This window comes from Malus sylvestris, chromosome 3, assembly GCF_916048215.2.
Source record: "Malus sylvestris chromosome 3, drMalSylv7.2, whole genome shotgun sequence".
Classification (NCBI taxonomy): domain Eukaryota; kingdom Viridiplantae; phylum Streptophyta; class Magnoliopsida; order Rosales; family Rosaceae; genus Malus; species Malus sylvestris.
The window spans coordinates 5,572,049-5,715,191 of record NC_062262.1 but is presented as its reverse complement, the minus strand read 5'-3'; the positions used below and the strand labels follow the sequence as shown (position 1 = coordinate 5,715,191).

The following is a 143,143-nucleotide window of genomic DNA, read 5'->3' as shown; positions in this document are numbered from 1 at the left end:
TAAAACTAAAAGGGCTGGGGTTTTGGGCTAAGACAACAGGGGCCTAAGGCCCGAGGGGGTTCTAATGGCCTGAAAGGCCTGGTTTTGCCGAAGAAGAAAGCCGGAAACTCGGCTGGAAAACCACCCAACTTTAAACAGCCATAACTTTATCACTACTGAACGAAATCAAGCGAGACAAAAACAAAAGTTGTAGCCCTCGAAGAGACGAAGAGAATGGTACCTGCACGATGTCTAACTCGTCGTGGTTTGGCCGGAAAATGCCTTGAAAGCTGTTGGACTCGCTGGAAACTGGGTAAGATTCAAATGAGTATAACTTCTTCAATACTCAACGAAATTGGATGAAACAAAAAGGAGAGTTGTAGTTCTCAGGGAGACGAAGAGAATAATACCTTATGTCGGCTAACTAGCCGTGGTTTGGCCGAAAATGGCCTCGAAAGGGGCGGTGCTCGCCAGAGGCTCCTGGGATTTCGTCGTCCTTTCTACACGGGAGAGAGAAAACTGCAGAGGTTGTGATAGTGATGTCCTCAGCAGACGGAGTGGCTGAGTGTTGCTCAGGGAAAAGGGAGTTGTAGCGAGGGAGAGAGATGAGGTCCGAGAGAGAGACACGGGAGAGAGAGTTGCGGAAGAGGTGAGGGAGAAGAGATAACTGAGAGAGGAGAGACCGGAAAAACATAAAATAAAACAAAATGGGCCCCACGGGCTCACCAATTAAGGCTTTTAAAACAATTTTTAAATAAAAATGGGGTTGGGGTGTTTCAATCTACCACCCTTAAAAAAAATTTCGTCCTCGAAATTTAAAATAACATACTACACTGAAAACTCGAAAATAGGAAGAAGAATAATATACATATATGCAACGAAGATATTAGGTAAGAGCGGTTACAAAAAAGAGAAAATGTCACGCCGTCGCGATCGGCTGCAATTATTCCATCTTTCATGTCCCCAGGCTCATACTTTATTTCCCCCATCTGTGTAATAGTAGAAATCATACTTTATAAAGATATAAAGTCGAAAACATACATTGACGTAAGGTCAAAAATGAGTACGCAAAATACTATAGCATCAAAATAGATATGTACTACTAACATATAGTTCAAAAACTAGAATCAACTTAAAAATAAAAATAGAAATATTTTTCCAAAAACATTTGTAACTTCGAAAATACAAATAACTAAAGTAAAGGAAGTTAAAATACTTATACTGAAAATCCAAAACCAAAAAATAAGAGTGGTTCTTGTCCAAGAATTTGAAACGTCAAGTACTCCGAGAATAGATGTGTCTTTGGATTAAGTCCCAAGAATAACAATTCTGAATCTGCATCAGCTGCTGGAGACGAATCTTCTTGTCCACTTGCTTAACGAACCCAACAAATAAGCTATCGATATCGCAATTTGCAGCCCGCAATATCGACCTCACATTTGTTGTCTCGATAAGCAAGCAGTAATTTCCTGAGGATGAATAATTTCACACGTCGTAAATTCGATCCTCCGAATATAAGCTCGCACAACTCCTCTATCAACCAATGTTGCAAATAGCAACTTTCATACCATGTCGCAAAAGTGTCATATCCCTTACTGAACAAAACAGAGACTATCGTCGTAGAACTCTATCCAGCACTAAGCATTCTATCCTCCTCAGTTCTTCCAAATGTGACCAACTACTCCAGAATTTTATCAATAAATAACCCTTTTGAAAACTGTACCTTGGGATTCAAGAGAAGTGGCTACCATGTTAGTAGTAGACCCAAAAGCTCGAACCAAGCAAGCAGAAAACGAGAAGTCATCTTCCTCAACAAGCAATATCTCTTGGGAACTGTTGTAGTGCTCAATCCACCTCTCCATTTTTTTCTTAGTTGCATATTTCTAGTCAACCAAGGTCAAAGTTGGTGGAAAGAAGAACGACTCGCAAATGGTCAACCTAAAAACAAAAGAGAGTACACACCTTTCGAGAGAAGTGTAAAGATTATCCAATTCTCGCTTCGACAGTCCCGTAGTGCCATTCCAGAATGCACCAAACAGATCTGCTAGAAATGTTTTAACAACCATGTACTCACAATCATGGTCCGAAATGCCGATAATATCGGCGATATATCGCCGATATTATCGGTTTTTAAGGGAAACGATTTTTTTTTCAATATCCAAATGGTTTTCGGGATAATATCGCGATATTATCGATAATATCAGAACTGGCCTGCTCGGAGAAGAACGCCGGAGCTGTAGAAGCTCCGGTCGACTGTAAAACATGACCCTAGACTCCGATCTAGGTATGAAAATGAAATAGAAGATAAGATGAACGTTTTTATATATGAAGTTTGCCGTGAAACCATCGGAGGTGTTCGGAAAGTGAGTCGACACCCACCGCCTCGCTGGAGTTCGCCGAGTTGCAGAGACGAGAAGGAGAGGGAGAAAGACGAGGTTGCTGATGATGATGGGTGTGCGTGTGTGTATGCGGGTCTCGGACCCTCGGTGCAGAGAGAAAAGAGAGAGACGGCGGCGACGAGGGAGAAGCAGAAGCCCACAGCCTCGCCGGAGTTCGCCGAGTTGCAGAGACGAGAAAGAGAGGGAGAAAGATGAGGTTGCTGATGATGATGGGTGTGCGTGTGTGTATGTGGGTCTCGGACCCTGATAGGAGCATATTTATGCGACTTAGTTAGCTTGTTCTTGTGCATTTGTGTTGTTATTTCTTAGTTAATTATGTATTTTAAGCTATTTTCGTGTGTTTGTAGGTCCAAATGGTTAATGTAGCAAAGAAGTGCATTTTGGAGCATTTTGGAGCATTTTTGGGCATGGAATGGATAGCTTATGCTTGGAGCAAATGGAATGGACGAAATTTGAAGTTTGTGCATCATCCTCTCCCTATAAATAACCATTTTAGCACATTCATTTCACCCAACACATTCACCTACCACCACCCAACACATTCACCTACCACTACATCCACTCATTTCACCCAACACATCCACACATTACAACCACCAAACACATTCACCTACCACTACATCCATTCATTTCAACCACCCAACACATTCACCTACCACTACATCCACTCATTACCACCACCCACTACATCTTCTTCCTAGCCTATAAATACATTCATCCACCCTTCATCAAAGGAGAGAGATAGGCTATCATCCAAAGACACCACATCATCTACACAACTCTCCACCCTTCACCATAACTCACCTATATCCATCCACCACCACAAGAGACCATCCATTCACCACTCACACCTTGGTGCCACATATTTGCAAGGAAGGAGGATTGCTTGGAGTTGTGCTAGTCATTCAATTTGGATTGTTGAAGCATTCTAGGTGTATTCTACTTTGGTTTTCAATGTTTAATTTCAATTGTTTCTGTTTAATTGCAAGTATGAGGAACTAAACCACTTTTGGCTAGAGGAGAATTCGAAACCATGAATATATTTGCAATATGAATTGATTTCTTCTAATTGTGATTTGATAAGTTGTGATTGCAATTCAATTATCTATTTTATTCATAACGGATTTGTGTATGTTTATTAAGGATGCATACTTAGTTTTCATGCATGAATTTGATGCTAGGATATAAATCAATTTCACCTAATCGTTACAAGTTTATATTCATGAGTAGTGAAGGTTGCTTGTCACAATCGCGTTAATTGAATTATTGGCAAACGTATCATGCATTCATAGTTACAATTGTCTCGTCAACGGTTATGATTTTCATGGAACGTAATGATCTTTAATTGTATCTCTATTATACATTCATATAGGGGACTTTTAGAGGATGATTTGGGTTGTCGCATGCATTCATCTAATTCAATGAGTAAAGGAAAATCTGAGGGTTAATTTGTGCATCACGGTTAATCTGGGGTGTTGAGCATCATAGTTTATTGAAAAGCAATTGGAGATTGATTTGTATGCAAGTGTGTCATGTGTGGAGAAAGACTTTCTAGCCAGCCCATCATCCATCCAAAACAAACAATTTCGTGTAAATCTGTTTAGTTCTAGTTTCTGTTTTGTTTTACTGTATTTTCGTCCAAAACCAAATCCCCCTTTACTTTAGTGTGTCTAATTAGTTAGAATATGTTTTAGTTTGTGTTTTTAAGTGTTTTGAGTATATAGAATCTAGTTAAGTGTTTTTAAGTTTCTTTTTGTAAGTCAGTTTAGTTTAGATTAGCAATCTCTCCTAATCCCCGGTCCAAAACGATCCCTACTTATACATATACTACAATTGTCAAAAGATGGTTTAATTTGAGTGCTTAACTTTCATCGCATCAAATTTTGGCGCCGTTGCCGGGGATTAGCAACTTTGCTAATCCCTTGTTATTTCTTTTTGTTTATTTTCGTGTCTTTTGTTTTTAGTTACTGACTTTGTTTCTGTTTGTGTTTTTTTTTATTTATTTATTTTTTTGTTGTTTTGTTTTACTTTTGATATTTGATTTAGTTTTGTTTCCTTGATTTCAGATACTAGAGAAGTAAGACATGAATTTTGCTACCATTCAAGCTCAAGTGGTGGAACTTACTTCTCAATTGTCACAATATGCCGAAAGGACCACAATGCAAAGTGTCCCTACATGTGGTGTGTCCTATGGGCAAGGATATCCAATTCAGCAATATTCTCAATTCGCTGCGAATGAAGATGCTTGGGGTTATCAAGGCCATAGCCAATCATGGGACAACATGTTTCCCAACGCTTACAATTCGGATTGGAGAGATTATTCAGATTACATAGAACCTCAACAATTCCAACAAGATGGATATTGGCAACAAGAAAAAGAGTTTCATTCAAGACCTATGCAGCCATCACAACCTCATATACAATATGCTCAATCAAACTCAGGTTCGTCAATAGATTATGATCGAATTTTTGATGAAATAAATTCTTTGGTGCAGGGCTCACAAAATCAAACCAAGAAGGCTCAACAAGATGGATATTGGCAGTAATCTGATGAGTTTTATTTAACACCTATGCAGCCACCACAGCTTCCCCTACAACAATTCCAATCACATTCAAGTATGTTCACGGATAGTGATCAAAATTTTCAATTACTAACCTCTTTGGTGCAGGGGCAGCAAAATCAAAATGAAACTATGCTCAATCAAGCTAAGGAGATGAACGAATTGAAAAATCAACTTGGAGAGATTATGGAGTTCACGGCACAAATTCAAGAGCAAAGTGAACTCTCCAACTCAACTATTGAAAATTTGAAGGAAGATTTTGAAATCCATAATGCTATCACTTTGGGAAGTGCTATGGAGGTTGGAGGTGAACCCAAGACATCCAAACCAAGCCAAAACATGGATGAACAGCTGATGCTCAAAGAAGAGGAGAATAACAAGGCCACGGTTTTTAATTCCCAAGAAAGATGAGAGTGAAAAAGACATTTTGAAAGCCATTCCAAAGAAGGATTCAAGAAAAAGAAGCGCTAGAGAATGTCAAGAATTCATCAAGAATTCAACAAAGCCCAAAAAAGTTGAGTTTGATGACACGGGACAACTCACAACCATCGTAGTAAATCTGGCCAAATTCAAAGTCCCTAAAACTTTCAAGGAAGCGGTGTTTGTCATTGAGTTCTTGTCGGACAAAGCAAGTAAGTCATATTCTCCAATTTCCATTACGTTTTCTACTAACTTGCTGATTTTGATGATTCAGGCACCCACACTAGAATTTACACCATTGCCGGATCACTTCAAGTATCACCTTCCATTCAAAGATCACTTCCATGCCATGGAACCTAGGGGGTGTGACTAGAGGTATCGTCCGGCTGCAAGACGTTAAAGAAAGCGCTTCTTGGGAAGCAACCCATGTATTCAAATAAGGAAGATCTATGAATCGCTCTACAATCAGTTTTGTGTTTCTAAAAACCTTCCCTTTACTGCATTTATTTTGCCTTAATTGTCATTTTTATCTGTTACTTGTTTAATTGTTTTTTGTGTGGGTTTATTTTTGAAACACTGACAGTTATGCAAGGTATTTTTACATTCATAAAAAAGGAAAGGAACATTAAGCAGATAAATACAAGAGGGAGCCTTCACAAAGGCTGCTTAGGAGAAGTCTCAGTAGTCGGCGGAGCCCCAGAAGGAGGAGGCATCGGAGGTTGATCATTTGGAGTTTCATTACACGGTGCAGCCCCAGAAGACGAAGGCAAATGCTGTTGGAACAAACCCACAAACTGCTGATGATCAAGTAAAATCTGACCATCAGATTCCTGCATCTGGTCAATCTTCCTCTTCATGTTTGTAGCATAATTATGTGCGAGCCTGTGCAACTGTTTATTCTCATGCTTAAGCCCTCTAATCTTCTGCTTGAGACTCATCACTTCAACCGTCAATAATTCAACTTGACAGGTTCGGGCAAATAGGCGTTGGGCCATATTAGACACGAAACCTGCGCACTGCACACTGAGAGCCAGAGAATCCTTTACAGCCAACTCATCAGACCGTTTGGTGAGTAGTCTGTTATCTTTGGGAGTGACAAGGTTCCTGGCCACCACCGCAGCTGTCATATCATTCTTCATCACCGAATCCCCAACGGTAAGATGACTAGTAGGGGATATGAAGGATGGGCACCATATGTTATCTGGAGAAGGCGGGACTACCTCTTCACCAAGGTTCAAGTCAAAACAACGGTCGGAAAGGCCAGACATTTTTCAGAGGTGTTAAAGAAAGAAGAGGTCGGACAAGTCAAGATCGTAGAAGTGCAAAGAGGGAGTTTTTACAGGCAGAAATTCAAGTGTGCTTTGAACGTCCTGCATACCTCTATAAAAATCAGCACACGATGGGATTTCAGAGATCGAAGAGGCGAGCTCAGAAATCGAAGAGGCCAACTAAAAAAATCAAAGAGGCGCTAGCTTTCTCAAAAGCTGAGCTTGCTCAGAAACCACGGCCAATCTTCTTTTCTAGATTTGTCTACACTTGTCACATGCAACCTCTGCACTCGACGGGATTTCAAAGATCGAAGAGGTAATTCCAGATATCGGAGAGGCATCTGCTTTTCCAGACGTGTCAACATCTGTCACATGCAGAGTAAGCTTTGCGGAAATCACGGGCAGTTTGTCGAAGCGCTGATTCCAACCATCTGTTTTTCCAGACATGTCAACCATTGTCACATGCAGAGTAAGCTTTGCGAAAATCACGGGCAGTTTGTCGAAGCGCCGATTCCAACCATCTGCTTTTCCAGACGTGTCAACATCTGTCACATGCAGAGTCAGCTTTGCGAAAATCACGGCCAGTTTGTCGAAGTGCCGATTCCAGATATCGGAGAAGCATCTATTTTTCCAAACGTGTCAGCATCTGTCATATGAAGAGTCAACTTTGCGTAAATCATGGGCAATCTGTCGAAGATCTCTTGTGAAGTAGAAAACACGTGAAGTTTACTATTAAATCATCCAACGGTTGCTGACAAGAGTGAAAGAATAGTACCAGTTATTAATTCCTATAAATGTCACCCTTCACCCTCCATTGCAAAGCAGACATACATAACCCTTCTTCTCTGAGAATGCCTTTCCAACAAACCCTCTCGAGTCACTCAATGTTCCTTATTCCCTGGGATACCTCTGCAAACAACTCATCCAAAGCAAAAGTATTTCACATCATGAAGGTTGAAAGCAAGAGTATCTCATATCATGCTTTCTCCCTGTCCTTCTCATTGTCGTTGTTTTGGGACAAGGAGAAAGAGAGCAATGAGCCAGCACTTGGTATCAATCTTCCGATCTGGAACCGACTGCCTAGAACCCCTTCCTGATTGCTTACCTAGCCTTGCTCTCGAGTACTCATCTTCATCATTTTATGCTTCCTCTTCGTCTACCACATCTGCCTGGGGAACAGATAAGGGAAGTGAAAATGATACCTCGAAGCATGTGGAGACAATTTGCCAATTCATCCTCAATTAGGGACAAGGAGAAAGAAAGCAAGAGGTGGGCACTTGGAAAGATTGAACAAAGAAACAGACCATCACCTCTACCTCGTGCCTGCCTATCGTGCAGAATAAACAAGCAGAGAAGAATGCAGACTGCACAACCAAGGAACTCTGATATTCCTCGCTCAGAATTCCAAACCAGTTCGAGATCAAAGCTGTGGAAAGTCAACAAGATCATCTATCTCCAAAACCAGATTTGCGTTCTTAAACTCTACTCTGTCTGTTTTTTTTTTTTTTTACTTTGCTATAATTGTCATGTTTATTTGTTGTTTGTTTATTTACTTGTTTTTGTGTGAGTTTATGCTTGAAACATTGAGGACAATGTTTGATTTAAGTGTGGGAGAGTAACCATTATTTTACATGAAATTCGTAGAAGTTTATCACCCATTACTTCTAGTGTTGTTCCTTGCTGTTTTAAGTGTTTTTAAGCTGTTTTGGAGTGTTTCAGTGTGTTTGACATAAAAATCCGAAAATCTCATAAAAATTTGAAAAATTGTTTTGAAAAACCCAAAAAGAGTTGTTTTTGTATGTTTATTTGTGTCTTAGGGTACCTTCCAACACAATGATGAGGATTTGGTTTTTAATTACATGACTGTTAAAGAGAGTTATAAACATGGATGAAAATTTGATTTACTCTTGGGTGTATGCTTGGTTGTGGTTATAATTTATGAATTCACATGCAATCATAAAGGAAAAATCAGTTTTGTAACATGCTTGAAAGAAGGAACTCAAATGTAAGCTATAACCTTGTGAGACTTGAGCCTAAACGTTTATTTGGAGAACTGATAATCTGTGCATCATTGTTTTCTAAAGTCGTTGCATGATCTCATTATTCTTTGCTTGGTTGCTACTTAGAAGGCGTTTCATCATTTAGTTCCAAATGCTAGAACTCATGCCTATTTCATTCAAAGCATGCTATTGATTTGCATAACACATATTCAAGATGAAGTTGTGTAGTGACCACCAAGAGCCAAAAAGCCTATACCATTCATTATGTATTTAAGTTTAATCCCGTTGAGCCTTGTGTAGCCTATGTTCTTTGTTACCCACACTATCCTTACCTAGCCTAGATTAGGATCATCCATACCCTTGTTCTTGAAGCATAGTAAAGCATAATTTAGAAGGAATTCCTTTTGTTGAACTCTTGTAGAAAAACAAGTGTGGGGGAAGTGATTCTTGTGTGTGTGTATGCCAAAGTCCTTCATAAGGCACGGGTAGAAAAGAAAAAGAAAAAGAAACATTCGTGGACAATAGAATGAAAAGAAGAAAAGTTGTGAAAAAGAGCTCTAAAATGTTGTTTGTTGAAGAAAGGGTCCAAAACATGGAATTTGGCCCTAAGTGTTGCTTGAATCTTCCCGTTGTGTTTAAAAGTTAATTTATGCATTATTAAGTGAATTCCAAGCGTCTATTTCATTACTTTGCTTGCTATTACTTTCAGAACGTTTGTTATCCCTATCCTTTCTTTGTTAGCCATTACCCTTAAACCCTGTTACAACCCTTAACTTCATCTTGAGTATCATGCGTTTCAATATGTGGAGTTTGGAATTGGTATGAGCATATGGTGTCACTGGTTCTTGCATCTAAGTAGTAGCATTCCATTCATGAGATCATATCTAAACATGCTTAATAACTCCAGAAAATCGCTTTCTTTGTTATACATATATGTGAGTGTTCGTTTTCATGTTTACATCAATCTTCTCACATATAACTAGTGTAGGGTGTGTAGTCAGAAAATGTGTGAAAATAGAGGGTATCTTGTAAGGAATTGAGCAAATTCTCTAAGGCATGTTACTACATTCAAAACATCGTTTTAACCGATTAAATGTGAACTAGTAAATGGTGACTGTGATTAAGTATGTGCTCAAGTGTGAAGATAACTAAAATCTGTGGGAATAATGATCTTTGGCATGTCATGTTTCATTGAAAATCCCTGAGGCAAATGTTGGAAGGTTAGGTTGTGTTTTGTTTGTTTTGTTTCGTTTTGTTTCTTTTGTTTTGCTCGAGGACTAGCAAAAGCTAAGTATGGGGGAATTTGATAGGAGCATATTTATGCGACTTAGTTAGCTTGTTCTTGTGCATTTATGTTGTTATTTCTTAGTTAATTATGTATTTTAAGCTATTTTCGTGTGTTTGTAGGTCCAAAGGGTTAATGTGGCAAAGAAGTGCATTTTGGAGCATTTTGGAGCATTTTTTGGCATGGAATGGATAGTTTATGCTTGGAGCAAAAGGAATGGACAAAATTTGAAGTTTGTGCATCATCCTCTCCCTATAAATAACTATTTTAGCACACTCATTTCACCCAACACATTCACCTACCACCACCCAACACATTCACCTACCACTACATTCACTCATTTCACCCAACACATCCGCTCATTACAACCACCCAACACATTCACCTACCACTACATCCACTCATTTCAACCACCCAACACATTCACCTACCACTACATCCACTCATTACCACCACCCACTACATCCTCTTCCTAGCCTATAAATACATTCATCCACCCTTCATCAAAGGAGAGAGATAGGCTATCCTCCAAAGACACCACATCATCTACACAACTCTCCACCCTTCACCATAACTCACCTATATCCATCCACCACCACAAGAGACTATCCATTCACCACTCACACCTTGGTGCCACATATTTGCAAAGAAGGAGGATTGCTTGGAGTTGTGCTAGTCATTCAATTTGGATTGCTGAAGCATTCTAGGTGTATTCTACTTTGGTTTTCAATGTTTAATTTCAATTGTTTCTGTTTAATTGCAAGTATGAGGAACTAAACCACTTTTGGCTAGAGGAGAATTCGAAACCATGAATATATTTGCAATATGAATTGATTTCTTCCAATTGTGATTTGATAAGTTGTGATTGCAATTCAATTATCTATTTTATTCATAACGGATTTGTGTATGTTTATTAAGGATGCATACTTAGTTTTCATGCATGAATTTGATGCTAGGATATAAATAAGTTTCACCTAATCGTTACAAGTTTATATTCATGAGTAGTGAAGGTTGCTTGTCACAATCGCGTTAATTGAATTATTGGCAAACGTATCATGCATTCATAGTTACAATTGCCTCGTCAACGGTTATGATTTTCATGGAACGTAATGATCTTTAATTGTATCTCTATTATGCATTTATATAGGGGACTTTTAGAGAATGATTTGGGTTGTCGCATGCATTCATCCAATTCAATGAGTAAAGGAAAATCTGAGGGTTAATTTGTGCATCACGGTTAATCTGGGGTGTTGAGCATCATAGTTTATTGAAAAGCAATTGGAGATTGATTTGTATGCAAGTGTGTCATGTGTGGAGAAAGACCTTCTAGCCAGCCCATCATCCATCCAAAACAAACAATTTCGTGTAAATCTGTTTAGTTCTAGTTTCTGTTTTGTTTTACTTTATTTTCGTCCAAAACCAAATCCCCCTTTACTTTAGTGTGTCTAATTAGTTAGAATCTGTTTTAGTTTGTGTTTTTAAGTGTTTTGAGTATATAGAATCTAGTTAAGTGTTTTTAAGTTTCTTTTTGTAAGTCAGTTTAGTTTAGATTAGCAATCCCTCCTAATCCCCGGTCCAGAACGATCCCTACTTATACATATACTACAATTGTCAAAAGATGGTTTAATTTGAGTGCTTAACTTTCATCGCATCAGACCCTCGGTGCAGAGAGAAAGGAGAGAGACGACGGCGGCGACGAGGGAGAAGCAGAAGCCGATCTGCCGATGTGGGTCTCTGTGCGTCTGTGTGGGAGTGGGAGAATGATCGTGAGACCTTGGGTCTCTGTGCGTGTGTGTGTGTGTGTGGGAGAAGGATCGAGAGACGTGGGAGATCTGTGTTTGTTGTGGCCCGTGGGAGAATGGAGAAGGGGGAAAAGGGAGCTCAGAGTTAGAGAATAAAAGAGTTAAGGTTCGAGAGTCTGAGAGATAGACTATATGCGTGTGAGGTGAGTGTGCGTATGTTGTGTGCGTGTGTGGTGTCATGTGTGTGTGTGTGTGTGGTTGGGTCATCTCATCTGAGATGCCTGACTGATTTCACAATATGTCAATAACTTTTTGCAATTTCAGACCATGGACATCAAATAATACTGCTTTTATAATGAAACCATGTGCCACTATGAGTCCGTGATATTCTTTCACATGCAGAACAGTGTGTCATTGTCTATTATATTCTTTCACCTTATCAGAGGTGGAGTATCACTATCAAAGGCATTCAGAGCATTTTCGTTTCTTCTTCTTCCCTTACTATTTTCAAAGCCATTCCAGATCCATTCCAAAGCTTGAACACAAAGGGTTCCATATTTAAGGTAAGTTTACAAACTTATATTTATATTATTGTAATTTATACAACAACAAATAAATTTGTGTGGACTCGTATGTTAATTTTTTTTAAGTAATTAATACTTGCATGTTACTTTTTGTAAGTAATTAAGTAATGTTAACAATTACATGTTAATTTTTTTAAGTAATTAAGTAATGTTGTATAATTATTCCCTAGGATAATTTTAATATGTTTAATGTTATTTATTATTTTATTAATATTAGGTTTTATTATCAAATTGGATTATTATTCATTGATATTAGGTTTTTTTTTATTATCAAATTGGATTATTATTCATTAATATTAGGTTTTATTATCAAATTGGATTATTATTCATTAATATTAGGTTTTTTTTTTATCAAATTGGATTATTATTCATTAATATTAGGTTTTATTATTCCAAATTATTTGTATAATTACTTAAATTTTTACAATCATTTTCTTTACTTCGTATTTAATTCTTCTGTAGAATAACTTTATTATTTAGGTTCTCTTATTTTATCAAAAAATAATTGTCTAATTTTCATGAAAAATAAATATAGGTACGTTTAACATGTCCAGTGGAGTTACTAAATGTGATCCAGCTTGGGAACATGGAGACCCAATAGACGGAAACAAACATGGCACAATTTGTAAATATTGTGGTCGGGTAATGAAGAGTGGCGGAGTGACACGACTTAAGTACCATCTTAGTGGATTAGATCCAGCAAAAAATGTCCAACGATGCGATAATGTCCTCCCAGAAGTGAAGGCATTCATCAGCACATTATTAAAAAATAAAAAATAGCAGAAGAAAAAGATAACACATGGAATGGAAAATATTCGAGCTGGGCTACGGGGAGAAGTCTATGGCCAAGCGGTTGACAGTGATGATGATGACGATGAGGACGAATGTGATGATGACATGGGACCTGAAGAACGACGCAGTTTGAAACAAGCATTACGTGCCTCCAAACAGTCAGCATGGGAAAGAGAACACCTTCATAAAATTCCTAATAGAGCACAAGGTTCCGGGACAAGTGGTGGTGCACAAATGAGACGGGGAGGCAGTCTTAGAGAATCACAATCAACACCACCAATAGCCCCAAGTTTATATAAGTCATCCAAAGCACGTCAAAAGAGTGTTTGGAGTTATTTCACTGAAGGTAATGTGAAGGAGGGAATGGGGAGTCTAATTAGCAAGTTCTTTATCTATGAAAATGTCCCTGTTGAGAAAGCATCATCACATCACATCATTTCAAAAATATGGTAGTGGGATGTCAATAGGCCGGTGTTGGAGTACAACCTCCCACTCCCTATGAGATAAGAAACAAATATTTGGATATGGAGTATAAAGACATTGGCGAGTATGTTAACAAGTTAAGGTCAAAGTGGGAAACTAATGGTTGCACAATCATGTGTGACGGATGGACCGGCCCGACCAGATTGTCTATCATAAACTTCATGGTATACTCCAAGGGAAAGACAATTTTTTTTAAGTCTGTTGATGCTTCAGACCATATAAAGAACTACAAGTATATTTACAAATTATTGAGGGATGTAATCATGGAGGTGGGAGAGCATAATGTTGTCCAAGTCATGACCGACAACGGTTCTGCATTTGTCAAAGCTGGAAAAAAATTAATGAAGCATCATAATGTGTTTTGGACATCATGTGCAGCACATTGTATTGATCTCATGTTTGAGGCAATGGGGAAGAGAGAGAATGTTGCTACTATGGTCAAAAGAGCTAGAACGATCACAAATTATATTTACAATCACGGTTGGTTGTTGGCAAAGATGCGTGAATTTTGCAAAGGAGAAATTATTCGTCCAGCTACCACTCGATTCGCCACCAACTATATTGCATTAGACAGCCTACTTAAGAAGAAAGCAGGGTTGAAGCAACTATTCACTAGTGACGATTGGGCCAACCACAATTTCAGCTGCTCAAATGCAGGTCGTATGGTGGAAAGTATAGTGCTTGATCATGCTTTTTGGACTCAATCAGAACACGTGTGCCAAGTGTTTGAACCTCTTTACAAGGTTTTACGGATTGTTGACACAGAAGTGTATCCTACTATGGGGGCAGTATATGAGTTGATGCGTGTAGTGAAGGATGAATTGGAAAGAAAACATGGTGCAAGGTGGGTCATAAAGATAATTGAAGACCGGTGGTATAAAACATTATACCACGATTTGCATGCAGCAGGTATAAATTATGTCATAATTTGCAATTCATTTCTTTAGTTGCATAAGTATTATTTCTCTTATTAGAGTATGTGTTTCTTTGAACAGCATATTATTTGAATCCTCGATACCAATACAGACCTGGTGTTAGAGATGATAGTACCCTTATACGTGCTGTACATAATGTATACTCTAAATTAGACCCTGCATCACCAGCAGTTGGCTAATTTGGAAATGAGGTACACAATTACTTAAATTATAATAATTACTTTGTTGGATTAAACTAACACGATTTATTGAATTCAGCTAACATGGTTTAAAGATGCAAGAAGAACTTTTGGAGAACCAACATCAATTGCTGCTCGAACAACAATGTCTCCTAGTGAGTGTAAACATATTTCACTATAAGTTTATAATAGAATTTGTTGGAGTTATTAGGCTTATCAACATTGTTTTTCATTGTAGCTGAATGGTGGATCATGTATGAGACCGATGCACCAACTGTGAGAAAGTTAACAATCAAAGTATTATCACAAACAGCTTCCTCATCTGCTTGTGAAAGAAATTGGAGCACATTTGCACTCATACACACAAAGCAAAAAAATAGGTTGGCTCATAGTAGGTTGAAAAAATTAGTGTATTGCTACTACAACATGAAGCTTCAAATTCGAGATAAGGAAGTAGAAATAGATCATGTCGACCGTGGTGACCCACTAGATGTGTTTGATATTGTTGGTGAAGATGATGATACAGACGGTAACCAACTTTATCAATGGATTAGACCTCTTCATTTAGATGATGATGAAGGCAACCCAGCTCCCAGAGTTGCTGAAGAAGCACGTAATTAAGGGATAAATGTAGAAATAGTATTAGAGGAGGAGGTGGGATCTAGCAACGCTGACTCTTTGGAAGAACTTTTACGCCCAAGACCAAGAAACACTGGAATTCCACCTTTTTCCAATCCTACACAACCACAACATCGTGCTGATACTAATGATAGCTCTAGTACAAGATCAAGAGACTCACCTACCACCGGAGGTGGGAATGATGAAGGATACAGTGGAGCTGGAGGTAGTGGAGCTGGAGGTAGTGATGGTGGATATGAAAACTATTATGGACCACCTTCCGGATTTATGAGCCCCTTCACTGGTGAGGCAAACTTCACGCATGCAACACAGGATGATGACCATGGCAGTAGGCGGGCAGGACCAGGAATTGGTGCCATAGGGAAGGACTATACTCGTAGAGAAAGAGGCAAGGGGATTTTGTCAAGTCAAGAAGATGACTCGTTATCTAGAACTTCGGACTCTGTTAGATTGGGAAGTAGTAACTATGGTTATACTCATAACCAACCATTTCCCTACCCTTCATATCCCATTCCTGTTGGGATGGAATCGAGCGACTCATGGAAACAATCCCAGACTCAATCTTCAAATGATTTTTCTTATGGACAACCTCAACCAATCTCGGATCCATATGGGTGGCATGTTAACAATTACATGCAAAACTATTTTGGGGATTTATCATTTGATAACTACTCTTCACAATACACTCACTCTACACATAGAGATGATGAAGATAGTGAAAAATTTAAACCTCATAGGAACTCTATGTGGTACTAAAGTGTAAAATATTGTACTAATTCATTATATATAAATGATTATGGTGTGTTTAGACTTCTTTCATTAATTACTACATATTTTCTACACTCACAATGTTTGTTAGCTCGCTATATAATCAACTTAATAATGTTAAATCCATCATGCAATGCATTTCCTTCCAATTTTTTGTGATAAACTAATAGATAATTGACTAAATAAACATTCTGCAAAGTTTCAATAAAAATTTCCAAGTTTTTCTTACATTTTCCGTGGTTTCCATGTAATTTTTATCGATATCGATATTATCCTGATATTTCCGTGTTTTCGGACTACCGATATTTCCGATATTACCGATATTTAATACCTTGCTCACAATAATAAGGTTCAGAAGTGAAGCAGTGGAAATATGCGTTGAGACAAACACATATCGTTGGAAAATAACCGATGTGATGCCTATGAATTCTAGTAAGATGGTGATACACTATGTTGACCTTCTGTACTAAAACTTTCAACCAACTCTTACTAAAAGATCACTCAAACTTCACACCCACGATGAACTCTTTATGGTAAGTCTGGTAAGCTTGTGAAAAGGTTATGCTCCAATCGTTCCTGTCCAAATCGACACGAACTGGATGCACACTTTCACCGAAACAATCGATCGTGAATTTCTCACTGATTAGGCGAGAAACCATATCGAGAAGGCTAAAAGAACACTTAAGAATTTGAGGGTCAAAATAAGTCCATTACAATCCAGAGTACAAGATATCAGGATTTGAACTAGAAACCATACCGAGAACAAACGTTTATATGTGTGTATATATATATATATATATATATATATATATATATATATATATATATATATATATATATATATATATATACACCCTCATGTAATGTTCCGGCATGATCTAGTTTCACATTAGGAGATGGATAAGCGAAGGAAAGTGAAGATGCAGAAATAGAAGTCACTGTTTATAATTATTTTGCAAATTATCACAATATGGTCAACTGGTTTCTTAGCCAAAAAGGAATTAGGTCTAAGCTCAAGAATAGTTAAAAACTATTGATAATTTGACAAGGCCAAAGACATTTCGTAATTCACAATACTTTGTGAGAGCTGCTTCAAAGTTCAGAAATTAAACATAGAACCTCTGAATCAGCAGAATGATGAAGAAGAAAGATACGAAGCAGCCTGCGTATGAATGCAGTGACACGATTAGCTATCTTAAAGTGATGCTCTTGAGCAAACCAAGGCTCAATGAGTCTAAAGAAGTTTAGAGCAAAGCTCGATCTTCATACAATAATGAATATGGTTGAGCCTCAAGTCGTTACACTGAAAATTACAAGGCTGAACAGGTAGGCTGCAAGCAAAAGACTAAGTTCACCTTCGCCGAAAAGTACGTGGACGAGGAACTAGGATTTACCACCAAGTACCAAACCCAGGTGAAGTTCAAGGAATTTGTTTATCCAAACAAGACTGGATATTCATCATCCAAATCCAACTACAACAACAATAAGAATTGCAACTCATTCGGAAAATTGGATGAGAATAGCGTCTGCTACCCAGGAGTTTCCCAAAATTTCGATGTAGAGCCGACTCCGCCCGCAATTCCTAAGGAACGCATGTTGCGGAGTGGCATCACCATTTCGAATCTACAGCTGGTCTTTACCAGAATTTCTCAAATTGAGATTTCTAAAACACGTCGCTGAATATCGATCTGATGTTGAAAGTCGTCCAACAATCCACTTCATCACTGTTGAGGCACAATCCCGACACGAATTCTTATATTTCAACCAGAAAGTGACAATTCAAACAGAGAGAGGTTTGCACAACTGTGCTGAATGGCACCAAACCTAGAAGTCCAGACATACAAATGATGTCAAAACCGACACTTTAAGAGAATAGAAGAGAATCCTAAGTATGCTTTGAACAAACCATGCTCTGATACCAATCTGACAAGCCCCGACCCTGATATTCCCTGAATACCAGGATAGACATGTGCTGGCCGACACCCGAAGGTGACGAAAGCCATTAATTGATAAAAAGCTAAGAATAAGAAATAAATAAGGGTTATGAATTTAAAATACCATGAACTAACAATTTAGGAACATGTTCAGAGCATACAACTAAACCTAATCACTAAAAAGAATTACGATAAAATTAAATGAATAAAGGAGTGAGTCCTACATTAAGAGAATCCGAAGATGCTATTGCAGAAGTGTCTTGATGCCGGGATTACGTGCCTTGATTCTAAGTCCTGAATGGGAGCGCAAAACAAAGGTGAGTGGACCAAGTTTACATATATATAATAATAATAAAACAGTTATCAAGATACTAACCCCCACAATTTATATATAATAAAAACTATTAGCATAATAAATGAAGGATTTAATAAAAATCCTAGCATGCCAAAATATCTCAAAGCCATATCGCGGAATATCATCGCAGAAATCAAAACAGTAAACGTCTCATAAATCGTCTCGTAAGCATGATGTGCTACTAGAAAGATTACTGAATAAATATAACTTCCGGCCCAATGCCTGCTCCGTGGTCTCTGTGCCCCGTAGCCAGAGATTACCAACTCTTGGCCCAATACCTGCTCCATGTCCCTCAACCCATAGCTATGGATTATTTCTCCTGGCCTAAATGCCAACACCAGTTCATCGCCCCATGCGGCATAGTGTCTACTAGGTACGCACAAATATTTACGCCTCTCATAAATAATCACTTCATAGTATAAAGTCATTCATCGTCTATACTATAAAGAGGGGTTTCTAAAACATGTTCTCGCATCCTATCTCGCATCCTATCTCGCATCCTATCATCATCTATCGGATAGTCTACCAATTCATGGTTTTTATAGAAAATACGATATATTAAAATATAGCTCAAACTAGGCTAACAATTTATTTCCTCATCAAAACACGAGACGAAAAACAATAAATTCAGTAAACAGGATTGATATAAATCAATTCACAAAATTCGTAGGCATGCTAATCATTTATGAAATTGCTAAAAAATCATGTAATTTTAGAAAAGGTCCACTCACAGTACTTAGCCGCCAAAAGCTGCGCCACTAGCGAAGACGGAAACGTCACAATAATTGCCCCTAAGCACATTAAATGGTACAATTAATAAAACTATATAATAGCAATTGAATTTGGGAAAACAGACATTGGAAACAGATTCAGAACGTCGAATTACCTTAAGAAGGGTCCTGGACGAAAACCCAAAATGTCAACCCTAAAGTCAACGTTGACCGGGGGTCAACGGTCAAATTAGGTCTAACGGGTTTTAGGCGCGAAATCCGGATTAGGGTTTAGGTTAAATAGGATTATGATCTATTGGGTTTGAACTAAATAAGGGAATTGAGTTGGATGGGTGAGGCCCTAATAGATTTTAGAACCCTAGGGTTTTAGGGTTAAAAGGGTATTAGGGTGGAAAATTGGTGGTTTGGGCTTAAGCCCATACACACACACACATGCACGGCATGCATATACACATACACGTACACATGCACTTAAACACACACACACACACACACACACACCCCACAAAGGCCTTAAGGCCTCATTAAAGAACAGGGCTTTAAGCACTTTAAAATGAACCGGCCCAAGGCCAATATATATAAGGCCCGAGGCCTTATGGGGTTTTAAAAACGATAAATAACTAAAATTAAAACTAAAAGGGCTGGGGTTTTGGGCTAAGACAACACGGGCCTAAGGCCCGAGGTGGTTCTAATGGCCTGAAAGGCCTGGTTTTGCCGAAGAAGAAAGCCGGAAACTCGACCGGAAAACCACCCAACTTTAAACGGCCATAACTTTGTCACTACTCAACAAAATCAAGCGAGAAAAAAATGAAAGTTGTAGCCCTTAAAGAGACGAATAGAATAGTACCTTGCACGACATCTAACTCGCCGTGGTTTGGCCGGAAAATGCCTCAAAGGATGTCAGACTTGCCGGAAACTGGGTAAGATTCAAATGAGTATAACTTCTTCAATACTCAACAAAATTGGATGAAACAAAAAGGAGAGTTGTATTTATCAGGGAGACGAAGAGATTGATACCTTACATGCCGGCCAACACGCCGTGGTTTGGCCGAAAATGGCCTCAAAAGGGGCAGTGCTCGCCGAAGGCTCCTGGGATTTTGTCGTCCTTTCTACACGGGAGAGAGAAAACTGCAGAGGTTGTGATGGTGATGTCCTCAGCAGATGGAGTGGCTGAGTGTTGCTCGGGGAAAAGGGAGTTGCAGCGAGGGAGAGAGATGAGGTCTGAGAGAGAGACACAGGAGAGAGAGTTGCGGAATAGGTGAGGAGAAGAGAGAACTGAGAGAGGAGAGACCGGAAAAACATAAAATAAAACAAGGTGGGCCCCACGGGCTCATCAATTAAGGCTTTTAAAACAATTTTTAAATAAAAATAAGGTTGGGGTGTTTCATATACTTTCTTGGGGCAAAGGTTTTATATACACGAATTCACACATCCATTTTGAATAAAACTATATATTTTTTTTTTTAAGAAACGTTGGCGATATAAGAGAATTTTATTGGTAATGAAGGAAAGTTACATCTAGTTAAAAGGGACATAAACTTTATGTCATGCTCCAATCCCGACATACTTCCAGGATCAACACGTGACATAACCAAATTCCCGTTTCTCTAACATACCTCGCTTCCGGGATATGTACAAGCCTAATTCAATACTCGAATTGCGTTGTAATTTTTGTATATTTTATAGCTGCATCTAATCTCCTTGTTAAACTGGCTACGTACCCTCAATAGGAATCAAGCTATTCGTAGTTCACCATTCACAAAATCAGACATTTATCTCACTGAGTTCAAGCATAAAAACATAACATTCCTCAATCATTTAATATAACCTAATAGCATGAAAATCTTGGGCCCAGGCTACATAACAAACCCTCATGAATTGATTTCTCTTCCATCCTACATATAAATCATTATGTCTCATCATGATATCACAATTCACAACATACATCATATTTAAGAACCGACGAAACACAAAACCATTCTCTAGCCACATTAATTAATTAATTTGATCAAAGTAATAACAATCATTCCCATATCTTCTAAATTCATATCTTATAAAATCATAATCGAATCGTAGAAAATCCCGAAGGAGTCACCCCCTTATGAAATCATAATCGAATCCTAGAAAATCCTGATGGAGTCACCCAGACGTCCAACATCTTTTCTAACTCAATTCACAAGATTCTCAAAACCATTGACACAAATATATATATAAAACTAAGGCTAGAGTGACACAATTAGGCCAAGCCTACTTCTCCAAATAATGGGATTTCAGACCACTCTATGAAATCCAACAACCTCGGGTTTCGGACCACTTAACGGAACCAAACTAAATATGATCGCCAATCAAATGTACCAAGTACAACTAATCATTTATACAATTAGAAAACAATTATGTTGCTTCTTCTCTCTTCTTCCACCGCCATTTCTAATCTTGCAAGCAGGTCAAGGTTTGAGCCTCGAAGGATTCTGGTGCTATCACAAGGTATATAAAAGGTATAAAACCTCATTGTACCTTATCTTATCTTCAGTCGATAGGAATTTTGTTGGTTTTTCAATTTTATCAGGGTCCCTTTTTTTACCTCCAACGTCTGGCGTTTGTTGATGAGTTTTTTTTTTTACTTTCTTAGTATGGCTTTTAAAATTTTTTGGTAGTTTTTGTAGATATAGCCTACAAATGTTGATCCGAAGGTTGGGCATAATCATTACTTCCTATTACAATTTATTAACGTTAATTCAATTAACTAAAGTTGATTGGAATCTGACGATGATCGAGATATTTGCATAGGTGAGAGAATCTCGCTGACAATTTTCGATATTCAGATGGGATTTGTGTATGAATTTTGTTTTTGTAATTTTGGGTTTTGTTTATATCGTTAGACTCGTCGTCTAGGCGTATCGTTTCAGGAGACATTACTCTTCGTTTCTTGGGGCTTTTGTGTGGAGCTTTCGAAGCCTTTTGTGCTCAAGGTAAATAATTTTGGTTTTTTCCCTTGAGGCTCTTGTGGAACAATTTTTTTTTTTTTTTGTAATATATTTCTTGTCGTACCCAGTGCACAAGGCTCCCGCTTTACGCAGGGTCTGGAAGAGGTGAATGTCGGCTAGCCTTACCCCCATTTATGGAGAGGCTGCTCCCAAGTCTCGAACCCGAGACCTACCGCTCATGGGCGAAGGCACTTGCCCCCATTTTTTTTTTGTAATATATTGTGATAGTTTTATATTGATCGTGAAAAACTATTAACAAACTACATTGAAACATTCATTCATTTATGTTATATGTGGTGGTTCCAAGCTTGAGTTCTTTTTCCATGCAGCCTTCTGTTAACCAATACAGGTCTATTCATTCTGGTAATGCTGCAAATGGACAAATCACATCAGAGCGCTCTGCTACCCCTCTGTTACCTGATTTCATGGATTCATCTAAGTGTTATCTCCATAACTATTATCTGTCTGCTGCCTATTACTATGGAGGTAAAACTTATGGGTGAACTCTTTGCTTTCATTATATGTTTATATAATGTTCTGTTAAATTAGAGTCGATTATTGGATTCATGTATTTTTAATTCGAATTTTAACATTGTGTGTTCAAAAGGATCCCCTCTAATTTTCAGAGATTAATATTATTCAGTATGCTCATTCAATCACTACTCCATTTGACAATAAGCAAAACAAATTATGAAAAGAAAACTAACCAAACAGGCAAAAAATAAAAATCAAATTCTAAAATTTTCTCAAAATTGATTTTAAAGCCAGCATCTCCCCCATATTCAGCTAACCCATTTAGAAAAAACGATAAAGAAGGCCATTGGGACTCAAAAGTTGTTTTCAGTTTAGCATGATTATCACTTAAAATAAACATACAAGGAAAGCAAATCTCAAAGAGGTGTTTGCTCCAATGTTAACAATATTTGCTTCATTTGTATTTTTTGTAGTCTTTATAAGCATTTTTTTGTTTTGATGTAAAACAAAAGAAGGAGAGTTGGATATCTATAAACTAGCTAGAGCAAGGGAAAAGAAGACAAGGGACCTAAACCAAGTGAGATGCATCAAGGATGAGGATGGAAAGGTTCTTGCTACAGAGAATGCGGTTAAAGACAGATGGATAGGTTATTTTCATAATCTTTTCAATGAAGGACATGAAAGGAGTGCTTCTTTAGGGGAGTTGAGTAACTCAGAAGAGTGTAGAAACTACTCTTTTTATCGTCGAATCCGGAAGGAAGAAGTGGTTGTAGCTTTGAAGAAGATGAAGCATAGAAAAGCAATAGGCCCAGACGAGATACCAATCGAAGTGTGGAAAGTTTTGGGAGAGACAGGTATAACATGGCTCACTGACCTTTTCAATAGGATTTTGAAAACGAAGAAGATGCCAAATGAGTGGCGAACGAGCACTTTGGTGCCTATCTACAAGAATAAGGGCGACATACAAAATTGCATGAACTATAGGGGTATTAAGCTAATGAGTCATACAATGAAGCTCTGGGAGAGAGTCATTGAGCATAGATTGAGGCAAGAGACACGGGTTTCGGACAACCAATTCGGGTTCATGCCAGGGCGCTCAACCATGGAGGCAATGTATCTCTTACGAAGATTGATGGAAAGATATAGAGATGGGAAAAAGGATTTACACATGGTCTTTATAGATTTGGAGAAAGCGTACGATAGGGTCCCAAGAGACATTCTTTGGAGGATTTTAGAGAAGAAAGGAGTACGAGTAGCATATATCCAAGCTATAAAAGATATGTATGAAGGAGCAAAAACTGCCGTAAGAACTCATGAAGGACAAACTGAAAGCTTTCCCATAACTGTAGGATTACATCAAGGCTCATCCTTAAGTCCTTACCTTTTTGCGTTGGTAATGGATGAGTTAACAGGACATATTCAAGATGATATTCCTTGGTGTATGCTTTTCGCAGACGATATAGTGTTGATAGATGAAACTCAGGAAGGGGTAAATGCAAAGCTTAACCTTTGGAAAGAAGTGTTGGAATCTAAAGGTCTTCGCCTAAGCCGATCAAAGACAGAATATATGGAGTGTAAGTTCAGTGCAAATGGAGGCCAAAACGAGTTAGGGGTGAGGATCGGTGATCAAGAAATACCAAAGAGCGATCGTTTTCGTTACCTAGGATCTATCTTGCAAAAGAACGGAGAATTAGATGGAGATCTCAACCATAGAATACAAGCTGGATGGATGAAGTGGAAGAGTGCATCCGGCGTGTTGTGTGACCGCCGTATGCCACTGAAGCTCAAGGGAAAATTTTATAGGACGGCAATAAGGCCGGCGATGCTGTATGGCACAGAATGTTGGGCGGTGAAGCATCAACACGTACACAAAATGGGTGTCGCGGAGATGAGGATGCTTCGTTGGATGTGTGGGCACACGAGAAAGGATAAGATTAGGAATGAGGAGATCCGGGGTAAAGTAGGAGTAGCCGAAATTGAAGGAAAGATGAGAGAAAATCGGTTACGGTGGTTTGGACATGTGCAAAGAAGGCCTACTGACGCTCCGATTAGAAGATGCGACTATGGGACAGAGGTTCAGGGCCGAAGGGGTAGAGGAAGACCTAGGAAAACTTTGGAAAAGACTCTAAGAAAAGACTTAGAGTACTTGGATCTAACGAAGGACATGACACAGGATCGAGCACAATGGCGTTCTAAGATTCATGTAGCCGATCCCAAGCCCAAATAAAGGAGGAGGGGGAGGGCGTCAGAGCACAATGGCGTTCTAAGATTCATGTAGCCGATCCCACTCAGTGACTTGGATTTTCCAAGTCTCCAACCGATAAGTTTTCCTCACTCAGGAAATTAAGGGAACACTACCTCAACCTACATGCTCCACTCACAAAGCTCCAACAAAAGAAAATTCAAAGAACTTAGCGAAGAAGGCTTTGGTGTATTTAACACAATACGTTGAAATGAAGGAAAGCTTATTTATTGATATCCCCGATAAGCTACAAATATGTACATATACATGAGTCAAAATAAACAAACAAGAGGGAGCCTTCACAAAGGTTGCTTAGGAGAAGTCGCAGCAGTCGGTAGAGCCCCAGAAAGAGGAGGCACCGGAGGGGGATCATTCGGAGCCTCAGTACTGGACAGAACCCTAGAAGGAGGAGGCATCAGAGGTTGATCATTTGGAGCTTCATTACGCGGTACAGCCCCAGAAGACGAAGGCAATAAATGCCTTTGGAACAAACCCACAAATCTCTGATGATCAAGTAAAACCTGACCATCAGATTCCTTCATCTGGTCCAGCTTCCTCTTCATGTTTGTAGCATAGTCATGTGCGAGACGGTGCAACTGTTTATTCTCATGCTTGAGCCCTCTAATCTCCTGTTTGAGACTCATCACTTCAGCCGCCAATGATTCAACTTGGCGGGTTCGAGCAAATAGGCGTTGGGCCATATTAGACACAGAACCTGCACACTGAACACTGAGAGCCAGAGAATCCTTAACAGCTAACTCATCAGATCGTTTGGAAAGTAGTCTGTTATCTTTGGGAGTGAGAAGGTTCCTGGCCACCACCGCAGCGGTCATATCATTCTTCATAACGGAATCCCCAACGGTAAGAGGACCAGTAGGGGAGATGAAGGATGGGCGCCATATGTTGTCTGGAGAAGGCGGGGCTGCCTCTACAACAAGGTTCAAGTCAAAACGACGGTCGGAGGGGCCAGACATTTTCAAAGGTGTTAAAGAGAGAAGAGGTCGAACAAATCAAGATCTTAGAAGTGTAAGAATGGAGCTTCTACTGGTGGAGATTCAAGTGTGCTTTGGAACTTAATGCCAGCCTCTATAAAAATCTGCACTCGACGGAGCTTCAGAAATCGAAGAGGCGCCTGCTCAGAAATCGAAGAGGCGTTTGCCTTCTCAAAAGCTGGGCTGCTCAGAGACCACGTGGGTCGATCTCAGAAATCGAAGAGGCGTCTGCTTTCTCAAAAGCTGGGCTGCTCAAAGACCACGATTGCCGATCTCAGAAATCGAAGAGGCGCTTGCTTTCTCAAAAGTTGGGCTGCTCAGAGATCACGAGGGCCGATCTCAGAAATCGAAGAGGCACCTACTTTTCCAGCCTTGTCAGCACCTGTCACACGCACACTCAGCTTTGCGGAAATTATGGGCATTATGTCGAAGACTTCTGGTGAAGTAGAAAGCACATGAGTCTTACTGTTCAATCACCTATCACAGATAACTTTGCCAAAGTTCTCTGCCAAAGTTGAGCACATGAAGCTTGCAGCTCCCACTACATCGCTCTGACCAAGACGGGTAAAAGAATAGCAAAGAAACAGCACTAACAAAGTTTAGACACATAAATTTTGAAGGTCTAGCTACCATATTATTACCCACAAGGGTAAAGGAACAGTATCACTGCTGGATAATTGGAAAGTCCTTGTGTGTCAACCTCTGTGCTTCGTGGCAAGGTAGACTAGCAAACATGCCCAACCTTTACTCACATTCGAGAAAACACTCCCAACAAGATTGCTTGCTCCAAAATCGAAGAGGCACCGTCCTCCGAATCTCGAGAGCCAGACTCCCAACATGACTACTTTCTCAAAAATCGAAGAGAGGGTAAAGGAACAGTACCATTGCTGGATAATTGGAAAGTCCCTGTGTGTCAACCTCTGTGCTTCGTGGCAAGGTAGACTAGCAAACATGCCCAACCTTTACTCACATTCAAGAAAACACTCCTAACAAGATTGCTTGCTCCAAAATCGAAGAGGCACCGCCCTCCGAATCTCGAGAGCCAGACTCCCAACATGATTACTTTCTCAAAATCGAAGAGACACCGCTCTCCGAATCTCGAGAGCCAGACCTCCAGCATGATTGCTTTCTCAAAAATCGAAGAGGCATCGTTCTCCGAATCTCGAGAGCCAGATCCCCGATAGGATTGCTTGTTCGAAAACCGAAGAGGCAACACTTTCCCAACTGCAAGAGCCGGATCTCCTTGGATAAAGTTGTCTGTAATCTTCACACGCAACATCAGCTTTCCACATACCACATACCACTTTTTCAAAGTGCTCTGACAGGGTAAAGGAATAGCTTTACTACTTGTTGTTAAGGAGACTCCTATATATGTCAACCTTCATCCCCAACGGACAGACAGACCTGCAAAAATGCTCAACCCTTCCTCATATATGAGAGGGCACTCTCAACGAAGCCTTTCGAAATATTCAGCTTTCTTTCCCCCCGATAATACCTCTGCAAACAAGCTATACTAGAGCAAGAATATCTCATATCATCAGGGTTAAATGCAAGAGTATCCCATATCATGCTTTTTCCCTGTCTTTTCCTTTGGCCTTGTTCTTACCTGCAAGACAAGGAGAAAGAGAGCAATTAGTCAGCACTTGGAATCAAGCTTCCAGCCAGGAACTGACTGCCTGGAACTTACTTACCTGGCATTGCTCTCGAGTACTCATCTTCAACATCTTATGCTTCCAGGGAAGATACCGCATCTGCCTGAGGAACAGATAGGGCAAGTGAGAAGGATACAAGGAAGCATGTGGAGACAAGCGTAACAGCACACGTGCCGATACATCCATTACTCTGTCAAAGCAAAAGTATCCTATATCAGTAGGGTCGAACGTACTCTAGATTTGATGGACTTGTTTTGACCCTCAAATTCTTCAGCCGGCCTTATACTCTGGAGGAAACCAGAAAACCCTCCAGCTCAGTTCAAGAATAAGCCTGTGGAAAGTTACTTCTTCAAAAGCAAAAGTATCCCATATCATCTCTTCTCATTTTTCTTCTCTTTATCCTTCATGCTGCCTGCAAGATAGGGAGAATGTGAACAATCAGCCGGAGCTTTGATTGCTTACCTTGTCTGTCACCTCTTTCAGCAAATCCCCTAGCTCGGCAACTTGAGGGACTCCTACTACATGGTATGTATCGCGCTTGACCAAGCCTGAAACTACAAGTAATCTTCAAGTGAAATTGATACATTACCTTGTGCATCTCCACCAGTTAAAGATACCACCCCTGGATGGAGGAAGAGTACTTCCAGAGAAGATGCCACATCTACCTATGAGACAGATAAGGCAAGTCAAGACGATACCACACTCCGATACTTAGAAGTTTCGTTATTACGAGATCATTCTCCCACAATATTTCCTAATGTCATTTGTACTAAATCATTCACCTGTACTCACTAAAGGAAAGCTTGAACCTATGTACTTGTGTAAACCCTTCACAATTAATGAGAACTCCTCTATTCCGTGGACGTAGCCAATCTGGGTGAACCACGTACATCTTGTGTTTGCTTTCCTGTCTATATCCATTTATATACTTATCCACACTAATGATCGGAGCAATCTAGCGAAGATCACAAAAAGCGACCGTTTTCGCTACCTAGGATATATCGTGTAAGAGAACGGAGAATTAGAGAGAGATCTCAACCATAGAATAGAAGTTGGATGGATGAAGTGTAAGAGTGCATCCGGCGGGTTGTGTGACCGTCGTAGGCCACTGAAGCTCAAGGGAAAATTTTATAGGACGGCAATAAGGCCAGCGATGTTGTATGGCACAGAATGTTGGGCGGTGAAGCATCAACACGTACACAAAATGGGTGTGGCGGAGACGAGGATGCTTCGTGGGATGTGTGGGCACACAAGAAATGATAAGATTGGAAATGAGGATATTCGAGGTAAAGTAGGAGTAGCCGAAATTGAAGGAAAGATGAGAGAAAATCGGTTCCGGTGATTTGGACATGTGCAAAGAAGGCCTACTGACGCTCCGGTTCGAAGATGTGACTACGGGACAGAGGTTCAGGGCCAAAGGGGTAGAGGAAGACCTAGGAAAACTTTGGAAGAGACTCTAAGAAAAGACTTAGAGTACTTGGATCTAACGGAGGACATGACACAAAACCGAGCGCAATGGCGTTCTAGGATTCATATAGCCGACCCCACTTAGTGGGAAAAGGCTTTGTTGTTGTTGTTGTTGTTGATGTAAAAAATAATAATAATATTTTTCACTCTCTGCTCTCTCTCTCTCTCTCTCTCTCTCTCTCTCTCTCTCTCTCTCTCTCTCTCTCTCTCTCTCTCTCTCTCTCTCTCTCTCTCTCTCTCTCTCTCTCTCTCTCTCTCTCTCTCTCTCTCTCTCTCTCTCTCTCTCTCTCTCTCTCTCTCTCTCTCTCTCTCGTGTTTTTGTGGACTTTGGGTTTTATTTCTTTTTTGGGTTTTGAGTGTTTTGAATTTTGCTTCTGACAAAGTATTGGTTTTGCAGTAAAGCGGCAATCCTCTGCTCCCAGCTTCACTTCCACGTTCTCACTATTCATACCCAACCTGGCCATTTCTTTCTAAATTTCTCTTTGCACCCACTGGAAAAAACAGAGTTTTGTTTTTGTTTCCTCAAACTATAGATTAGACAGCAACATTCTGAATGCTTAGCTTGTCTATGTTCTTTGCAGGAAGCTCAAAGGATGATAAACAAGAAAAGGAAATCACAGATTGCAAATTAGATGGACAAAAAAAGGCAATAGAAATTCAATGGGTCCCAAATCCGTGACTTCTCCTGGTATGAAATTGTTAATTGTTAATTGAACATAAATGTAGAACTGATTACTAGAAATAAGTATGGTTACTTATGTATCACATTCTTAATTAAGATAGTTATGCAGTCCTATAATTTTGTGTATCTATTAGCTCTGTACTGACTTACAAGTTACACACACCTCAAAATTTTCATTTTCTTTCAAACAATCTTGATCCGCAATATCTGCAGGATTGCAATGAAATAACTGTGAGCAGCATGTATAATGGGAAGGATTTACAAAGGTTTCAACTATTGAACTTGCTTACGCTCTTATTTGAACGACTGTAAAAAAGATTTAGTAGGACAAACTGGTATTGGCTCAAATCAATTTATCATTGATAATTTGATTCTGTTATGCGTAGACCATTCTTCCGAGTCTCTGAGTTGGAAGCAGATCAATTTTTACATTTTTATGTTTAATTTTAGGAAGAAATGAATATGAGTTTTGCCTTTTTCGAGTGTTTCGTTAGTACTAGCTTGCTGCATATGCTATTCTCTGGGTGTAAATATAATTCTCTAAGCAAGCTCACTTATTTTTTAACTCTTTAACTGATTTGTGGCTGCAACAAGATTTTTTTTGGGATTTTTCCCAGTCTTTTTAACAGTATCAGGTTTCTGTCCTGCATGTCACCAGGCTTATTCTTTTTTCAATTCACATTGGTCACCGATTTATAGTTGATTGGATTTCATTTTGACTGCTGTAAATGGGTTTTCATCAGCATGTCTGACATGATAAAGTCATGTCTTTTGGATTAATTCAAACAATGTAAACATTTCATTTGTATTCTTGATCTTTGTTAATATTATAGTTACACGTCTAACGAAAAAGGATTTCATTAAATGAATAATATGTGTCATTACCCAAAATGAGTTACCTTTGCTTAGAGTTTGCTGTTTAGCATGTTATGTTCCTAGGTAACATGCATCTGAAACACTTTGTGCGGAAGAAGATATCTCATTACAACCACCTCAATCCAACAAAACTTTTTATCACTCTTAAAGCATTATCTCAACTTTCAGCTCAAGCAAGTCCTCAGTTTCCATATACTTTTTATTTCTTAATATCTACGTGGTTTTCATAGTTTTTAACCATTAAATCACGTAACTTTATATTTACAATTATATTCTTTCTAATTGTTTGTATAGATTTCTTTTTTGCTCCCTGCAAGATGATGTCATGGCGTGATTTAGTGGTGTTGAATATAATTGGAGAAACTGATTCTTTAATTACTCATGCTGTAGGATTTCAAAGTTGAAACCCATTTACTTTTCAATCTTTTGGAACAAATTCATTTTGTAAAGTAACAAAACAATGATATTCCTAAAGGAAATAGAATTGTTTGCTTTGCTGAGGTACTTCTGTTTAGATAAATCAATGCTATAGTGCATTTTGAAACCTAAGTTATGGATTTATTAGTTTCAATTTAAACACATCTAGAAACTTAGAGATACATTTATTAGCTCACATTTATATACTGTTGGAAAGTTAGAGATCTGTTGATGATACTAGATTTAACTTTGGTAGTTTTTCAAACATAATTACCCATATAATTTCTAATCCCGCAGCAACGCACGGGCATCACTTTCTAGTAAGAAGTATTTTCCAACAATTGAATGGTTGATGATTATAAATTCCGAGAGCTGATGGGACAATTTTTTCGGTTAAGTGGTACAAGAAAGAAATGTAGGATGTCATGCAATGGACTTTATGGATCTCATGAGCCCCAAATCTATGAATTGAACAAGAAGCCATTCACGATGAGACAAGATGGCATGTCGGTCTGCATTTATCTCTCCTCCTCCTCTATGGCCTGAGTGGCTATCCAGATTGGCGGAACCACTCAAAATTTCTAACTCTGAGACTGCTCTATGATTATTTAAACTATTACTCAATTAATGCTTCCATTCCTCGAGGTGGAATTCAAACTCTTTAACCAAAGGCTTATAGATCAGCAAATGGTAAAAACGTTAATATATTTTAGATGACTAATATGCAGTGAATCAATTAAAAAACACTAATAAAACTTGTATAAAAAGTTGGAGGGGGGGGAATATATATATATATATATATATATATATATATATATATATATATTAAAGGGAGACAACTGGTAGCAAGTCAAAGTTATCCACCTTTTATGGGGGCCGGGAAAACTCACAGAGGCATTTCAGCCTCCCTCTGGCCGCAAGTCTACCTTCCACACCAGTAGCGGGTTTCAAACCCGAGATCTCCAATTTTTAGTTTTAAAGAATTCTCGTAGTCTGCTCTTTACCACTAGACCACAAGCTCATGTTTAGAAGAAAAAAAAATATTGACATGGCATACATAATATATATTGTAATAATCTAGACAAAGATTTATGCATTATGATGCCATCTAAATCTTTAGAGATTGGGTGATTACCACATAGACAGCTGGCTTTTGCAATTAGCAAATCCTAATTAATAATTGATGATACGTGAAATGTAGCAGGTAGCATCAATCTCGTTGTCAATTTATTTATGTACTAGGGTTTTGTTGCAGTCTAATTTATTACATATGTTAGGTTAAAAATATGTTTGATTAATTTCTATGTGGGTTGGGTGCTTTGGTTGGCACTGGGGCTGCGTAAGCATATATTGAATGCATGCATGACTATGGATTGTGATGTTTCAGACAGTGAATTTTCTGTTCCACAAACTGTCAGTTTGGTGGGTTAGATGCAAAAACGAGCACTTGTTCACACTCACTCGACGCAGTTGTTCAAATTCTCACAATATAATTTGTCGCCAAACTCAATGCCTATGTTTTTTACACAAGCCAAATGATATATGACATTTCGATTCGAAAAAAACTTTGGTTTCCTTCTTCGAACATTTTTTATGAAATGAACTATTTGACATCTGCTTTGGGAGAACATTTACATAACATGAGTATTACCGCTGCAATGGCGTCGTGTGCCAATATAACATAAAACACATGTATAAATCTTTTTGTCCATATATTATTTGTTATTGGCACAGAACAACATGTGGCAGTGTAGCTATATTATATAAGGAGTTTTAACGAAATACTCCCGATACTATTCATTTTTAACGAAAAACCACATTTTTACCTTTCCTTAAAACTATTCACTACACCTTTATTTATTATTTTTCATTAAAACTAAAATTTTTTTAAACTTTTCGATGGTTTTCCTTACTATAAATTATTATGCTCTTCGTACAATAAGAGTTTGTAATTTTACGCATCTCAGATTATTTTACTTTATTTTTCTGTTCACACATAATGGACCCTATTCCCCAAGCTAGCCATTAGATTTATCTATTTGTCTTGGTATTATTTGATTTTTACCCTGTATCTCACCTCAATTTTAATTAAGATACTGTTATTCTAGAGAAGGATTTTACATTCACGTAAAGCTTCGTATCAATAATATAGTATCTATAAATTTCTCTTTATATAACGTTATATTATTGACACAATAATACACTGATGGTGTATTGGTGTGCATCGGTAAGATATAAATTGTTCTCATTAATTCACACCAACGTAACCTCATGAAACTGCTCAGATGTGGTTTGGTCTTTTGAGCTGATTTCTTTATTGCATGGCTCAGTAAAACAAAACCCACGTGCATTTTGCTCGTTCTAAGTATATTTTAAATAAAACTGTAGGAGCTCGCCCGTCTCTAGATCATCAAATCTCTACCTTTCATTGCTTTAAATTTTAGGGATGCATTGACTTCTTTCTTGACTTCTAATTGCGTTTACATTCAGCCGTGTTCTACGTGTGCCAATTTTTTAGCATAAGATGACCGTCAACAATTGATACAATGATACAAGAAATTATTACACGTACTCAAATATGTAAAAAATATTATTATATATACATTATATGATTGAATAACTATGAACCGTTGATACAATAACCTTAAAAACTAAACAAAAGTATAAAAAAAAATGCCTACGCATTATGCATGAGTGATGTGATCAGAGAGAATAAACAACCATATCAACCTTGAGGGGATGCATCAGCACTACAATCATGCATCATAATTCACACGTAATACGTTTTGAAAAAGGGGAAAGGAGAACACAAAAGGTGCCAAACAAACCGGTGAAAACGAGAATATTAAAAGACTGTCTGTCTAACTTCATCTCGACAATTAATCCACTAATCAAAATATCAAATATATAATTAAACCCCCAAAGCTTACACCCTTTACATTCCTACAAGGCCACAAGTTTACAAACCCTCTCTCTCTCTCTCTCTCTCTCTGCCATATTCTAAAAGCTCTGGTTTTTGTTCTGGAAATTAATCGATTAAGAGATGGGGAGTTATAGGATGTGCGTGTGCTTCACTAGGAAGTTCAGGGTGAAGGAGGAAGAGCCACCGCGGGACGTGAAGGAAGCATTCGAAAAGTACGCTGAGGGTGGGACCCAAATGACAGCGGAGCAGCTGCGCCGTTTCTTGGCCGAGCTCCAGGTGGAGAAAGATGGCGGCGGCGCGTCGGTATCAGACGACGCGGAGCGGATCGTGGAGCAGGTGCTGCAGAAGAGGCACCACATTACCAAGTTGATCACAAGGTGCACTCTTTCCCTCGAAGACTTCCACCATTACTTGTTCTCTCCCGATCTCAACCCCCCTATTCGAGATCAGGTATTCTTTTTTGATTTTCTCTTTACTTGGTTTTCTGGGTTTTGTTTGTTTCCCGAGAAAGTGTAGGAAAGTACAAGATTCCTCATGTTTAGTTGAAACTCTGTTAGCTTGTTTAATGAGTTTTTTTAACAGTTTTTCTTTTTGACTTTTGTGTGAAAGAATATTTGTCCCCAGTCTTTCAAATCACAGTTTGATCTGCGCAGAAAACTACAAGATATTGTTCACTTTTAGTAAAAACTATGTTAGCTAGCTTGATATTAAAATTTAACATTTTATGAGTTTTGAGTGAAAAATTAATGACTAATAATGAACCATTCAAATCACAGTTGGACACATGATGAATACTTTTATTTCCTCTTTTTAACAAATTATTTCCTCATATGATTTGCAAATAAGAAAAAGCGCTACTTGTAACGAGTCGAAGAATATTGTTTTGAATGCTACATTGTTAGTCTAACATGCTTCAAAAACAGACATAGATAGAATCTACCAATCTTAGTCATCATATCTAGTATCTTGCTTTACTTAAATTGATTTGAGACTTTGATGTTCTATCTTCTTGACGAAGTCTGCATCCTTTTTTTTTTCTTTCTTTTCTATCAGAATGATGTCTGCATCTTTGGAATTTAAAGAATTTTTCCTTTACTGAATATGGCACTTCGCAAATGATGGTCAATATATTTTATGATTAAGACAGTTCCTAATAATTTTATTGTTTGGGTATTTTGTTTCAGGTTCACCAGGACATGACAGCTCCGTTGTCCCATTACTACATATATACTGGCCATAATTCGTACCTGACTGGAAATCAGCTAAGTAGTGACTGCAGTGACGTTCCGATCATAAAGGCACTCAAGAGAGGTGTGAGAGTGGTGGAGCTTGATATTTGGCCAAATTCCACAAAGGACAATGTGCATGTTCTCCATGGAAGGTAATTAATCTCCAATTATGTCCAACCTAGCTCCAATTTTTTCAAATTTAGGCATGTAATTATCCTACGAATTTCTACAATCATCACGAGCGAGCATCACATGATTAGAGATGAAAACACAAGGTTATATATCCTAGACTTTACCTAAAGATTTCTCATAATTTAGGTCGGTTTTTTTCAGTTGAGTTGTTATTGGCACTCCAAACATGTCACTATGTGTACAAAAAAAGTGGTCTGTTTTTCTAAATTTGAAGTGCATGAAGACTTTTTTAGAGTTCCAATAACAATTCCGCCATAAGTTCCAAGTCATGAGAGAGATATTCAAAGTGTGTATTTGTGAATGTAGGACCTTGACAACCCCTGTTGAACTTATAAAATGCTTGAAATCAATTAAAGAGCATGCCTTTTCTGAATCTCCATACCCTGTCATCATAACTCTTGAAGACCACCTTACGGCTGATCTCCAAGCTAAAGTAGCACAGGTGAACTTCTTAATCTTCTAATAGTTTTAATCAAGTTCTTCACACAACTACTACTGAAAATTTTCAATTTGTTTTGTATTTTCCAGATGCTCATTCAAACATTTGGGGAAATGTTGTTTTACCCTGAAACCTGTTGTTTGAAAGAGTTACCTTCGCCCGAAGAACTTAAATATCGAATTATTATATCTACAAAACCTCCTGAGGAGTACCTTAAGGATAAAACTTCCAATGAAAATGGACTGGATTCACATAAAAGTGAGGAAGATTTATGGGGGAAGGAACCATCAGAACTTACCCATGAACGGGAAGATGATGATACGGTGTGTTTGCGAAATTATTTACCAACATGCTTAACCTCCATTATGCTCTGCCTCTTAGGTGATTAATTTTTGGGTTGCAGAGTGACAGTGATACAAGTGAGGACAACAATAACAACAATCATGGATCATTTTCATCAGTAGAACACGATTACAAATGTCTAATTGCAATCCATGCTGGAAAACCGAAGGGTGGTTTAAAGGACGCGCTAAAAGTTGAACTCGATAAAGTCAGGCGGCTTAGCTTGAGTGAACAAGCACTCGAGAAGGCTGCTGAATCTCATGGAACAGATATTGTTAGGTACTTATTTTTCCTCTAGCACAATGAAATGCACAAAGATTCTCTCCTATTATGAATGCAGTCAGTATTGACATCTATACTTCATAAACTTTTTCATAGATTTACACAGAAGAACATTTTAAGGGTGTATCCAAAAGGTACTCGGTTCAACTCCTCGAACTACAAGCCGCTTGTTGGTTGGATGCATGGTGCTCAAATGGTTGCGTTCAATATGCAGGTTGTTTAAAGTTCTTGCATTCAGTCCAAGAAAAAGGATTGCTTATCTTCCTTTTTGTTAGTTTTATTTTCTCCAACGATCACACAGATTATAACATTTCTCTGGTTTAATGGCAGGGATATGGTAGATCTCTTTGGCTGATGCATGGGATGTTTAGAGCCAATGGGGGTTGCGGTTATGTTAAAAAGCCTGATTTTATTATGAAAGCAGATTCCGATAATCAGGTTTTCGATCCTAAAGCAAATCTGCCAGTAAAGAAGACTTTAAAGGTAAGCACATTTTCCATTCCTTTTCTCTGTATATGAAGTTGGAAGTAAGGGGATTTCCAAATCATAGCTACTTTTATCTCTCTCTCATTCCCCGGTTGAAGGTCCCCATATATATATGTCTAGCTCTGTCATTGCGTACGTGACTAAAGAATGTCGTTATACTAATTGTGTTTCGTGGCAGGTGAAAGTTTATATGGGAGATGGATGGCATTTGGATTTCAAACAAACACACTTTGATTTATATTCTCCACCAGATTTCTATACTAGGGTAAGATGGTCAATTAATCAAATGATAAACCAATTAATGTGGAGCTCTACTCAAAACCAATTGATGTATGACTTAATTGCTTGATTAACAATAATGTGGTGATGTATGCACTGGTTAGTGCTTCTATTTTAACAGTCAATCCTATGGCAGGTTGGCATAGCAGGGGTGCCGGCTGATGAAATAATGAAGAAAACGAAGAAAAAAGAGGACGATTGGACACCTGTATGGGAGGAAGAGTTTACATTTCCATTGACAGTTCCGGAGTTGGCTTTGCTTAGAGTTGAGGTACATGAGTATGACATGTCTGAGAAGGATGATTTTGGTGGCCAAACTTGTTTGCCAGTCTCCGAATTGAGACAAGGGATTCGTGCAGTCCCTCTCTTTGATCGCAAAGGAGTAAAATACAATTCAGTAAGGCTTCTAATGCGATTTGAGTTCGTCTGAGCATTAATTTGGTTCTGCTCATCGGAGTTTTATTCCGTTGCCCACTGCAGTGCTGCTATAATTTTTGTTTATTTCGCTCACTGTAAAAGAACTATTGATATATTCAAACTTCCACTTACATGCTCTCTTTCTCTCTAGAAGTAGATAATCACAGTGTCCTTTCGTTTTTCCCTCTTTGTCTTTTTTCTCAATTATGTTTCAAGCTGCAGATCGATATGGATAAATTCATTCTTTTTTCTTGGGCCACAGAACCAAATATTTGAAATTTTTTCTTTCCGGAACCATATAAAATGTACATGCCTTGCGTATCACTCCTCGAAATGGCAATATGCAAAAAACGTTTTTCATATTTACAGGTCTCCCCTTACATATGGAATCGCATATCGCCATCTAAGGAACATAGTAGTTGTCCGAATAGGGGATATAAAGTATAAAGTTCTTGTTAGCCAAAGTTCTTGTTAGCCAATTTGCACTGACGAGAGAGAATGTACAAGTGAGAAAGGCAGGTATAAAGAAACATCTCTTTATTTGTGGCCAAGAAAAAGTTTGATTGAGATATTGAAATTTTCATATAACAGCTTGTGCATGACTTTTACAGAAATAGTAGGGAATGTGGATTTTTGGGAATTAAAGTTTTCAAGAGCACAAATTCTGACTTCGCTGCAAAGCCAGTCCTAAGAATTTCAAGCCAAATATGTTCCTTTCAGAAGATTCTAAACATTTGTTAGCCGTTGATGTATGCAAGTTCCTGTGTAGGGCCACTCGTGCATAAAAGCCGGGATGAATACGTAGATGACTCTCGAAACCAAAACTTAATTCATTTCATCCTTTCTCTGTTCAAATAAAATAAACTGGAGAAAGCAGTTTCAAAAATGTCTAATAAGCAGTCTTTCAATGTCTGCTTTTGCTTCCAGAGAAAATTTAGGCTCCGGATGGCAGAGCCTCCTGAAGATATTAAGAACCTTTTTGAAATTTTCGCGGAAAATGGCATCATGACCATCGATGACCTGCAGTGTTTTCTGATTGAGTTTCAAGGAGAATCCAGTGCCACCAAGGAGGATGCTCAGACCATTTTCAATAGTCTCAAGCATCTCAACATCTTTCAACGAAAGGGTCTCCACCTTGATGCCTTCTTTCGATATCTCCTCGGTAACCTTAATCCTCCTCTCTATTCAAAGGTAATCTCATCAAACTTTTTATTCTCTGGTTCGACTCACATCGACGGAGGGCTGAAGGTTATTTCATTTTTTAGAAATACTAGCACATCTAAACTTTCTAAAAAAATATTCGCAACACTATAGCATATTAACGTGACAAAATGATGATTAATGTAATGAAATTTGATGATAAATGTATTTGGATTCAGGTGCACCATGACATGAATTCTCCATTGGCTCATTATTTCCTATTTACCGGCCACAACTCTTACTTAACAGGAAATCAACTCAGCAGTAACAGTAGTGTACAACCGATAATTAACGCGCTGCTTCAAGGTGTTAGAGTTATTGAATTAGACTTGTGGCCGGGTTCTAAGAAAAATACTGTGGAGGTTCGTCACGGAGGGTATGAGTTTAATCTTTGGTTGTTCTCTTTCTAACGGATTAACAATATTCTCATAATAGAATTTGATCTCTTCGAACCCCTTAGGACGCTTACAAGACCAGTGGACCTCATCAAATGTTTGCGTGCGATCAAGGACAACGCTTTTGTTGCTTCTGAGTACCCTGTTATCATAACATTTGAAGACCACCTACCTTCAAATCTTCAAGCCAAAGTGGCAAAGGTGAATAGAATGTTCTACCTTAGGCTTTCCAATTTTATAATTTTCAATGATTTTTTGTGACTTCAAATTTTTTTAAAATGTGATTGCAGATGGTCACTGAGACATTCGGTGACATGCTGTACTCTCCTCATTCAGAATTCTTAATGGAATTCCCTTCACCGGAATCATTGAAGAGGAGGATTTTGATTTCGACCAAGCCACCGGAGTATCATGAATCACAGAGACGGAGAGATGAATCTGGATACACAAATCATGTGAAATCATCTACATTGTGCTAATAAGCCTAACATATATATATGCATAAGGCATCAGAAATCATGTTACCTTTTCTAATGTATCATTACCCAATTGATAGCAGGAAAGGGAACAAGATGATGAAGATGAAGAGGAGGATAATGCTACTCCGGAGTATAAACAGTTGATTGCGATTCACGCAGGGAAGCCGAAAGGTGGATTAGATATATGGCATATCGATCCAATTAAAGTCAGACGTCTTAGCTTGAGCGAGCAAAAACTCGAAAATGAAACAAAAAATCATGGATCCGACATTGTCAGGTGATGTTATGCATAAGAAGTTCTGGTTTTATGGTAAAGTTTTTTTTTTTCACCATCTAAACGATCGAATGTGCTTTAATCTTTCTCTAGGTTTACTCAGAGGAATTTGTTGAGGGTTTATCCAAAGGGTACACGTTTGGACTCATCAAATTATAATCCTATGCTTGGATGGAGTCATGGAGCTCAAATGGTGGCATTCAATATGCAAGTTAGATTTCTTTTGAAAATTGTAGTTTACTTTTAGATAATCGGCTTCTACTTTTTGGACATTTATGAACATGTAGTTAAGAACTTGCTAGGAAAGGAAAATTTTAGCACGGCCCTTTGGACTGGTACATTTCATCTGATTTGCCCATTTGATTTCAAATTGGTGGTTTTGAGCCCCCCTAATCATTTAGAACGTGACAATTTGGCGCCTACCGTCAAATCTGTCAATTTTTTTCCGTCAAATTGAGAATTATTTTTATCCATTCAAGAGAAGCAAAACTAAAATAAAAGTGATAAATTTGACTGTTAGAGTGTAAATTGGCACATTTTAAAAGATTAAGGGGCTCATAACCAAATAGAGTTGAGTGAATTAATGAGGAATTGATAAACTTTTCATCTTTCTACTCACCCCAATTCCCTGCTTATATATTACAACCGTGTATTTCTTAAAGGGACATGGAAAGTACTTTTGGATTATGGAAGGAATGTTCAGAGCAAATGGAGGTTGTGGCTATGTGAAAAAACCTGATTTTTTGCTTGCTGTTGGCCCAAATGATAAGGTTTTTGACCCTGATGAACCTTTTTTACCAGTGAGAACAACTTTGAAGGTTGGTTGAATGCATCTGATCAAGCTTGTTAATCATGTCAATTACTCTTCCTCCATAACATTTTCGTTGACAAGCAGGTAAAAGTATACATGGGTGAAGGATGGCATTCAGACTTCCACCATACACACTTTGATCTATATTCTCCACCGGACTTCTTCGTGAGGGTATGACAACAAAATGTTCGTTCACATTTACAACCCCATGCATCCTTTATTTAGCGAGAAATTATTGATTTCCAAACAGTTTTGAATGTTATGCTGTTAGATTGACAAACTAATTCAATATATAGGATTCTAATTTGAGTAGCCAGTCTGAAAAATTGTCCGACAAATAAAATATTAGCCAGTAAATGCTATAAATCAATAATTCCAAAAAAGAGCATGTGTATGCATTTTTATCTTTACTATTCATTACCCTACTGTGACACATGACATGTCAATTGTGCACTGGTTATACATCAATGACGTTGAACTTTAATACATAGAATCTGCTATAAATGTCATCTTTCGTTCTTATGCATCAACTTTATTTTTTATTTTTTATTTTCAACTGACGTGATACATAACATTAGAGGAGCAACTCGAGCGGGTTAGGCAGGTTAGAAGGTCAACCCAATTCTAACCCAACTTTTACAATTCGGGTTCAGGTTCGGGTTGGGTTTCATTCGGGTTCATTTGGACTCAGGTTTAATTGGGTTAGGGTTTACTTGGGTTGGATTTGGAGTGCCTAACTTTTTCAAATTTAATCTTGTGAGAACTTAGTTTCGAAGAATTCCTAATAAAATTAAGCCAAGTGGCTTCAAAGCTAGTTAACTTTAATTTCATAAATCAATATACTATAAAGCTTTAGGATTTAGAGACTACGAATATGAGCTGACTAATCAAAATCTATTATTTTTTAAAAGCTTAGGTAATTATAAAGAGTAATTTATTTTAAAAATTATTAGAAAGGGCATTGGTTTTTTGATTTGGCTGACTTTGGTGCAGTAAGAGCATTAATTGATATGGGTTACAATCTGATTAGATTGAGTTTGGTTAGTTAGGTTGGGTTGGGTTGAAAATGGACGGGCAAATGATCAATCTAACTCAACTCAATTAATGAATGGATTGAAATTGGGTTGGGTTTTGACAGGTTACAACTGAAAAAAAACTCACTTATTCGAATTTAAAGTTGGGTTGGACATGGACGGATTCGGATTGGCCCAACTCAAGTTGCACCCTTGCATAACATAACACTAACTTATACAAATAAATGAGATTCAAAATGAATTTAAATATAAACAAATTAAATATTATCACATCAATTACAGTTTGAAAAAATTGAGCTAACACTTCGCTCCCGCCTGTAGTATATAAAAACTGCAAAATTGCAGTGCAGTGAAATTTGGTAGTGATTAATTGGGTTTGTTTGTATAGGTTGGAATTGCTGGAGTCCCAAAGGACACAATAATGATGGAAACCGAACCAATAGAGGACCAATGGGTACCAATGTGGAACAAGGAGTTCATCTTCCCATTGACGGTTCCAGACCTGGCTGTGCTTAGAGTTGAAGTCAAAGAGTATGACACTTCTGGGAATCATGACTTTGGTGGCCAAACATGTCTGCCAATCCCAGAGCTCAGAACTGGGATCCGAGCTGTTCCTCTGCACAACAAAAGAGGTCAAAAGTATAAATCTGTGAGGCTTCTGATGAGATTTGAATTTTACAATGAGAATGAGATTTGAATTTGACAATGAGGAGTAAATTAAGTGTGCTTACTCATAATATGCTGTATATTCGATGTTGAATATTACACACAGTAAACTTGCTGCTGCTATAAAAATATATGTCGTTGTATCCGAAATTATGTGTTTGATATATCCTATTTCTACCCCCAATGTTGAATTCTAATGCATAAGAAATAGAGCATGCAACGAAATACAGAGCTTGTAACCCAAGTAGCATATTCACCGCTGCACTCGAGCTTTGTTTTTCTGCCATAGAATCATAGCCGTTGAATTGTTTTTGTCCAATAATTTTTTTTTAGTACATCAATATTTTTACACTGAGGGGAGAGAAAGTTCTGCAAAACCACACAATGGGTAGTTTAATTTGATATCAAATTCATCATCTACGAGATTCGAACCTAAGGCCTCTCACTCCCAAGTGAAAAGGAATATCATCAGACCGTAATACTGAATGCCTTTTGTCCAATAATTAGATAGGTGTGTCAAAATATATGTATATATTAACTTGCATCCCTTGGATCCTGCCCCAAAGTAGAATTATCCTATATTTTGTGAGGTTCATTAGATAGCATGTGGCTTTGAATTTTTATGTAACAAAGCCACCTACAGTAGTTTTTCTTTTTTAGGCGAACGGTGTTTTAACACTCCTGAAGATGTACAACCAACAAACAAACTAGCTAAACAATGGGCAACCTCATTAACTTGATGGCGAACATTTGATAAAAAATTGGGTAAAAGATCCCTAGAATCTTCCCAGGGCATTAGTTTGAATGTTGATAAACATTATAGTAGGTTCCTACTTCCTATTGCTTCACATGATTTATCATTTAGTACCTAATTAATTAATAAGTTAACTAGTAATCTAAGACTTAATATTTTTTATAACCCCAAGCTATCATCAGCACATAGCTGCCGTACAGCCTGTGGTGTATCAAACAGTGCAGCCGCCGGAGGCAACGCGTTTTTTTCAATTAGTGTGACTCAAAATTATTTCTCTCTTTGTTTTTATTTTTTAGGTCAACTTTGTGATTTCTTTTTCTTTTTAAAATGGATTTTGAATAGTTAAATTCTATACACATAAGCATACCAGATTTGTTGTGTGCCACAATCATGAAATTGTGAATTCACACGCATTACATTGAAACCGCTAGTTGAAATTACATTTTAATAGAAAAACTCGTGAGTTAATTCTTTATTTATTTTTTTAGTTTAAGCTATGCTTTTATGATAGGTAACCGAATTTGAATCCTCGGATGCATACAAGGATGGAGGCAACTTAGACCCACTAGGAGCAGTTGCCCCCCCCCCCCTCCCCCAACCCCCAAAACAAACAAAAAAAAAGTCGTGTAAAGAAAAAAGTCATAATGCTTACAGAAGAGACATAACATATTTACCATATTATTCATGCTCCTTCAAATGATATATTAAGATCATGTTTAAGTACTTTAATTGATCAGTTGAAATTTTCAAATAACTGTATAATAATAAACGATCATTGTGAAAAAATGCCTACAAGTTATAGAAGATATGTCCTAAATCTTGAATTTTTTTCCGCTAGTATAACTGGAGGTTAAGGTGCCTCCGTTAAAAAATTTCTAGTGCTTATGTGAATGTTCTTAATCAACTGAACTATAAACTTCAAACTATTTGTAAGTTTCGAAAAGTGATTAAAGATCCCACTTTGTAGGGATTAATGGTGTTGATTAGAATCTCTATATATCTTCATAGCCCCATGTCTCCCACACCAACAAAGTCTTCCTCAACAACTCCGACGTTAAAAGCAAAATGTGAAAAGATACTCTTAGCACCTCAAACAAGATCACAGAAGGCCATCACGTCAAGAGAAAAAAAAAATCTTAATAACAATTAGGGTAAAGCGCGAAATAGAAAAAAAAATAATAATTGGTATGGAATCAATAGGGGAGAAAAGAATGAACAATGTTTTTGGGAATGGAATTTTACAACGAGGGGAAGGAAATTGTGGTAGTAGAGAAGCTAAAAGGATCATCCTCGCAAAGAGCAAGAGCCCTCTCTAAATTGGCAACAATGTCAGTCATGCTAGGCCGTTCCTTCCCCTCCAAGTTCACACAATGCATAGCAGTATAAGCCACTAGCTCAACAGCTTCGCCTTCCTTCGGGTCCGGCTTCCCCACCCTTTGATCCAACATGCTTTGCAGCTGCCCTGCCACTATTCGCGGCCCTGCGTATTCCACAACCCCCATTGGACCTCCGTCTTCACTATTTATAAACAGAGCCCTCTTCCCTGTCAAAAGCTCCAATAGCACCACTCCAAATCCGTATACGTCACTCTTTGCTGTCAAAACGTTTGACACAAAGTACTCGGGATCAATGTACCCAACTGTTCCAACCGCTTTGGACGACATGATCTCTTGGTCTGATTCCGGCCCCAATAATGACAGTCCAAAATCGGATACCCTTGCATTCCAATTTGCATCCAAAAGAATGTTTGAGGACTTGATGTCCCTGTGAATTATTGTTGGCACTGCATAATTGTGAAGGTACTCTATTCCCCTGGCTGCATCAAGCGCAATTTTTATCCTCATTTTCCAAGAATTCACAATGCAGCTATTTTCCTGCACATTGTTCTTGCCATGCAAGTGATCATGAAGCGAACCGTTGCTCATGTACTCGTAAACCAAAAGCCTCTCATCGTTAACTTCACAGGATCCCACTAGCTTCACCAAGTGCTTGTGGTGAAGCCGGGACAACAATGCTAATTCGGAGTCAAACGCGCTCTCTTTCTCCTGAAATTTCTTGGTCTTGGTACTTGTATTTCCCCTCTTGATGGCCACTTCACGACCATCCGCAAGCTTGCCTTTATAGACAATGCCAAAGCTCCCAGCACCGATCTTGTTTTCGGTTGAGAAATGTTTGGTGGCAGTAGAAAGTTCTGCCAGGTGAAATGACTGAGTCTTGTCACCGTGCTTTGATGATGAACCACTTAAACTGCCCTTCATGGAACTTGAACTTAATGGAGCATTAGGAACATTGGCGATTCTAGCAGCAGAAGAACCCACATTTGGATCAGTAAAACTTTCAGTTTGCACAGAGTCATGACGGTTTAACCAAGAACCACACAGTCCAGTCCATAGGCAAAAGACAATAGTGCAGAGTCCTGCAAATGCCCCAACTGATCCAACTATTACAAAAACCAACAGAAGCTTATTTCTTGTTATGGATAACGAAAAACCCGGCTCTGAAGCTTGGGTAGGTTGATTTATTGGAGGCAATGGAAGTGCTAATGGGAGTTCAACCTGGCATGATCCGCATATTTTCCCTGAACCACCACAAAGAGTCTCCGAATTCGGGTACACACAGCTAGTACATGGACCCTGCACACATGGACCAGGAAGAATCATTCCCAGTGGAAGGTTATCACGAGAACCAGACCACCCTGGTCCCCAACAAATGACTGATAAGTTACCCGTTGTCACGCCGCACACGAAATCCAAACCTGCAGAAATTAACTCAAATGAAACATTTGTAAGTACAACACTGTCGTATTCAAATCTGTTTCTTCCTCCCCAGCATACAACAAATCCATTTTTTCGCTGAATGGCACAAGTAAAATTTTCCCCCAACGCAAGGCCTGAAAACTGGAAAGTCGAAGTACTTGAAGGTACATTCAATTGCCCGAAATCATTGTTTCCTCTGCAGACCAATGTTCCATTCATACTCAAGCCACAAGCATGAGATTCTCCTGCAACAAGGCTTGACATTTTCACATTCTCAAACCCTGTTTGAATATCATCTCCAACACCACTCTGGCCCCAACACAGGACTCTCCTATCATTCATCGAAATCCCACAAGAAAACCCTCTTCCCGATGCTATTGTTCGAAACTCCAATGCTTCCCCAGGTGAGGGAAACAAAACCCCACTAGTATTATCTCTTCCTCTCCAGCACCTGACAATTCTAAAGTTGACTTCTCTGGCGCAAACTTGTTCATCACCCACAGCCAGATCAGTCAAAGCTACATTCTCACTGTGATATATTCGTTTCGGTCGAAACCTATTTGAGCTAGACAAGCTGGTCTCCCAGCAGAGAAGGGTAAACCCTCCAGACCTGAGGCCACAGAAGAAGCTCTTGCCTCCAGAAATGGATTCAAAAGAAATATTGGGTTGGACTGAAATGGTGGTCTGAGTGTTTTGATAGCATTGTATGCTCTGTGTGGGGTTCTCAGCCACAATGCCACAAACCGTTGGATTGCCATATGTGATGGCTGTGGTGGAGGCTAGGCCAAGGCCATTGGCCACCCTCCAATTATGTGGTGTGATGAGAGAAGATATGAAGGTTGTGATCAAGATTGTGGTGGTGATGAGAGAGAAGGGTTCATGTGAAAGTGTCATTTATGAAGGTTTGGGTGATAGACTGATCGGTAAGTTGGGTTTCTGGCTCTCTTTCTTCATTGGGAGGGAGAGGGGGTTGGGGAAGTAGGTGACGACGATAAAAATAAGAGGGAATATAATAGGCAAGGGGGTTGGGGTGGTCCCTTTACGTTGGTAGTGTTGTTGCTAACAAGAAGAGAACATGCAACTACTTGGCTCTTTAGCCTTTATATCTAGGCTTGTTTTATTAACACCCCACATTTGTTAACTACATCTCACATACTTAATACACCCTACATCTACTTTTTAACTAAAAATCTATCTTAATACACCTCACTTATTTTCCAATACTACCCTTACACCTCACACCCCTCTACATACACGGTCCTCACACCGTACTTAAACCCTACAATCAAACTCTTTGTTAATTACATTATTCAAATAGTTTTTGATGTTTTGTTTTTCTGCAAAGAGCTTGCTAGAGTTTTTCATAGATTTCTTAAATATGTGGATCACGTTATGAGAAGAAGTATATGTGGATCAAAGAAGAAATTTTAATGTTACGATTCATGCTTGGTATCTAAAGCTCCACCCAAAAGTTCCCTTTGCATATCAATTAGAGATTTTAAATGATTTTCATGCAAAGGAAATTGTATGTCAAGAGATGTATTTATGAAGAAATATATAAGCACATGCAATTTTTTTTTTTAAATTCTAATAATACAAAAGTTGGAGATGACATTTTAGTTTCAAACTTACAGATGATATAGATGTTGGAATCAATGTCGAAGTTACAAATGATACAGATGTTGTAGTCAATACCCAAGTGATAGAGCTACGGACAACCTCAAAGCCTCCAAAACATTGATTTCATGTTTCATTCGTCAAAATTAACCTCTTTTTTTCATTAACTATGTTGTGCTTTTAGTTAGGGTTTTGTTTTATAATGGAGGTGAGAGTATCTTCAAGAGCTTGAAAGAAAACAATCTTAGAATACATATTGACAAATAGTTGGGGTGTATTCAGAAAATAATTTTTGTTTTTTAATTCATATATGGCCTAAATAGTAATTGCATATTAGGGTATACAAGTTATTTAGTAATAAAATATTATGTGGGGTTTATTCAATACTTAATGAGGTGCTAATAAAAAAAACCTATATCTATTAATAAGTTATTTCTTTTTGCAGAAAAATCGCATTTAAATATGAATGTAAATGTGTCAGACTATGATTTATAGTTATAAAGAAGAATGACATTTTACATGCAACGAGAGAGTATCAAAGAACATCCGTAATGAAATTAGAAGCTTCTTAACTATATCATCAAACAACCTACTATACTTCACTAGTTTGATAGGCATTGATCAATGATCAATATACAAACACAAATCGTGGCAAAACGTATTAGAGTGTCCGAAGAAAAAACGTTATGCCGGTCGGTTTTGTGCCAATATTGATTATAGAAGATGAAATTTCACTGTGGCATGAAAGATTTCTAAACCAAAGCTAAATTGGAAATGCTTCTGGTTGAAACTAAAGTGTCATACAAAAATTCTCTTGATATAACATCAGCTAGTTTTGTCTCTACTAAACCTGCAGTTACCTTCTTATCAGCTAATTTGGTCTCTTCCAATCATATGAGAGAATCGAATCTCAACCTCCATTGGTGGCTAACTTTGTTTCTGTTTTTATTTTTTGGTTCTTCTCTTAAATAGAAGATGTGAATAATTCATCAGAAAATAGGACCATGAAAGCTTAAACCTCTATTATATTTTTGAGAAGGGACACCGACTGTGTGAGTGACTCTGTGTTCAATTTTCTGCGTTGTCGCCGGCTCTTGCCATGGCAAGGCCAGTGGCAATCCCTTGATTTCTCTTTGTCTTGTTCTTTTTCTTTCTCCAGCGGTTTTTTGTAATAACCCTAGCCCCATTTCCTTCCAGATCTTCCCACAATCTCATCTTCCTGGTACTTTGTTTGACTCTGTTTTCATCATCCCAAGTCTCAAATATGACCCATTAACATCCATCTCATTCGGTCCCTTCCCCTATACCAACATCATCACTTGGCTCCATTTTCTTTCCACCAATCCTAAATTCGATTCCGCCAATTTTCACCTCGATTTATCGCTGTTCCATGGGAGGGTGTGTAGAGCTTTGGTTCAGGTGTTTGCACCACCACCTTTGTTGACCCTTGTTGGTTCTTCCCATTGGTCGCCCTTGTTGGCGATGTCGTTCGTGGGATCTCTCTTCCCGCGGGCTTCCTTTGTTCTATGGTGGCGATCATTTTGGTGGTTTGTGGAGGATGGAGCGGCTTTTTCTTCCTCAACTCTGGGACTCAAGATGGTGTGATGGCAGGTCCTTGTGGCGGACATGGCTTCGAATTGTTGGGAAGTGTAGGTGGCAAGAGGAGCAGCTACAGTAGCTGTGATTTAGGGTTTCTTTTGTTGTGTGGTGTGTTTGTGCTGGGTTCCAAGGCTTTCTTTGGGCTTTGTTTGTGTTTTTTAGGGTCCATTTTTTCTTTTGTTTTTTGTGTGTATTTGAGCCCTTCTTGTGTTTTGTTTCTTAGTAGGTAATATATTTTCCTTTCTCCCAAAAAAACAAAAAGGACTTTTTCTCATTGGTCCTCAAATTTAAATGTCGACGGCTAAGGTTCCAAAACAAGGTTTCTTTGTTTATTTATTATTTTTTTGTTAAATCAAGAGGATTATAGAAATGATTTTAATCGTTTGTGTAACAACGATATTCTATTCCAACTATCTAATTCATAATGAAGATTCAAATTGAGGTGCAAGAGAACGAGCACAATGCCTTGACCAAGTAAACTAACCCACATATGCAGAAAATGATTTTTTTTCTAAATGACTCATAATTTAACTTAGATAGGCCAAACTTCATTAAGACGTGGATGATTAGGCAAACTAACATGTAGGAGCATCTCTGAGGAAGGTAACAATTGGGCAGCAAAGTTGGATTTGCTATGCCACGTAAAAATTAAAAAAAAAAAACACATCTCCAACGAAGGTAGCAACCCAATTAGTAAACGGTTTGAAAAACAATTTGAGTTCGGAAGATAAAATTAGGGGTGGGTTTGGTACGGTTACCATACCAAAACCTTTGTACCAATTACCGTACCAAACTTTTAGTTTGGTAAAATCTATTACCATTACCGTACCAAACTTTCGGTATACCGAAATTCGGTATTGCCAAAAGTTCGGTTGGCATGGTATGGCAATGGTAATTGCCATTTTGTTTTGGGACAAAATCATTTTTTGTTTTTTTAACCCAATTCAAGTGCAAAACTTTTTTTTTTGGTACCTTTATCTCATACATTATAGATTAAATTAATCTATTATTCATCATTCACAATTCACAAACATAATAATTCAAATGATGCATCAAGATTCATCATGAAAATTAAGCTTACAATCCAAATAGAAGTTACGAACCAAAACAAATAGAAGTTAACAATCCAAATAGAAATTAAAGTTTCAAACCAAATGAAAATTGGAAGTAAACTTCAAAAATGAGAATTCATTGATCAATTATTCAAGCTTAAGATGTCGAAGCTTTTGGAGGAGGCATTGAACTTGTAGAAGATTGAGTTTGTGTCAAGCCTACATTACAAACAAAGAAAACATATTAATTAGTAGTAAGAAGAATTAAAGTTGAAAACCATTTAGTAACGAATTTACTAAAAAAATTAAAGCATATATTTCTTGTTTTCTTTTCTTCCATTTCCTTGTAAAATTGAAGCATATCTTCCGTTGGTTCCTTGTAGAAGTTTACTTCATCTGCCCTAAGCCAACCACTAGCACGCACTAGTGGCTCCATTATTTTAGGAGTCAATGATACCCTAAAAGGGTCCACAACCCTCCTCCCTAGGCTAAATGCATTTTCACTAGCAACAATAGAAGTGGGGGTTACAAAGATATTTTGGCTATTTGTGAAAGAATTAGGAACTCATTTGTGTTTGATTTCCACAATTTTAAGAGATCAAAGTCACCAACAACAATGCTAATATAAGTAGGGTTTTATTTTCAAATTATTGGAATATTATAAATATGTGTTATATAATTATCTATTATATAATTTATAAATTATATATTATATTGTATTTTCGGTATGGTACGGTAATACCGTGGTAATAATCCATTACCAATACCGTATCATGAAATTTCGGTACGGTACAATACCGTACCATTACCGATTGGTACAAAAAATTTGGCACAAAATCGGTATGGCATGGTTGGCAATTCGGTTGGCATGACAATTTGGCAAAAATATCCACCCCTAGATAAAATAAAGTTAAGATACTAATATTTTATGGTGGAAGATAAAATATGAAAAGTGGATTGGAGTAAGAAAATTTTTTGATAGTGCTATTTACACCCATTTGTACCTTTGCACACATTCTTGTTAATTTGTGTCATTGATCTTCTTTTATTCATTTGATCAACGATGAAAATTGAGAGGGATGTGTAAGAAATAAAAATGACTTTGGATAGCACTACCCAAATTTTTTTTTTTTAACAAGCGATATTATCTACACGAATGGTGTGAGAGTGAGCTAAGCTTCACAATGGGTTAGCAATAATGTGGTTCAAATTCGTCTTTTGGCAAGAATCGAAACCTCTCACTTACAAGTGAAGAAGAATACTACTAGATCATAGTCCTGGCAAAAACGACCGATCACAATCTTTGTTTAATTTTGAACTTCCTAGAGCAAGAAGAGTGACTCATGCAATTCTGATCTCACAAAATGTAGTTCCTTTGGCAGACTCTCTTTCTACAAACAAGTTATGTATATACTGAAAATACCAAAACCCAATAGACTTGAAATACCAAGTCGAACGACTTTGGCTGTTATTACAGTGATTGTCATCTAGAAAAAGAAAAAACTGAATAACCTACGTACCGACCAGATCGTGGATTTACCGGCCAGCCGGAATTCACCTCCACCAAGCACCCATCTGATTCCATCATTTCCTTCTCGTTTTGTACACTCTTATGGAGTAGGGGCAGGTTTGTAGTTATGCTGTCAACTGTAAATTCTTGATTCAAGAGCACCTCACTATAACGGGTTTGACCCCTTTACGGCGCCAGTGGATCTCCTCCATCAGCATCACCCATATGGTTATCATAACTTTCGTACTCATAATCTTCATCTAGATTCTCCATAGTTTTCCCAAAAACAAATGATTTTGTCCCCATTGTCGTGAAAGGCATTAAACCAAAAGCTCGAGCTGTTTTGATTTCCCTGGCGACCTTCCTCTGAGCTTTGGCGCTAATTCCAGTCTACATTATGAGTAAAGAAACATAAAACCATCAAATTTCAGCGCACGTTTAACAAAGTTGACGTCACTCGACATGAAATCATATTTACCTTGCTTCTTTTGATGAGAATTCCAGCCTCTGTTATGAAATTCGCAAGGAATCTCACATTCTGCACAGAATAATACATTTAGCGATAACACATACAAAGCATCAGAGATCAAAAGCAACCTAAATTAGCATTAAAACTGCCTAATTCAGAGCTTCATTAATATATGCAAGCACACCTGTAAAACCGGTGAAACAAGATTTCAGTGGAAGCCCAGGACCAAAAAAAAGATTAGCTAAAACCTACATTTGAACAATATCTGGTGGCAGGGGGGAGAGTAACAATGACATCAAGGCAACTGCGCCGAGCATTTTACATCAACCTTTCTACTGTGCTAAAATTTAAGTTCTCGAATAAGCTAAATTAGTTGCAAGTTGCAACCAACAAATATAATAAAGATAGAGTATTCTGCAATTATCTAAGAAAACATGAGGCACCATGATAAATATTACCTAGAAATCCAGCCAACAGGCCAGCATGATCCAAAATCATATTCACTAAATATAATTATAATTCCAAAACCGAGTCTCAATCAAGATAGACTTAGGTCTCAAATGCTAGTTATGCATAGCAGGACAAATAGGTTTAGGGTCATCATCAACAATAAAACAATGCTTTAGATTGGACTTAACATATACAAAGCAACAGGGATCCTCCATTTATTTATTTTTGCTCTGTAATCCTTTGGAATTCAATATATTTGGGAGACTGACAGGTAGGCTTACCCTGAAATCAGCTTTTCTAAGAACTTCCTTTGTAGTTACTTCAAACTCATACCTACGGGGAAGTTTACGAACTCCTGGCTTAGTAAGATCCAGATCCTACATAGAGTCACATAGTACTTCCATGAGACAGGAATATTTGAGGAAAAAAGGCGTAAACAGAACAAGAACACTGCAACAAAATAATATGGTTCAGTTGTAAACGAGGAAGGGCTGAATTGTATGCATTTTCCACTTGGGAAAAATAAGAAGGCCTAAAATCAGGTTATAAGTTTGTAATACCACAGAATAAGGAACAAATAATTAGAAGGAAAAAAAAAAACAAAGGTTCGGTTGCTCCATAACATACTTTTGTCTCATAAGTCATTCCTGGCTTAAACGTCATATCTGGTCTGAAAGAATAATCATCTTTGTCTACTTCTTCCTCATCAAACTCAAAGTAGGTGGCTGCTTTCTCTAATTTTCCATCCATTCCATCAGATAATGTGTTAAAACTCTCATCTAAGCCGTCGAGTATACGGGAGCCACTTCCACTTCCAATTCCTCCACCCAGATCTGAACCATGTCCATCACGAACCTTCCCGAGCCTATCGAGCTTCGTGAAAAAACTACCCCCAGAAGTTTCACTGAAGATCCGCCGCTCGAAATCATCAGAAGATTCAAAGGAATTAGATTTTTTCTCATCATCCATTCCTCCACCTGACACAGAAAAATGGTAATGTGCATAGTCCGGTTTGAAGCTTTTAAACTTTTAATCAAATTTTATTTTCTTTCCAGATTGAATAATACTTGAAAAATAAGCTTAAATATAAGTGAAAACAAATCATGCCCTAATATAACCTCCAAAGACCAGAGTAAAATCTATTGCCGTACTACCTCAAGCAAAATTTCAACAAATAAATTATCAAACGCACACGGAAATGATACCAGCAAGAGAGTTACAGCAAGGGATTGTACAAAAACGTAACTGATGTCCTGTTTGTAGAAAGAGTTCTCAAATGTGGCTGATGAAATCGGCATGATACACAGTCATTGAAGGATCGTAAAGCAAGCCGAACATTTTTCATTTCTGCAAAATATCAAACTTTGTGAAGAAGTAAAGGTTGGAACCTCTGGAGGATAGATACATATCAGAAGAATCTTATTATGTGTAAAAATAAAGGTAACTAATAACAGTCACTAGTAATCAGACACTACTTAATAACACAAACATGAACGTTGATATTGCTAGTAAACCCTATGAAAATTTGCAATGATTAATTGGAGCCTTCCATTTCCAGAAAATACAACCAAAAGACAGGAGCTAATTGAAAGAGAATTCGCCACCGGAATGACATGTTGCTTGAATATTTTGACAAAGAAATCTTATTAACTAACTCTAACAACAGCTATACAATACAAAGAATAGAAACAGAATCATGTTCAAAAGTCTTATGTTCTTGCTGATTAAAGCACCGAAAAGACTACATGCCCGCGTTTTGAGGATTTTTCGATTCATCCATGGCTACCCAACTGGAAGTAATTCTTACCATACTTGTATAACCTTGGAATTTTTCTTTCTTTTCTAACAGTATAAGGTCATTTCTTACTACGTGTAGTATCAGCTATCAGTCTCCCAACTTCAACAAAAACTAGAAATTAAGAACTCTTATGAGCAAAGGGCACCAGTCAGAATAATTTCACCCAATTTTCAGACCAAGATTAACGCTTTCATAAATAAATCATCAAGTAGAAGAAAACCCAAAAATTAAAAGATGCCCGAAATGAAAATTAATTGAACACTTCGGAAATGCCCATTAAGATAAACAAGATGAAAAACGAGTTCAGATGCAAAAAGTAACAAGAACAAGTTCGAATTTACAGACCCAATTCGAGAATATCAGAAATTCAATCATTACCTAGAGCAATTGGCGATTCCGAGATGAAACGAAGACCGCAGAAGAAGAAGAAGAAGAAAGAGTTCAGTCGTCTGTTTTCCAGGGCTTAAGCGAGAACGGAGGGACTTGAGCACCAGTTGAGCTTAATTGGGCTTGAGATTTGAGTAGAAATTGTGGTTTGGATTTGGGCCATGATAGAGAGAAGTCCATGGCCCAATTTAGCAAGCAAGAAGCCCAACACAGATGTCAAAAAACTTTAATGATAGATTCACATCAACAACGAAATGACAGAATCGATGGGAGCTCTTTGTTTTGGTCTCCTATTTTTAAATTCACGTTCAGACTTTAATCATTATCCTTCTCCCAACCTTTCTCCAGCCATAAATGTCCGAATTCTGCTGAAACTGTCAACCAGTCGAATCTAAATGGGTTGGATCATTGCATGTATTGTACAATACATGTGTAGAATCACAATTTTAATAGAATTGTGTATTTTTCTAAAATAAATATTGACATAAATTTCTTTTGGATCTTTTTAATGGTGGGTTGTTAGGGGATACAGTTCTCCTACTTTTGAAACTGTTGTGAGTGGTAGGGGAGGTGGTGGTGGGGAGTCGGGGAGGGGTAGAAAATAGGATGATTGAGGTTTGAAGAGATAGGGTGGCTGGAGTTGCAAATTGCTGATTTTATTATTATTATTTTTTTTTTTTGGTCTTGTTGGGCGTAGAAAGAAAATTATGGGCGCATATGAAATTTCAAGTTAAAAAGTAATAAGTTAGGTGTAGAAAGAAAATAAACGGGTCTACATAAAATTTTCCTTGTGTTTTTGCCTTGTTAGGTACCAATACCAAACATGACATCTTGATTAAAAGAAGTGTTGGAGTTTAAGTGATTAGAGCATTCATTCGTGTATTTTAAGTCTTGTATTTGATTTCACCACATTCAGCGGTATTACCTTTCACATAACACGTTTACTCGCAAGAAAATGAGTTTGTTCAACCAAAACAAAATAATGAGTGAGCATGCAAGCTATGGGTATTATTCTGGTTTTGTGTTATTAACACGAAAAAATCACATATATGCGGGTCTTACACTAAAATCAGTGATCTCATACTGAATAACCAAGTATCAGATCACCTAAGAAGTATGTTTGAGTCATACTTGAAAAACCTAGAATCACCTCAGAAGTATATATTCATGGCTTTCTCGATTGCAAATTAACATTCTAACAACGTTAGAAAGAAGTTCAAACTTAGAGTCAATGAGTTTGAAACAATAATTCGAAATAGAAATCAATCTAACAACATGACACCTTAGATTTAACCAAAGATTAATTTACATATTGATGTTAGGGGATGATTTAGTACTTGTAGGTTAAAACAAATATCACCAAACCTAGGGCAGTGCATGCATCACAAACAGATTGGGTTAGACAAGAGGGTAAATGCAAATGGTGGTAAGTAGTTTTCAGCCACATAGTGAGTGGGAGGTTGAATATGTTCATCAAGAATCTTTACATAATTGGAAATCCACCATGTATTTTGGGGACCCTCTCTTTCCCTCTCTGAAATTAGGGTTTGGTCCCCGCCCCCCCCCCCCCCTCCCCCAAAAAAAAACACACTGCCCCATTTAGATCTTCCATTATTTTCTTCCCCACTTTAAGATCACCGTTCAAGTCCTTTTTACATGGACAACCACAATGCAACAATGGTGTCGCATCATGATCAAACCCTAATCTTATCGTTCAATTTTGGGATCTTTTAATGGCACACAATGCAAGACATGTTGCTTTATTTTTTATGGAATTATTCACCATGTTTGCCTAATTACAGTGTCCCAACCATCCACATTGCATGCAAAACAACCCCAAAAGTGACATAATTAATTTGAATAATTAGAAAAACCAAGATAAGAGTGAGTAAAGTTATATTAGCATTGACATCAAATTTTGTATTTTTTTAGATGGTTGAGCTTCTTCATGTTTTGTCATTTATTATTATGGTTAAGTGATATTCCTCTTTGTTTGTAAGTGGATTTTAATGGATGCACAGTTTGATATCAATATATGTTATAATTGACTCATTACGTAACTTAAGCATAAATTTCCTCCATTTCGCCAAAATATCGTTATACTAAAAAAAATTGTTCACTCGCCAACGAGGGTTGGTTAAGTTGGTAATGATCGCTCTCTTTGCTAGACTAAGGCTAAGGTTTGAGCCCCTCTATCGACAAATCTTTTTTATGGATGATCTGTAAAAACCAAAAGAAGAGCTAAGACCCTTCTGTAAGTTCTCAAAGAGGCTTGTGGTATGCCCTGACCCTAAGATGTGATAGCATCCTCTTCACCTAAACTTTTATACTGCAAAGAAAAAAGAAGTTTTTTTTTTCAGCAAAAATGATATATGAAATTGGCATAACTCTTCACTTTGGTCCTTGAGATTTAAAATCGTTAGAAGTTGTTCCTGAAATTGTCCACCATCAATCATTTGGTTCTTTCGTGAAAAATTTCCGTTAAATTGAGGGTATTTTTTTGTCAAATCAACTCGTCTACTTGAACTAGTGTTTTCTTCAAATTAGCGAAATTTTTTCACAGAATGACCAAAATGATTGACGGTAGACAATCTCAATGACCACTTATATTTATTTTAAATATCATGAATAAAAATGAGAAGTTGTGTCAATCTCATAATCATTTGTTTAACTTTATATGTGCGACAAAGTAAAGGAATTTTACGTTTACGTTTACCTTTGTATTTACCTTTTTACACTTTTTTTTAAAAGAAAACTAATGAAAATGGCTTGAAAACTTCGAGTTTTAACGATAAGAATAAAATAAAAGGTCAATTCGATAGTACCATAATTGACTTTTTAGTGTAAAAAATTATTTTTTCATTAAAGTAAACAGTACCGGGAGCTTTTCGTTAAAGTTCTATTTTTTAAATCAACTTTTACACTTACTTTATGAGAGAATATAGATCGGTGGGATCTAAGTGGCGTTTGAGGCAAAAATTCTTCTCGGGTGCACTACGCAACTGTGATATATGAAGCAAAAAATCTTCCAAGGTGATGAAAGACAAACAAATAAGCAAATAAACCTAATTAATAAGCTCATTCCTGATTAACGAGGATTAGTTTATAGAGCTTTTTCTCATGAAATCACTTGCAAAAAGGCCTTTGCTAGTTGCATAAGATGAGTCATAATTAGGTTTATTTGCAAAATTGGTGCATTTGGACTATGCAGAGGATGTGAAACGTTTTGGCCTCCTGGATCAGCGAGATCGTGTGCGGATTTGCTTGGTTTCGTTATGGCGGTTGTCGTCTCGTGTTGCTTGTTGAAGAGCTTGTATTCTAATCTCACCTGAGTCCTAATCTTGGCTTCCAGTGAGTTGGTTTGTTTTGAATCATATTTATTTTGCTCCTTGTTTGCATAAACCCTCCTTGGTTTGGGTTCATGTTGTAGCAAAAGTTTGTATTTGGCCCCATGTTCACATGATATGGTAGATTCTCAATCACGTAATTAATGAGTGAGATATTGACAAAAATTGTATAGGTATAACAAATTTGCGCCCTCAAGTCTTCCATAATTATATGTGTAAGTTTATTTCTCAAAAGACAAATCACGTTGTCTAAGTTTGATTTCTACAATGCTGTTGTTGTAAGTAATGTGAGTTAAATTTATGGCTTTACTATGAATAAGAATTAAATTCACGGACCCATATGTTACACTCAAGAACTAAACTCACAACATAAATCTTAAACTTTTGCATATGTTCACTTAAGTTATATCTAACCAGTCTCGATAATATGAGTGCAAATATTTGACTTGTGCGTGCACAAAAGTCAACATCATCACTTTGCAAACTCCAAACGATTTAATAAAACTAATCACTTCTTTATTTGCAAATCTAAAACTACTTACCAACCATCCATATTCAAGAATAGACCAAGTAACTAACCCCCTCATACTCCAAAAGATTAATGGAATATGTTTCTTCATGGCCTGCCTGAGAACGTTTTGGTAGAAAGTATTTTTGCTCGTAAGTGTTTATAAAATCGCTTGTGTTAGAAACATATATATTTTTTTACTTACAAATTTAAGTACTTTTCATAAATACATTTAAAAGTGCACTATGAGAATCTGACATGCGTATCTTCAAAAGCACCAGAAAAGTACTTGTAGAATCCCAAATCACTTTATTGATCTGCCAAAACTCTTTTTGTTTATTTTTATCGCATATGCTTTTTTATTTAAAACTCGCTTTACCGTTCTAAAACTATTCCCACCAAGTCTCTCAAAACATTTTTTATTTAAAACTTGCTTTTTTTAGCCTATATTCAATGGACTCTGCCCTTCCACTTTTTATACACTTTCATCAATTTCTATTTGATGCTGTCACGGTTAAAGTATGTCAACATTTTATATTGATTTTTTTATAGAAATAATAAGACAAAAAGCAATAGTGATATAAAAAGTTGACATGATTTAACCGTGGTCGCACAAATAAGAGGGGATGAGAGTGTATGGGAACTAGGAGGACAGAGAAGGCAGGTCCATATTCAATGGGAAAGGGATCCACTCCATATACGTTACACCAAATCTACCAATCTGAACCCTTGAAATTTCATCTAATGACTATAAATAAGGGCCACCTTTAAAAGTTATAATAACTTTAGCCGTTGTATCAAATTTCAGGGATCCGGATTGATAAATTTGGTAGATTTGGTGGAAGAGATGTGAAGAGGATCCCCTTCCTATTCCATATTCAATGGAAGACTTATATTTTTAGACCTATATTTTTATATTTGAGTTAAAAAATACAGTGAATCTGAGAGTTTTTTCTTCTTTTCTCCTCGGATGTAAAAGACTTATTTAAGTGTTTGTTCAAAAAAAAAAAAGACTCATTTAAGTTTTGTAATTTGATTTTTGCATTGAAGGAGATAACTTCGGAGTTTTGAGTTTTGACAAGTTGTGTATTTGCATCAGAGATAATTGTGGTTAAAACTCAAATCTTATTTTTCGTAGTTGAATATCATTTTTCTTTATTGGCATAAGTTCAACTTTCGATTCAAATCTCATTTTTCTTTGTTGTACATCAGTCATAAAATTATAATTCCGTCACTACAAATTTCTATTATAAATAAACTTATATAAATTCACATGTATTAGAAAGTACATAGGTAACGTGGTTGATAAGGAAAGATGATTTCTTTTCTTTTTTCTAAAGCACCTTTTAGAATGGCCTTTAAAGTAGCAAATGACATGTGAGAAGTTCAAAGAATAGCTAGCAAAGTCCCATAGAGTCATATAGACCATACACAATTGGCAAAACCAACCAACTGTTTGTTGTCTGGTGTGTGCACAAAAGAGGAACAGAAACCACTGAATGAGGCGGGAACTGAATGTGGAACAAATGCAGGCATTCCAAATTAAGCAAAAGTCACTTTATGCAGAAAGTGACATCCATGGCCTATGAATGAAAAATCTCTCCTTTATTATTAATTGACGTTAACGTTGTTTATGTATTCATTTTTGTTTTACACATATTTTTTTTTTTGAACGTCAACTTAAATGAATTAAAGATAAATAGTAAATAAAAACTAATAAAGTGTGTAAAAAATAAAAAAAATTGTATGAACAACACTATCCTTAATTTATTATCACATCTAGGTATATCAATTGTCATAATATAATTGGTTGTAATTTTTTTTTTCCAAGTTTCTAACCAATTGTATTATTTACAATTCATGTACCGGATTGTGTTTCTACCACACTGAAAAATCTATCCATAGAGAGTTTTACTTTGAGAGAGTCTCCTTAATATTTCTCATAAGCTTTCCATCCAATATTTGGCTTCTTATACGTAAAAAGCTGTGTTTTGTTTCAATGGCTTGATATCATTTATCTTAACAACATTGTAATAGAAGCATTCATTCTCTTTTTCTTCGTCTAAAATGATTTCTAGAAGATTCATTTGGTTTGGAGTGCTTAGTCATTTGTATCAGCAGAATAAATCAACAGTTATAAAAACAAGTAACATTTTCATAATAAACTACAAATTATTCTGATTCATATGTATAACTAAATTGTCTTTTAATTGAATAAATTTTCTAAAAATAATATGTAGATGTCAATAAAAAAAAATTCTGATTATAAAGATTGTAAATTAAAATAACGTCAAATCGTCATTCAAACAAGAATAAATTTTTACATGTAAAGAATTAAACAGAGTCTAATCGCATCTCCAAAAGCCTAATCAAATGACCAGGTAATTCCATTTTAATGCGCCATACGTGTCAGCAAATCACACTTCAATAGATTATAAACGACTATACAAAAATACCTAGTGGAGCTTGATAAGACTCTTTGTCTAATTCGAAAGGTTTAGGCAAAGCACATCTCGCTAACAAATTACTGCACCAGCTACCAATGTAAAATTTTACTCAAACTTCTGCCTAATCCTTTGGAAAATACTCTTATCTTTATTAATATTTTATCTTCGGGTCAGTTTATTAACTTCTTTGGATAATGGTGGATTCGGAGTTTTCAAATAATAGGTCATAATATCCATCAAAAAGCTTCATTCGGAGCATATAGCAAGCACCTGCCAATTCGTACCAATATATGTCGAAATCGTATACCAACATATGTCGACAACTACTATTATTTGTAAATGCTTGTTGAGGGTGGATGGAAGATAATGTGGAGTAACATTGAAGACTGTCAAAACTTGTCAACTAAAGTATTTTATCGAGCATATGGTGCTCACAATACAGTCCCCACACAATAAGAGAGAAAGGAAGACAAATATGATAGAAGAAAATAAAAGAAATAGGAGAAGGAGATTGTAGTTAGTTTTCCTTGGTTGTTTATAGTGTTCAAATACAATACACAAACAAATATATATGGGTTTGAAGTTGTTGGGTCAAGAATAATCACTGATCCCATGTTGGCTCCGCTACTGTTTTTAAAACTTTGATTAGGTCTGGATTCTCTCCCGGTTCATTTTCTCCTCCCCTTCTTCCCTTCTTATTTAAACGCTAAAAATTAAGCTACATTATCATTTTGTTTTACCTTATCGTAGAAAGGAAAAAACTGAGAAGGGGACGGGAAGAGAATCCAACTCGCCTGTGACTAGGGGTTGGCAAGTTGATGCATGCAAGTCCAAAATAAGCTGTCACGAGCAAAGAGCTTTTTGGTGTGGTGGGGGATGGGATTATCGGGGCGACTCTTTTGGCGTTGAGAGGGTAAGAGGAGAAGATAGTGATATGTGCAAGAATAGCACTAGCAACCATAAACATCAACTCCAACATTATAGGAGAGAGAAAGAGAGGAGAAGATGAAGGATTACGATGCGAATATAAAGAGATTGATGGAGAGATTATGTTCACATGAAAGGTTTTAAGTTTGCTTCTAGGGTTAGTTCAGTCCAATAAATTAAATAAAATGTTTGCTTCTGGGGAAGGTTTATATGTCTGGCAAAAAATTTAAGATAGAAACATGTTGTAGGACCATTGATGTTATCGACTGTAAAGTTGAAATAAGGGAAGTATCAAATTACTCGTTTTAATGTGTAGCCTAACTTATTTTTTGACCATTTACGTGTTAGTAAATGTAGAAAAAGTAGCAGATTGTGCTTTCCGCAGTGATAGAAAGTAATTATGTTTATACACTCTGGCACGGATTCGATTCCCATTGATTCCCATTTCCCAGTAAAATCCACTAATATTATTCCTCTACTACTCAAAAAATTAAAAAAAATAATAATAAATCAGAATGATGTTAATTATTTTCATGCTCACATTTGATGGTAGTAAACATGCTATAAGAATTAGGCATGCTTGCTTACTTGGAAATGAAAATTCATGAATTTGGAAATTCATGAATGGAGAATAGGATCAACCACTTCCCCCCTAATTGAAGTCTGTTTCAAAGAGTTTTTAAAAGAATTAAACACAGTTTCAAATCAATGCAAGCGGTTCTAATAATATTTAGCAGAAAAAGTTACAAGTGCTTTAAGGTTACAAAAAGTACTTAACATACATTCTAACATATATTTTTTTTATACAAAATATTGATGTACTTTTAATAAAAACGCGTCTTAAAATTTAAAGATCTTGCTCAAATCGATGGCTATACTATACAAACCATATTTTCATCAACTCTAAGAAAGTCAAAGTGGGATTTGCTTACAAGTGAAGTCTCCTCTCCTCACATCTCTAGTTTTTCAAAGGTACGTAGTTTTCTTGCATAGATTTGGGAATCTAAGTTAGAGTTGCAGATCTTCAAACTAAGATTTTTTATTAATTTTCTTTTGGAATGAGAGAAGTAGAAGTGTGTAAAGGCAGCGCAAGCAAACAAGGGAAGAGGAAAAGGAAAGGGAAAAGGAAAGGACAACTACAAAGAACAAAAACAAGAAGTCAAATCAAACACCTTTTGCCCATCTTCACCTCTTTCTTTTGAAACTTTGAGATTGAAAAAAAAATAAAAATAAAAATAAAAAGTCTTAACAAAGCATTTTTCGTACTCTTCACTTTTAACGTTAAAGATATTTTTACTCTAAAAAGTCATTCATGATACTATTCATTTATAATATATTTTTGTCATTTTGATAAAAACTCAAAATTTTTAAGTTTTTTTCATTAGTTTTCCTATAAAAATATTTAGATGAAAACATCCAACTACATCATTTGTAGGCAATTTATTTGCAAGAAATTGCTATTCTTGTGGCACCACTATCCGATAGCCCTTGTAGAATCCAATATTACTAACTTACGAGGCTTTCTAAGGACCAAAGGCTGGTTTGGTATTGTTGTGCTTTAAAAAAAGGCTGTTGTGAGAATAAGCGGTTGTACTGTGAGAATAAGCGGCTATGAAATAAATCAGCAGAGTGTTTGGTAAACTTTTTTGTAAAAGTGATTTTGAAAAAAAAAACAGTCTGATAGTGTGTCTTTTTATTAAAGGAGCACTGTAGCTCCGTGTGCTTTGAAAAAAAGCTAGTTTTCCAAAGTTGCAAATAGCAGCTTCAGCTTTTTCCTTTGATTTCAGCTTATTCTCACAGCAGCTTCCAAAATAAGCCATTTTTTTTCAGTTTACCAAACCCCTAAAACCCTCACAGTTTTTTTTCATGGGTGCTTTTTTTTTAAGCACCTCACTCCCAAACCATCCCCAAGTAATGTCTATCCGGATATTGAATTTTTGAAGAAGCTGTATGCACTAGTTGAATTGTGGTGGATTTTGTCATAGAACCTCTCTATTCATAGAGAACGACTGTCACAAGGGCATAAGGTTACTTATATTTTGACCTCACTTAACTTTTAAATGACTATGTAGACCGAAAATAAATGGTTAATATTGAATTGAGGAAATTTTATTTTATTTTTTTGAACTTGCCAATCTACTTGATAAAAAGTCGAACTACTAGGTAGTTGAATTACACCATGGTCTAGACTACTAAAAATAACCCTTTAACCCTTTGCATCGTTTCATACAAGAACATTAAGAGTTGATCTAATCATGCAGTCTAATGATATTTTACCCTAAAAAGAGGCTAATGACACTGAAACTGAGTCGTGAAATAATTCAGAAAAGGCCTGCCTCGCCCGTGATAGGCATATCAGGTCCAACATATGACTAAAATTTCCATTAGGTCCCCCAAGGGCTTTTTCTACCGAGTGTTCAGGTGGGGGCTGCCTTGAGGATGGCTCTTGGTTGGTGTTGGGTCACTCCCTCATATGCTTTTGTTGATATAACTTTGATCATATCTTTATAAATAGTATAATATAAGTTCAAGTTGCTTTCCCTCTCAAAAACTTTATATCCATTTTACATATTACACTTGTGTTTTGTGGCCATGTAAACTTGCTAATCTGATTGGCTGATGTGTCAATTAACAGATAATCACGATTTAACTAAACTTTATATCCATTTTACATATTATACTTGTGTTTTGTGGCCATGTAAACTTGCTAATATGATTGGCTAATGTGTCAATTAGCAGATAATCACGGTTTAACTAATTTAAAAGTTTAAGTTTATCGAAAAAGGTAAGCAATTTGGATTTCTCTTTATACGAGAGTGTGAATCACTGCTGTCACAATATTGTTAGAATTTTATTACGACGTTCTGCTGTGACAAGGAAGTCTAGATTGAGTTGAAGTTTATCTTCGCAACAATTTCGGTTATGTCACTTATAGAGAAAAGCATGAGGTAAGAAAGTTTGAGGAAACAATCCAGGCTAATTGTTGGAGAATAAATTCCATGTCACAAATATAACAAAATAATATACAACATAATACAGAGACATTTTGTAATGAAACCAAACACCTAATAACAAGTTATTAAGTTGGATAATATTGATGATATTAGTGGTGGACTACGATAAGCCTAAAAAGTTTATTAGTAATGACATTACTTGCTCAATAGATGCTTGTCATTTAAAAAGTAAACCACCCAACTAAATGCTAATGCTATTACATCTGGTTTGAGTTGCTTAATTTTTTTTAAAAGCAACTTCTTAAAAAAATTGGTGTCTTAATTGTGTTTGTTAAATTTGTATTATTTCAAAATTATGGATTCAAAACATCATAAATCAGAACCAGCTCTATACGCGCTTCTAAAAAAAAATTCATTGGAGGCATGTGAATAATACTAATAAATTAAACTTTCATATTGATAGTCCTAATCTCTTTTTTTTTTTTTGCTAAAAGCATTTTTAGCAATATAGTTTACAAAATATTTGCTTATTTTTTTACAATTATTTATTTTCACAGCATAGCATATTCAGTTTAATAAAAAGACACAACAATCCCAAATTAGTTGTGAGAAAAAGCCATGGAATAAGTAAAAGACACATGGCACGTGTGATGTGTATATTTTACCTTAGTCCTCCAATGCCTCTATCAATTATTCACTTGGACATCACCAATTTTAGAAATTAATAAGGCTAATTCTGAAGGGCTCAAAGCCTTGACGTTGACGGCTAATGTCATCATGTTGGTCCATTTGTATGAATCCGGATCCTATTTGTGAGATTTTCGGAAATTCGTGAATAGTCTTCGTTCATTGTATATCGTGCGATTAAAAATTATTTTAAATATTTTTATTTAAAATTAAATACCAATAGTACATAATAAAATTGATCGCATAATATACAATGAATAAACACGATTCACAAATTTATAAGATATCATCAAAAGAATCCGGAGAGGATCCTGCTGGCATTTGTATTGTTTCTCTGGTGGACACGGCATCAGGATCAAATATCAATCTTCTCCCAAGCATTAGGGGTTAAAAGTAGTTAAGAACATTGCATTCAAAAATCTTGTGCTTGATTCCTCTCACAATCATCACTTATGCCGTCTTTCACAGGAGGCCGAAAATTTGAGTTTGATTTTAATTTATAAAATTTAAATGTTTGTGTAAGAGCGATTTCAATGGTTGAGTTTAGTATAATAAATTCATAGTTTAACTACCATAGAGAGATTAGTGATTGAAGCTGAATTTCAGGTTTATATTTTACACGGTACATTTTAGGTTCGATTTTTTACGCTGGTGGAACACACAATAGTGGTCAAACGGTGGCTGAAACACACTATAATTGTCAGGAAAAGCTGAAATGCTTCTGTGAGTATTTCAAATTCACGAAAAGGTGGACCGCCACAGTCTTTGTTTCTAAAACAAAAAAACTCATAGTTTGATATATTTCAATAAATAACACTTTTAAAAACTTTAAGGGCCTTGCCACTTAGTACTAAGGTCTGATGGTGTTCCTCTTCATTTGGAAGTGAGGAGATCTTATGTTCGAATTTAGGCGAAAGCGAATTCGATACCAAATTAGACTGCCTATTATGTGGTTTAGCCTAACTCTCTTCCTCTTAATATAAAAATATCGATGTACTAAAAAAAACTTTGATGGCCTCAAAACCACATGAAAGACAAGGACGCAAATAGAAAGAAAGTTACGAGTTATTGTTTTTTTACAGCTCATCAAATAGAAAGAAAGTTACGAGTCATCGTTTTTTCACAACTCATCGGTGCATGTAATGTGCTGATATTTGAAAGTTTAAATTAAAAATATCAAAATTCAGTGTTACAAATCTAACCGTCGAGTTACACTAATACACTACAAAATTTTCGAACAAATCATGAAGATGTCACATATTCTGATGCATCGGACAACTGAATTTACATAACTGAATTTGCATGTCGAATCTCACTTATGCATTGTGGAAGTCACGGCCAAACTTTTCCAAAACAATTAAAAGCCAAAGGGAAGGAGAAGAAAGAAGCGGATTTATGCTGATGCTCAGTTTGTAGGAACCGGATCCCCTCCCGAGCGCGGGGACCGGAGTCTGTTGAGCAACTCATCATGATTCTTGAAATTTGATTCAATAACTTCAAACAAAGAGATCTCTCTAAAGTTATAATAATTTGAATTGTTAAATCAAATTTTAAAGAAGGAATGGAAATGAGTTGTTTAGCAGGCTCTGATCCCCATGCTCGGGTTGCAGTTTGTACTAATGCCTAATCCAAGGTCCCATCACCTCCCCCCACCCCACGCCCTAAAACAGTTGCTACACCCGCGGCATTTAGCAACCGGTACACAACACCAACAGAACCAAAATCTCTTTCTCTCTCTCCATTTTATACTCCTCGCAGATTGCATAATTTAATCGAAGCTTTCTCAAATATATTTCCATATTTTATTTCCTTTTAAGAAAGGCGGGATTTTTGTGTCTTCGTGTATATCCATCTGTGCATATATATTATTATACACGCTAGCCGGCGATGCCGACGCCGGTGAGCGCAGCGAGGCAATGCTTGACGGACGAGGCGGCACGTGCTTTGGACGACGCCGTTGTTGTAGCGCGCAGGCGGAGCCACGCCCAGACGACGTCGTTACATGCCGTCTCGGCCTTGCTTTCCTTGCCGTCCTCGGCCCTCCGCGACGCCTGCGCCCGCGCCAGGAGCAGCGCGTACTCCCCACGCCTACAGTTCCGGGCTCTCGAGCTCTCCGTCGGAGTTTCCTTGGACAGGTTGCCGTCGTCCAAGGCACAGGACGAGCCTCCGGTCTCGAACTCGCTCATGGCGGCGATTAAGCGGTCTCAGGCGAACCAGAGGCGGCATCCGGAGAGCTTTCACTTGCACCAGATTCACAGCCAGCAGCAAGCGGCATCGCTTTTGAAGGTTGAGCTGAAACACTTTGTTTTATCTATTTTGGACGACCCGATTGTGAGTCGGGTCTTCGGAGAAGCCGGGTTTCGGAGCTGTGATATAAAGTTCGCGATTATTCACCCGCCGGTCACGCAATCCACCCGGTTTCGTCGGACCCGGTGCCCGCCCATTTTCCTGTGCAACTTAACGGACTCGGACCCTGCCCGACCCGGATTCAGCTTCCCTTTTTCCGGGTTCGAAGACAGAGACGAGAACTCCAGAAGAATAGCCGACGTGTTGGTTAGAAAGAGCGGGAAAAATCCGTTGCTAATCGGCGTTTGCGCCGGCGACGCTATGAAGAGCTTCACCGAGGCCGTGCAGAAGGGTAAAGCGGGGATTTTTCCAGCTGAAATCGATAACTTTAGCATGGTATCCATCGAGAAGGAGGTTTCTGAGTTCGTCGTCAATGGCGGAAGCGAGGAGGAGATGGGTTGCAAGTTTGAGGAGGTGGGTCGAATGGCTGCGCGTTGCTCTGGAGCTGGAAGTGGTGTTATTGTAAATATTGGGGATTTGAAGGGTTTAGTGGGTGAGGGTATGGTGGCGGAGGAAGCTCTGAGCTTTGTGGTGCTGCAGTTGAAGAGCTTGTTGGAGATTCATGGTGGGAAATTACGGTTGATTGGCGCGGCTGCGAGCCACGAAGTGTTTACAAAGCTTTCGCTTTGGTTTTCGACGATTGAGAAGGATTGGGATCTTCATCTTCTTCCCATTACTTCTTCTAAAGCTTCAATGGAAGGAGGTTACTCGAAATCCAGGTGGTTATCTAACTCTGTTTTTTGTATTTAGTGCAAATGCTCAATATGCTCCTGTGGATTGATGCTTGATGTGTGTCTGAAGTTGCTTGAAGTCATAATTTGGTTGTGGTTTTGAGTTTGATACACGAAAAATATGATGTTTTGTTTCGAAAAGACGAGTGTTGTTTGATTTCATTACTCTGATTTAGGCTTTATAATTTTCTTTTTTAATAGAACTGATTTCAGAGTGAGAGTGTTTGATCCATATATGCATTCACGTCCCAACGTACACGTTATAATGTTTAAGTCGATAGCAGTGGTATAAGTTGCGTGAATGTATTGAGTGTATGTTCCAAGTAATACACTTAAGTGTCTGACTGTTCTGTGCTCGTTGGATCTCACAGTTCCGTGCTCATGATATACTTACAGTTTGATGGGGTCCTTCGTTCCATTTGGCGGATTCTTTTCTGCACCATCCAACTTCAAAAATCCATTGAGCAGCACATATCAATCGTTTGGACGTTGTCATGGGTGCACAGAGAAGTATGAGCAAGAAATTGCTTCTGTTCTGAAAGTAGGATCAACTGTTTCGGTAACTGATCAGCGGTCAGATAGCTTGCCTTCTTGGTTACAAATACACAAACTTGGCACTGGCAAGGGAGATGATCTAGCAAAGGTATGTAACCCCTTCGAGTTAATTTTATGGATCAAGTTGGAATAACTTCTGTGCACACATAAGCATGCCTTCACGCACAAACACATGGAGTTTAACGAGCATGTTTCTTGTAATTGGTTGGATTTTAATCTATTACCTGTATTTGCTCGAGCATATGTGTAAGTGTGTTTCATTATTCATGCAGACCAAAGATGATAAAACAACAATGAATGTTACAGTATCAGCACTGCAGAAAAAATGGGATGATTTCTGCCGACAAAATCTTCATGCTCAACCATTCCCTAAAGTGGACATTTATCAAGCAGGGCGTCAAGTTGCATCTGCCGAGGGCTCCCTAGCTGTTTGGGATAGAAAAGAAAACAGTGGTGAAGACTCATCTCCAAATGAAAGTGGATGTGCTATTCAATTTCACTGCCAGCCAATGGTTATGCAAAAGAGTTATCTATCAAAACAGAACTTGCCTGTGCAAGTAGTTTCTGATGGTGAGAATACCAGTCTCCAGTCCGAGCTATTGGTAAAAGATTCGAAGGGTCAGCGAGTTGAACTGGGAAGTCCCTGCCTAACTACTTACCCCATCCACAATCTGCCCACCGACTACACATCATCTGCGTTGGTCACTTCTGTGGCAACAGATTTGGGATTGGGAACATTATATGCAGCAACCAGCCAAGGGCCATTAAGTCCTCAATTACAAGATATTAAAGGGAGTTCCCACCACCTCTCTGGTTCCATTTCTGCTGAATTTGATGTATTGAGTGAAAATAGTTCACGCCAAATAGCTCAGTCCTCTTCCTGCTCTGCTTCTGATCTTGGAGGGCAGATTGATCCAAGCGATATCAAATCACTTACGAGAGTTCTCACAGAAAAGGTTGGCTGGCAAAATGAAGCCATTTGCAGTATCAGTCAAGCTGTGGCACGTTGCAAATCTGGTGGTGGAAGGAATCAGGGTTCAAAAGTTAGAGGAGATATATGGCTGACTTTGATTGGACCTGACAAAGTCGGAAAGAAGAAACTTGCTTTAGCACTTGCTGAGATACTTTTTGGCTCCAGAGAAAGCTTAATTTCTGTGGATCTGGATTCCCAAGACAGGGGTTACCAATCAAACTCAGTTTTTCAATCCGAATGCGCAGATGATTACAATTTGAAGTTTAGGGGTAAGACAGTTGTTGATTACGTTGCAGGAGAGTTAAGCAGGAGACCTCCTTCAGTGGTCTTCCTTGAAAATGTCGATAAGGCGGACTTTATTGCCCAGAGTAGCTTGTCCCAGGCCATTAGGACTGGCAAGTTTCCAGACTCGCATGGGAGAGAAATCAGCATTAACGACATAATCTTCGTGACAACCTCCACTATAAAAAAGAGCAGCAAAAGCCACTCTGTAGAGATCGAACCCCATAAATTTTCTGAGGAGATCATACTTACCGCCAAGAAATGTCAAATGCAAATTCGGAATTTTGGAGATGCCAACCAAAGCAAGGGCATGAGTGTGAGGATTGCACCAAGAGATGGAACCTCGAACCCGTATTCTTCTGTAAATAAAAGAAAGCTGATTGACACCAATGCCTCCATAGAGCAATCCTCTGAACTACAGAAACGGTCCAACAAGCAATTAAGGAACTTTCTTGATTTGAATTTGCCAGTAGCGGAGACAGACGAGAACATAGATTCTGAAGATTGTGACGGTGACTCCATCTCCGAAAACTCGGAAGCTTGGTTGGAAGGTTTCCTCAATCAAGTGGACGGAAAAGTGGTTTTGAAGCCATTTGATTTCGATGCACTTGCTGAGAAAATAGTGAAGGAAATCAATCACGAATTTAAGAAAATATTCAGATATGAGGTTCAGCTGGAGATTGATTTCGGAGTCATGGTTCAGATGCTCGCAGCTGGCTGGTTATCGGACAAGAAGAAAGCCGTAGAGGAGTGGGTGGAACAAGTTCTCAGCCGAAGCTTTGTCGAAGCACGCCAGAAGTTCTGTCTCACTGCTCATCCAGTAATGAAACTGGCTGCTGCTGGAACTCTTTCCGTCGACGAGCAAGCTCCCGGCGTTTGCCTTCCTGCTAGAATTAGTCTGGACTAATTTTTTGCTAAACCGTGCTTTTTGTAAGTACATGTACGTATACTGTAGCTTTTAGCATATAGCATTTGGCATTAGAAAAGCCTCTGTTTTTCTAGTCAGCCCTATAATTTATTGGTAAATCCATTTTGTGCTGTATTAGTGACTTGTTTGTAAGAATGTAAATGTTTCTGTTGATCTACGGCAGTTTGTTTTGTAATTTGCATTGTGTTGTATTGTCAGTTTAGCATATATGCTTATTTACTCCATGGAATAACGTATATATGAAACTGAGACGTTAAAGTGTTGGTATCTCAAAACATTCACGTAATGTTATGCCCTTCATAGTGATGAGGTGAGTGTGATACCTGTATATAGGAATCAGGTATCTTGAGCTTAATTTCTATAACAACACTGCTACATTAGTGTGAGTTCAATATATTGTACTACACTTTGAGTTTGATATATTGAACCCATGAGTTCAATAAATTCGTATCATGCTCAAATTTCTCGGCCCATTATAAAAGTGTGACTCCTGTATAAGTGAATGTATTGATACCACTCTCTGTTTCCGGCCAAGGTCTTAGGTAGGTAAATTAAACCACAGTGGGCTAGGAGTACCCCAATACCATCGTCTTGCAGCCCATAGTTTAAGTGGTTGGACCTCATTAGTCAATGTTTTGGGTTGGATCTCTGAACAACTCTCTGTCCTCCTCTGTACTGGGGAACAAAACCTTGGGTCCGGATCCGAACTCAAAGTAATTATGTAAACATTAAAGTATATAATAATAATAAAAAAAAGGTAGTGTATATAATAAAATTTAAAGACTCGTTTGAAATTATTTTTAAAATAAATAAAGTACTTTTGATAAAAATATTTTTAATATAAAATTTTAATAAGAATATAAGTGAATTTAAAAAAAATAACTCTTGAATTGCTTATAAAACAAAAAAAATATTTTCTCTATAAACGATTCAGCTATTTTAAAAATTATTTCAAACAAGCTCTAGAGCCTTCATTCCATCTCATTTCTTCCCATATTTTATAAATTTTTCCCAAAACAAAAAAAGTCCATATACAGCAGTGACACCTGTCCCTCTAGTAACATGTGCATTGTTTGTCATCCAACTTTCCCTTCACACTTCATGAAAAAGAAAAAACAACAATTGAGATTTTGGAAGAAAGTGAATGCATTCCACTTTCTGAAAAAGAAGGACAATTGAAATTAGAGAATTTTAACGAAAAATTCTCGGTATTATTTATTTTAATAAAAACTCATATTTTTTATATTAAAAAAATCAATCATGGTATTATTTACTTTATCCTTTATTTTGTCATTGTTATTAAAATTCAAAGTTTTCAAACCATTTTCATAAGTTTTCTTTTGAAATTACCCTTTCCCTTTAGCTGATTTTCTTCATAATTTTTTTTTTATCATCTAAAGATAGGTAATTCGACCATGTTCACACAAGTAATTAACTTTGAGTATCGGAACCGTGTGAAATGAAATTCTACTTCTTTTAGTCGCTTTTTCACAAAGAATGTTGAAATACTTTTCGATGCTGTTTCAAAAAACGAATAATAGTAGTAAATAAAAAAAACAAACAAACAAACAAAGAAACAAACAAGAGGAGACCAAAAACAAGCATACAGAGTCCCAGGTATCAACATCTAATTACAATCTAAAAACTTTGATGCTGATAGGATTGAACTAGAGTGATCACACACACATAAGATGTCGTTTTCCACCGAAGTAAACGACACAAAATGACACAGACCTGCCGCTTATCTTGTATTGCACGTAATCTTTGATGTCGCTTTCTCACTTGCACAGTCAAATTTGGCTTTTGATTTTTGGGACACACTTTGAGCCGTTGATTTGTCCATTGTTCATGGATTGGAGGATGACCGTCCGATTGTCTTTGGGTTCAAGTTGGAAAGTTTGCTTTGAAGAAAAGTACTAAGAGCTGGTTTTGTATTGTTATGCTTTGAAAAAAAACTACTTCTGTTGTACTGTGAGAATAAACTCATTTTTGCTGCTTCACATTTTCAGCTTTTTTCATCCAAAATTGTGAAAATAAACTGTTTTTAAGTGTTTACCAAATACCTTTTTGAGCTCAATTTTTTTGTATACTTATTTTTTTTATAAAAACACCACAATACCAAACCAATACTAAGCCATAAGATGGGGCTTGTCCACTTAGTCATCAATTGTCACTTTGTTCTTTGTCTTTCAACTCAACTTAATATTCCTGGCTTTAAAAAAATATTAAATGGTTCCTATAACTCTGGTGTACTAGTTAATGTGCTCACATTAAATGCTATATAACCAAGTATGGAGTGGATAACTGTTGAAAATATTTAAGTAGTAAGTCTATTTCAAGATGAGTGCTCTCCTATTCCAACTTCTCAGGAGCCTCCAGTAGCACATCCAAGACAACAATAAATTTTTTCTGCCCCTGCGGGGATGGAGTGACAAAAGTTTTGAGAATTATAGGTTGATTGTATCCCTTTAGTGGGTTGTGGTTCCCTTAAATGAGTATTATGGTATTGCTGAGTGGTGATGACTTGATGTGGTTTCGTTGTATGACAGTGAATTTTGTGTGCTACCAATGCAAGTCTGTTGTGATTGTAACGTACATGTATTAGTGTTATTTGTTTCTATGTGCTACCAATACAAGTCTGTTGTGATTATAACGTACATGTATTAGTGTCATTTGTTTCTATGTGCATACTTGGTCCGAAAATGGATGGATCTTGAGCTTCTATGTTAATTGTGGCCTAGTTTGCTTCCAAAACCTTCATGTGTATTGCTCAATCATCATGTGGATGCTCTTATTGTGGACAATGTTATTTTTAACTTGGTAGCATATGATGCACAAATTTGGAACTTCCAGGACTTTTAGTTGGTACCACTTATCACCGTCGCTGTCACCACTACTAGCATATTTTTTAACTACTATCCCTCATTTATATATTAATGTTTCTATACACACATTAAATTCTGCATTCAAATTTCATTGCTATTTTATGTTAATTAGACAAACAAATTCACAAATTTACAAAAATAAAATTCTGTCATTTTAGAATAAGAGAGCTGTTATTCCCACCCCAATGTCTTATCTTTCCACCCGTCTTTTTATGAATTTTTTAATTACAAATTTGCCAAATTGTAAAATGACTAATAAGGACCTTAGTTACCCCATTTTGCATTACATTTTTGTTTTATAAAAAATAAAAAAGAAAAGTTTGGGCGTGATAACTCTCGCGCTATGTTTAGACAATTTGTCTCCCTTAAACCCTAACTCATCATTCCTATCTCCTTTCATTCAGATAAAACAAAAAGAATAAACTTAGAAGATGATGTTTCTATGGAAGAAGTAGATGATTATGTTTCCGTCGAAGAGATAAAAGATAATTTTATGCGGATCATCTTGATTTGTGGACATCATATCATTGAAGCATAGCTCTGTGATTTTTTATCTTTAATTATATATATATATATATTAAGAGTTATTTTAGGAATAATAGTGGGTGGGAAAATAACACAACTGGGTGGATCTAGCAGCTCTCTAGAATAATTTTCACATCCGAACACGTGTAAGGAATCAAATCATTGATTGGATTTTGTAATGACATATATATTCTTGGCAACTAAAATAATTACATATAGATTAAATTCAGTGGGTGTCACAATTGGAGCACTTACTAAATCATGACAATTACAACTTGCCTATAATTTTATTTTGAACTCACCATGTGTATTTCAATATTTATTACAATTTTTTTTTTCAAAAAGAAGAAACAGAAATGATTGGGCTGCCACAACAAATGCACTCGTCCAAAAAAGCAATAACAAAAATGCATGTACGGTCTCGGTTTTTCAAATGTAGCAAGAAATGATACTTTTTACCTCGTCTCTTAAGAGGCAAAATCTTGCATATGTAATGAAGCAAGAGTAGATTAAGAAGAAGATTAGTACATGGTTTAAAGATGATGGCGATGATTAGGCTGAGATAATTGAGGAAAATAAGGCAATTTGCAAATCATTCAATTTAATTTTTGAAAAAAATAATCCAGAAAAAGGAGACAACTTAAATGAGAGAGCCCCACGATGGTAGACTTTTTTTTTTGACAAATTTATCTACCAGAAAAAAAAAATCGAAGAAAAAGACTTTTTTGCTCCATTTATTACGTCATTAATTTAATAAAATAGAATTCAAATATTTATTATGTTGCAGGCGAAACGAAAGCGAGGGTTCTAGAAAAAGCATCGAGCCTCTCTCATTCGTCGATGGCTCCAAGAATTCCAAAGTGCCGCACTGAACGACGACTACCACCCCGAACCGATAACCTCACCGACCGTCTCCACAACCCACGCTAACAGACAAATCATCGACCTTACAGTTGAAAAACTGCACTCCCAACAGGGAAGAGATCCTCTCCTGTTCTCTCATATCAAAGCCCACCAATCAATTAATTTAGGCTTTTGAAATTTGATTCAACGGCTACAAACAGAGTGTCCTTAAAAAATTATAATAATTTTAGCCGTTGGATCAAATTTCAAGGATCCGAATTAGTTGATTGATTGGATTTGGTGGAAGAGATCCAACCAATAAGATATCTCAGTCGTTTATATTTCAGTGACAGCGGGTAAAACTATCATGATCTAGAAGCGAATTGGTTCTTTTCCTTCTCGGATAACGGACGGTGGAGGTATCGCCACGTCATTTGTAAAGACAAATACGCGTAGAGCGGTGACTGTCCCGGAATCTGCACACATCGCTCTGGTGTGGTCGGTTTCACAGGATCGTAGACACGCGGCCATCCGCTACTCGTGAGCTCTTAGATATTTAAAAAACAGCGGGACCCACCGGAATTTAAAAATAAAACGAATTTATTAGCTTCTCTTTTAATTTGTTTTTTTTTTTAATTTTCTGGATGAAAGAAGGGAGAGAGCGAGAGAGAGATAGAGAGAAGGAGCGCTTGCATATTTAGTAGGCTCCTTCTTTTTTGACTGGAGAAATAAAAAACCATAAAAACTCAGAAGGAAGGAACGAAGAGTCTCTGTCTTTGCTAATAGTTTGGTTTTTTTGTAGAGTTAAAAGAGGAGGTGGGAGGAGTTGGGTTTTTTTCTGAGCAACTCTGAGAGTTCTTTCTCCTTTGTATATCATTTCTCTGCTGCAGTAAGGTATGCCCGTGCTCTTTAATTTTTATGTGTTTTCATTGTTTAATTCGATTATTTGGGGTGTAATCCCATTTGGGTTTTTGTTTTCTGGAAGTTTTTGTTGATTTTTCTGTTTGGTTCTTGAGAAAATGGGAATTTTGAAAGAAAGTTTGGTTCTTTTTCTTTGATGGGTTTGTTTGTTATTTGTTGGGGATTAAAAAAAGTTGGAAGAAAGAAGTAGAAGAATTGAGTTTAATTGAAATTTAGTTTTCTCTTTTACTTTGATGGGTTTTGTTATTTATTGGGGATTAGAAGTTTGGAAGGAGTAGAAGAATTTGTGTAAGAGTTGAGTTGTGGATTGGTTTACTAGAAGGGGGTAGAGAGAGAGAGAGAGAGAGAGAGAGAGAGAGAGAGAGAGAGAGAGAGAGAGAGAGAGAGCTGTATGTGAATTTTCTTTTCCCATTTTCCTGGCAACCAAAACAAGTGGTGGTATTTTTGTTATGAGGGGCTGTGTTAACAGATTTCTGTTTCAGTTTTTGCTTGAAATTGGGTAACATTTGTGTGTTGACAATACGGTTAAATGATGACACCAAAGTTCGAATTTTTATGTTTTGATCAAATCCCTAGCACACCTTTTACGAATCGATCTTTATGAATTTTGCTTTTATGGCTTTGGATGATAGAATTTCGCTCTTTGTTCGTGTATCTTTTTCCTCCATAAAGTGCCCATGCTTGTGATCTTGCTGACAGAGGGTGTTTGAATTGATGTGTTCCTGTTATAGGAAGAGACTGTTTTGAGATCCATGTGCAGTGGTTCCAAGACGAAACCTTCCTCCACGGATATGGTCATGGAGCATGAGAAACAAGAAGGGATGCTGTATAGCTTTTCGATTTTGCTTGAACTAGCAGCCTGCGATGATCTTGAAGGGCTCAAAAGGGCTGTCGAAGAAGAGGGTCATGATGTTGATGAGGCGAGCTATTGGTACGGGAGGCTGATTGGATCGAAGAAGTTGGGGTTTGAGGAGAGGACACCCCTCATGATCGCTGCTATGTTTGGTAGCAAGAACGTGTTGAATTATATTCTTCAATTGTGTATTGTTAATGTTAATAGAGCCTGCGGTTCAGATAGAGCCACTGCTCTTCATTGTGCTGTTGCTGGTGGCTCTGCTGCTTCGGCGGAGGTTGTCAAGCTCTTGCTTGCTGCTTCTGCTGATTCGAGTGCTCTTGATGCTAATGGAAACCAAGCTGGTGACTTGATCACATCTGCATATGGTTCGAGCTTCAATTTGAGGAAGAAAGCTTTGGAGGGCATGCTCAAGGGTGTTCCCAGTATTGATGAACCTTTTGACTTCTCGGAGCAAATGATTAATGAGACAGAAGGTCAAGAACAGAAAGAGATTACAACTCCTCGTGCTTCAAAAGATGGAACAGAGAGGAAAGAGTATCCTGTTGATCTCTCTCTTCCAGATATCAAGAATGGGATTTATAGCACAGATGAGTTTAGAATGTATACTTTCAAGGTTAAGCCTTGCTCTAGGGCTTACTCACACGACTGGACAGAGTGCCCATTTGTCCACCCTGGAGAAAATGCGAGGCGGCGTGATCCAAGGAAATATCATTACAGCTGTGTTCCTTGCCCGGAGTTCAGAAAGGGGACCTGCAGGCAGGGAGATGATTGTGAATATGCACATGGTATTTTTGAATGTTGGCTTCACCCTGCCCAGTACCGCACTCGTCTTTGTAAGGATGAGACCGGATGCACAAGAAGGGTATGTTTCTTTGCTCACAAGCCAGAAGAGCTTCGTCCCTTGTATGCTTCGACAGGTTCTGCTGTGCCTTCTCCGAGGTCATTCTCAGCCAGTGGTGCTTCTCTGGATATGGGGTCAATTACCCCACTTTCCCTCAATTCTCCATCCATGATGATTCCTCCTACTTCAACTCCACCCATGACTCCCACTGGACCTTCTTCTCCTAGGAGTGGTTTCATGTGGCAAAACAATCCAAACTTTGCACCCCCTACCTTGCAGCTCCCAGGTAGCAGGTTGAAATCTACTCTAAGTGCTAGAGATATGGATTTTGACATTGAAATGCTTAGCCTGGAGAAGGATCGCCGAAGGCAGCAACGCTTGATAGATGAGATATCTGGTTCCCCATCTAACTGGAACAATGGCTTATCTCCTGCGTCACCTTTTTCTGCCTCTGGGAATCGAACAGGGGAATTGAATAGCCTGGGAGGAGTGAACCCTACTAACCTTGACGACATTTTTGGATCTGTTGATCCTGCAATTTTGCCTCAATTTAATGGCCTTTCGCGTGATTCAACAGCATCCCAGTTACATTCTCCGACTGGGATGCGCCAAAACATGAACCTGCAGGCCCGTCCCAGTTACTCTGCCAGCCTCTCATCCTCTCCTGGAAGGGCTTCTTCAATGTTTGGAGTTGATGCATCTAGTGCAGCTGCTGTTTTTAGTTCAAGGTCAGCTGCATTTGCAAACAGGAGTCAGAGTTTCATTGAGCGTAGTGCCGGCAACCGTAACACTGGAGTTTCTTCTTCTGCTGATTTTGGAACATTAAAGCCCTCTAACCTTTCAGATTGGGGCTCACCTGGTGGCAAATTGGACTGGGGTATGCAGGGGGAAGAGCTGAACAAGCTGAGGAAATCTGCTTCTTTTGGAATCCGAAGCAACGGAAGCAGTTTCCCAACTGCTTCATCCACGATGCCAACACATGTTGATGAACCTGATGTATCATGGGTTCAATCTCTTGTCAAGGATGGACCTCAACCCTTGCAACAACGTGGGCAATTTGGTTTCGAGGATCAGCAGCAGCAGCAGCAGCAGCAGCATAACCCTAACAACGGAGGTCCAGAAATGCTCCCCGCTTGGGTGGAGCAGCTGTACTTTGAGCAGGAGCAGATGGTGGCTTAAATTGATGAATCCCCGGAGTGCTCCTTTCATCGGACGTTTAACTATGTTATTTTCATTCGCCATTTTTTAAATTTTTATCGTATTCATCGTAATTAGGTTGAAGGAACCGGAGAAGAGAGGAAATAACCCGACGGAGAAGAAAGATAAGTCAGTGCAGAATGCAAGTTCTGTACATAGTGTTTCCTTTTAATTAGTTCGTCTTCACTGTAATCTCCTTGTGAAACTCAAGCTGAAAGATGCTGAAGAACATGAGATAGCCTTTCCCCAACGAGATCATTAATTATCAAGTTAATTAAGATGTTTTTGGTCGTTTGTATACCTTATATGTATCACCAGCTCTTGCACTGGTGAATTATTCATAAATCGATAATATTCATTAACCATCTGGCCAATTTTATGTTATCATGCTGAATTTTCTGTCTGCATTTACTTGTCAACCGAAAGATATTGAGAATCTTGGGTGTCTTCGAGTGTTTATACAGTTATACTCGTGCGTCTCTATTTCTCATCCTATGATTACATGATGAAAGAGATGTGTCATCTTGTGATTACATGATGAAAGAGAGATGAGATGTGTGGCGTGACATGCATATGTACACACATGATGACACGGGAAAACCTTTCCTTTCCGTTTGAACTTGGAAATAGAATTCCCCCCACCCCACCTCCCAATCTTGTGCAATCAGAAGTATCCAGCTTTAAGACTTTTTACTTTCTGAAAAAATGATTTCCACACCTTCTTTTGCACACTCGTATTCGTTTATATCCGTTGATTCTCTTTTGATTCATTCAATCTAACAGGTCAAAAACTACACAGGAGCGTAAAAATGGCAAAATTGCGTGAAAATCACTTCCGTTAATCTATCTTTTTATGATATCTGCATATTGCTTTCGGCCTTCCAAAGGTGAATCTCTTCCCAATCTTCCCAATAGGTGATATTTTGCAGAGCACAAAGGCAGACCTAATCTCTCTACTTTTTCCACCTTTCAATCTGCTTTTTAGGAGTCGGGTAATTGCTAGTGGCATGAGCACTAGATAAAGAGAGGATTAGTGGCTTCAGTCCCAACACCCAGAGATGCCTTGGCCCACAAGTATCAACACTATACTTTAAATCCGGGGAATTTGATATTTTTAAGTTTCTACCCACTCATCTTCAAACAGTAATATCACAACACATGTACCCTTTTGGATTGAGGTTGAACTACCTACTTTATTACTAGTAAACTAATTAAAAACCTCCTTTAATAAAGGGTGATATGGGGGGATTCACCCACCTTTTAATTTTCAAAACATGAAAGCATTTTTTCCTCCGTAGAATAACAACAAAGTGCAGCTGTATAAATCTTATAATGTCATTGTACTTAATTTGGCGCTAAATCTTCCGTTAGCTCCAAGTACTCCATATTCATGATCGTATTTTCTAATCAGAGCATTTGTATGTCTTTGTTTCACATGTCCAAATCACCTTGAACGATTTTCTCTCATCTTATCTTCAATTATGGCTACTCCTACTTTACTTCGGATATCCTCATTTTTAATTATGTCCTTATTCGTGTGCCCACACATCCAGCGAAGCATTCTCATCCTGCTATACTCATTTTTTGCATGTATTGATGCTTGACCGTCCAACATTCCGTCACACAAAACTACAAGACTCTGAATTTTGGTCTTACTCGACCTCATACTGGTCTTAATCGTTTTAAAAGTTATCTTAGTCAGGCAGTCGTGCCGGAGTTTCTATCTTGATGGAGATCTCCATGAATATTTATTTACTCGTTTACCAATTCAAGGTTATTTCTCTTGAAACTTGACCATGCATTTTAAACGAAAATTTGTTGCTTCAATTACTTGACTAGGAACTGCCTCTCTTGGAACCCTGGTGGCTAAGTCGTAATAGTCCAAGGGAAGATGTTCCTACTTTAAGTAGAGAGGATAAGAATTAATTAAGCATCGTTATAATTGAAGCTCGAGAAAGAATCTGCCATGCAATTAGGATATGTCGATGACTTATACAACACTCATCACATGACTAATTGATACATTCTCTTGTGTTTGAAACATTCTTCGTGCGCTGACATAATGTGTCTATCCCTATGCATCGAAGTTCAAATCTAACTCTTCCTAATTTAAATTTAATTAAGACAGATTAACTATGGCTCGAATGAAGAAAAACTATGCTTCTAGTAAATACAATATTTTGTTGGTTGATTTGATTTATTTTGATGCCAAAATTTACAAAGGTCGTAAATCTTACACGTTCTGAATTTCCATGGGAAAATCAGCAAATTGATCTACAAGCTCGTCTAATAATTGACCAAGAATCTGTGACTCGAAATCTGCATCAATGCCTGCAGAAATACCTTCAAAATTCCTCATGCCTTTGTTTTTTATGATCCAATTTGAACCGACCAATTCAGCTTCAGTCAGCCTACAAATCTCACTCCACATCCCAATGTGCTTTGCTCTCTGGAATTCTTTCTTCTTTGATCCAAGACATTTGCTTTCTCTTGTCTTTGTTCTTCTTGCATCACCATTTGGACCATTTTCTTTGCATGAATTGGCTAAACTTGATTCTTCTTCTGTCACAGGAAAAATATTGATTTTAATATACATAACTATGTTTTACTTTGAACTAATTTAAACTACGCGAAGAGGATTCGAAGTTGATGACATAAGAGGAGCACATTCCCTTTGGCCAAAACTGTTACGCCCACGTCTGCTAGGTGGTTTAATATTTACGAGTAGGGTTTCACTAAGGGATGTAGTTAAGGGTAGGGTTTTCGTGAGTTTTGATACTAGTTTGTAGATGGATCAAAGTTCAAGTACCAATTTGAAATCGAATCTAATTTTTGAGTAATTCTAGGTAGTTTAACCACCGAATTTAAAAAAAAAACATAACCGCGAAAACACTAAACAAACACTAATCCCTATATATAATATTAAGTTTAAAGAAACCCCTTTATTGATTTGTTTAGCGGCCCTCCAATTCTATTTTTGATTCAAAGTTAAAACCGTACTTAAATAATTTGCAAATGACCGAAACAAATAGTGCAATTCAAGTTGAAAATTGGTCTACAAAATTGAGGAGACAAACCTGAAGAAAGGACTTCCGGATCAACAAGAAATTGACCACAATCGAGAATCGAAACTGGGCTTAAATCTTCTGAGCTGAACTCAGATTCTACATTTGTAAGCACATCACATATAGTCTTCTTCCCTACCATCTTTGTAGCAATTGAAGTACTTTTTGAATCTTTATCAGAAGTGCTTCTATCTGAAATGCTTCTGCTTCTCAGCATCTCTCTTCCATTCAAATCTTTCAAAGTCCTTCTGCTTTGTCCTCCTTCAAGTTGCTTCTTCTTCTTCTCTGCCTTTCTTTTTCTTCTGTTTTCGGTTTTTTCGCTCTGTTCCTTTTCACATTTGCTCCCTTTTGTTTCTGTTTCCTTGCTTTTCCTCTCACTCTCAAAGCTGAGAACAAAGAATTCCTCATTATCTAGCTCAAGAAACGTAGGCATCTCTCTAAATGACCGACTCGACTTTACCCGGCGATGCTGCATTGAGTCACATCCATCGAACCGGTCTGCAGAATTCATCGATTTGCTGCGTGAAACTGAATTTTGGGTTGATTGGCTGCTGACCAAGTTGTCATCTGGAATTGAATCCAATCCCATCAGCCTTGCCACAATGCTTGGAGGGGCAGAGATCTCTGTTTTCTCCCCTGTTTTCTCATTGGAATTGAAATCTTGATCCTTGGAACTAGGTTCCACAGAATTTTCTTTTTCTTCTGTGATGTGGTCAGAAGGGTATGTGGGGAAGCTACCATAGCATAGAATTCTGCGCAAAATTCCGGCAATGCAGCCGGCGGTGGCGCTTTTCGAACTGCACATTGTTTCGTCAAAAGCAGTGGTAGTGGATGATGATGAGCATGACGAAAAAGAAGGGGAAGAAATTAGTAACTTCATGATTGAATTTGGAACAAATTAGTGATTGAGTGGGATTTTGGTCTGGTGGAGTTTCAACTTTCAAGTTGGAAAAAAAGTGAAAAAAGAAGGATGAAAAATGCAGTGATAAAAGAAAAAGAGAGATTCAAATTTGTTTGTAGTAGCAAAACTGCAAAAGCGTTTAGAGACAAAGTGGGGAGAGAGAACTGGCGGGCTGTGGATTTGAATAATGTGGTGTTCAGGAATATGTTACCATGCGTATAGTAAAGTTAATTTTGCACGACATGTTGTCACATGGTTAGATTCAGTCACATTATTGAGAGGAATGTAAAGTACACTAGCCCACGCCTGTGGCACAACTAGGTTGTGATGGATTCACTTATGGATGTGTGAAGATTACTACCCCTACTCGTTAATTTTGCTACCCGTATGTTCCAAAATTTTATAGAAGCTTGTTATGGTGTAAGCTGTTTGAAAAAAGTTCTCAGAGAGAGTTGAGGTATGACGAGAAAGGACAAAGTGACGTAAGTATGGATTATTGGGTTGGGAAGGAAGAGAAACAGTTGTGTGGATTTGGGGCTACATATTTGCTCCTAAGAGCAAAGTTTTTAGTATGCGTCGTTGCACTTGGGTGATTGTTAGCCATAGATACACATGAGACTCGTACTTATCAACGACTAACAGTTACTCACTTGTTCGATTGTCATGCACAACTTAATTGTTAGTGTACAAGAGTGTGTGTGAGGAAGAATTATTATTGGAGAGGGAGGATTGAGTGTGGGATAAAATATTTTAGGTGTGGTGGTCACATTGGTGAAGTATGGGATTTCAGATTTGCAGCCCAAGATGCAGACCTTTCCCTGCATTGTTCAAACTGATGAGCCAACTTTGTGAGTCAAAAAGAGAGGAAACATATCAGTTTTGGGCCGGACGGTAAATGCAATGTTCCCCCGACCGGCTATTCTGTCATCTGTCAACTTCTTTGACCATTAGGGTTGGTCCCATTGCATCAACACCTACTCATGATGAGACTTGGCATTGCTGTAGCGACCGTACAGAGCAAGCAAGATGATTTGGTTCATTTCTTGGATTACATGACCTCAGTTCATGCTATCCCAATGCACTGAAAAATTTTGGACTTTGATTATATTTGAATATAATGCTTCAGAACTTAACATTCATATATGATTTTTGAGTCGTATTAAAATTTAAATTTGAGTTCTAATATAAGATTTGAGTCTAAAGTGGAGCTCACGCCAATTGAGAAATATGTATTTTTTTGCTCTGTCACTGAAAACATCATTAAAAGAAGACAATGTTGTAGGGAGGAAGATTTGAAATTAGATGCAAAAAGGAGTACATATTCCTTTAATCAACTATCATCTCCAGATTTAGAAATTGTAAAGATGTTACAATAAGAGCTATAATTGATTCAAAATTTACAATATATAACCTCCATTGTTAAAACCCTAAACCATATAAGAGAATATCTTCAGATTGGGTGCATAATCACAATCTCAATTCAACCCAGTTTGTTTCTATTTTGAAAGCTGTTATAATTGACAATCTGAAAATGTCATTTAGCACCTTTTCTTTATACAACCGATTAAGTTGGATCATCCGATTTGATTTCACCAAATATGCCAATCCCAATTGTCACATAATATTCATAAGATTTTATTTTATTTTTTAAACGAAACGGTACAGACGTCAATTAATGCATCATGGATAACATCGGAGCATTGTCAAACTAAAAGAATTTATGCTAAAAAAAAATAAAGTTAACTTGGTCAATCTATGCGCTACGACATTGGATGTCTGTCGAGTGTGAATGATACGGGAGTTGGAGAAGGATCTTATGTTGGAAAATAATTTAGAAATAAATAAAAATAACAGAAATAACAGAACTTGAGATTCTAATACTTTATTAACTAAAAATGCTAGCGCAAAAACTATGTCCTTCAAACAGTATTTCCGTCCCACTCTTGTGCTTGTGGTTCTACAACGTTTACTCGACCAGGATACAATTACCCAATTCTACAACGCGCACTGGATTATAGAATTCTAGCGAATTGCTTTGTGTGTTTACTCTCTTGAATGTTTGTACGGAAAAGAAGGAAGAAGAAAAAATGATTTCTGATGGAACTGAGGACTCTAGTTATATATGCTCTTTTCAAATACCTTTTGGATGTATCTGAAGCTATACAACTCTTTGGAAATTAATCAAAACGTTTTTTAATTAAAAACTTAATTCCAAATTAAAACTAATTGATTAGATTAATTTTAATTCTTAGGCCCCAAAGTGCCCCAAGGACGCCCTTGTCTTGATAAATTAATATTAATTAATATTAATATTATGGTATAATCATCAAGCCTAATTCCACATAATTAGTGGCCAAGCCTCCATCCCCATTTCAAATGGTCTAACACCTAATTACTAATAAAGAATACTAAGGTAGTATAAGGATCTTAAGTTCCCTTGAGTTTCCTGATGATGTGGGACTTAAAAGGAGCTCAAAACTCCAACAATAATCTCAAACCATATTTAATGTCATCTATCAAGGGGCTGAGATGAGAGTGATCATGTCACTGAAGAGGACCACTTTCCAGGATAATGTGATCAAAATACTTATCCAAACACAAACGGATCCCCAGCCTTGCATCCAAAGCTTCAACCAAGGCAGTATCACGTCAATGGAAGGCAATGCACTGTATGTAGTAACCATTAGATTTGAGTAAACCAATTACGTAATATCTCAAATTAGAATAATTATTACCTTTGATTTAGGGGGTGTATTATATATGAAGTTTGATTGACTTTGATTGGTTATGAAATCTAGGTGTATTCCATACATACGTCTTATTGAATAAAGACTTTTTTTGACTTCTAAAAAGTCTAGGAAAATATTATAGTATTCAATTATGACTTTTTACGAGTCTACAAAAATTTAGATGTATCCAAAATTTCATTGATTTTAAAGGATTTTAAAAGTCATGGAGTTGGATGACATTGAGTGCTTTTATATAGTATGCTTATTGTCAAATCAAATCCAACATCTACCCCTAAGATTTTTATGGATTTTATTTATTCATTTTTGTATAAATATTCCACCATTCATCATAATGCAATAAATATCCTTCAGCTGCCATGTCGCTACTGCCTTCTTACCATGACTAGTCCCACAGCCACTATTGTCATCATCGCCTTCACCACCGTCATCGTCATGAGCAACATCCCCACAGCCACCTCCACCCCCATGCCACGTCAATTACTATCACCTTACAAAGAGTGCCACCACGGTCCCATTTCCACCATCTTGTCACGATCATCACCATCATACCACAACCTCCTACGACCACCTTTTTAGTGTCGTTGTCACCACCACCATGACCACCATGACCACCATCGACACCACCTTCATCATGACCGCCACCTCTACCATTGTCATCACCACCCCATCCCTACTCCTCCACCACACCCCACACCATGCCGCTGCCACTATTTAGACCCCTATTATTATCGTGGCCACCAAGACATCATATTTACTACCACCATATTGTCAAAAATCACCACATGACTCTTCCACCACCTCATACGACCACGTGTCATGGTCATAATCACAATTAATTCATATAATGTGCAAATTTCAAAAAGCGAAAACTCTATTAATAAATTGGCCATTAAAAAGTTCATGACAATCCACTTATCTCTATTAAAAGTCCATGATAAAAGTCTCACAAACCCCATTAAAATCGATGTAGAATTCGATCTAAATTCACGTGAATTCTATGGAAATCAAGTAAATTCCGTCAAAATCCATGTATTCAACTCTATAAAAGCTCATCAAACTCTATATACAATAGACCTTATAAACTTGATAATGTAGAAAATTAATGGTGCAACATACTACAATTGTAGGCAATGCCTTTATTTCTCCATGGCATTTTAGATCCCAAAAAGATTCATTTCTCCATTGTCACTGACATATTTCTCTTCATTGATGATGCTGGTAGTTAAATCTTAATCAAGTGAAGTAGAATTGGCCCCGATTTCTTCGTCTCGCGATGATATTTCCCTAATACAAATCTAGCTGCCTTGGTCTGTAAGATAAGTAGGCATGCATAATAATTACTAATACAAAACCGATTCAACAAAACAATTAAGCAACACAAAGTTAATTATACACAGTCACGATTATCAGTCGGTTTTGTAAATTCGTACATAAATCACCGTTCAATCTATTTATTTTTGCCTTTGCCTCACTAAAAAGTTTTCAAAATTAAGGTAAGACTTTCCGTTGAGATTCTTGAATGTAGAACCCCATTGGACAATGTTATGGGTCTCACTACTATATTTTTCACTTATTTATTTAGTTTCCGGGTTAAATATTATGCTAAATATACATTTGTTGCTCAATAAACCATAAACTGCTTCCAAATTCCTTCAAATGTTTAACTTAATGCTCAAGAAAAATATCTTGCCAAAATAAAAAGTTTGCATTTTTGTCAAAAATCATGGGTGTTAAGCAGGCTCGGCACATGCAAAACGAGATTGACTTAGCTCACATAGAACGAGGCGAACCATGACACGCAATGTGAAATCCCATTCCCGGATTTCACTGTTATAATCTACGTATTTGTACTATTAAGATTTTATATTATTTCTTGAGAATTTATTTTAAATTGTTTGAATTTAGATTTTAATTAAACTAGTTACGAAGAGTGAAGTTTGAAAAATAATTATTTAAAATTCGTTGACCTTTTGAGATCACAAGTAACGTTTTCGAATAGGTCTCGAAGCCACGAGTGCATAGGTGAAAGCCGTTTGCAAGTCCGAGTTATAACGGTATAATTACGGACGTTTGAAGTTGTGAACTATAAATTGTGAGAATTATTTAATTGTGGGTTAAAGGTTAAGGGAGTTTAATAAAAGGGGGAAGGAACCAATCAGATTTTAGAAAGGTGAGAAGCAGCCCAATCAGGAGAGAGCAAGGAGGGGAGAGGAGAGAGACCCGAGTTGGGTCATTTTTGACCCGCGAAACTCCATTCTTGATCCGCTCATATCTCCTTCATCCGATCTCCGTTTTGGGTGATCTTGGTGTCCATAGAAAGCTCTTGATGAGCCCTACAGCCTGGTAGTGTTAGATTCCCCAATTTCTTTCCCTTTTTTCCAGTTCGAAGCCACAAACCCATGGGTGTTCCGGCGGCTTTATCCATTTTCCCGGTGGCTCCGGCAAGTTTCACCATCCATGACCACCTCCAAAAGACTTCCCTCAACCCCAAGAACAAAGCCCAAGCAGTGTTGGAGGTGTCGGAGTTCGATTGGAAGCCGAATCAAAGCACACCATTTTCTAGGGTTTCGGCGGGTTTGAGTGAAATTGAGGTGTTTCCCGGCTAAATTAGACTTGGCCACATGTATAAAGTTTTCTATACTCTTTGAGATATTCATTTCTGTAATTTTTGGTAATTTTTAAAAATAATTGAATTTTCCGGCAAGTCGGGACGGCCGACCGCCATCGGCGGCGGCGAGTGCGGTGGAGGCCTGGCCAATGGGCCGACGATTTCCTTTTAAGTTCAATTAGATGCCCTGATTTCATAATTGATATCCTTATGATATGGTTTGATTGTTTGAACCTAATTTCATTACGATACGTGGTTAAGTCAAAATATGATTCGACGATCCGACCGTTGGATTGTCACCAAACCTTAATGCGTGATAGAACATAATATTTTTGGATCATAGAAACTTATGGATCGATAATTTGAAGTACGGAGCTTCCCTAATTGGATTTCTAAGTTGGTAAAATTAAATGTCGACCGTTACTTGAATTTTGAAATTGGCGGAGATCCGACCGTCAGATCGTGTTGAGATTTTATTATGTTACAATTTGAGCATAATGTGGACTTTGGAAAGTTACGGATCCAAAATCCAATGTGTGCATCGTTCGGATTGAATTGTGGACCCTACCTTTGATCGAGAGTTGTCTTTTGGTCAACATGTCTTGAAATGTCCTAATTACTAAAATTAGTACTGCGGGGGACTAAGTGAAGTCTAATGGGCCTACATTGGTTAGAGAGTGACTTGAATATATGTGATATGGTTATTACCTTAATTTCCTATGTTAGTATCCTTTGTGAAGATGAATTGGTTTTATAAATGTGATTTCTATTGAAATATGATTTATATATATTTAGCCAAAGGCCTATGATTATTAAACATGATTTGGCTTGGTACTGATGATGGTTGTGACATATGTGAGTTAAATTATCTTTTTAGTAATGTGATTCATGTGTATAATTATTTTTATGACAATGTGATCCTAGAATCCTATTAGAAGTATGTTGTAGCACTTATATGCTTGGGTGACATATTAGTGGTGACCTCGAGAAGTTGATGGTGTAGGTGACTACGTTGTAACTCATAGGGGTTGAGATGTGGATAAGTTGAGGTGTTGAGTTTACTACACCATGTAGTAGTTGTACATTGATGGTCCTGCTTGGTATATCTGCATTGGGGGACCATACGCATTCTAGGAGTGATCATGCTTGGTATATCCCCATTGGGTGATCACTACCTACCTGATTATTTTGACCCTGCTTGGTTAATCCGCATTGGGGGGTCATTAGTGGTCCTGCTTGGTTAATCTGCATTAGGCGACCATACTATATATGGATCACGCTTGGTTAAATCGCGTTGGGTAATCCTTATGGCCATGTATGCTTAGGAGTGATCATGCTTGGTTAATCCGTATTGGGTGATCACTTCCTAATAGTTGTAGGGGTGACTCTGCTTGGTTAATCCTCATTGCGGGGTCACTGCCTACTTGGTTACTTTCTCAAGGATGGCTCTGCTTGGTTAATCTGCTTTGGGGGGGCCACTTCCTGTTTGGTTACTTATGTGGGCTTCAGTTGAACTGGGTCCCTCTAGCCCTAGTTTTAATGTACATATGAATGATGGTTTTTTGAGAATCTTGGTGGTTTGAATGGGATAAGTCGTTGCATGTTTGGGTGACTCCTTCGGAGTTGTTAGAGACTTGATTATGTTTTCATATTTATGAACTTATATTTGAGGTTATAAACTATGATCAATGGTCTTTCTTTTTATTGATTATCTCATACTTGTAATTTGGTTTTGTTGAGTGGTTCGGAACCCAGTGTTGTTGGATTCCGTTGAGTGGTCCGGAATCCTTACTTTTGCTCATTTCCATAAGGTTATCTTAGAATCCTAGATTCGAGTGAATGAGAATTACGCACAATGGATCTTGTGCATACAAATTAGAATTACCATGTTATTATTCATAACCCAAGTAGGGAATTATGTAGAGTTCTTTAATTAAACTCGTGAAATGATGTGCTATCTCACTGATTGATTAACGTAATTAAATATTAATATTGTGCTTCGTGATTCTCTGATATGTTACAAGCTATAAATTGAGATATAATGTTGGAAGCATAGTGATTGGTATGATGTAGTGAAATGTGATTTAACTTGTGTATTGGAAATGGTTGTGTCATGTTATTGAAATGCATATTGAATTGCTTGGGAGATGTGAGATCTAGTAATGGACCGATAACCCATTGTGATGGGGATTTGTTGCTCGATATTAGTTCGTTTCGTTGAGTCTTCGTGAATTGAGTAACTTGAATCTTGTCTTGTTCCTTCGAGCCGTAGTTATGCTTCTTGGATTTCCGTTCGGTTTTGTTGAGTGGTTCGGAACTAAGTTATGTTTGGATTTCGTTGAGTGATGGTCCATAATCGTATCATTGACTTGTTAGTTCCTTGGATTTGATATCAACTTTAGAGATGTAGGCTTCGGCCAAACTGTGTCGCTCTAGACCTGCATTTTGGTATATGATGTGTTGCTGATTGATGTGATTGTGGAATAATGTTGGTTGTGATTAATCCGTTGATTGTTTTTTTGAGTTGTTGCATACTATGAAATGGAGAATCATGTGAAATGTAGTGATTTATATGAAGGATGAAGTGGAAAATATATGTGTGGGCATAACATACCTGCGTGCATGACAAGATGATAATTGTGTATGACTTATGGTTGATGCGTAGTGTGGTACCCTATGTTTTTTTTACTATAAGTATTTTACGAAAAGATTAAAGTTTGATGAACGTTGAACTACGAATGGCTTGATCCTTATTAAGGGTACGTAGACAGTCTAACGAAGGGGTTAGATGCAGCCATAAATTGTATGAAAAATGCTATGAAATTTGAATATTGATTTATGCTTTGTACGTATCCCGGAGGCGGGGCATGTTAGATGTACGGGTATTGGTGACGTCATGAGTTGATTCTGGACGTATGTTGGGATCGGGGTGTGCCACGCAAAATAAGGAAGGCTTCGCTTACAGAAAACTTGGTGGGCTTCTGGCACGCAAAACGAGGTGAGTTTCATGCACGAAAAATGAGGCTGGCTCCATGCACGCCAAAACAACGCGGGCTTTGTGGACACAAATAGGGGCGAGCTTCTGGCATGCAAAACGATGCAGACACCTCACATGCAGAACAATGCGAACCCATGCTCAGAAAAAGAGTTGGGCTCTGTGCATGAAAAATTATATTTTGAAGAATATGAATATGATAGTTTGTTGTAATGGTAAATAAAAGAAAAATTAACAAAAAAAATTCAAATTCTTAAGGGTGCTAGAAAGTCACGCGTGCCTTTGTGGCGGCCAGAAAGTCCCGTGTGAGACTTTTTGGCACCCCAAGAATTTAAATCATTTTTGTTAATTTTCTTTTATTTCTTTTACCACTACAACAAACTATTATATTCATATTCTTCAATATATATATTTTCGTGTAAAATCTATTATAATTTGTATTTAAACACTTTTAATCAACGATTTAAAACCTAAATTTAAAGATATTTGAACCTTTTTTTTTAATTTTTTTTTTATCTAAATTCTAAACTACATATTAATAGAACATTCTTTGTCAGCCAAAAAGAGTGAAAGACTATTTAACAAAACAAAATTTTGCTATTTTTTGTTTAAGCCTCACTTAGAGGTGATTTTAACATATATAACTTAAAAAAAATTAAAAAATATACACTAAGTATACATTTTAACATCTCTATATTTTTCACTTTTCGGCTTAAATATTCTACTAAATATACACTTGTTGCTCAATCAATTGTAAATATGTTTCTGAATACGTTGTAAAAATTTCCTTACTACTCAGGAAAAATATTTTGTGAAAATAAAAAATTTACGTTTTTTTACGAAAAACGTGAATTAGCCCTCACGTAACACATATTGGTGTAATAGGGATCACTTACGGCTTCTTCAAGGTGCAAACTAATGTGGTAAACGCTAGTATCGTTGTTATGTACATAAGAACAATGCTAATCACGGTCATCTTGCAACGATACCAAGGGAGATTTCCTTTTGTATCCATGGTGATGCATGTGACAATATTGTCCAATCGTTATGACTCGTCAGATCGTTAGGCCTTATACATTTGTTATGACTCGTCAAATCGTTAGGCCTTATACATTAGGTTCGATTGATTCGGTACAATCAATTTGGTATGATTTGTATTTTTATGTTTTAGTTCATTAAGTCCGATAGTTTCAGTAGTATTGCTTCGTTGGATGTGTGGGCTTACGAGTTATGATTCGTTAGGCCTCATACATTTGGTACGGTATGATTTCAAATCGTTAGACCTTTATATGTTAGTTATGATTCGTCAAATCGTTAGGTCTTACACATTAGTTATGATTCGATAAATCGTTAGGCATTATACATTAGTTTCGGTTGATTCGGAATGGTTTGTATTTTTTATATTTTAGTTCATTAGATTAGATAATTTCAGCTTCATCGATCCGTTAGGCTTCATACATTAGTTATGAATTTAAAACCTGATGCTTTACAATTTTTTGTGTGTGTTTGAATCCACCTGATGACTTATTTACCCATCTTGTTGTAGTCAATTAAATTACACATATTACAATTACCTCATGCCGTCATCTTATGAATGCCACTGGTGGCACGAATATGGCTTTCTTGTTATGAAAGCCATTGGTGGCATGAATATTAAACACTAATACATCTAAATCATGCAGGTATAGGTATCCCCTATTATTGTGTCTAATTTGTCCACTACAGAGTGACTCATCCTAAGTGTTCTCTTTCCATTCAAATTGTTTACGATTTACATGTATTAGTGTTTAATATTCATTTGACGACTCAGAGTTAACTATGTTGTGGCTATTATGTATTACATGGAGCATTTAGCAGAGGAATGACCACAAAAAGACATTTTTGAGGTAGGTGAACTTACAATAATGATGGCAAAGATCATAAGTATGTTGCTGAATGTATTGATACAGGGGTGCATTTTTGCTCACCAGCCTCAAGTGGTGGTAATGCTCATCACTTTACTTATTATCATTGCATAAGTTTAAATTTTGAGATTTGTGTCCATACACTACACATATCTCGAAATTTAAACGGATCCAATAGAGATAAATAGGATAATGAGCATCACCATCACTTGAGGGTGGTGAGCAAAAATATTACCCCGATAAAGAGGGGAATGAATTAGTTAGAGCCTTTTGTAACCAAAAAGAAGTCGTTGGAGTTTTAATTACATACCATCAATGACAATAGTATATTAGCGTTGAACATCTTTGTGGAAACAAGAATTATCATAATTTTTTGTTTTTGTTTTTTTTTAAATAAATGTTTACGAGTGTACTTAATAATTATTCCACATCTGGTATGAATGAATTTTCTGATTTGGTGATGATTCGATCAGTTTGTTTGGTCATACTTTGGTTTGTACCTCCCGATGCTTAGTGTTTTGATCACTTAGTATTCTGTTATGTGGATCTTAATATATGTTAGTTTGTATTTACCTGATACTTATGATCATGGAAGAAAATGCCGATAATATCGGCGAAATATCGCCGATATTATCGGTTTTTTGGGACATGGATATTTTAATTGGTATCCGAATGGTTTTCGGTCAAATATCGCGACATTTTTTTGAACGGTGCAATCGGACTCCGAGCCGAACGTCGGAGACGGTGTGCCTATTCCCGAGCCGATTTCGTCCCAAAAACCTTGCAAAAACACAATTTTTAACTTCAATTTCACATATAAACTTCAAATTTCACGCATGCAAGAGGTAATAAACGATTCAACATATGTGATGTCGGTTTAGGGTTTAGGGTTTCAATGGAATCTCACCTGAAAACTTGTTCAGCGGCGCACCGCCACAGACGACTGAGCCAACTCCGACTTCGCCAAAGCCACGATCAACGGCGGCGACACCCAGATATCGAGAGGGATTCGAGATTGTCGGACTGAGGAGCAGAAGGCCGTGGTGTGTGTGTAGGGGAAGGGAGAAGAGAGATCGAGAGATCTGTGTGTGTGTGTGTGTGTGTGTGTGGGAGAAGGGAGAAGGGAGAAGAGAGATCGGAGAAAGGAGAAGAGAGATCGAGAGATCTCTGTGTGTGTGTTTGTGTGTGGGAGAAGGGAGAAGAGAGATCGGAGAATGGAGAAGAGAGATCGAGAGATCTGTGTGTGTGTGTGTTTGGGAGAAGGGAGAAAAGAGATCGGAGATCTCTGTGTGTGTGTGTGTGTGGGAGAGAGAAGGGAGAAGAGAGATCGAGAAGGATCGAGAGAGAAAGAGACTGAGGTCGTGGTCTGCGTGTGTGATGTTTGTGTGCGTGCGTTGTGTGCGTGTGTGGTTGTGTCCAAAGTGTCATTTGTGTGTGTGTGTGTGGGTTCCTCCTGTCAGGAGGACACATGACTGACTTAATATTCCTGACAAGTTTTACAATTATTTTGACAATTTGACAGACTCACTCAGTATTCCCGACAAGTTTTACAATTATTTTGACAATTTGACAGACTCACTTTTACAATTATAATTTGTATTCTTTTCAGACCATGGATGGTGGTTTCATTCAAAACCGTGTGCCAATATTGTTTTAAAAGGTGGAGTATCAGAGCCATTGTGATATTCTTTCAAAGCTGCATTCTTTCAAGAGGTCGAGTATCATAGCCATTCAGAGCCTTTTCGATTATTTTATTTCCCTTACCCCTTTCAAAGTCATTCTAGATCCATTCCAGAGCTTGAACACAAAGGGTTCCATATTTAAAGTAAGTTTACAAACTTATATTTATATTCTTATAATTTATACAACAACAAAAAAATTTGTGTGAACTCGTATGTTAATTTTTTTAAGTAATTAATACTTGCATGTTAGTTTTTGTAAGTAATTAAGTAATGTTAACAATTACATGTTAATTTTTTTAAGTAATTAATACTTGCATGTTAGTTTTTGTAAGTAATTAAGTAATGTTAACAATTACATGTTGGAGTACAACCTCGCACTCCCTATGAGATAAGAAACAAATATTTGGATATGGAGTATAAAGACATTGGCGAGTATGTTAACAAGTTGAGGTCAAAGTGGGAAACTAATGGTTGCACAATCATGTGTGACGGATGGACCGGCCCGACCAGATTGTCTATCATCAACTTCATGGTATACTCCAAGGGAAAGACAATTTTTTTGAAGTCTGTTGATGCTTCAGACCATATAAAGAATTACAAGTATATTTACAAATTATTGAGGGATGTAATCATGGAGGTGGGAGAGCATAATGTTGTCCAAGTCGTGACCGACAACGGTTCTGCATTTGTCAAAGATGGAAAAAAGTTAATGAAGCATCATAATGTGTTTTGGACATCATGTGCAGCACATTGTATTGATCTCATGTTTGAGGCAATGGGGAAGAGAGAGAATGTTGCTACTGTGGTCAAAAGAGCTAGAACGATCACAAATTATATTTACAATCACGGTTGGTTGTTGGCAAAGATGTGTGAATTTTGCAAAGGAGAAATTATTCGTCCAGCTACCACTCGATTCGCCACCAACTATATTGCATTAGACAACATACTCAAGAAGAAAGCAGGGTTGAAGCAACTATTCACTAGTGACGATTGGGCCAACCACAATTTGAGCCGCTCAAATACAGGTCGTATGGTGGAAAGTATAGTGCTTGATCATGCTTTTTGGACTCAATCAGAACATGTGTGCCAAGTGTTTGAGCCTCTTTACAAAGTTTTACGGATCGTTGACACAAAGGTGTATCCTACTATGGGGGCAGTATATGAGTTGATGCGTGTAGTGAAGGATGAATTGGAAAGAAAACATGGTGCAAGGTGGGTCATAAAGATAATTGAAGACCGATGGTATAAAACATTATACCACGATTTGCATGCAGCAGGTATAAATTATGTCATAATTTTGCAATTCGTTTCTTTAGTTGCATAAGTATTATTTCTCTTATTAGAGTATGTGTTTCTTTGAACAACATATTATTTGAATCCCCGATACCAATAAAGACCCGGTGTTGGAGATGATGGTAACCTTATACGTGATGTACATAATGTATACTCTAAATTAGACCCTGCATCACCAGCAGTTGGCCAATTTGGAAATGAGGTAGACAATTACTTAAATTATAATAATTACTTTGTTGGATTAAACTAACACGATTTATTGAATTCAGCTAACATGGTTTAAAGATGCAAGAAGAACTTTTGGAGAACCAACATCAGTTGCTGCTCGAACAAATATGTCTCCTAGTGAGTATAAACATATTTCACTATAAGTTTATAATAGAATTTGTTGGAGTTATTAGGCTTATCAACATTGTTTTTCATTGTAGCTGAATGGTGGATCATGTATGGGACCGATGCACCAACTGTGAGAAAGTTAGCAATCAAAGTATTATCACAAACAGCTTCCTCATCTGCTTGTGAAAGAAATTGGAGCACATTTGCACTCATACACACAAAGCAAAGAAATAAGTTGGCTCATAGTAGCTTGGAAAAATTAGTTTATTGCTACTACAACATGAAGCTTCAAATTCGAGATAAGGAAGCAGAAATAGATCATGTCGACCGTGGGGACCCACTAGATGTGTTTGATATTGTTGGTGAAGATGATGATACAGAGGGTAACCAACTTTTTCAATGGATTAGACCTCTTCATCTAGATGATGATGAAGGCAACCCAGCTCCCAGAGTTGCTGAAGAAGCACGTAATGAAGGGATAAATGTAGAAAGAGTATTAGAGGAGGAGGTGGGATCTAGCAGCGCTGACTCTTTGGACGAACTTTTGCGCCCAAGACCAAGAAACACTGGAATTCCACCTTCTTCCAATCCTACACAACCACAACATCGTGCTGATACTAATGATAACTCTAGTACAAGATTAGGAGACTCACCTACCACTGGAGGTGGGAATGATGAAGGACATAGTGGAGCTGGAGGTAGTGGAGCTGGAGGTAGTGGTGGTGGATATGGAAACTATTATGGACCACCACCTCCCGGATATATGAGCCCTTTCACTGGTGAGGCAAACTTCACGCATGCAACACAGGATGATGACCATGGCAGTAGGCGGGCAGGACCAGGAATTGGTGCCATAGGGAAGGACTATACTTGCAGAGAAAGAGGCAAGGGGATTTTGTCAAGTCAAGAAGATGACTCGTTATCTAGAATTTCAGACTCTGTTGGATTGGGAAGTAATAACTATGGTTATACTCATAACCAACCATTTCCCTACCATTCATATCCCATTCCTGTTGGGATGAAATCGAGCGACTCATGGAAACAATCCCAGACTCAATCTTCAAATGATTTTTCTTATGGACAACCTTAACCAATCTCGGATCCATATGGGTGGCATGTTAACAATTACATGCAAAACTATTTTGGGGATTTATCATTTGATAACTACTCTTCACAATACACTCATTCTACACGTAGAGATGATGAAGATAGTGAAAAATTTGAACCTCATAGAAACTCTATGTGGTACTAAAGTGTAAAATATTGTACTAATTCATTATATATAAATGATTATGGTGTGTTTAGACTTCTTTCATTAATTACTACATATTTTCTACACTCACAATGTTTGTCAGCTCGCTATATAATCAACTTGATAATGTTAAATCCATCATGCAATGCATTTCTTTCCAATTTTTTGTGATAAACTAATAGATAATTGACTAAATAAACATCCTACAAAGTTTCAATAAAAATTTCCAAGTTTTTCTTACAATTTCCGTGGTTTCTATGTAATTTTTATCGATATTGATATTTTACCGATATTTCCATCGATATTTCCGTGTTTTCGAACTACCGATATTTCTGATATTACCGATATTTTCTTCCTTGCTCATAACCAACCATTTCCCTACCCTTCATATCCCATTCCTGTTGGGATGGAATCGAGCGACTCATGGAAACAATCCCAGACTCAATCTTCAAATGATTTTTCTTATGGACAACCTCAATCAATCTCGGATCCATATGGGTGGCATGTTAACAATTACATGCAAAACTATTTTGGGGATTTATCATTTGATAACTACTCTTCACAGTACACTCACTCTACACGTAGAGATGATGAAGATAATGAAAAATTTGAACCTCATAGGAACTCTATGTGGTACTAAAGTGTAAAATATTGTACTAATTCATTATATATAAATGATTATGGTGTGTTTAGACTTCTTTCATTAATTACTACATATTTTCTACACTCACAATGTTTGTTAGCTCGCTACATAATCAACTTGATAATGTTAAATCCATCATGCAATGCATTTCCTTCCAATTTTTTGTGATAAACTAATAGATAATTGACTAAATAAACATCCTGCAATGTTTCAATAAAAATTTCCAAGTTTTTCTTACAATTTCCTTGGTTTCTATGTAATTTTTATCGATATCGATATTATCCCGATATTTCCATCGATATTTCCATGTTTTCAGACTACCGATATTTCTGATATTACCGATATTTAATACCTTGCTTATGATCTTTGCAGCTTGTACCCGATACCATATGCTTCTTGTTAGTTTGTATTTACCTGATACTTATGATCTTTGCAGCTTGTACCCGATACCATATGCTTCTTGTTTATTATGGTTTGCTTCTTTTTTGGTCACTTCTGATGTAAGACAAATTACATTTGCTTCTTGTATTAAAAAAAAAGGAAAAGGAAATTTGTAGTTTTCCTTTATACACACACATGCGCGTATGATTCCGAAGAGAGTATTGCACATGTTACAGTACTAATTACAAATCTCTAAGGATTGTTGAGAAATGTATCAAAACTGTGTTGAGCAACAAAAAATAAGGACTGTTGAGAAATGTATCAAAACTGTGTTGAGCAACGAAAAATAAATAAACAATCTGACTACATTTAAATTGCAGGACCATAAAATCTTTTTACATACAAAAATAGCAATATTCTATGAATTAGAAAAACATACAAAAATAGCTATATTTTATGAATTAAAAAAACAAAAATCATCTAAAGCTCACTTTAAAAATCAAGTTTTCTACATACCCATAGTGAAACAAAGGACAATTGGTTTTGTTTATTAGTTTGGCACGTGTGGTAGTTGGAATAACGAAAGTGGGATGGTGGACGGCAGTGGAAAATGGAAGTGGGGATGGTGGATGCCATTTCATCACCTTCATATTTAATAAGGTAATAGGCTTTCCGTTATGGGCATGTTTGAAAAAAAAAATTATTGTGTTGAGCTTTTAGTTCGGTCGCGAGCTTTTATGTTTGGAGGGCTGGTATATGAATAGTTTGTCATTAAGATTAAATTTTAAGTTTATTAGGTTAAATAATAGTTTATGGTAGTATTTGGTTAAATTAAAGTTAGGTCCAAGATCTTTTCATTAAAGCTTCTTTTTTTTCCTTGTATTATGAGAGGTAAAGTTTATGTCCCTTTTAACTAGATCTAACTTTCTTTCGTTACCAATAAAATTCTCTTGTATCGCAGACGTTTCTTAAAAAAAAAAAAAAAAAAAAAAAAGTTTTATTCAAGATGGATGTGTGAATTTGTGTATATAAAACATTTGTCCCAAGAAAGTATAGAACTAGAACTATAACTTTACCCTTTACACTCTCGTATTCTAATTACTCTCTTATAAGTCTAGAACCAGAACTGTGGAACCTTTTTGTTCCCGTTGCCTGCTATCATAACTACAATATAACTAATTTTTTCGACAATTTTGCTGTAGCGATGCATTAGGCGTGAACCCTCCAAACTAGCATAAGGATACATCTCTATTTCAATCCACTTTTTGACAATTTCTACAATATAACTAATTTTTTTTTTGACAATTTTGCTGTAGCAATGGATTAGGCGTAAACCCTCCAAACTAGCATAGGGATACATCTCTATTTCAATCCACTTTTTGACAGTTTTGGTGTAGTGGTCAGCCCTCTAGAACACTTTTGTAGTCTTTTATTATGTTACTGAGACCAGCTGAATTTCCTTAACAAATTGTCAAATTCCAAGCAGGAAGTAAACATATCTAACTCTAAAATAATTACAAAATATGGAACAACATTAATATTATGTTGAGAAACGTATCAAAACTGTGTTGAGCAACAAAAAATAAATAAACAATTTGACTGCAATTAAATTGCAGGATCATCAAATCTTTTTACATACAAAAATAGCAATATTCTATGAATTAGAAAAACATACAAAAATAGCTATATTTTATGAATTAAAAAAACAAAAATCTTCTAAAGCTCACTTTAAAAATCAAGTTGTCTACATACCCATAGTGAAACAAAGGACAGTTGGTTTTGTTTATTAGTTTGGCACGTGTGGTGGTTGGAATAATGACAGTGGGATGGTGGACGGCAGTGAAAAATGGAAGTGGGGATGGTGGACGCCATTTCATCACCTTCATATTTAATAAGGTAATAGGCTTTCCGTTAGGGGCAAGTTTGAAAAAAAAAATTATTGTGTTGAGCTTTTAGTTCGGTCGCGAGCTTTTATGTTTGGAGGGCTGGTATATGAATAGTTTGACATTAAGATTAAATTTTAAGTTTACCCGGATAAAGAGGGGAATGAATTAGTTAGAGCCTTTTGTAACCAAAAAGAAGTCGTTGGAGTTTTAATTACATACCGTCAATGACAATAGTATATTAGCGTTGAACATCTTTGTGGAAACAAGAATTATCATAATTTTTTGTTTTTGTTTTTGTTTTTTTTAAATAAATGTTTACGAGTGTACTTAATAATTATTCCACATCTGGTATGAATGAATTTTCCGATTTGGTGATGATTCGATCAGTTTGTTTGGTCATACTTTGGTTTGGACCTCCCGATGCTTAGTGTTTTGATCACTTAGTATTCTGTTATGTGGATCTTAATATATGTTAGTTTGTATTTACCTGATACTTATGATCTTTGCAGCTTGTACCCGATACCATATGCTTCTTGTTTATTATGGTTTGCTTCTGTTTTAGTCACTTCTGATGTAAGATAAATTACATTTGCTTCTTGTATTAAATAAAAACGGAAAAGGAAATTTGTTGTCTTCATTTATATACACACATGCGCGTATGATTCCGAAGAGAGTATTGCACATGTTACAGTGCAAATTACAAATCTCTAAGGATTGTTGAGAAATGTATCAAAACTGTGTTGAGCAACGAAAAATAAGGACTGTTGAGAAATATATCAAAACTGTGTTGAGCAACGAAAAATAAATAAACAATTTGACTGAAATTAAATTGCAGGACCATGAAATCTTTTTACATACAAAAAATAGCAATATTTTATGAATTAGAAAAACATACAAAAATAGCTATATTTTATGAATTAAAAAAACAAAAATCATCTAAAGCTCACTTTAAAAATCAAGTTTTCTACATACCCATAGTGAGACAAAGGACAGTTAGTTTTGTTTATTAGTTTGGCACGTGTGGTAGTTGGAATAATGAAAGTGGGATGGTGGACGGCAGTGGAAAATGGAAGTGGGGATGGTGGACGCCATTTCATCACCTTCATATTTAATAAGGTAATAGGCTTTCCGTTAGGGGCAAGTTTGGAGGGCTGGTATATGAATAGTTTGTCATTAAGATTAAATTTTAAGTTTATTAGGTTACATAATAGTTTATGGTAGTATTTGGTTAAATTAAAGTTAGGTCCAAGTTCTTTTCATTAAAGCTTCTTTTTTTTCCTTGTATTATGAGAGGTAAAGTTTATGTCCCTTTTAACTAGATCTAACTTTCTTTCGTTACCAATAAAATTCTCTTGTATCGCAGACGTTTCTTAAAAATAAAAAAAAATAAAAAAAAGTTTTATTCAAGATGGATGTGTGAATTTGTGTATATAAAACCTTTGTCCAAAGAAAGTACAGAACTAGAACTAAAACTTTACCCTTTACACTCTCGTATTCTAATTACTCTCTTAGAAGTCTAGAACCAGAACTATGGAACCTTTTTGTTCCCGTTGCCTGCTATCAAAACTACAATATAACTAATTTTTTCGACAATTTTGCTGTAGCGATGCTTTAGGCGTGAACCCTCCAAACTAGCATAAGGATACATCTCTATTTCAATCCACTTTTTGACAATTTCTACAATATAACTACTTTTGTTTTGACAATTTTGCTGTAGCAATGGATTAGGCGCGAACCCTCCAAACTAGCATAGGGATACATCTCTATTTCAATCCACTTTTTGACAGTTTTGGTGAAGTGGTCAGCCTTCTAGAACACTTTTGTAGTCTTTTATTATGTTACTGAGACCAACTGAATTTCCTTAACAAATTGTCAAATTCCAAGCTGGAATTAAACATATCTAACTCTAAAATAATTACAAAATATGGAACAACATTAATATTAACAAACCAGTATATCCAGTTCCGACAAACAAGTACTTAATTCGTTTTTGTATGTACAATACCTCTTAAATTGTTACACATTTCAATAGGTTTGGAGGAAAAACGTGAAGAAATAGACTTTCACCCCCTGCTTTTTTTACCCCATCCCTAATAAAATTTTCACCTCACCATAATCTGTTCATTGAAATCTCCAAGATATTAAGTTTCACGTACGCTATGTGCACGTTCCCAACTTAATGTAAGTCATGACCTTATCACGATTAGATTATGTAGGGCAACTTAATGCAACTATGCAAGTCAATTGATATTGAAGACTTTTGGTACTTATTTACAATCTATACTTTTACTAATTATTTATTATCTGTATTGATCCACGTTCTTAATTAAATATTAAGGGTTACATGTTTTCCTCATACATACTTTCTCTATATAAACGCCATGCGAGGAAGGCCACAACCATTCCCGTTCACCAAAAGCTCTAATTAGCAATGGCAATGAGGTTACAGTCACTGCTGTTGGGTGTGCTACTACTAACTGGCTTTGCAGCGGGAGATAGTAAAACTACTGCTGTTATACCTAGTCGTTATAGCAGTGCTTCCCTGAACAGAAGCAGTTTTCCATCAGGCTTTGTATTTGGTTCAGCTTCAGCATCTTACCAAGTTTGTGTTTCTGCACTTAATAAGTTGTTAGGGTTTTTATTTAATGTCAGACCTATTAACATACATGCAGGAAAATACTAACATGCTCATTTTGTACCCTTATATGTGTAAATTAATTTCAGTATGAAGGTGCATGGGATGAAGGTGGTAAAGGACCAAGCATATGGGATAACTTCACCCACCAGTATCCAGGTACCTACACCGGTGCCAGATTGAATTGAACCTTGATTAATACAGATTTATTCTTAACCTTTACAAGGGTTAGACATTGAAGGGGGACGAGGCCTAAACCATGAGGTTTATGAAGATAATGAAAATTTTACATGGTTAATTGCAGAAAAAATCATTGATGGAAGCAATGGGGACGTGGCTGATGATCAATACCACCGCTATAAGGTTCAAAAATATCATTAACTTTGTTCTCCAGTCCTTCTGAATTATTCCATAGTATAAGGAGAATTAAAGAATTTACGGCCTTAAGAAAATTAAGGAGGTTGAAGATGAGGCATTTTCTTATAATACATATTGCGTTATTCTATATAGGAAGATGTAAAGATTATGAACGATATGGGATTGGATGCTTATAGGTTCTCTATCTCATGGTCCAGATTGTTACCAAGTAAGTTGATCATCCGCATTCGCATTAATTAGTTGGGACGAAGTAGTGTGTCCATGCATGATGTTTGCTCTGAGTAATATAACCAATAATATCTGTAGTTTAACCTATTTTGTTCCCCTTTCCAATGTATTTGCTTATGTTCTTAATTTTAATTATATAATTAGATGGAAAGCTAAGTGGGGGTGTGAACAAGGAAGGAGTACAATACTACAACAATCTCATCAATGAACTCCTAAACAAAGGTGATGCAACTGCTTAATCTCATATATCATCCCACCTTACAAATACACACACACACACACACACACATGTACATATATACATATTAAGAGTTACATGTTATATAATCGAGCGTGTTGCTTTTATTGATAATGCACAGGTGTAACGCCATATGCGACAATCTTTCATTGGGATCTTCCTCAAGCTTTAGAAGAAGAATATGGTGGTTTCTTAAACCGTCAAATTGTGTAAGTCGTAGACTTTGATTCTCTAATTAATAATAATTCTTTATCTTCTTGACGATTGATCGTTTAGATATTCAAATGTATATTGCTATAATGCGTAAACCTTCAAAATCAGCATGCAACTGATTTTTAATTTTCCATGTTGCAGCAATCATTTTCGAGACTACGCAGAACTTTGCTTTAAGTTATTTGGCGATCGGGTAAAGCATTGGATCACACTAAATGAGCCATATACTTTTATTACTTTTGGCTATGCATCAGGAGAATTAGCACCCGGGCGATGTTCTGCTTGGCAGAACTTAAACTGCACCGGCGGTGATTCGGCTACCGAACCCTATATAGTAGCACACCACTTCCTCCTCGCTCATGCACATGCTGTTAAAGTGTACAAGACTAAATATCAGGTCATATTAATACTCAATGTTGTAATATTAAATTAATGAGATAGGGTTAATTTACCTTTTTTCATACCGTAACTAATCAAGTTTGGTTGGTGATGTGCAGGCATCTCAAGAAGGCGTGATAGGAATAACATTAGCGACAAATTGGTTTGTGCCGGTTTCTAACGCAACGCGTCATCGGAATGCTGCAAATCGATCTTTGGATTTTATGTTTGGATGGCAAGTTTATTAATTCCAAACTTATATATCAACCCAATTAAGTGTTCATTTATATGATAATAATACAAAATTTATTGATGAAATTTCAATGATTATGTAGGTTTATGGAGCCATTGACAAGCGGCCAATATCCGCACAGTATGCAAGTTCTTGTTAAAGAAAGATTACCTAAATTTACACAAGAAGAATCCAAGTTAATAAAAGGGTCATTTGATTTTGTTGGAATGAATTATTATACTACTCACTATTCAAGCGATCAACCTCATAATAATTCTGCAAATGCAAGCTTCCTGACCGATGCTCGCGTTTTTGAATCAAGTGAGTACAAAATGAGAAACCAATTATTTAATTTGAGTAATTTAAGTTCATCAAAATATTTAAAATCTCATATTCCTAAATGTTGTGGCAGCCGAGCTTAATGGAGTCCCCATTGGTCCTCCGGTACGCATCAAACAATTAGCTAAACTATTTGCATTCAAAGAGTAATTGATTTTCATTTAGTTAACTTACCTTCATAAATTGGGGTTGCAGGCTGCTTCAAGCTGGCTAGTTATTTATCCAAAAGGCATTCGAGAGATTTTACTCTACGCAAAGCACAAATATAATAATCCGCTCATTTACATTACTGAGAACGGTAATTATTTTTAAACCTTAATTAGCTAAATAATTAATGCTTCACATGTATATGGTGTAAAATGCAGTTGACATCTATAAGTGAACTACATATAAAACTAGATGGGAACTCTCAAACATTTAGCAATCTGTTGAATCGATAGGAATGAAATGATGAATCTATAATTCTTCGCCTCTTCGTCAATTAAAAACATCAAATAAAAAATTAATTATATTGCAGGCCTTGACGAGTTCGATGATCCCACATTGTCACTTCCGCAATCCCTCAATGATACCCACAGAATTGATTACCACTACCACCACCTCGACTATCTTCGAAAAGCAATCAAGTAAGTTCTTTTTAAAAGTTAAATAAGGTTTAACTTATATCTTTTACTTATCACTACACTAGACATACTTACATTTGAAATTCGCCTTTTTTGTGCAGTGATGGTGTAAACGTGAAGGGATACTTTGCATGGTCATTGCTGGACAATTTTGAATGGGCTTCTGGATACACCTTACGATTTGGTTTCGTCTATATAGATTACAATGATGGACTTAAGAGGCACCCAAAACTCTCAGCAAGCTGGTTCAAATCTTTCCTTGGATAATGGTGAAGATATCCTGCTGCGGTTGTTGTTCGTGAAATAAATATGCCAAGCATATCATTTCCCTATTTTCCTAATTGTATTCCTTTATGAATGTTCTTCCTTTTTCGTGAAATAAATATGCCAACTATTTATGGATGTTTCTTTGTGTATGGACAAAATAAAAAATGGTCCCTATAACATACAGGATGTGGGAATATGATTTTATGGGCTTATAACCTGTGGCATCTCGGGTGGCAAGAGGGACCGGAATACTCGTAACCCATGAGCGTAGTCCTTAGTCTGACATACTTAATGCAATCATAATCGTAAGAAGATTGGATATCTTATCCTAGATTCCCGATTTGATAGGCTTACTCTCCCTACCAGGACTACTGTTCATCTTCTCTACAACTATCATACGCATTATTTCTCTACGCCTAACAGAGGCTCATCTTGCATACACGCCGCCGTCTACACATACATAGACGCGTTCATTAGAAACTTATCTTCTTAACGCCTCGCCATAGGCTATTCGTCAAGAATAGTTCATGATGTAGCTCACTTCGCACCATTCTTTCTTAGAGTTACACCAGTGAGGTAATGCATTTGTATTGATTAACCTTTCAAACCATAAGTCCGCATTCGCATACAAAACACATAGTTTTACACCTAAATTCCACGATCACATGAATTAAGGACATTCTTGATGAAATCAAGCATGTTAGAACCCATCACGACATTTACGCATTGATGATTCAAAACATAGATGAACATGAGATTTTGAAGAAAAAGGAGAACAATTTAGGAGGTTAGGTCATCTCCAACCGACTCAGTCAAAGGGCCATGGGGTTAAAAATAGCTTTAAATGACACGTAACCCGTCTCTAACTGAGGGCTAGGCCAAAGGGTTTATGGGCCCCAGTAGGCTAAAAAACCAAAATCGGGCCAGCGGGTTGGTCATTTCCAGCCAGCCAACCAGCCCTGCAGCCCAGCCCACTTGACAGCCAACGGCTAGTTGACGTCAGATTACCATTGGAATTTGAATTAAGTTTTTTTCTTCCTATAAATACCTAAGTCATTCCTACACCATTTCTCGCATCCTTTTCACCATTCCATACTATTTTACCTCTTCCAATAATCTTTCATTTAATTTTTTGAATAATTTTCAAATGGCCACATCTGCAATGAAAGGAAATGCTTGGACCCGAAAAGAAGATGAAGCTCTTTGCAGGGCCTATAGATGGGTCTCGGAAGATAGTGTCAAGAGTAGTTCTTAAACAAGTGGGGTGTTTGGACTCGTACGTCCAAAAAGTACTACGAGTTCTATGGAGGCATCACTCCCCCGAATCTCCGAAACTACTACGAAATAAGTGTTTTCACAAGTTATTTAAAATATTTAATTATATTACATTTAATTTCATAAATAAATTTCCTTTAATTTTCGTAATTATATTGTCTAGGTACACCAAGCGGAGGAATTGTATATGGAGGACATGAAAAAACCCTTTACTCATCACGGTTGTTGGGAAATTTGTAAAGGGTGGGTGTTATTTCAACATCCACCTCAAGAAAGACTTGATCCTATCTAAAATTTGCACAACTAATTACATCCCGACACGTGGCACTCGAAATCATATTTCATGCTTCAAGGTTTTTTCAAATATCTTAATTTATTTTAGAAGAACCTGATTGGCCGAAATCAATTGAAAGTCTTTGAATTTGTAGAAGAAAGCCTCATCCACGATCTTTTACTTCCTTAGCTTCTGGCAAGAGCGTGCTGGTAACGTGTTGTAGGCCTATTTTATTGAACTGTACAAAAGACAGAGAGGGAGAGGGGCCGGCGGCAATACAGAGAAAAGAGAAATGTAATTCAAAGTTGCATGTTGTATCATGCCCTTGTACCTTTATTGATAGTAGTACGATGGGTAGAATTTGTATCCTAATGGGATTACATTTCTAATAGGAATTAAACTACTAAGGGGAATATACAAGATACTCCTAGATACACTAGGATTTACACAATCACATTTCTAATCCGATAAGACTGCAATATTATTTTCTTTTTTCTCTTATTTTTTTTCTCCTTTACATTCTTTACTTTTGTTAGCATTAATTAGCTTCTTCATCTCTAGCATATATAAAGGGATGGAATCGATGGATGACTTGAGGAAAACATCATCATGACTATATTAAAACAAGGAATGAATCAAACTACAAACAGGAAGGCCTTTATACTTTGTCGCGTTTATATGTATTCACCCACACTAAACAAAATCCTTAAATTTCTTTGTTCACATTAACGTTTGGAATTTATCATGAAGGAGAAGGATGCCTTTATGATTCTACTCCATTATAATACTTATATCTTTTTCAAGATAAACAAAAAAATTAAAATAATTCACACTATTTTTGAAACATAACTAAACTAATTCACACTATTTCTGAAACATAATTAAAATAAAGGAAAATTAATGAAAAGTGTTTGAAAACTTAGGGTTTTAACGATAAGGACAAAATAAAGGGTAAAGTGAATAGTACCACGATTGACTTTTTAGTGTAAAAATGTGGTTTTTTGTTAAAGTGAATAGTACCGGGAACTTTTTGTTAAAGTTCCCTTAAAATAACTCCCACTGTTTCTGAAACCACGGCAAACTAACTCATACTGTGACAACCCGTTTCTAATTTTACGTTTTTATTAATTTTAAAAGCGTGAATTGACGAAAATGCTCTAAAGGCAAGGGCTTTGACTTCCATTGACCATCGTCTAGAGAAGCGTATGACTTATTCTTTTGGTGTATTTGCATAGTACTCGATGGTATGAACGCATAGGCGAAGACCGTTTTCTAGTTCGGATTATAACGGTATAGTTACGGACGTTTGAAATTGGTTACTTACATTTTAGATTATAAATTATTTGAACTCCCACCATGTGGGAATGGTAACCAATTAGAAGTAAAGGAAGGAAATAAGGGACCGGTAAGTTAAAAGAAAGAGATGACCAATCAAAAAATGAGGAGAAATGGAAGGAAGGTGGTACGGGGGAGGAAGTCCCCATCTGATGGGAGGCGGAGGAACCAGAGAAGGAGGAGGTGAGTGGACCAATGGGAGGAAGAGAAGGGAAGAAAGGAGAGAGGAGTGAGAGGCATGGGATCATGACCCCTTCCCTTTCAACCCGTGCACAACCCAGTTTCGACCCGGTTCCAAATCCGGCGAATTTCTGCCATTTTTCTCGTTGATCACCATCATCCATCCCCTGCAAATCACTCATGTGGCCTCCCATGCACCATTTCAGCCCAAAAATAGAGAGTTTTGGTTCCTGTTGATGCACAAAACCGGATGTCTTGGAACAACGTAAATCCAACCGTGAATCTGCAAGAAAAGTAAATAACACAAGATGTATCGTGGTTCATCCCAAGGTTTGGGCTACGTCCACACTGATTGTATTTATCTGAGAGTATTTGTTAGGGAGAGAGTGTGAGAGCTTTGCTCTAGATAGGAGAGACTTAGGGATTGTGAGGGTGAAGAGGCCCTTTTATAGAATAATGGCTCATCCCCTAATTACATATTTGCCCCCTTCCTTTATTACATAATTACATTTAAGTCCCCTGAGTATTTATACGAGGTCTAAATATGAGGCCCTAAATATGGTATAAACTGTAGTCCCCCAAGTCTTCAGTCAAGAGAGTCTTTTGGCTGGAGACTTGAAATTCAGTCTATGTGTGGGTCGAAGTAACTAGATGTTGTCTTGAACTGATGCTCGATATAAGGCAGTGCTCAATCTGAAATGACGCTCAACTAGAAGTAGCACACGCTGCGAGGCTGCTCGGCTCGTGGCTTATGTTGCCTTGGTTGGCTTGGCTTGCGGCGTTTGAAGGTGAGAGAGTCCCATTTATAGAATAAGGGCTCGCTCCTCAATACATGAATGATAGGCTAAAGTTGATGCTCTCTAATGATGGTGAGGGAGTCCCTTCTATAAAATAAGGGCTCGTTCCTCCATACATGAATAATAGGCTAGAGTTGATGCTCTCTAATGACGGTGAGGGAGTCCCTTTTATAGAATAAGGGCTCGTTCCTCAATACATAAATGATGGGCTAGAGTTGATGCTCGCGGCAAGGCGGTTGCTCAGTAGGCGGCGATACTCTCTATTGGTGGTGAGGGGAGTCCCTTTTATAAAATAAGGGCTCGCTCCTCAATACATGAATAATGTGCTACAGTTGATGCTCTCTAATGATGGTGAGGGAGTCCCTTTTATAAAATAAAGGCTCGCTCCTCAATACATAAGTGATGGGCTACGTCCCTCAAATATTTTTCATGAGGCCCATTATATGGTACATAATGTAGCCCTCCAAGTCTTCGGTCAATAGTCTGTTGGTTGGAGACTTCAAATTGAATCCATGTATGGGCCGAAGTGGCGGTTGTTCGGATGCGGTATTTGTATACCATGCACTGAAGCTTTGTAGGTGAAGCTTTGCAAGTGAAGCTTTGGAGCTAGAGCTCTGTAAATGAAGCATTTGAAGCTACAACTCTGTAAATGAAGCTTTTGAAGCTGTTTGACTTGAGTGATGCTCATGAATGTTTATGTTGATTGACATGAGTGATGCTCATGGATGTTGTCATGAGTAATACTCATGAATGTTAACATGAGTGATGCTCATGAATGTTGACATGAATGATGGTCATGAATGTTTATGTATGATTGTCATAAGTGATGCTCATGAATGTTTATGTATGAATGACATGAGTAATGCTGATGTATGTTTTGAAGTACTAGGCATTTTTGATCACCTGGTTGGTGGCATGAAGGAGAGTACGGGTTGTACATTTCATCACCTGGTTGGTGGCATGAATGGCTAGTTGCCAAATGATATTAATGTACGGGTTGTACATTTCATCACCTGGTTGGTGGTAATAGCGGCAGGTTGCCGAATAATTTTTGGAGTACTGAGCATACTTTTGGTCACCTGGTTGGTGGTAATAGTGGTAGGTTGCCGAATAATCGTGGAGTATTGGGCTTACTTTTGATCGCCTGGTTGGAGCTATTTTGGGCTTATAGGCCTTCGACATCTACACAACATTCCAGCGCATTTTTTTTTGGGCTTTGCTGTTTTTTTTTTTACTACCCTCTGATGGGGTTTATACTGATGTCTCTGAGAGATAAGAAAGATAAATTACATCATTCAAGAATAAGGAAGGTAAACCACATCACTCTGGTGGGGTGGGTGTTTATTCCTTGCTTTTGTTTGTGTTTTTCTGCTGCACTCTCTCTGTCTCTTCATCTGGCAGACAAAATGACTCATAATAATAGGAAGATCTTTTTCTTTTCTTCTTTTCTTCGCTTTCTGCAATTATCTCCGAGATTGATTGAGTAATGGGTAGCCATGCTTTCTGCTTTTATTATTTTGTTCGTCTATCATTGCTCTAGTAGTGAAACTGTGAGCAGAGACCCAAAGTATAAACTTTTTTTTCTGTCGGTGAAGAGGATGGGCATTCTGCAGGGCAGTATCCCTGATTTGAGAAAGCACGAGTTTTTCTTGCTGTAGCAAACTTTAAGATCTCTTACTTTGTACCAGAACCACGATACCCTGTCCCCCATTTATTTATATACAATGTAGTTTTGGGTTGGAATTATTAAAGATAGGAATAAAATATCACAAGATGCATGTGATAATGTGATGATGTGGTTTCCAGTAACAGGATATGAATTTGAAGAAAACTTATCTTCTTCGTTGCTTTTCCGCTTGACACTTTCCAAAAAAGCAGTTTCTCTATTATTCTCAAGAGCTGCGAAACAGCTGGAGAAGGTGGCATGGCGGTGGCACTGAGGGTGTTCCGACTTCTCCACTGCAATTGCTGGCAATGGAATTCCCACAGTTTTTCTTAGTGGCAGTAAGCTTTCTAGCAGTAAGCACTCTGGGGTTCAGAGAGATAGATGAACCTCGGCGAAACCACAAAGTAAAAAAAGCAGCCTGAAAAACTCAACATTCTTGCTTTTTGCAGCAGCATAGAAAATATCCACCACCCTATATTCTCCTTCCCCAAAAACAGGCAGAGGGTTTCTCTTAAAAAGTTTTTGGACAAACAGGTCTTTGATATCTTTGACCTCTTTGGGAAGGAAAGAAGGGAACCCGGCAGCGGTGGAGCGGAACCGGAACCGTCTTTGATTTGGGTTGTGCATTTCACGGCAATGGGTGTGGAGCGCCGACTGCTACGAACTCGACATCCTCATCGCCGTCGCCAACGGCTGCGATGTCGTTTCCCTCAGTGTAGGCGGCATCGTCGTCCCCACAATACTACTGTTTCAAAGTTTCAGCTTTGGCCCCTTCTTTCTCCTCAACTGTAGATGTGAGCTGTAGAGATTCAGTTTCCCCAGGTGATTTGTCAACCTTAGGTGGAAGCTCAGAAGACCCGGCTTTCTCTGATGATTCAACATTACTTTCCTCATCTTGTTGCTCCAGAAATGACATAATCCAATCCGTAGATGAAGGCCATAATCCTAAAGCTTCATTGCCGGATTCGGCTTTCTCTCTGTCTTCGAACCCAAGGGCGCTATCGAAATTTTTCTCGATGTTCTTAATGCTTTCCTGGAGCTTTTTCACGGCCCCGGCGAGATCGGGAAAGTTCCCTAAAGACACTTTCCCACTGAACCACGCCATTCTAGCTGTGGGGGTCCGATTAATGCCGGCAGAGTTAGGGATCCAATCATGGCGATATGCTTCATTGAGGAAGATCAAACGCCAGTGGGACGACTGAAAGGAGGAGAGAGAGAGCGCCCTCGATGGCGGCGGCGACGGTAGCGCAGCACCCCGCATTAGCAGTACCATTCTGTTTCTTCCTGTGACCTTGTAGTAGCAAAGAGCAGTGCAGATTTTGTAATTGGTTTTGCTTTCCTCATTCGGATCATTATCCAATTTTTTTTTTGGCTGGAAATGGGATGCAGTTCTTTGCCAAGAAAGCATGGCATTTGTCCAATTATATGAAGCTTCCTCTGAAAAATGAGGGTACGATTTGGCCGATACTCTTTCTAATTTTCCTCTAAGCACTGAAAACGACCTCGTCTCTGAACTGGTTGAAGCTGGCCGGTATTGGTGGTGGTGATCTGGTTGTCCTGGCACTGTTTTTGGCGGCGCCCCCGGTCTTTGGTGGATAACTAATGTGACCAATGACAAGAGAAATAAGACGGAGGAGAATATCACGGCAAAACCCTTTAAGGGTCTCCGATGGGTCGGTGGAGGGACGACGGCGGATCGGTCTTCTCCCGGCAAGATAGTGTAGGAAGTGTTGTTGGTTTGACAAATGGTGTCCTGAATACGAACCCAAAACCCAAAAAAAAAAAAAAACAACGACCTTTATCTTCCCTGTGGGCTTGTGAGGAGTGTTTGAGATTTGGATCTTTATGTTTCTGGGTTTTTCTGGGAAAGCTTTGGGTTGTTGGATTTTTGCAGATTTTGCAGATTCACGGTGGAGGTGAAAAAAATGAAAGAGAACCGACGTAACTTTTCGTGTCGATTCTCACAGATGGCGCCAAATGTTGATGCATAAAACCCGATGTCTTGGAACAATGTAAATCCGACCGTGAATCTGCAAGAAAAGTAAATAACACAAGATGTATCGTGGTTCATCCCAAGGTTTGGGCTACGTCAACACTGATTGTATTTATCTGAGAGTATTTGTGAGGGAGAGAGTGTGAGAGCTTTGCTCTAGATAGGAGAGACTTAGGGTTCGTGAGGGTGAAGAGGCCTTTTTATAGAATAAGGGCTTATCCCCTAATTACATCTTTGCCCCTTCCTTTATTACATAATTACATTTAAGTCCCCTGAGTATTTATACGAGGTCTAAATACGAGGCCCTAAATATGATATAAACAGTAGTCCCCCAAGTCTTCAGTCAAGAGAGTCTTTTGGCTGGAGACTTGAAATTCGGTCCATGTGTGGGCTGAAGTAACTGGATGCTGTCTTGAACTGATGCTCGATATGAGGCAGTGCTCAATTTGAAATGACGCTCAACTAGAAGTAACACACGCTGCGAGCTGCTCGGCTCGTGACTTATGTTGCCTTGGTTGGCTTAGCTTGCGGCGTTTTAAGGTGAGGGAGTCCCTTTTATAGAATAAGGGCTCGCTCCTCAATACATGAATGATAGGCTAGAGTTGATGCTCTCTAATGATGGTGAGGGAGTCCCTTTTATAAAATAAGGGCTCGTTCCTCAATACATGCAAAATGTGCTAGAGTTGATGCTCTCTAATGACGGTGAGGGAGTCCCTTTTATAGAATAAGGGCTCGTTCCTCAATACATAAATGATGGGCTAGAGTTGATGCTCGCGGCGAGGCGGTTGCTCAGTAGGCGGCGATACTCTCTAATGGTGGTGAGGAAGTCCCTTTTATAAAATAAGGGCTCGCTTCTCAATACATGAATAAGGTGCTAGAGTTGATGCTCTCCAATGACGGTGAGGGAGTCCCTTTTATAAAATAAAGGCTCGCTCCTTAATACATAAGTGATGGGCTAAGTCCTCTAAGTATTTTTCATGAGGCGCAGTTGAGGCCCAATATATGGTACATAATGGAGGAGGTTAGTGGACCAATGGGAGGAAGAGAAGGGAAGAAAGGAGAGAGGAGTGAGAGGGACGGGATCATGAACCCTTCCCTTTCAACTCGTGCGCAACCCAGTTTCGACCCGGTTCCAAATCTGGCGAATTTCTGCCATTTTTCTCGTTGATCACCACCATCCATCACTTGAAAATCACTCATGTGGCCTCCCATCCACCATTTCAGCCCAAAAACAGAGAGTTTTGGTTCCTGTTGATGCACAAAACCGGATGTCTTGGAACAACGTAAATCTGACCGTGAATTTGCAAGAAAAGTAAATAACACAAGATGTATCGTGGTTCACCCCAAGGTTTGGGCTACGTCCACACTGATTGTATTTATCTGAGAGTATTTGTGAGGGAGAGAGTGTGAGAGCTTTGCTCTAGATAGGAGATACTTAGGGTTTGTGAGGGTGAAAAGGCCATTTTATAGAATAAGGGCTCCTCCCCTAATTACATATTTGCCCATTCCTTTGTTACATAATTACATTTAATTCCTCTGAGTGTTTATACGAGGTCTAAATACGAGACCCTAAATATAGTATAAATAGTTCCAATTTCGTGAAGGCCGACGCACGGCTTCGTGGGTACTAGGCGACGATCCACCTATTTCTAAAACACTTCCCTGGAGGTCAGGAACAAAGCCCAAACAGTTTTAGGGGCCGTGGTGTTGCGGGTTGATCGAATAAGGACACCAAAATTCTAGGGTTCCGACGAGTTCTTGGCGATTTGAAGCTTTTCCTGGCCAAATTGGACTTGGCCGCAGGTATAAGACCTGCTTTATTCACTGAGATCTTCATTTCTCTGATGTTTGAGAATTTTTAGAAATAGTTGATTTTTTCGGCAAGTTGGGACGGTCGACGGTCGGATACGGAGGCGCTTGGGTCGAGGTATCCCCTGACCTTCCTAGGCTAAACTTCATACCCAATTCCATATGTGATGTCCGATTAATGAAATTCCATTGTTTTGGTACAATTTCGCTAAGGTCCGTTACTTGGTCATTATAAGAATCGACGATCTAACTGTTGGATCGTCACCAAACTTTAATAGCTTATTATTCGTAATATTTGAGGACCTTAGGAACTTACAGATTGGGAATCCGACGTACGGATCTCCCCAAATTAGATTTGTAAGTTTGTAAATTAAAACGTTGACCGCCACTTGAATTTGCAATTGGCGAAGATCCAACCGTTGGATCATATGAAACTTTAGTAGGATGTTCTAGAAGCATAATGTAGATCTTTGGAAGTTATGGATCGAAAATCCGATGTACGGATCTTCTGGATCGAGTTACATAGGCTTGTGGACCCTACCATCGACCATTGACCGACAATTGGCTTTTGGTCAATGGGGTTCGAATCATTTTAGAATGTCCTTGGGGATGTGTTTTATTAAGTTACGTGTTCTATCGATAAGAATTCTGAGACGTTATTTGATAATTGTTCTAGATGACGATTGTTCGTGACACCTTGATATTCGTGCAAGGGAGTTGTAGCGCGAACTCTAGGTGAGTGGGCTTTTGGTTTTCTATATACATATTTATGCTCTCCATTTTCCCAGAAATGTTTTAAATGGATTTACGATTTTAAATGCCATGTCAATTGCATTACATTTTAGAATATGCATTAGAATATATATATGCATGTTGTTGTTTGACGTTGCGGACGCTCAGGTAAGCTTCAAGTGATTTATATTGATGATAGTGAAATGTATTGTTGTGATTATACGTAGATGCATTTAGAGCTCATTATCCTGCACCCCGGTGTAGTGCTCCCGCCCGTGGCCAGGGCACAGTCTTTCACGTTATGTTCACCTCTTGCACCGCACGCTCACCTTGGATCCAAGTTTGGTGCACAACCCTGGAAGTGGGGATGGTTGGAATAATGAAAGTGGGATGGTGGACGGCAGTGAAAAATGGAAGTGGGGATGGTGGACACCATTTCATCACCTTCATATTTAATAAGGTAATAGGCTTTCCGTTAGGGGCAAGTTTGAAAAAAAAATTTATTGTGTTGAGCTTTTGGTTTGGTCGCGAGCTTTTATGTTTGGAGGGCTGGTATATGAATAGTTTGTCATTAAGATTAAATTTTAAGTTTACCCGGATAAAGAGGGGAATGAATTAGTTAGAGCCTTTTGTAACCAAAAAGAAGTCGTTGGAGTTTTAATTACATACCGTCAATGACAATAGTATATTAGCGTTGAACATCTTTGTGGAAACAAGAATTATCATAATTTTTTGTTTTTGTTTTTTTTAAATAAATGTTTACGAGTGTACTTAATAATTATTCCACATCTGGTATGAATGAATTTTCCGATTTGGTGATGATTCGATCAGTTTGTTTGGTCATACTTTGGTTTGTACCTCCCGATGCTTAGTGTTTTGATCACTTAGTATTCTGTTATGTGGATCTAAATATATGTTAGTTTGTATTTACCTGATACTTATGATCTTTGCAGCTTGTACCCGATACCATATGCTTCTTGTTAGTTTGTATTTACCTGATACTTACGATCTTTGCAGCTTGTACCCGATACCATATGCTTCTTGTTTATTATGGTTTGCTTCTGTTTTGGTCACTTCTGATGTAAGACAAATTACATTTGCTTCTTGTATTAAAAAAACAAAGGAAAATGAAATTTGTTGTCTTCATTTATAAATACACATGCGCGTATGATTCCCAAGAGAGTATTGCACATGTTACAGTGCAAATTACAAATCTCTAAGATTGTTGAGAAATGTATCAAAACTGTGTTGAGCAACGAAAAATAAATAATCAATTTGACTGAAATTAAATTGCAGGACCATGAAATCTTTTTACATACAAAAAATAGCAATATTCTATGAATTAGAAAAACATACAAAAATAGCTATATTTTATGAATTAAAAAAACAAAAATCATCTAAAGCTCACTTTAAAAATCAAGTTTTCTACACACCCATAGTGAAACAAAGGATAGTTGGTTTTGTTTATTAGTTTGGCACGTGTGGTAGTTGGAATAATGAAAGTGGGATGGTGGACGGCAGTGGAAAATGGAAGTGGGGATGGTGGACGCCATTTCATCACCTTCATATTTAATAAGGTAATAGGCTTTCCGTTAGGGGCAAGTTTGGAGGGCTGGTATATGAATAGTTTGTCATTAAGATTAAATTTTAAGTTTATTAGGTTAAATAATAGTTTATGGTAGTATTTGGTTAAATTAAAGTTAGGTCCAAGTTCTTTTCATTTAAGCTTCTTTTTTTTCCTTGTATTATGAGAGGTAAAGTTTATGTCCCTTTTAACTAGATCTAACTTTCTTTCGTTACCAATAAAATTCTCTTGTATCGCAGACGTTTCTTAAAAATAAAAAAAAATAAAAAAAAGTTTTATTCAAGATGGATGTGTGAATTTATGTATATAAAACCTTTGTCCCAAGAAAGTACAGAACTAGAACTAAAACTTTACCCTTTACACTCTCGTATTCTAATTACTCTCTTAGAAGTCTAGAACCAGAACTATGGAACCTTTTTGTTCCCGTTGCCTGCTATCAAAACTACAATATAACTAATTTTTTCGACAATTTTGCTGTAGCGATGCATTAGGCGTGAACCCTCCAAACTAGCATAAGGATACATCTCTATTTCAATCCACTTTTTGACAATTTCTACAATATAACTACTTTTTTTTTTGACAATTTTGCTGTAGCAATGGATTAGGCGCGAACCCTCCAAACTAGCATAGGGATACATCTCTATTTCAATCCACTTTTTGACAGTTTTGGTGTAGTGGTCAGCCTTCTAGAACACTTTTGTAGTCTTTTATTATGTTACTGAGACCAGCTGAATTTCCTTAACAAATTGTCAAATTCCAAGCTGGAATTAAACATATCTAACTCTAAAATAATTACAAAATATGGAACAACAATAATATTAACAAACCAGTATATCCAGTTCCCACAAACAAGTACTTAATTCGTTTTTGTATGTACAATACCTCTTAACTTGTTACACATTTCAATAGGTTTGGAGGAAAAACGTGAAGAAATAGACTTTCACCCCCTGCTTTTTTTACCCCATCCCTAATAAAATTTTCACCTCACCATAATCTGTTCATTGAAATCTCCAAGATATTAAGTTTCACGTACGCTATGTGCACGTTCCCAACTTAATGTAAGTCATGACCTTATCACGATTAGATTATGTAGGGCAACTTAATGCAACTATGCAAGTCAATTGATATCGAAGACTTTTGGTACTTATTTACAATCTATACTTTTACTAATTATTTATTATCTGTATTGATCCACGTTCTTAATTAAATATTAAGGGTTACATGTTTTCCTCATACATACTTTCTCTATATAAACGCCATGCGAGGAAGGCCACAACCATTCCCGTTCACCAAAAGCTCTAATTAGCAATGGCAATGAGGTTACAGTCACTGCTGTTGGGTGTGCTACTACTAACTGGCTTTGCAGCGGGAGATAGTAAAACTACTGCTGTTATACCTAGTCGTTATAGCAGTGCTTCCCTGAACAGAAGCAGTTTTCCATCAGGCTTTGTATTTGGTTCAGCTTCAGCATCTTACCAAGTTTGTGTTTCTGCACTTAATAAGTTGTTAGGGTTTTTATTTAATGTCAGACCTATTAACATACATGCAGGAAAATACTAACATGCTCATTTTGTACCCTTATATGTGTAAATTAATTTCAGTATGAAGGTGCATGGGATGAAGGTGGTAAAGGACCAAGCATATGGGATAACTTCACCCACCAGTATCCAGGTACCTACACCGGTGCCAGATTGAATTGAACCTTGATTAATACAGATTTATTCTTAACCTTTACAAGGGTTAGACATTGATGGGGGACGAGGCCTAAACCATGAGGTTTATGAAGATAATGAAAATTTTACATGGTTAATTGCAGAAAAAATCATTGATGGAAGCAATGGGGACGTGGCTGATGATCAATACCACCGCTATAAGGTTCAAAAATATCATTAACTTTGTTCTCCAGTCCTTCTGAATTATTCCATAGTATAAGGAGAATTAAAGAATTTACGGCCTTAAGAAAATTAAGGAGGTTGAAGATGAGGCATTTTCTTATAATACATATTGCGTTATTCTATATAGGAAGATGTAAAGATTATGAACGATATGGGATTGGATGCTTATAGGTTCTCTATCTCATGGTCCAGATTGTTACCAAGTAAGTTGATCATCCGCATTCGCATTAATTAGTTGGGACGAAGTAGTGTGTCCATGCATGATGTTTGCTCTGAGTAATATAACCAATAATATCTGTAGTTTAACCTATTTTGTTCCCCTTTCCAATGTATTTGCTTATGTTCTTAATTTTAATTATATAATTAGATGGAAAGCTAAGTGGGGGTGTGAACAAGGAAGGAGTACAATACTACAACAATCTCATCAATGAACTCCTAAACAAAGGTGATGCAACTGCTTAATCTCATATATCATCCCACCTTACAAATACACACACACACACACACACACACATGTACATATATACATATTAAGAGTTACATGTTATATAATCGAGCGTGTTGCTTTTATTGATAATGCACAGGTGTAACGCCATATGCGACAATCTTTCATTGGGATCTTCCTCAAGCTTTAGAAGAAGAATATGGTGGTTTCTTAAACCGTCAAATTGTGTAAGTCGTAGACTTTGATTCTCTAATTAATAATAATTCTTTATCTTCTTGACGATTGATCGTTTAGATATTCAAATGTATATTGCTATAATGCGTAAACCTTCAAAATCAGCATGCAACTGATTTTTAATTTTCCATGTTGCAGCAATCATTTTCGAGACTACGCAGAACTTTGCTTTAAGTTATTTGGCGATCGGGTAAAGCATTGGATCACACTAAATGAGCCATATACTTTTATTACTTTTGGCTATGCATCAGGAGAATTAGCACCCGGGCGATGTTCTGCTTGGCAGAACTTAAACTGCACCGGCGGTGATTCGGCTACCGAACCCTATATAGTAGCACACCACTTCCTCCTCGCTCATGCACATGCTGTTAAAGTGTACAAGACTAAATATCAGGTCATATTAATACTCAATGTTGTAATATTAAATTAATGAGATAGGGTTAATTTACCTTTTTTCATACCGTAACTAATCAAGTTTGGTTGGTGATGTGCAGGCATCTCAAGAAGGCGTGATAGGAATAACATTAGCGACAAATTGGTTTGTGCCGGTTTCTAACGCAACGCGTCATCGGAATGCTGCAAATCGATCTTTGGATTTTATGTTTGGATGGCAAGTTTATTAATTCCAAACTTATATATCAACCCAATTAAGTGTTCATTTATATGATAATAATACAAAATTTATTGATGAAATTTCAATGATTATGTAGGTTTATGGAGCCATTGACAAGCGGCCAATATCCGCACAGTATGCAAGTTCTTGTTAAAGAAAGATTACCTAAATTTACACAAGAAGAATCCAAGTTAATAAAAGGGTCATTTGATTTTGTTGGAATGAATTATTATACTACTCACTATTCAAGCGATCAACCTCATAATAATTCTGCAAATGCAAGCTTCCTGACCGATGCTCGCGTTTTTGAATCAAGTGAGTACAAAATGAGAAACCAATTATTTAATTTGAGTAATTTAAGTTCATCAAAATATTTAAAATCTCATATTCCTAAATGTTGTGGCAGCCGAGCTTAATGGAGTCCCCATTGGTCCTCCGGTACGCATCAAACAATTAGCTAAACTATTTGCATTCAAAGAGTAATTGATTTTCATTTAGTTAACTTACCTTCATAAATTGGGGTTGCAGGCTGCTTCAAGCTGGCTAGTTATTTATCCAAAAGGCATTCGAGAGATTTTACTCTACGCAAAGCACAAATATAATAATCCGCTCATTTACATTACTGAGAACGGTAATTATTTTTAAACCTTAATTAGCTAAATAATTAATGCTTCACATGTATATGGTGTAAAATGCAGTTGACATCTATAAGTGAACTACATATAAAACTAGATGGGAACTCTCAAACATTTAGCAATCTGTTGAATCGATAGGAATGAAATGATGAATCTATAATTCTTCGCCTCTTCGTCAATTAAAAACATCAAATAAAAAATTAATTATATTGCAGGCCTTGACGAGTTCGATGATCCCACATTGTCACTTCCGCAATCCCTCAATGATACCCACAGAATTGATTACCACTACCACCACCTCGACTATCTTCGAAAAGCAATCAAGTAAGTTCTTTTTAAAAGTTAAATAAGGTTTAACTTATATCTTTTACTTATCACTACACTAGACATACTTACATTTGAAATTCGCCTTTTTTGTGCAGTGATGGTGTAAACGTGAAGGGATACTTTGCATGGTCATTGCTGGACAATTTTGAATGGGCTTCTGGATACACCTTACGATTTGGTTTCGTCTATATAGATTACAATGATGGACTTAAGAGGCACCCAAAACTCTCAGCAAGCTGGTTCAAATCTTTCCTTGGATAATGGTGAAGATATCCTGCTGCGGTTGTTGTTCGTGAAATAAATATGCCAAGCATATCATTTCCCTATTTTCCTAATTGTATTCCTTTATGAATGTTCTTCCTTTTTCGTGAAATAAATATGCCAACTATTTATGGATGTTTCTTTGTGTATGGACAAAATAAAAAATGGTCCCTATAACATACAGGATGTGGGAATATGATTTTATGGGCTTATAACCTGTGGCATCTCGGGTGGCAAGAGGGACCGGAATACTCGTAACCCATGAGCGTAGTCCTTAGTCTGACATACTTAATGCAATCATAATCGTAAGAAGATTGGATATCTTATCCTAGATTCCCGATTTGATAGGCTTACTCTCCCTACCAGGACTACTGTTCATCTTCTCTACAACTATCATACGCATTATTTCTCTACGCCTAACAGAGGCTCATCTTGCATACACGCCGCCGTCTACACATACATAGACGCGTTCATTAGAAACTTATCTTCTTAACGCCTCGCCATAGGATATTCGTCAAAAATAGTTCATGATGTAGCTCACATCGCACCATTCTTTCTTAGAGTTACACCAGTGAGGTAATGCATTTGTATTGATTAACCTTTCAAACCATAAGTCCGCATTTGCATACAAAACACATAGTTTTACACCTAAATTCCACGATCACATGAATTAAGGACATTCTTGATGAAATCAAGCATGTTAGAACCCATCACGACATTTACGCATTGATGATTCAAAACATAGATGAACATGAGATTTTGAAGAAAAAGGAGAACAATTTAGGAGGTTAGGTCATCTCCAATCGACTCAGTCAAAGGGCCATGGGGTTAAAAATAGCTTTAAATGACACGTAACCCGTCTCTAACTGAGGGCTAGGCCAAAGGGTTTATGGGCCCCAGTAGGCTAAAAAACCAAAATCGGGCCAGCGGGTTGGTCATTTCCAGCCAGCCAACCAGCCCTGTAGCCCAGCCCACTTGACAGCCAACGGCTAGTTGACGTCAGATTACCATTGGAATTTGAATTAAGTTTTTTTCTTCCTATAAATACCTAAGTCATTCCTACACCATTTCTCGCATCCTTTTCACCATTCCATACTATTTTACCTCTTCCAATAATCTTTCATTTAATTTTTTGAATAATTTTCAAATGGCCACATCTGCAATGAAAGGAAATGCTTGGACCCGAAAAGAAGATGAAGCTCTTTGCAGGGCCTATAGATGGGTCTCGGAAGATAGTGTCAAGAGTAGTTCTTAAACAAGTGGGGTGTTTGGACTCGTACGTCCAAAAAGTACTACGAGTTCTATGGAGGCATCACTCCCCCGAATCTCCGAAACTACTACGAAATAAGTGTTTTCACAAGTTATTTTAAATATTTAATTATATTACATTCAATTTCATAAAGAAATTTCCTTTAATTTTCGTAATTATATTGTCTAGGTACACCAAGCGGAGGAATTGTATATGGAGGACATGAAAAAACCCTTTACTCATCACGGTTGTTGGGAAATTTGTAAAGGGTGGGTGTTATTTCAACATCCACCTCAAGAAAGACTTGATCCTATCTAAAATTTGCACAACTAATTACATCCCGACACGTGGCACTCGAAATCATATTTCATGCTTCAAGGTTTTTTCAAATATCTTAATTTATTTTAGAAGAACCTGATTGGCAGAAATCAATTGAAAGTCTTTGAATTTGTAGAAGAAAGCCTCATCCACGATCTTTTACTTCCTTAGCTTCTGGCAAGAGCGTGCTGGTAACGTGTTGTAGGCTTATTTTACTGAACTGTACAAAAGACAGAGAGGGAGAGGGGCCGGCGGCAATACAGAGAAAAGAGAAATGTAATTCAAAGTTGCATGTTGTATCATGCCCTTGTACCTTTATTGATAGTAGTACGATGGGTAGAATTTGTATCCTAATGGGATTACATTTCTAATAGGAATTAAACTACTAAGGGGAATATACAAGATACTCCTAGATACACTAGGATTTACACAATCACATTTCTAATCCGATAAGACTGCAATATTATTTTCTTTTTTCTCTTATTTTTTTTTCTCCTTTACATTCTTTACTTTTGTTAGCATTAATTAGCTTCTTCATCTCTAGCATATATAAAGGGATGGAATCGATGGATGACTTGAGGAAAACATCATCATGACTATATTAAAACAAGGAATGAATCAAGCTACAAACAGGAAGGCCTTTATACTTTGTCGCGTTTATATGTATTCACCCACACTAAAGAAAATCCTTAAATTTCTTTGTTCGCATTAACGTTTGGAATTTATCATGAAGGAGAAGGATGCCTTTATGATTCTACTCCATTATAATACTTATATCTTTTTCAAGATAAACAAAAAAATTAAAATAATTCACACTGTTTTTGAAACATAACTAAACTAATTCACACTATTTCTGAAACATAATTAAAATAAAGGAAAATTAATGAAAAGTGTTTGAAAACTTAGAGTTTTAACGATAAAGACAAAATAAAGGGTAAAGTGAATAGTACCACGATTGACTTTTTAGTGTAAAAATGTGGTTTTTTGTTAAAGTGAATAGTACCGGGAACGTTTTGTTAAAGTTCCCTTAAAATAACTCCCACTGTTTCTGAAACCACGGCAAACTAACTCATACTGTGACAACCCGTTTCTAATTTTACATTTTTATTAATTTTAAAAGCGTGAATTGACGAAAATGCTCTAAAGGCAAGGACTATGACTTCCGTTGACCATCGTCTAGAGAAGCGTATGACTTATTCTTTTGGTGTATTTGCATAGTACTCGATGGTATGAACGCATAGGCGAAGACCGTTTTCTAGTTCGGATTATAATGGTATAGTTACGGACGTTTGAAATTGGTTACTTACATTTTAGATTATAAATTATTTGAACTCCCACCATGTGGGAATGGTAACCAATTAGAAGTAAAGGAAGGAAATAAGGGACCGGTAAGTTAAAAGAAAGAGATGACCAATCAAAAAATGAGGAGAAATGGAAGGAAGGTGGTACGGGGGAGGAAGTCCCCATCTGATGGGAGGCGGAGGAACCAGAGAAGGAGGAGGTGAGTGGACTAATGGGAGGAAGAGAAGGGAAGAAAGGAGAGAGGAGTGAGAGGCATGGGATCATGACCCCTTCCCTTTCAACCCGTGCACAACCCAGTTTCGACCCGGTTCCAAATCCGGCGAATTTCTGCCATTTTTCTCGTTGATCACCACCATCCATCCCCTGCAAATCACTCATGTGGCCTCCCATGCACCATTTCAGCCCAAAAATAGAGAGTTTTGGTTCCTGTTGATGCACAAAACCGGATGTCTTGGAACAACGTAAATCCAACCGTGAATCTGCAAGAAAAGTAAATAACACAAGATGTATCGTGGTTCATCCCAAGGTTTGGGCTACGTCCACACTGATTGTATTTATCTGAGAGTATTTGTTAGGGAGAGAGTGTGAGAGCTTTGCTCTAGATAGGAGAGACTTAGGGATTGTGAGGGTGAAGAGGCCCTTTTATAGAATAATGGCTCATCCCCTAATTACATATTTGCCCCTTCCTTTATTACATAATTACATTTAAGTCCCCTGAGTATTTATACGAGGTCTAAATACGAGGCCCTAAATATGGTATAAACTGTAGTCCCCCAAGTCTTCAGTCAAGAGAGTCTTTTGGCTGGAGACTTGAAATTCAGTCTATGTGTGGGTCGAAGTAACTAGATGCTGTCTTGAACTGATGCTCGATATGAGGCAGTGCTCAATCTGAAATGACGCTCAACTAGAAGTAGCACACGCTGCGAGGCTGCTCGGCTCGTGGCTTATGTTGCCTTGGTTGGCTCGGCTTGCGGCGTTTGAAGGTGAGGGAGTCCCATTTATAGAATAAGGGCTCGCTCCTCAATACATGAATGATAGGCTAGAGTTGATGCTCTCTAATGATGGTGAGGGAGTCCCTTCTATAAAATAAGGGTTCGTTCCTCAATACATGAATAATAGGCTAGAGTTGATGCTCTCTAATGACGGTGAGGGAGTCCCTTTTATAGAATAAGGGCTCGTTCCTCAATACATAAATGATGGGCCAGAGTTGATGCTCGCGGCAATGCGGTTGCTCAGTAGGCGGCGATACTCTCTAATGGTGGTGAGGGGAGTCCCTTTTATAAAATAAGGGCTCGCTCATCAATACATGAATAATGTGCTAGAGTTGATGCTTTCTAATGATGGTGAGGGAGTCCCTTTTATAAAATAAAGGCTCGCTCGTCAATACATAAGTGATGGGCTAAGTCCCCCAAGTATTTTTCATGAGGCCCAGTTGAGGCCCATTATATGGTACATAATGTAGCCCTCCAAGTCTTTGGTCAATAGTCTGTTGGTTGGAGACTTCAAATTGAATCCATGTATGGGCCGAAGTGGCGGTTGTTCGGATGCGGTATTTGTATACCATGCACTGAAGCTTTGTAGGTGAAGCTTTGCAAGTGAAGCTTTGAAGCTAGAGCTCTGTAAATGAAGCATTTGAAGCTACAACTCTGTAAATGAAGCTTTTGAAGCTGTTTGACTTGAGTGATGCTCATGAATGTTTATGTTGATTGACATGAGTGATGCTCATGGATGTTGTCATGAGTGATACTCATGAATGTTAACATGAGTGATGCTCATGAATGTTGACATGAATGATGGTCATGAATGTTTATGTATGATTGTCATAAGTGATGCTCATGAATGTTTATGTATGAATGACATGAGTAATGCTCATGTATGTTTTGAAGTACTAGGCATTTTTGATCACCTGGTTTGTGGCATGAAGGAGAGTACGGGTTGTACATTTCATCACCTGGTTGGTGGCATGAATGGCTAGTTGCCAAATGATATTAATGTACGGGTTGTACATTTCATCACCTGGTTGGTGGTAATAGCGGCAGGTTGCCGAATAATTTTTGGAGTACTGGGCGTACTTTTGGTCACCTGGTTGGTGGTAATAGCGGCAGGTTGCCGAATAATCGTGGAGTATTGGGCTTACTTTTGATCGCCTGGTTGGAGCTATTTTGAGCTTATAGGCCTTCGCCATTTACACAACATTCCAGCGCATTTTTTTTTTGGGCTTTGCCGTTTTTTTTTTTTACTACCCTCTGATGGGGTTTATACTGATGTCTCCGAGAGATAAGAAAGATAAATTACATCATTCAAGAATAAGGAAAGTAAACCACATCACTCTGGTGGGGTGGGTGTTTATTCCTTGCTTTTGTTTGTGTTTTTCTGCTGCACTCTCTCTGTCTCTTCATCTGGCAGACAGAATGACTCATAATAATAGGAAGATCTTTTTCTTTTCTTCTTTTCTTCGCTTTCTGCAATTATCTCCGAGATTGATTGAGTAGTGGGTAGCCATGCTTTCTGCTTTTATTATTCTGTTCGTCTATCATTGCTCTAGTAGTGAAACTGTGAGCAGAGACCCAAAGTATAAACTTTTTTGTCTGTCGGTGAAGATGATGGGCATTCTGCAGGGCAGTATCCCTGATTTGAGAAAGCACGAGTTTTTCTTGCTGTAGCAAACTTTAAGATCTCTTACTTTGTACCAGAACCACGATACCCTGTCCCCCATTTATTTATATACAATGTAGTTTTGGGTTGGAATTATTAAAGATAGGAATAAAATATCACAAGATGCATGTGATAATGTGATGATGTGGTTTCCAGTAACAGGATATGAATTTGAAGAAAACTTATCTTCTTCGTTGCTTTTCCGCTTGGCACTTTCCAAAAAAGCAGTTTCTCTATTATTCTCAAGAGCTGCGAAACAGCTGGAGAAGGTGGCATGGCGGTGGCACTGAGGGTGTTCCGACTTCTCCACTGCAATTGCTGGCAATGGAATTCCCACAGTTTTTCTTAGTGGCAGTAAGCATTCTAGCAGTAAGCACTCTGGGGTTCAGAGAGAGAGATGAACCTCGGCAAAACCACAAAGTAAAAAAAGCAGCCTGAAAAACTCAACATTCTTGCTCTTTGCAACAGCATAGAAAATATCCACCACCCTATATTCTCATTCCCAAAAAACAGGCAGAGGGTTTCTCTTAAAAAGTGTTTGGACAAACAGGTCTTTGATATCTTTGACCTCTTTGGGAAGGAAAGAAGGGAACCCGACAGCGGCGGAGCGGAACCGGAACCGTCTTTGATTTGGGTTGTGCATTTCACGGCAATGGGTGTGGAGCGCCGACTGCTACGAACTCGACATCCTCATCGCCGTCGCCAACGGCTGCGATGTCGTTTCCCTCAGTGTAGGCGGCATCGTCGTCCCCACAATACTACTGTTTCAAAGTTTCAGCTTTGGCCCCTTCTTTCTCCTCAACTGTAGATGTGAGCTGTAGAGATTCAGTTTCCCCAGGTGATTTGTCAACCTTAGGTGGAAGCTCAGAAGACCCGGCTCTCTCTAATGATTCAACATTACTTTCCTCATCTTGTTGCTCCAGAAAGGACATAATCTAATCCGTAGATGAAGGCCATAATCCTAAAGCTTCATTGCCGGATTCGGCTTTCTCTCTGTCTTCGAACCCAAGGGCGCTATCGAAATTTTTCTCGATGTTCTTAATGCTCTCCTGGAGCTTTTTCACGGCCCCGGCGAGATCGGGAAAGTTCCCCAAAGACACTTTCCCACTGAACTACGCCATTCTAGCTGTGGGGGTCCGATTAATGCCGGCAGAGTTAAGGATCAAATCATGGCGGTATGCTTCATTGAGGAAGATCAAACGCCAGTGGGACGACTGAAAGGAGGAGAGAGAGAGCGCCCTCGATGGCGGCGGCGACGGTAGCACAGCACCCCGCATTAGCAGTACCATTCTGTTTCTTCCTGTGACCTTGTAGTAGCAAAGAGCAGTGCAGATTTTGTAATTGGTTTTGCTTTCCTCATTCGGATCATTATCTAATTTTTTTTTTGGCTGGAAATGGGATGTAGTTCTTTGCCAAGAAAGCATGGCATTTGTCCAATTATATGAAGCTTCCTCTGAAAAATGAGGGTACGATTTGGCCGATACTCTTTCTAATTTTCCTCTAAGCACTGAAAACGACCTCATCTCTGAACTGGTTGAAGCTGGCCGGTATTGGTGGTGGTGATACATAAATGATGGGCTAGAGTTGATGCTCGCGGCGAGGCGGTTGCTCAGTAGGCGGCGATACTCTCTAATGGTGGTGAGGAAGTCCCTTTTATAAAATAAGGGCTCGCTTCTCAATACATGAATAAGGTGCTAGAGTTGATGCTCTCCAATGACGGTAAGGGAGTCCCTTTTATAAAATAAAGGCTCGCTCCTTAATACATAAGTGATGGGCTAAGTCCCCTAAGTATTTTTCATGAGGCCCAGTTGAGGCCCAATATATGGTACATAATGGAGGAGGTTAGTGGACCAATGGGAGGAAGAGAAGGGAAGAAAGGAGAGAGGAGTGAGAGGGACGGGATCATGAACCCTTCTCTTTCAACTCGTGCGCAACCCAGTTTCGACCCGGTTCCAAATCTGGCGAATTTCTGCCATTTTTCTCGTTGATCACCACCATTCATCCCCTGCAAATCACTCATGTGGCCTTCCATCCACCATTTCAGCCCAAAAACAGAGAGTTTTGGTTCCTGTTGATGCACAAAACCGGATGTCTTGGAACAACGTAAATCCGACCGTGAATTTGCAAGAAAAGTAAATAACACAAGATGTATTGTGGTTCACCCTAAGGTTTGGGCTACGTCCACACTGATTGTATTTATCTGAGAGTATTTGTGAGGGAGATAGTGTGAGAACTTTGCTCTAGATAGGAGATACTTAGGGTTTGTGTGGGTGAAAAGGCCATTTTATAGAATAAGGGCTCCTCCCCTAATTACATATTTGCCCATTCCTTTGTTACATAATTACATTTAATTCCTCTGAGTGTTTATACGAGGTCTAAATACGAGACCCTAAATATAGTATAAATAGTTCCAATTTCGTGAAGGCCGACGCACGGCTTCGTGGGTACTAGGCGACGATCCACCTATTTCTAAAACACTTCTCTGGAGGTCAGGAACAAAGCCCAAACAGTTTTAGGGGCCGTGGTGTTGCGGGTTGATCGAATAAGGACACCAAAATTCTAGGGTTCCGACGAGTTCTTGGCGATTTGAAGCTTTTCCTGGCCAAATTGGACTTGGCCGCAGGTATAAGACATGCTTTATTCACTGAGATTTTCATTTCTCTGATGTTTGAGAATTTTTAGAAATAGTTGATTTTTTCGGCAAGTTGGGACGGTCGACGGTCGGATACGGAGGCGCGTGGGTCGAGGTATCCCCTGACTTTCCTAGGCTAAACTTCATACCCAATTCCATATGTGATGTCCGATTAATGAAATTCCATTGTTTTGGTACAATTTCGCTAAGGTCCGTTACTTGGTCATTATAAGAATCGACGATCTAACTGTTGGATGGTCACCAAACTTTAATAACTTATTATTCGTAATATTTGAGGACCTTAGGAACTTACAGATTGGGAATCCGACGTACGGATCTCCCCAAATTAGATTTGTAAGTTTGTAAATTAAAACGTTGACCGCCACTTGAATTTGCAATTGGCGAAGATCCAACCGTTGGATCATATGAAACTTTAGTAGGATGTTCTAGAAGCATAATGTAGATCTTTGGAAGTTATGGATCGAAAATCCGATGTACGGATCTTCCGGATCGAGTTACATAGGCTTGCGGACCCTACCATCGACCATTGACCGACAATTGACTTTTGGTCAATGGGGTTCGAATCATTTTAGAATGTCCTTGGGGATGTGTTTTATTAAGTTACGTGTTCTATCGATAAGAATTCTGAGACGTTATTTGATAATTATTCTAGATGACGATTGTTCGTGACACCTTGATATTCGTGCAAGGGAGTTGTAGCGCGAACTCTAGGTGAGTGGGCTTTTTGTTTTCTATATACATATATATGCTCTACATTTTCCCAGAAAAGTTTTAAATGGATTTACGATTTTAAATGCCATGTCAATTGCATTACATTTTAGAATATGCATTAGAATATATATATGCATGTTGTTGTTTGACGTTGCGGACGCTCAGGTAAGCTTCAAGTGATTTATATTGATGATAGTGAAATGTATTGTTGTGATTATACGTAGATGCATTTAGAGCTCATTATCATGCACCCCGGTGTAGTGCTCCCGCCCCTGGCCAGGGCACAGTCTTTCACGTTATGTTCACCTCTTACACCGCACACTCACCTTGGATCCAAGTTTGGTGCACAACCCTGTCGTACAGACCATAATAGGTGGTTTCGACTCGTAGATGACCCACGATTATTTACACAGCGTTCACGTGATCGTAGCACTTGAGCGTACTTATCTACACCAGCCTTGTCGTACAGACCACAATAGGTGGTTCGGACTTGTGTGCAGGCATACTTGACGAGCTATAGATTCAGCCGTACATGTCACATTAGGTGACTCCGGCTGGCATACTATTTTACATTGATTCGTATCACCTGGCTTACACATTTTATGGTTGAACATCTTGACCTGGCATACCTCTGTTTTCACTGTTTCTAAGCATTATCCTTATGTACCTACGTGTTATTATTTTCTGGGAAATTATACGAGTTTTACAGTGAGGGGTTATTACGTTCAGAAAAGAGAATTGTGTTTTCTAAAGTTTTGTTTTTGCCCACTCACCCTTCTGTTTTTCGCCCCCCCAGGTTCTAGTAGCAAAGTTTCGTACCGACGAGGATTATTGGCAAATCTTGGTGTAGACGATTACCATCGATGGTATAATTCTCACTATATTTTACTGTACTGTACTTATGCTATGTCATCACGTGTGAATTGGGTTCATTCCCGCTCACAGCTCACTCTGTATTTAGGCACTTTTAGGTTTAAATTTATTCACATCTTCCACATCACTACACTTTATGGCTTCGTCACCTTCCAGGTGTCGGCCAGCACAGCTCGATTCGGAGTCCTAGTGGACATTTTGGGTCCGGGTGTGTCGCATACTATTTCTGAAACTAAGCCATAATAGTATTTGTGGAAGGGAACAAAATAAACACTATTTCTAAAACTAAAGCAAAATAACCAACACTATAGCTAAAACTAAACCAAAATAACTCATACTATTTTTGGAACTACAGCAAAATTACACACTATTTCTGAAAAGTGAACCAAAATAACCCACACTATTTCTTGAAAGGAACAAAATGCACTATTTTTATAACTACAACAATATAACCCACACAATATTTTAAACTGAACAAAAATAATCCACGCTATTTCGGGAACTACAGCAAAATAATCCACACTATTTCTGAAACTGAACCAGAATAACCCCGTACTATTTCAGAAATTAAACTAAAATAACTTAGATTATTTTTGAACATGAACAAAATAAAGACAGAGTTTTGACAAAATAACACAATCTTGAATCTTGATTGATCGCACGTCTTTCTCGAAAAAATGGTAGTCTTATATATTGCTATTTAATAGTATAATCTATATATGGATTACTTTTGATTTGGCTATGTATAACAGGTTGAATTCAACTTCATGAAATTTTCAGTCCCCTCTTCTCTGTTCTCTCTCCTCTCTCTCATGTAAATTTATGGTGTTTTTTTTGTGGGTTTGAAAAACATATAATACTTTGATAAATACGTTTTTCCCTTTTTGTATTCATGGCCCTTTTGGGATTCTTCCGTCAGGAGCAGTGTCTGGAAAAAAAAATTGACATAAGGACTGTTGAGAAATGTATCAAAACTGTGTTGAGCAACAAAAAATAAATAAACAATTTGACTGCAATTAAATTGCAGGACCATGAAATCTTTTTACATACAAAAATAGCAATATTCTATGAATTAGAAAAACATACAAAAATAGCTATATTTTATGAATTAAAAAAACAAAAATCTTCTAAAGCTCACTTTAAAAATCAAGTTTTCTACATACCCATAGTGAAACAAAGGACAGTTGGTTTTGTTTATTAGTTTGGCACGTGTGGTGGTTGGAATAATGAAAGTGGGATGGTGGACGGCAGTGAAAAATGCAAGTGGGGATGGTGGACGCCATTTCATCACCTTCATATTTAATAAGGTAATAGGCTTTCCGTTAGGGGCAAGTTTGAAAAAAAAAATTATTGTGTTGAGCTTTTGGTTTGGTCGCGAGCTTTTATGTTTGGAGTGCTGGTATATGAATAGTTTGTCATTAAGATTAAATTTTAAGTTTACCCGGATAAAGAGGGGAATGAATTAGTTAGAGCCTTTTGTAACCAAAAAGAAGTCGTTGGAGTTTTAATTACATACCGTCAATGACAATAGTATATTAGCGTTGAACATCTTTGTGGAAACAAGAATTATCATAATTTTTTGTTTTTGGTTTTTTTTAAATAAATGTTTACGAGTGTACTTAATAATTATTCCACATCTGGTATGAATGAATTTTCCGATTTGGTGATGATTCGATCAGTTTGTTTGGTCATACTTTGGTTTGTACCTCCCGATGCTTAGTGTTTTGATCACTTAGTATTCTGTTATGTGGATCTAAATATATGTTAGTTTGTATTTACCTGATACTTATGATCTTTGCAGCTTGTACCCGATACCATATGCTTCTTGTTAGTTTGTATTTACCTGATACTTGCGATCTTTGCAGCTTGTACCCGATACCATATGCTTCTTGTTTATTATGGTTTGCTTCTGTTTTGGTCACTTCTGATGTAAGACAAATTACATTTGCTTCTTGTATTAAAAAAAAAAGGAAAAGGAAATTTGTTGTCTTCATTTATACACACACATGCGCGTATGATTCCCAAGAGAGTATTGCACATGTTACAGTGCAAATTACAAATCTCTAAGGATTGTTGAGAAATGTATCAAAACTGTGTTGAGCAACGAAAAATAAATAAACAATTTGACTGAAATTAAATTGCAGGACCATGAAATCTTTTTACATACAAAAAATAGCAATATTCTATGAATTAGAAAAACATACAAAAATAGCTATATTTTATGAATTAAAAAAACAAAAATCATCTAAAGCTCACTTTAAAAATCAAGTTTTCTACATACCCATAGTGAAACAAAGGATAGTTGGTTTTGTTTATTAGTTTGACACGTGTGGTAGTTGGAATAATGAAAGTGGGATGGTGGACGGCAGTGGAAAATGGAAGTGGGGATGGTGGACGCCATTTCATCACCTTCATATTTAATAAGGTAATAGGCTTTCCGTTAGGGGCAAGTTTGGAGGGCTGGTATATGAATAGTTTGTCATTAAGATTAAATTTTAAGTTTATTAGGTTAAATAATAGTTTATGGTAGTATTTGGTTAAATTAAAGTTAGGTCCAAGTTCTTTTCATTTAAGCTTCTTTTTTTTCCTTGTATTATGAGAGGTAAAGTTTATGTCCCTTTTAACTAGATCTAACTTTCTTTCATTACCAATAAAATTCTCTTGTATCGCAGACGTTTCTTAAAAATAAAAAAAAATAAAAAAAAGTTTTATTCAAGATGGATGTGTGAATTTGTGTATATAAAACCTTTGTCCCAAGAAAGTACAGAACTAGAACTAAAACTTTACCCTTTACACTCTCGTATTCTAATTACTCTCTTAGAAGTCTAGAACCAGAACTATGGAACCTTTTTGTTCCCGTTGCCTGCTATCAAAACTACAATATAACTAATTTTTTCGACAATTTTGCTGTAGCGATGCATTAGGCGTGAACCCTCCAAACTAGCATAAGGATACATCTCTATTTCAATCCACTTTTTGACAATTTCTACAATATAACTACTTTTTTTTTTGACAATTTTGCTGTAGCAATGGATTAGGCGCGAACCCTCCAAACTAGCATAGGGATACATCTCTATTTCAATCCACTTTTTGACAGTTTTGGTGTAGTGGTCAGCCTTCTAGAACACTTTTGTAGTCTTTTATTATGTTACTGAGACCAGCTGAATTTCCTTAACAAATTGTCAAATTCCAAGCTGGAATTAAACATATCTAACTCTAAAATAATTACAAAATATGGAACAACAATAATATTAACAAACCAGTATATCCAGTTCCCACAAACAAGTACTTAATTCGTTTTTGTATGTACAATACCTCTTAACTTGTTACACATTTCAATAGGTTTGGAGGAAAAACGTGAAGAAATAGACTTTCACCCCCTGCTTTTTTTACCCCATCCCTAATAAAATTTTCACCTCACCATAATCTGTTCATTGAAATCTCCAAGATATTAAGTTTCACGTACGCTATATGCACGTTCCCAACTTAATGTAAGTCATGACCTTATCACGATTAGATTATGTAGGGCAACTTAATGCAACTATGCAAGTCAATTGATATCGAAGACTTTTGGTACTTATTTACAATCTATACTTTTACTAATTATTTATTATCTGTATTGATCCACGTTCTTAATTAAATATTAAGGGTTACATGTTTTCCTCATACATACTTTCTCTATATAAACGCCATGCGAGGAAGGCCACAACCATTCCCGTTCACCAAAAGCTCTAATTAGCAATGGCAATGAGGTTACAGTCACTGCTGTTGGGTGTGCTACTACTAACTGGCTTTGCAGCGGGAGATAGTAAAACTACTGCTGTTATACCTAGTCGTTATAGCAGTGCTTCCCTGAACAGAAGCAGTTTTCCATCAGGCTTTGTATTTGGTTCAGCTTCAGCATCTTACCAAGTTTGTGTTTCTGAACTTAATAAGTTGTTAGGGTTTTTATTTAATGTCAGACCTATTAACATACATGCAGGAAAATACTAACATGCTCATTTTGTACCCTTATATGTGTAAATTAATTTCAGTATGAAGGTGCATGGGATGAAGGTGGTAAAGGACCAAGCATATGGGATAACTTCACCCACCAGTATCCAGGTACCTACACCGGTGCCAGATTGAATTGAACCTTGATTAATACAGATTTATTCTTAACCTTTACAAGGGTTAGACATTGATGGGGGACGAGGCCTAAACCATGAGGTTTATGAAGATAATGAAAATTTTACATGGTTAATTGCAGAAAAAATCATTGATGGAAGCAATGGGGACGTGGCTGATGATCAATACCACCGCTATAAGGTTCAAAAATATCATTAACTTTGTTCTCCAGTCCTTCTGAATTATTCCATAGTATAAGGAGAATTAAAGAATTTACGGCCTTAAGAAAATTAAGGAGGTTGAAGATGAGGCATTTTCTTATAATACATATTGCGTTATTCTATATAGGAAGATGTAAAGATTATGAACGATATGGGATTGGATGCTTATAGGTTCTCTATCTCATGGTCCAGATTGTTACCAAGTAAGTTGATCATCCGCATTCGCATTAATTAGTTGGGACGAAGTAGTGTGTCCATGCATGATGTTTGCTCTGAGTAATATAACCAATAATATCTGTAGTTTAACCTATTTTGTTCCCCTTTCCAATGTATTTGCTTATGTTCTTAATTTTAATTATATAATTAGATGGAAAGCTAAGTGGGGGTGTGAACAAGGAAGGAGTACAATACTACAACAATCTCATCAATGAACTCCTAAACAAAGGTGATGCAACTGCTTAATCTCATATATCATCCCACCTTACAAATACACACACACACACACACACACACATGTACATATATACATATTAAGAGTTACATGTTATATAATCGAGCGTGTTGCTTTTATTGATAATGCACAGGTGTAACGCCATATGCGACAATCTTTCATTGGGATCTTCCTCAAGCTTTAGAAGAAGAATATGGTGGTTTCTTAAACCGTCAAATTGTGTAAGTCGTAGACTTTGATTCTCTAATTAATAATAATTCTTTATCTTCTTGACGATTGATCGTTTAGATATTCAAATGTATATTGCTATAATGCGTAAACCTTCAAAATCAGCATGCAACTGATTTTTAATTTTCCATGTTGCAGCAATCATTTTCGAGACTACGCAGAACTTTGCTTTAAGTTATTTGGCGATCGGGTAAAGCATTGGATCACACTAAATGAGCCATATACTTTTATTACTTTTGGCTATGCATCAGGAGAATTAGCACCCGGGCGATGTTCTGCTTGGCAGAACTTAAACTGCACCGGCGGTGATTCGGCTACCGAACCCTATATAGTAGCACACCACTTCCTCCTCGCTCATGCACATGCTGTTAAAGTGTACAAGACTAAATATCAGGTCATATTAATACTCAATGTTGTAATATTAAATTAATGAGATAGGGTTAATTTACCTTTTTTCATACTGTAACTAATCAAGTTTGGTTGGTGATGTGCAGGCATCTCAAGAAGGCGTGATAGGAATAACATTAGCGACAAATTGGTTTGTGCCGGTTTCTAACGCAACGCGTCATCGGAATGCTGCAACTCGATCTTTGGATTTTATGTTTGGATGGCAAGTTTATTAATTCCAAACTTATATATCAACCCAATTAAGTGTTCATTTATATGATAATAATACAAAATTTATTGATGAAATTTCAATGATTATGTAGGTTTATGGAGCCATTGACAAGCGGCCAATATCCGCACAGTATGCAAGTTCTTGTTAAAGAAAGATTACCTAAATTTACACAAGAAGAATCCAAGTTAATAAAAGGGTCATTTGATTTTGTTGGAATGAATTATTATACTACTCACTATTCAAGCGATCAACCTCATAATAATTCTGCAAATGCAAGCTTCCTGACCGATGCTCGCGTTTTTGAATCAAGTGAGTACAAAATGAGAAACCAATTATTTAATTTGAGTAATTTAAGTTCATCAAAATATTTAAAATCTCATATTCCTAAATGTTGTGGCAGCCGAGCTTAATGGAGTCCCCATTGGTCCTCCGGTACGCATCAAACAATTAGCTAAACTATTTGAATTCAAAGAGTAATTGATTTTCATTTAGTTAACTTACCTTCATAAATTGGGGTTGCAGGCTGCTTCAAGCTGGCTAGTTATTTATCCAAAAGGCATTCGAGAGATTTTACTCTACGCAAAGCACAAATATAATAATCCGCTCATTTACATTACTGAGAACGGTAATTATTTTTAAACCTTAATTAACTAAATAATTAATGCTTCACATGTATATGGTGTAAAATGCAGTTGACATCTATAAGTGAACTACATATAAAACTAGATGGGAACTCTCAAACATTTAGCAATCTGTTGAATCGATAGGAATGAAATGATGAATCTATAATTCTTCGCCTCTTCGTCAATTAAAAACATCAAATAAAAAATTAATTATATTGCAGGCCTTGACGAGTTCGATGATCCCACATTGTCACTTCCGCAATCCCTTAATGATACCCACAGAATTAATTACCACTACCACCACCTCGACTATCTTCGAAAAGCAATCAAGTAAGTTCTTTTTAAAAGTTAAATAAGGTTTAACTTATATCTTTTACTTATCACTACACTAGACATACTTACATTTGAAATTCGCCTTTTTTGTGCAGTGATGGTGTAAATGTGAAGGGATACTTTGCATGGTCATTGTTGGACAATTTTGAATGGGCTTCTGGATACACCTTACGATTTGGTTTCGTCTATATAGATTACAATGATGGACTTAAGAGGCACCCAAAACTCTCAGCAAGCTGGTTCAAATCTTTCCTTGGATAATGGTGAAGATATCCTGCTGCGGTTGTTGTTCGTGAAATAAATATGCCAAGCATATCATTTCCCTATTTTCATAATTGTATTCCTTTATGAATGTTCTTCCTTTTTCGTGAAATAAATATGCCAACTATATATGGATGTTTCTTTGTGTATGGACAAAATAAAAAATGGTCCCTATAACATACAGGATGTGGGAATATGATTTTCTGGGCTTATAACCTATGGCATCTCGGGTGGCAAGAGGGACTGGAATACTCGTAACCCATGAGCGTAGTCCTTAGTCTGACATACTTAATGCAATCATAATCGTAAGAAGATTGGATATCTTATCCTAGATTCCCGATTTGATAGGCTTACTCTCCCTACCAGGACTACTGTTCATCTTCTCTACAACTATCATACGCATTATTTCTTTACGCCTAACAGAGGCTCATCTTGCATACACGTCGCCGTCTACACATACATAGACGCGTTCATTAGAAACTTATCTTCTTAACGCCTCGCCATAGGCTATTCGTCAAGAATAGTTCATGATGTAGCTCACATCGCACCATTCTTTCTTAGAGTTACACCAGTGAGGTAATGCATTTGTATTGATTAACCTTTCAAACCATAAATCCGCATTCGCATACAACACACATAGTTTTACACCTAAATTCCACGATCACATGAATTAAGGACATTCTTGACGAAATCAAGCATGTTAGAACCCATCACGACATTTACGCATTGATGATTCAAAACATAGATGAACATGAGATTTTGAAGAAAAAGGAGAACAATTTAGGAGGTTAGGCCATCTCCAACCGACTCAGTCAAAGGGCCATGGGGTTAAAAAGAGCTTTAAATGACACGTAACCCGTCTCTAACTGAGGGCTAGGCCAAAGGGTTTATGGGCCCCACTAGGCTAAAAAACCAAAATCGGGCCAGCGGGTTGGTCATTTCCAGCCAGCAAACCAGCCCTGCAGCCCAGCCCACTTGACAGCCAACGGCTAGTTGACGTCAGATTACCATTGGAATTTGAATTTTTTTTTGGACGAATTTAAAAAAAAATGCTAATTTTTTTTCTTCCTATAAATACCTAAGTCATTCATACACCATTTCTCGCATCCTTTTCACCATTCCATACTATTTTACCTCTTCCAATAATCTTTCATTTAATTTTTTGAATAATTTTCAAATGGCCACATCTGCAATGAAAGGAAAGGCTTGGACCCGAAAAGAAGAGTAAGCTCTTTGCAGGGCCTATAGATCGGTCTCGGAAGATAGTGTCAAGAGTAGTTCTTAAACAAGTGGGGTGTTTGGACTCGTACGTCCAAAAAGTACTACGAGTTCTATGGAGGCATCAGTCCCCCGAATCTCCGAAACTACTACGAAATAAGTGTTTTCACAAGTTATTTTAAATATTTAATTATATTACATTTAATTTCATAAATAAATTTCCTTTAATTTTCGTAATTATATTGTCTAGGTACACCAAGCGGAGGAATTGTATATGGAGGACATGAAAAAACCCTTTACTCATCACAGTTGTTGGGAAATTTGTAAAGGGTGGGTGTAATTTCAACATCCACCTCAAGAAAGACTTGATCCTATCTAAAATTTGCACAACTAATTACATCCCGACATATGGCACTCGAAATCCTATTTCATGCTTCAAGGTTTTTTCAAATATCTTAATTTATTTTAGAAGAACCTGATTGGCAGAAATCAATTGAAAGTCTTTGAATTTGTAGATGAAAGCCTCATCCATGATCTTTTACTTCCTTAGCTTCTGGCAAGAGCGTGCTGGTAACGTGTTGTAGGCCTATTTTACTGAACTGTACAAAGGACAGAGAGGGAGAGGGGCCGGCGGCAATACAGAGAAAAGAGAAATGTAATTCAAAGTTGCATGTTGTATCATGCCCTTGTACCTTTATTGATAGTAGTACGATGGGTAGAATTTGTATCCTAATGGGATTACATTTCTAATAGGAATTAAACTACTAAAGGGAATATACAAGATACTCCTAGATACACTAGGATTTACACAATCACATTTCTAATCCGATAAGACTGCAATATTATTTTCTTTTTTCTCTTATTTTTTTTCTCCTTTACATTCTTTACTTTTGTTAGCATTAATTAGCTTCTTCATCTCTAGCATGTATAAAGGGATGGAATCGATGGATGACTTGAGGAAAACATCATCATGACTATATTAAAACAAGGAATGAATCAAGCTACAAACAGGAAGGCCTTTATACTTTGTCGCGTTTATATGTATTCACCCACACTAAACAAAATCCTTAAATTTCCTTGTTCGCGTTAACGTTTGGAATTTATCATGAAGGAGAAGGATGCCTTTATGATTCTACTCCATTATAATACTTATATCTTTTTCAAGATAAACAAAAAAATTAAAATAATTCACACTATTTTTGAAACGTAACTAAACTAATTCACACTATTTCTGAAACATAATTAAAATAAAGGAAAATTAATGAAAAGTGTTTGAAAACTTAGGGTTTTAACGATAAGGACAAAATAAAGGGTAAACTGAATAGTACCATGATTGACTTTTTAGTGTAAAAATGTGGTTTTTTTGTTAAAGTGAATAGTATCGGGAACTTTTCGTTAAAGTTCCCTTAAAATAACTCCCACTATTTCTGAAACCACGGCAAACTAACTCATACTGTGACAACCCGTTTCTAATTTTACGTTTTTATTAATTTTAAAACGTGAATTGACGAAAATGCTCTAAAGGCAAGGACTTTGACTTCCGTTGACCATCGTCTAGAGAAGCGTATGACTTATTCTTTTGGTGTATTTGCATAGTACTCGTTGGTATGAACGTATAGGCGAAGACCGTTTGCTAGTTCGGATTATAACGGTATAGTTACGGACGTTTGAAATTGGTTACTTACATTTTAGATTATAAATTATTTGAACTCCCACCATGTGGGAATGGTAACCAATCAGAAGTAAAGGAAGGAAATAAGGGACCGCTAAGTTAAAAGAAAGAGATGACCAATCAAAAAATGAGGAGAAATGGAAGGAAGGTGGTACGGGGGAGGAAGTCCCCATCTGATGGGAGGCGGACGAACCAGAGAAAGAGGAGGTGAGTGGACCAATGGGAGGAAGAGAAGGGAAGAAAGGAGAGAGGAGTGAGAGGCACGGGATCATGAACCCTTCCCTTTCAACCCCTGCACAACCCAGTTTCGACCCGGTTCCAAATCCGGCGAATTTCTGCCATTTTTCTCGTTGATCACCACCATCCATCCCCTGCATATCACTCATGTGGCCTCCCATGCACCATTTCAGCCCAAAAATAGAGAGTTTTGGTTCCTGTTAATGCACAAAACCGGATGTCTTGGAACAACGTAAATCCGACCGTGAATCTGCAAGAAAAGTAAATAACACAAGATGTATCGTGGTTCACCCCAAGGTTTGGGCTACGTCCACACTGATTATATTTATCTGAGAGTATTTGTGAGGGAGAGAATGTGAGAGTTTTGCTCTAGATAGGAGAGACTTAGGGTTTGTGAGGGTGAAGAGGCCCTTTTATAGAATAAGGGCTCATCCCCTAATTACATATTTGCCCCTTCCTTTATTACATAATTACATTTAAGTCCCCTGAGTATTTATACGAGGTCTAAATACGAGGCCCTAAATATGGTATAAACAGTAGTCCCCCAAGTCTTCAGTCAAGAGAGTCTTTTGGCTGGAGACTTGAAATTCAGTCTATGTGTGGGTCGAAGTAACTAGATGCTGTCTTGAACTAATGCTCGATATGAGGCAGTGCTCAATCTGAAATGACGCTCAACTAGAAGTAGCACACGCTGCG

The 143,143-nt window shown here is 37.5% G+C and overlaps 9 protein-coding genes and 1 long non-coding RNA gene across 23 annotated transcripts; 6 read left to right on the top strand and 4 right to left on the bottom strand.

Moving 5' to 3' along the window:
- Window positions 1–18,116: 18,116 nt before the first annotated feature.
- LOC126616556 (uncharacterized) lies at window positions 18,117–20,253 on the bottom strand. The gene is made up of 3 exons (XR_007621195.1): window positions 20,072–20,253; window positions 19,055–19,114; window positions 18,117–18,262 (listed from the first exon to the last, which is right to left on the bottom strand). It is a non-coding gene; the product is annotated as an uncharacterized LOC126616556 (long non-coding RNA).
- A 1,194-nt stretch (window positions 20,254–21,447) lies between these two features.
- On the top strand, window positions 21,448–29,673 carry LOC126615481 (uncharacterized). The gene is made up of 4 exons (XM_050283299.1): window positions 21,448–21,525; window positions 21,934–22,023; window positions 22,368–22,524; window positions 29,263–29,673. The coding sequence occupies exons 1-4, from the start codon at window positions 21,448–21,450 to the stop codon at window positions 29,337–29,339; spliced, it is 402 nt and encodes a 133-aa protein (XP_050139256.1). The 3' UTR covers window positions 29,340–29,673.
- Window positions 29,674–33,756: 4,083 nt separating this feature from the next.
- On the top strand, window positions 33,757–37,565 carry LOC126616544 (phosphoinositide phospholipase C 4-like). The gene is made up of 9 exons (XM_050284609.1): window positions 33,757–34,213; window positions 34,948–35,144; window positions 35,491–35,626; window positions 35,713–35,946; window positions 36,027–36,244; window positions 36,344–36,461; window positions 36,578–36,730; window positions 36,912–36,998; window positions 37,149–37,565. The coding sequence occupies exons 1-9, from the start codon at window positions 33,884–33,886 to the stop codon at window positions 37,440–37,442; spliced, it is 1,767 nt and encodes a 588-aa protein (XP_050140566.1). The 5' UTR covers window positions 33,757–33,883; the 3' UTR covers window positions 37,443–37,565.
- Window positions 37,566–37,690: 125 nt separating this feature from the next.
- Window positions 37,691–42,438, top strand: LOC126616546 (phosphoinositide phospholipase C 2-like). Of its 2 annotated transcripts, none has more exons than XM_050284611.1 (10): window positions 37,691–37,948; window positions 38,041–38,620; window positions 38,809–39,005; window positions 39,090–39,225; window positions 39,315–39,479; window positions 39,584–39,780; window positions 39,871–39,988; window positions 40,440–40,595; window positions 40,673–40,759; window positions 42,011–42,438. In XM_050284611.1, the coding sequence occupies exons 2-10, from the start codon at window positions 38,315–38,317 to the stop codon at window positions 42,317–42,319; spliced, it is 1,671 nt and encodes a 556-aa protein (XP_050140568.1). In that variant the 5' UTR covers window positions 37,691–37,948; window positions 38,041–38,314; the 3' UTR covers window positions 42,320–42,438. The 2 variants fall into 2 exon arrangements, with proteins under 2 accessions (XP_050140568.1, XP_050140567.1); XM_050284610.1 differs by having other exon boundaries at window positions 39,581–39,780.
- Window positions 42,439–44,206: 1,768 nt separating this feature from the next.
- On the bottom strand, window positions 44,207–46,811 carry LOC126616542 (putative serine/threonine-protein kinase-like protein CCR3). Its single transcript, XM_050284606.1, has one exon. It carries the CDS (start codon window positions 46,690–46,692, stop codon window positions 44,281–44,283), a length of 2,412 nt encoding a protein of 803 aa, XP_050140563.1. The 5' UTR covers window positions 46,693–46,811; the 3' UTR covers window positions 44,207–44,280.
- Window positions 46,812–51,343: 4,532 nt separating this feature from the next.
- On the bottom strand, window positions 51,344–54,827 carry LOC126616551 (uncharacterized). Of its 2 annotated transcripts, none has more exons than XM_050284628.1 (6): window positions 54,672–54,827; window positions 53,701–53,842; window positions 53,123–53,472; window positions 52,777–52,872; window positions 52,055–52,114; window positions 51,344–51,966 (listed from the first exon to the last, which is right to left on the bottom strand). In XM_050284628.1, exons 3-6 carry the CDS (start codon window positions 53,462–53,464, stop codon window positions 51,763–51,765), a joined length of 702 nt encoding a protein of 233 aa, XP_050140585.1. In that variant the 5' UTR covers window positions 53,465–53,472; window positions 53,701–53,842; window positions 54,672–54,827; the 3' UTR covers window positions 51,344–51,762. The 2 variants fall into 2 exon arrangements, with proteins under 2 accessions (XP_050140585.1, XP_050140586.1); XM_050284629.1 differs by having other exon boundaries at window positions 53,742–53,842.
- Window positions 54,828–66,975: 12,148 nt separating this feature from the next.
- LOC126616541 (protein SMAX1-LIKE 6-like) lies at window positions 66,976–71,540 on the top strand. The gene is made up of 3 exons (XM_050284605.1): window positions 66,976–68,615; window positions 69,024–69,270; window positions 69,455–71,540. Exons 1-3 carry the CDS (start codon window positions 67,438–67,440, stop codon window positions 71,342–71,344), a joined length of 3,315 nt encoding a protein of 1,104 aa, XP_050140562.1. The 5' UTR covers window positions 66,976–67,437; the 3' UTR covers window positions 71,345–71,540.
- Window positions 71,541–76,259: 4,719 nt separating this feature from the next.
- On the top strand, window positions 76,260–79,795 carry LOC126616543 (zinc finger CCCH domain-containing protein 66-like). Its single transcript, XM_050284607.1, has 2 exons — window positions 76,260–76,512; window positions 77,271–79,795. Exon 2 carries the CDS (start codon window positions 77,292–77,294, stop codon window positions 79,413–79,415), a length of 2,124 nt encoding a protein of 707 aa, XP_050140564.1. The 5' UTR covers window positions 76,260–76,512; window positions 77,271–77,291; the 3' UTR covers window positions 79,416–79,795.
- A 1,584-nt stretch (window positions 79,796–81,379) lies between these two features.
- LOC126616549 (uncharacterized) lies at window positions 81,380–83,629 on the bottom strand. Its single transcript, XM_050284625.1, has 2 exons — window positions 82,511–83,629; window positions 81,380–81,995 (listed from the first exon to the last, which is right to left on the bottom strand). Exons 1-2 carry the CDS (start codon window positions 83,376–83,378, stop codon window positions 81,667–81,669), a joined length of 1,197 nt encoding a protein of 398 aa, XP_050140582.1. The 5' UTR covers window positions 83,379–83,629; the 3' UTR covers window positions 81,380–81,666.
- A 19,885-nt stretch (window positions 83,630–103,514) lies between these two features.
- On the top strand, window positions 103,515–139,455 carry LOC126616547 (beta-glucosidase 13-like). 12 transcript variants are annotated; one of them, XM_050284624.1, is made up of 13 exons: window positions 103,515–103,731; window positions 119,908–119,977; window positions 136,727–136,785; window positions 136,933–137,008; window positions 137,173–137,250; window positions 137,390–137,477; window positions 137,623–137,878; window positions 137,979–138,094; window positions 138,195–138,412; window positions 138,504–138,535; window positions 138,626–138,728; window positions 138,948–139,056; window positions 139,155–139,455. In XM_050284624.1, exons 1-13 carry the CDS (start codon window positions 103,561–103,563, stop codon window positions 139,318–139,320), a joined length of 1,542 nt encoding a protein of 513 aa, XP_050140581.1. In that variant the 5' UTR covers window positions 103,515–103,560; the 3' UTR covers window positions 139,321–139,455. The 12 variants fall into 12 exon arrangements, with proteins under 12 accessions (XP_050140581.1, XP_050140577.1, XP_050140578.1 ...); XM_050284620.1 differs by lacking the exon at window positions 136,727–136,785 and adding an exon at window positions 120,123–120,181; XM_050284621.1 differs by lacking the exons at window positions 119,908–119,977; window positions 136,727–136,785 and adding exons at window positions 103,854–103,923; window positions 120,123–120,181.
- Window positions 139,456–143,143: the final 3,688 nt, after the last annotated feature.

Coding starts and splice junctions, on each gene's coding strand:
- LOC126615481 (XM_050283299.1), top strand. CDS start 21,448: ATGTTGCTTCTTCTCTCTTCTTCCACCGCCATTTCTAATCTTGCAAGC. Junction 22,024..22,367: donor CGAAGCCTTTTGTGCTCAAG/GTAAATAATTTT, acceptor TTTTCCATGCAG/CCTTCTGTTAACCAATACAG. Junction 22,525..29,262: donor TGCTGCCTATTACTATGGAG/GTAAAACTTATG, acceptor TTGGTTTTGCAG/TAAAGCGGCAATCCTCTGCT.
- LOC126616544 (XM_050284609.1), top strand. CDS start 33,884: ATGGGGAGTTATAGGATGTGCGTGTGCTTCACTAGGAAGTTCAGGGTG. Junction 35,627..35,712: donor TCCAAGCTAAAGTAGCACAG/GTGAACTTCTTA, acceptor TGTATTTTCCAG/ATGCTCATTCAAACATTTGG. Junction 36,245..36,343: donor CATGGAACAGATATTGTTAG/GTACTTATTTTT, acceptor ACTTTTTCATAG/ATTTACACAGAAGAACATTT.
- LOC126616546 (XM_050284610.1), top strand. CDS start 38,315: ATGTCTAATAAGCAGTCTTTCAATGTCTGCTTTTGCTTCCAGAGAAAA. Junction 38,621..38,808: donor ATCCTCCTCTCTATTCAAAG/GTAATCTCATCA, acceptor ATTTGGATTCAG/GTGCACCATGACATGAATTC. Junction 39,781..39,870: donor CATGGATCCGACATTGTCAG/GTGATGTTATGC, acceptor ATCTTTCTCTAG/GTTTACTCAGAGGAATTTGT.
- LOC126616542 (XM_050284606.1), bottom strand. CDS start 46,692: ATGACACTTTCACATGAACCCTTCTCTCTCATCACCACCACAATCTTG.
- LOC126616551 (XM_050284629.1), bottom strand. CDS start 53,793: ATGCCGATTTCATCAGCCACATTTGAGAACTCTTTCTACAAACAGGAC. Junction 53,473..53,741: donor TTTCTACAAACAGGACATCA/GTTACGTTTTTG, acceptor TTTCTGTGTCAG/GTGGAGGAATGGATGATGAG. Junction 51,967..52,054: donor TTCTCATCAAAAGAAGCAAG/GTAAATATGATT, acceptor CTCATAATGTAG/ACTGGAATTAGCGCCAAAGC.
- LOC126616541 (XM_050284605.1), top strand. CDS start 67,438: ATGCCGACGCCGGTGAGCGCAGCGAGGCAATGCTTGACGGACGAGGCG. Junction 68,616..69,023: donor GGAGGTTACTCGAAATCCAG/GTGGTTATCTAA, acceptor ATATACTTACAG/TTTGATGGGGTCCTTCGTTC. Junction 69,271..69,454: donor AGGGAGATGATCTAGCAAAG/GTATGTAACCCC, acceptor TTATTCATGCAG/ACCAAAGATGATAAAACAAC.
- LOC126616543 (XM_050284607.1), top strand. CDS start 77,292: ATGTGCAGTGGTTCCAAGACGAAACCTTCCTCCACGGATATGGTCATG.
- LOC126616549 (XM_050284625.1), bottom strand. CDS start 83,378: ATGAAGTTACTAATTTCTTCCCCTTCTTTTTCGTCATGCTCATCATCA. Junction 81,996..82,510: donor TCCGGAAGTCCTTTCTTCAG/GTTTGTCTCCTC, acceptor TTCCTGTGACAG/AAGAAGAATCAAGTTTAGCC.
- LOC126616547 (XM_050284624.1), top strand. CDS start 103,561: ATGGCAATGAGGTTACAGTCACTGCTGTTGGGTGTGCTACTACTAACT. Junction 136,786..136,932: donor ATCAATACCACCGCTATAAG/GTTCAAAAATAT, acceptor TATTCTATATAG/GAAGATGTAAAGATTATGAA. Junction 138,536..138,625: donor GAGTCCCCATTGGTCCTCCG/GTACGCATCAAA, acceptor TTGGGGTTGCAG/GCTGCTTCAAGCTGGCTAGT.